The 142,577-nt window shown below is 48.1% G+C and overlaps 1 protein-coding gene and 1 non-coding gene across 7 annotated transcripts; both read left to right on the top strand.

The window, feature by feature from the left end:
- The first annotated feature begins 12,492 nt into the window (after positions 1–12,492).
- Positions 12,493–12,560, top strand: TRNAV-GAC (transfer RNA valine (anticodon GAC)). Its single transcript has one exon. It is a non-coding gene; the product is annotated as a tRNA-Val (tRNA).
- A 16,144-nt stretch (positions 12,561–28,704) lies between these two features.
- Positions 28,705–97,931, top strand: FGFR3 (fibroblast growth factor receptor 3). 6 transcript variants are annotated; one of them, XM_060241006.1, is made up of 16 exons: positions 28,705–28,964; positions 41,664–41,717; positions 46,073–46,242; positions 53,931–54,054; positions 57,342–57,532; positions 61,597–61,747; positions 64,662–64,856; positions 70,325–70,469; positions 70,577–70,698; positions 72,535–72,645; positions 77,112–77,302; positions 86,183–86,305; positions 88,239–88,309; positions 92,377–92,514; positions 96,534–96,639; positions 97,672–97,931. In XM_060241006.1, exons 1-16 carry the CDS (start codon positions 28,934–28,936, stop codon positions 97,831–97,833), a joined length of 2,085 nt encoding a protein of 694 aa, XP_060096989.1. In that variant the 5' UTR covers positions 28,705–28,933; the 3' UTR covers positions 97,834–97,931. The 6 variants fall into 6 exon arrangements, with proteins under 6 accessions (XP_060096989.1, XP_060096993.1, XP_060096992.1 ...); XM_060241010.1 differs by lacking the exon at positions 61,597–61,747 and adding an exon at positions 63,243–63,387 and having other exon boundaries at positions 41,664–41,723; positions 64,665–64,849; positions 70,324–70,469; XM_060241009.1 differs by lacking the exon at positions 61,597–61,747 and adding an exon at positions 63,243–63,387 and having other exon boundaries at positions 41,664–41,723; positions 64,662–64,849; positions 70,324–70,469.
- The last annotated feature ends 44,646 nt before the right edge of the window (positions 97,932–142,577 follow it).

The following is a 142,577-nucleotide window of genomic DNA, read 5'->3' as shown; positions in this document are numbered from 1 at the left end:
TGTGTTCAGTTTTGGGCACCACATTTTAAGAAGGATATAGATAAGCTGGAACATGTCCAGAGGAGGGTGACAAAGATGGTGAGGGGTCTGGAGACCAAGTCCTATGAAGAAAGGTTGAAGGAGCTGGGGATGTTTAGCCTGGAGAGGAGGCGGCTGAGAGGTGATACGATCACCAAGTACTTGAAGGGTTGTCATATAGAAGATGGTGTGGAATTGTTTTCTGTGGCCCCAGAAGGTAGGAACAGATCCAGTGGGTTGAAATTAAATCAAAAGAGTTTCCGGCTCAACATTAGGAAGAACTTCCTGACTGTTAAAGCAGTTCCTCAGTGGAACAGGCTTCCTTGGGAGGTGGTGGGCTCCCCTTCCTTGGAGGTTTTTAAACAGAGGCTAGATGGCCATCTGACAGAAATGAAGATTCTGTGAATTTAGGGGGAGATATTTGTGACTTTTCTGCATTGTGCAGGGTGTTGGACTAAATGACCCTGGAGGTCCCTTCCAACACTGTGATTCTATGAAACTCTATGGGAACTGTGTACATATGTATAGGATCAGGCTGATCACAATGGGGAGGGGCTGTGGCTAAGTGGTGGAGCACCTGTTTGGCATGCAGAAGGTCCCAAGTTCAACCCCCGGCATCTCCAGGTGGGAAAAAAAAAATCAGATAATACAGTGTTCCCAACCTCTTTGGTGTGGCGACCCAGAAGTAGAAATTTGCTTGATATGGTGACCCATCCAAGGCCCGTCTGAGGGTTTTTTGGCACCTCATCTCATCCAGCACTGTGTTTTCTGCAGTGGCCAACCAAGATGTAGTTCAGCAAGCTACAAACATTGCGCAAAGGGAGCAGCTGTCCCCAAACAAGTGGCATTCCATTTCCCCCTCCTTTCAGCTACTGCCCTAAAGTAACTAGTTGCCCCTTAAGTGTCACAGAGGGAGGTGGAAAACAGAGGTGTAAGATGTTAAGGAGGATGAGGAGAGGAACGGATGTTGCAGGGAGCAGGAGTGGTCATTAGGAGGGGTTGGTCCGTCACCTGCTTTCAGAGGTTTCACCAGGGGTGGAATGCTAGCAAGAATTTCTTTAGGCCATACCCCCCCCCCCCCCCGATGTAGCCAATCCTTTAAGAGCCTACAAAAAAGAACCTTGTAAGCTTTTGGAGGATTGGCTACACCATGAGGCTGTGGCCTAATATGCAAAGGAGCTCCTGCTAGAATTCCACCCCTGGGTTTCACCACCCACTTTTGGTTCCTGACACACTGGTTGGGAAACATTGAGATAGCAGGTGAAGGGAAAGACCTCTGTCTGAGACCCTGGAGAGCTGCTGCTAATCAGAGTAGGCAGTATTGACCTTGATAGGCTAATGGTCTGGTTCGGTATAAAAAGCTTCATGTGTGGTCAAACTAACTGTAGCTAAAATTAAGTACTGGATCCATACTATTTTGTGTCTCTCTCATTCCATCCCAATAAATGGCATATCCTTGAAAAATACTAGTATAACGCAAACTTATTTCTCCACTCAGAATCAGTCCTGAAAGATCCTATCTTTCAGAGCCAGTTTGGTGTAGTGATTAAGTGTGCGGACTCTTATCTGGGAGAACCGGGTTTGATTCCGCACTCCTCCACTTGCACCTGCTAGCATGGCCTTGGGTCAGCCATAGCTCTGGCAGAGGTTGTCCTTGAAAGGGCAGCTGCTGGGAGAGCCCTCTCCAGCCCCACCCGCCTCACAGGGTGTCTGTTGTCGGGATATAAATCCAATATCTTCTTCTTCAATTCTTTGGGCTTTTTCCAGAAAAAAAGGATTTTAAAAATTGAGCATGCCTCCCAGTTTTTTTCACACCTTTGTTCAGGTGGGCATTTTCAAACCTTGACCAGTTTATTCCCCTTGATGCCAAAGACAGAAGCTGCGCTGAATGCAAATCCTCACCTTGCGGTCACAAGAATCACATGTTTGGCAGATTCTGGTGCCAAATACCTGCAGATTCTCTGTGATCCGCAGCATTTGAAATTACCGTGTCCTGACATCAAATGACAAGAATATTGCTTGTTTAGTAATTCGGGTGGAATACAATAGTCGTGCTAGGATTACCGGCTTGTATCAGGGGGATCTGCCACAGCATGAATTGGCTTGGAACTGTTTTAAAAACACCACCGTGGAAGTGTTTTACTTATCACTCTGCACCAAAAACTTCTGATGAAATACTGTCTCTAGCTAAGCCGGTTGGGAAAGGCTCCAGCATAGTTTGCAAACCCTCCCTTCTTGCAGATCTACTAATGAGTAAGCACTCCAGGCAGGTGAAGAGGAGCAGCAGAACATTCCAGAAAGGAGGACAATCAGTCCTCCTGAGAAAGAGAGATTCCTTTGCCCCAAGCAACGGATTGCTTTACTCTGCTCTGGTGAGACCTCACCTGGAGGATTGTGTTCAGTTTTGGGCACCACGTTTTAAGAAGGATATAGACAAACTGGAACGGGTTCAGAGGAGGGCGACGAAGATGGTGAGGGGTCTGGAGACCAAGTCCAAGGAGGAAAGGTTAAAGGAGCTGGGCATGTTTAGCCTGGAGAGGAGGCAGCTGAGAGGTGATGTGATTACCATCTTCAAGTACTTGAAGGGCTGTCATTCTAGAGGATGGTGTGGAATTGTTTTCTGTGGCCCCAGAAAGTAGGACCAGAACCAACAGGTTGAAATTAAATCACAAGAGTCTCTGGTTCAACATTAGGAAGAACTTCCTGGCCGTTAGAGCGGTTCCTCAGTGGAACAGGCTTCCTCGGGAGATGGTGGGCTCTCCTTCCTTGGAGGTTTTTAAACAGAGGCTGGATGGCCACCTGACAGCAATGAAGATCCTGTGAATTTAGGGGGAGGTATTTGTGAGTTTCCTGCATTGTGCAGGGGATTGGACTCACTAGATGGCCCTGGGGGTCCCTTCCAGTTCTATGATTCTAAGCACCCAACTCTTTGAGTGTATCTTCAGTAAGGCAGCTACCTAGAGCAGGGGTGTCAAACTCATTTGTTATGAGGGCCAGATCTGACATAAACGAGATCTTGTTGGGCCGGGCCATGTTGGGTTGGGCCGAGCCATGTGTGTACCTATTTAAGATTAGGTAGTAGAAATATAAACTTTATAAAGGACACAGAAAAACACAAATATATATATATATATATATATTAAAAAGCTTAAAACATGCTTAAAACCTGAGCACTCATGGGTCTTAAAGGTGCTTTCTTTGTATTTCTCCCATGGGATCCAGGGAACTGGGCAAAGGAAGCTCTGGCTCTTTCCTTCCTTCCCCAGGGGACTGGGCAAGGGAGGACCCTCAGGTAATAGAAGGAAGAGAGGCTTGGCTCAGTAGCTCTGCTGTGTGATTGAGAGAGCCTGGAAAAACAAGCCCAAGGGAGGAGCTTCAGCCAATGGAGAAAATAGAGGTTTTGCTCTGGAGCTCCTGTGCAATTGAGCAAGCCTTGCAAAGCAAGCTGTGATGCAGAAGGAAGTAAGATATAGGGAGAAGGAAGCAGATGACAGCCAGTTGCTGGAGGGCTTGATAGGAGCCCTTCAGGGGCCTGATTCGCCCCCCTGGACTGCATGCTTGACACCCCTAACCTAGAGGATACAGCTGGCCTCAGAAGGGTTCCAGAAGATGGCGGGCATTTGGTAGTTGCAGAAGGTGCTGTCAAGTCGCAACTGACTTATGGTGACCCCGTAGGGTTTTCAAGGCAAGAGGTGAACAGAGGTGGTTTGCCATTGCCTGCCTTTTTGTAGAGACCCTGGACTTCCTTGGTGGTCCCCCATCCAAGCACCCACCAGGGCCGACCCTGCTTAGCTTCTGAGAGTTGATGAGATCAGAATAGTCTGGACCATCCTGGTCAGGCGGATGTTCAGAGTGGGCTTGCCATTGCCCGCCTCTGTGCAGCAGCCCTGGACTTCCCTGGAAGTCTCCCATCTAGACGGCGACCAGGGCTGACCCTGCTTAACTTCCAAGATCTGATGAGCTTGAACTAGCCTGGGCTTTTGAAGTGGCAAAGGGTCCATTTCGACCACGATGGTCCCATTCTCGTTTTGCGGAGAGTACCTGAGACTGTCGCAGACCATTCTCAGTTTGCATGCCCGGCTTTTCAGGTTTACAGAGGCTTGTTGAAGGGTTCCTCTGTCCTGCCCAGGATCCTGGAACCAGCGCTGAATGAACGTTTTCAAAAATGCCATTCCAGGTTCTCTGCTGGTATCCGGTGTCCTTTCTCTGCATATTAGTACACGGATGTGGCCAGTTCAGAATTAATGTGCCCAGCCCTCGCTTCCCCCTCTCCCTTGTATGCTCAGATCCCCTTCCTGTTTCTTATCCAAGAATAGTAAAATAGTAATAATTAAATAAAACATAATACAAGTGTGTTGGTCTTCAAAGTGCCCCTAGGCTCCAGCTTTCTTCCGCTGCGTCAGGTCAACGCGGCTTCCCGCCTGGATCTGTCAAACCACAGTTTGCTGTTGCATGCTGAAACCACCAGTGCTTGCCAAGAAAGAAAAAAAATGAGTAAAACATTCAGAGCATGTAGGTGGTTTCAGGCGAGCCGCCGTGTTGGTGTGAAGCGATCAAGCAAAGTTTGAGTCATTTTAAGGCCAATAAAGTTGTATTCTGGGAAGAAGAAGAAGATATTGGCTTTATATCCCGCCCTATACTCTGAATCTCGGAGTCTCAGAGCGGCCACAATCTCCTCCACCTTCCTCCCCCCCACCCACAACAGACACCCTGTGAGGTGGGTGGGGCTGAGAGAGCTCTCCCAGAAGCTGCCGTTTCAAGGACAACTCCTGCAAGAGCTATGGCTGACCCAAGGCCATTCCAGCAGGTGCAAGTGGAGGAGTGGGGAATCAAACCCGGTTCTTTCAGATAAGAGAGTTCTGGCTGACCCAAGGCCCTTCCAGCAGCTGCAAGTGGAGGAGTGGGGAATCAAACCCGGTTCTCCCAGATAAGAGAGCTCTGGCTGACCCAAGGCCATTCCAGCAGCTGCAAGTGGAGGAGTGGGGAATCAAACCCAGTTCTCCCAGATAAGAGAGCTCTGGCTAACCCAAGGCCATGCCAACAGCTGCAAGTGGAGGAGTGGGGAATCAAACCCGGTTCTCCCAGATAAGAGAGCTCTGGCTGACCCAAGGCCATTCCAGCAGCTGCAAGTGGAGGAGTGGGGAATCAAACCCGGTTCTCCCAGATAAGAGAGCTCTGGCTGACCCAAGGCCGTTCCAGCAGCTGCAAGTGGAGGAGTGGGGAATCAAACCCGGTTCTCCCAGATAAGAGAGCTATGGCTAACCCAAGGCCATTCCAGCAGCTGCAAGTGGAGGAGTGGGGAATCAAACCCGGTTCTCCCAGATAAGAGAGCTCTGGCTGACCCAAGGCCATGCCAGCAGGTGCAAGTGGAGGAGGGGGGAATCAAACCCTGTTCTGCCAGATAAGAGAGCTCTGGCTGACCCAAGGCCATGCCAGCAGGTGCAAGTGGAGGAGTGGGGAATCAAACCCTGTTCTGCCAGATAAGAGAGCTCTGGCTGACCCAAGGCCATGCCAGCAGCTGCAAGTGGAGGAGTGGGGAATCAAACCCGGTTCTCCCAGATAAGAGAGCTATGGCTGACCCAAGGCCATTCCAGCAGGTGCAGGTGGAGGAGTGGGGAATCAAACCCGGTTCTCCCAGATAAGAGAGCTCTGGCTGACCCAAGGCCATTCCAGCAGGTGCAAGTGGAGGAGTGGGGAATCAAACCCGGTTCTCCCAGATAAGAGAGCTATGGCTGACCCAAGGCCATTCCAGCAGCTACAAGTGGAGGAGTGGGGAATCAAACCCAGTTCTCCCACGTAAGAGTCCGCACACTTAACCACTACACCAAACTGACTGCTGTGTGCATGCACGCATGAAAAGGAAGATTCAAGTAGGTCACTGTGTTAGTATGAAGCAACAGAATTTGAGTCCAGTGGCACCTTTTAAGGCAAACGAAGTTGTATTCTGGGTAGAAGCTTTCATGTGCCTGCCCGCTGTATCTGGAGAAGAGTGCATGCACATGAAAGCTTCTACCCAGAATAAAATTTGGTGGTCTTGAAGATGCCACTGGACTCAATCTTTGTTACTCTGAGCATGCGAGAGTGCAAAGGGAAAGCATATCCCATATGAACGCATGAAGCTGCCTCATACTGAGTCAGTCCTTTGGTTAGGCTTCCCAATCCTCCCACTCTGGCGGGAGACCCCTGGGTTCGCAGCCTCATCTCCCGCTCTTCAAAAATCGGGAAGCGGGGGGTGGGGGTGGAGGGGGGGGGAGAACATACCTGTAGGCTTCATGTTATTATAGAGCTCCTGAGCCGTTTGTAAAATGTATGCCCCTTTAAGGCTGGGCAGGAAGCAGGAAGGGCTTGGGAGAACGGCCCCTCCCTTTCTTTTGCTTTCGTTTTCACAGCAAGACTTCTCCGGAAGAAGATCTGGTAAGTATTTGTGTGTGTGAGAGAGGAAGGGGGCAGGGGATTCCCAGGTTTGGAGGCCCTCTCCCCCTTTAGAAAGCGTGGGGGGGGAGGGAAATGTCTACTGGGCACTCTATTATTCCCTATAGAGAACGATTCCCATAGGGAATAATAGGGAATTCATCCGTGGGTATTGGGGGCTCTGGGGGGTCTATTTTTTGAGGTAGAGGCACCAAAATTTTAGTATAGCATCTAGTGCCTCTCTCCAAAATGCCCCCCAAGTTTCAAAACGATTGGACCAGAGGGTCCAATTCTATGAGCACCAAAAGATGGTGCCCCTATCCTTCATTATTTCCTATGGAAGAAAGGCATTTTAAAAGGTGTTCTGTCCCTTTAAATGTGATGGCCAGAACTCCCTTGGAGTTCAATTATGCTTGTCACACCCTTGTTCCTGGCTCCACCCCCAATGTCTCCTGGCTCCGCCCCCAAAGTCCCCAGATTTTTCTTTAATTGGACTTGGCAACCCTACCTTTGGTCTATCAAAGTCAGTATTGTCTACTCAGACTGGCACCGGCTCTCCAGGATCTCAGGCAGAGAGAGGTCTTTTGCATCACCTACGTTGATCCTTTTAGCTCAATCCGGAACCTTCTGCATACCAAGCAGATGCCCTTCCACTGAGCCACATCAGCCCGAAAACTGGGCACACACCGTGCTATGCTGTTGTCGACGATGTAAATTGTGTCATTAAATAATTCAGCTAGCTAGAGAAACATAAGTTTTTAAACAGAACCTTGGGAATCAAGAGCTTCCCCTTGGTTTTGTCTTAACAAATGGCGTTTCCATTCTATTTACCTTATAGGCAGTTCCCTGTTGCAAACAGCTCAGGCAATATTTGGAATAAAAGTGCCCCAAAGTTGAGTGAGCACTTAGGAGGCCTTTTGCCGCCCAGGTGTAGAGTATGGGAAAACAATGGGATCAGAACGTGGTGGGCATCTGTATTGGAGGTTCAAGCCAACATGTCCAGTGGGCGCACGGACACTTTCCCGCTTCACCCCTTCCACTGTAGCCCACTGAATGCTGCTCTTGGGGACCCTGAGAGCTCGCACAAGGAGGAATTGGTAAACAAAATGGCCCCAGGGATGTCCATCTGGACTTGACGAGGGCCAGGGCCTTTTTAGCCATGGCCCCCGCCTGGTGAGATGAGCTCCCCCTGGAGATCCAGGCCCTGCAGGATCTGCTTCAATTCCGCAGGGCCTGTGAAACAGAGCTCTTTCGCCAGGCTTTCAGCTAAGGCAATGGACGTCACTTGTTACTGGCCTCCCCCCGTCATTCCATCCTAGCACTGTAAGACCTGCTGGGCGTGGACACGAGGCCTTGTCTGTGAGGTGGAATCTGCTATCTTTGTCTCTGGCTGATTTTGCACTCACCTTACACCGCTCTCACGTCCGTCTTCTCCACGTTGCGTCCTTTGCTGCGCAAAACCCGCGATGTCTGCTGCAGCCCCGGCGCAAATAGTGGGAAATCGGGAGGACGCGACGCGGAGAAGACGGACGTGAGAGCGGCGTAAGGGTGAGTGCAAAATTTTATATAGTTTAAATTGGTCTTTTACTGTTTTTACCGTTGACTGTTTTTATGATGTAACCCGCCCTGAGCCTGTTCTACGGGAAGGGTGGACTACAAATCAGATTAAATAAATAAATATGTATTCAGCTCCAGGCTTCTAAGATGCAGACCAGGTGCTACTACAGTTCCTCTAAGTCAGGGGTCCCTGACCCCCCCAGGCCACGGACCGGTAGCAGTCCGTGGCCTGTTAGCAGCCGAGCTACAGAGGAGGCGAGTGGAAGGCAAATGAGTACCTAAAGCCACTCCTGCTCACACCACCGCCTGAACTCTGTCCCCTGTCAGATCAGCGGCGGCACCAGACTGGAGTGCAAATCAGGTCACACAGGAGTGTCGCTGTCTCCTGTCACCCCCAGGTGGGATCGTCCAGTTGCAGGAAAACAAGCTCAGGACTCCCACTGATTCTACATTAGGGTGCGTTGTAGAATGATTTCATTATATATTAAAGAAAAGAGTCCCCTGTGCAAGCACCAGCGGTTTCCAACTCTGGGGTGATGTTGCAGTGCGACATTTTCACGGCAGACTTTTTTATGGGGTGGTTTGCCATTGCCTTCCCCAGTCAGCTACACTTTCCCCCCAGCAAGCTGGGTCCTCATTTGACCGACCTCGGAAGGATGGAAGGCTGAGTCAACCTGGAGCCGGCGACCTGAACCAGCTTCCGCTGGGATTGAACTCAGGTCGTGAGCAGAGGGCTCTGACTGCAGTACTGCAGCTTTACCACTTCGCGCCACGGGGCTCAAAGTCTGCTGGGAAAGGAAAGGTCCCCTGTGCAAGCACCAGTCATTTCCAACTCTGGTGTGACGTTGCTTTCACAACGTTTTCCCGGCAGACTTTTTACGGGGTGGTTTGCCATTGCCTTCCCCAGTCCTCTACACTTTCCCCCCAGCAAGCTGGGTATTCATTTTACCGACCTTGGAAGGATGGAAGGCTGAGTCAACCTGGAGCTGGCAACCTGAACCAGCTTCCGCTGGGATCGAACTCAGGTCATGAGCAGAGAACTCAGACTGCAGTACTACAGTTTTACCACTCTGTGCAATGTAATAAAAGAAAAAAAGTACACAATTGTATCATCCCCAAACCATTACCCCACCACAGTCCGTGGAAAAATTATCTTCCACGAAACCAGTCCCTGGTGCCAAAAAGGTTGGAGACCGCTGCTCTAAGTTACATAAGATAAGATAAATAAGAGCATCAGCCCATTATGTTGGAAGGGATGCTGCCAAGTGGGCATCTTCCGGCACTTCTGGTGGGACTGCCCCATCATCCAGGGATTCTGGCAAGACGTCTTCGCTAGGATTGGTAGAATAACAGGTCAGGTCATCCCTCTTCCCTTGGATCTAGCCCTGCTAGAACTGTGGCCCGACTTCTCCCCAAATAAGGGTAAGAAGGTTATTATTTCTGCCTTACTGGCGGCGGCAAGGTTAGCCATTGCTTCCATATGGAAAGCCAAGGAAGATCCAATTTCAGAGCTATGGTTTGATAAACTGTGGGCACAATTTGGGATGGGAAAGATCACTGATGGTAAACTCTCACTCCTCTGACTATATGAACAACATCTTTGTAGATCCTTGGCTCCTGATTCTGCAATATTTAGCCGAAAATGAGATTATTCCATCTAATGCACACTTTGATATCTGAGTATATGGTCACTAACAGTTTCTCTGCTGGGGTTATGTGCTGGCTTATTGCCCCTAATAGCAGAAGTATGGTAGTTGCCTTTTCTATGTGAGTTTTATCACTTCTTTCCTTTGCCAGTTCCCCCTCCCCCCATTATATGGGTTTTTTAATGAAATAAAATTATAAAAAATACAAAAAAAACCTTGTCTTGCTTCTCGTATGACGTGGTGAGTAGTGTTAGCCTGGAAAAAAAAATAACTGGTGGGAAAGAGAATTCCAAACTAGACAAAACAGTCACATGTATGTTTTGTTTTCACATAAATAGGAAAAGATTTTTTTCTTTGTATGTTCATCATGCAATTCAGGTGGTACAACTTCTCAGGGGTAAGACATTCTAAGCACACCGACTGGATATCCTGAAATAACTTGGGTGGTGGGCAGAGGGGTGTCTGTGGAGTATTAAAGCCACTGATCCGATGCCAGAAGCTCTCCTTCCGTAAGACGTTGAGTCGTGTGCTCTGAACTCCTGCAGACCACTACAGGAAACTCTGCTGAAAAGAGTACAATACCCCTGGGCACCTTTCTGAAGAGCAACGAGTTCCTAGGAAGGATGCCATAGCTTGGCTCTCCGTAAATAGATGACTGTTCTGTCTCCTACAGAATACCAAGTAGCGCTGAAAATGCAAAGCCTCTCAAATAGGTGTAAGAAGAAACAGGTTTGGTTCTGAGGTGGGCACTGTGGCGCCCACGGATGCCACGGCATAGAAGGCTGGTCTGAGTCATTCTTTCTGCCTTTGGGGATGTGCGGGGGCTCACTTTGAAAGAAGTCCAGAGTGTATTTTCCCCAGTTATTCTTGATACCGGGGGAAAGGTTCTCTTTGGACATGGTTTTCCTTGCCCTGTTGAGTACAGAAGAAGATGACGACTGCGGATTTATACCCCGCCCTCCTGTCTGAATCAGCGTCTCAGAGCAGCTTACAATCTCCTTTATCTTCTCCCCACAACAGTCACCCTGTGAGCGATACTCCCTCTAAGCTGTGGAGTCTTGTAAGCAAAAGTTCTACTTTGTGAGCTAGTGGCATTAAAGTTGCGAGCTACTTCATGAATTAGTTTGCTCTGGGGCCAGTGGGTGAGTTGGAGGCTGAAAAACTATGAGCTAACTCACACTAACTCAGCTTAAAGGAAACACTGCCTGCGAGGTGGGTGGGGCTGAGAGGGCTCTCCCAGCAGCTGCCCTTTCAAGGACAACCTCTGCCAGAGCTATGGCTGACCCAAGGCCATTCCAGCAGCTGCAAGTGTAGGAGTGGGGAATCAAACCCGGTTCTCCCAGATAAGAGTCCACATAGCTAACCACTACACCAAACTGGCTCTCCATAAATAGATTACTGTTCTGTCTGTTGTCACATTCATTGTCTGGTTTGAGAGCCAGTGTGGTGAAGTGGTTATAGTGTCAAAGCAGGATCTGGAAGAACCAGGTTCGAATCCCCACTCAGCCACGGAAACTCATTGAGTGGCCTTGGGTCAGCCGTACCCTCTCAGCCTAAACCCGCCTCACAGGGTTGTTGCTATTGTGAGGATAAAGTGAAGGCGGAGAGTGATGGAAGCCACTTTGGACCTTCCTTGGAGAGGGGGGCGGGGCTTAGAACGAAGCAAATAAAATAAAATTGTTCTCTGCCTTCTGACTGACAAAACCAAGACAGTGGGGCAAAGGTGGCCAAACTTGCTTAACAAAAGAGCCACACAGAATAAACTTCGGATGTCTGAGAGCCAGAAGACACAAACATCAGATAAGGTAGGAAGGAAAATGGGAAGGAGTGGGGAGAGGTGGAAAGGAAGCAACTTTAACTTTAAATACATTCTTGAAGCTGCCGGCTGGCTTGGCTTGGGAGGTGACTGAGAGAGAGAACTGCTTTCTCCAACTTGGCTGATGGGGCTGTGGGGGCTTCGAGAGCCACACAAGATGTGTGAAAGAGCCACATGTGGCTCCCGAGCCACAGTTTGGCCACCCCTGCAGTAGGGTCTCGGTTTCGAGGGGTGCGCTTGGCTGGCGGGTCAAAGCACCTGCCGAGAGTCGATTGCTGCCGTCTTGTCAAGATTCCCAAGCTGGGCGTGCCCTTTGTACCCGAGGCTGCGGCCTGAGCACTACAAAGGAGAACACTGCTGCTGTTTCCCATTCCGGAGGCGTAGCTGCGTCGAGGCCGTCCTTGGCCATCCCCACGCTAAGAGCGAGCAGGGCCCGTTGTTGTTGTGCCATTGCTGAGGAGTTTGACAATAGCGCAGCAATTTGCATAGGAATAGCGGACCGTGGGCTGGGGGGAATGTGGTACCTTTCTGTGCTTTCAGCTGAGCGTCCCCTGGGACACAGAAAAGGGTCCCTGGTACATTGCGTACCCTCAGCTGAGCGTTCCCAAAGCCCCTTTGGCCAGCATATAAAGAAGTAGTAGATGGAGACGGGGTCACTTGTTTCCAGTGTAGGGTTGTTGTTGTTTTTAAAACACACAATAAAGTGTTTTATTAAATCCTGCACGTGTCCTGAAAAAGTAATGTAAACGTTCCAATAATCATAGCGTGAGGCAAAGTGGACAATTTTTATTTTGCAAAGGGGCGGGAGGGGGAGAGACTGAAGAGCAGTGCCCCCCAGGTGTTCTCTCCCGGGGGAGGGGGCAAACTGAGCAATGTCGTCTGGAGATTAGTTATAATTCTGGAAAGCAGTGTTCCCTCTAAGCTGAGATAGTGTGAGCCAGCAAACAGTTTTTTGGCCTCCAGCTCACACGTTTGTATCTTCGCTCGGGAAAAATGGACCTGGAGCAAACTAATTTATGCAGCAGCCAAATCTAGGGGAGGGACGGTGGCTCAGTGGTAGAGCATCTGCTTGACAAGCAGAAGGTCCCAAGGTTCAATCCCCGGCATCTCCAACTAAAAAGGGTCCAGGCAAATAGGCGTGAAAAACCTCAACTTGAGACCCTGGAGAGCTGCTGCCAATCAGGGGAGGGACGGTGGCTCAGTGGTAGAGCATCTGATTGATAAGCAGAAGGTCCCAGGTTCAATCCCCGGCATCTCCAACTCAAAAGGGTCCAGGCAAATAGGCGTGAATAACCTCAGCTTGAGACCCTGGAGAGCTGCTGCCAATCAGGGGAGGGACGGTGGCTCAGTGGTAGAGCATCTGATTGATAAGCAGAAGGTCCCAGGTTCAATCCCCGGCATCTCCAACTCAAAAGGGTCCAGGCAAATAGGCGTGAAAAACCTCAGCTTGAGACCCTGGAGAGCTGCTGCCAATCAGGGGAGGGACGGTGGCTCAGTGGTAGAGCATCTGCTTGATAAGCAGAAGGTCCCAGGTTCAATCCCCGGCATCTCCAACTCAAAAGGGTCCAGGCAAATAGGCGTGAATAACCTCAGCTTGAGACCCTGGAGAGCTGCTGCCAATCAGGGGAGGGACGGTGGCTCAGTGGTAGAGCATCTGCTTGATAAGCAGAAGGTCCCAGGTTCAATCCCCGGCATCTCCAACTCAAAAGGGTCCAGGCAAATAGGCGTGAATAACCTCAGCTTGAGACCCTGGAGAGCTGCTGCCAATCAGGGGAGGGACGGTGGCTCAGTGGTAGAGCATCTGATTGATAAGCAGAAGGTCCCAGGTTCAATCCCCGGCATCTCCAACTCAAAAGGGTCCAGGCAAATAGGCGTGAATAACCTCAGCTTGAGACCCTGGAGAGCTGCTGCCAATCAGGGGAGGGACGGTGGCTCAGTGGTAGAGCATCTGATTGATAAGCAGAAGGTCCCAGGTTCAATCCCCGGCATCTCCAACTCAAAAGGGTCCAGGCAAATAGGCGTGAATAACCTCAGCTTGAGACCCTGGAGAGCTGCTGCCAATCAGGGGAGGGACGGTGGCTCAGTGGTAGAGCATCTGATTGATAAGCAGAAGGTCCCAGGTTCAATCCCCGGCATCTCCAACTCAAAAGGGTCCAGGCAAATAGGCGTGAATAACCTCAGCTTGAGACCCTGGAGAGCTGCTGCCAATCAGGGGAGGGACGGTGGCTCAGTGGTAGAGCATCTGATTGATAAGCAGAAGGTCCCAGGTTCAATCCCCGGCATCTCCAACTCAAAAGGGTCCAGGCAAATAGGCGTGAATAACCTCAGCTTGAGACCCTGGAGAGCTGCTGCCAATCAGGGGAGGGACGGTGGCTCAGTGGTAGAGCATCTGATTGATAAGCAGAAGGTCCCAGGTTCAATCCCCGGCATCTCCAACTCAAAAGGGTCCAGGCAAATAGGCGTGAATAACCTCAGCTTGAGACCCTGGAGAGCTGCTGCCAATCAGGGGAGGGACGGTGGCTCAGTGGTAGAGCATCTGATTGATAAGCAGAAGGTCCCAGGTTCAATCCCCGGCATCTCCAACTAAAAAGGGTCCAGGCAAATAGGCGTGAATAACCTCAGCTTGAGACCCTGGAGAGCTGCTGCCAATCAGGGGAGGGACGGTGGCTCAGTGGTAGAGCATCTGATTGATAAGCAGAAGGTCCCAGGTTCAATCCCCGGCATCTCCAACTCAAAAGGGTCCAGGCAAATAGGCGTGAATAACCTCAGCTTGAGACCCTGGAGAGCTGCTGCCAATCAGGGGAGGGACGGTGGCTCAGTGGTAGAGCATCTGATTGATAAGCAGAAGGTCCCAGGTTCAATCCCCGGCATCTCCAACTCAAAAGGGTCCAGGCAAATAGGCGTGAATAACCTCAGCTTGAGACCCTGGAGAGCTGCTGCCAATCAGGGGAGGGACGGTGGCTCAGTGGTAGAGCATCTGATTGATAAGCAGAAGGTCCCAGGTTCAATCCCCGGCATCTCCAACTCAAAAGGGTCCAGGCAAATAGGCGTGAATAACCTCAGCTTGAGACCCTGGAGAGCTGCTGCCAATCAGGGGAGGGACGGTGGCTCAGTGGTAGAGCATCTGATTGATAAGCAGAAGGTCCCAGGTTCAATCCCCGGCATCTCCAACTAAAAAGGGTCCAGGCAAATAGGCGTGAATAACCTCAGCTTGAGACCCTGGAGAGCTGCTGCCAATCAGGGGAGGGACGGTGGCTCAGTGGTAGAGCATCTGCTTGATAAGCAGAAGGTCCCAGGTTCAATCCCCGGCATCTCCAACTAAAAAGGGTCCAGGCAAATAGGCGTGAATAACCTCAGCTTGAGACCCTGGAGAGCTGCTGCCAATCAGGGGAGGGATGGTGGCTCAGTGGTAGAGCATCTGATTGATAAGCAGAAGGTCCCAGGTTCAATCCCCGGCATCTCCAACTAAAAAGGGTCCAGGCAAATAGGCGTGAATAACCTCAGCTTGAGACCCTGGAGAGCTGCTGCCAATCAGGGGAGGGACGGTGGCTCAGTGGTAGAGCATCTGATTGATAAGCAGAAGGTCCCAGGTTCAATCCCCGGCATCTCCAACTCAAAAGGGTCCAGGCAAATAGGCGTGAATAACCTCAGCTTGAGACCCTGGAGAGCTGCTGCCAATCAGGGGAGGGACGGTGGCTCAGTGGTAGAGCATCTGATTGATAAGCAGAAGGTCCCAGGTTCAATCCCCGGCATCTCCAACTAAAAAGGGTCCAGGCAAATAGGCGTGAATAACCTCAGCTTGAGACCCTGGAGAGCTGCTGCCAATCAGGGGAGGGACGGTGGCTCAGTGGTAGAGCATCTGATTGATAAGCAGAAGGTCCCAGGTTCAATCCCCGGCATCTCCAACTAAAAAGGGTCCAGGCAAATAGGCGTGAATAACCTCAGCTTGAGACCCTGGAGAGCTGCTGCCAATCAGGGGAGGGACGGTGGCTCAGTGGTAGAGCATCTGATTGATAAGCAGAAGGTCCCAGGTTCAATCCCCGGCATCTCCAACTCAAAAGGGTCCAGGCAAATAGGCGTGAATAACCTCAGCTTGAGACCCTGGAGAGCTGCTGCCAATCAGGGGAGGGACGGTGGCTCAGTGGTAGAGCATCTGATTGATAAGCAGAAGGTCCCAGGTTCAATCCCCGGCATCTCCAACTAAAAAGGGTCCAGGCAAATAGGCATGAATAACCTCAGCTTGAGACCCTGGAGAGCTGCTGCCAATCAGGGGAGGGACGGTGGCTCAGTGGTAGAGCATCTGATTGATAAGCAGAAGGTCCCAGGTTCAATCCCCGGCATCTCCAACTCAAAAGGGTCCAGGCAAATAGGCGTGAATAACCTCAGCTTGAGACCCTGGAGAGCTGCTGCCAATCAGGGGAGGGACGGTGGCTCAGTGGTAGAGCATCTGATTGATAAGCAGAAGGTCCCAGGTTCAATCCCCGGCATCTCCAACTCAAAAGGGTCCAGGCAAATAGGCGTGAATAACCTCAGCTTGAGACCCTGGAGAGCTGCTGCCAATCAGGGGAGGGACGGTGGCTCAGTGGTAGAGCATCTGATTGATAAGCAGAAGGTCCCAGGTTCAATCCCCGGCATCTCCAACTCAAAAGGGTCCAGGCAAATAGGCATGAATAACCTCAGCTTGAGACCCTGGAGAGCTGCTGCCAATCAGGGGAGGGACGGTGGCTCAGTGGTAGAGCATCTGATTGATAAGCAGAAGGTCCCAGGTTCAATCCCCGGCATCTCCAACTCAAAAGGGTCCAGGCAAATAGGCGTGAATAACCTCAGCTTGAGACCCTGGAGAGCTGCTGCCAATCAGGGGAGGGACGGTGGCTCAGTGGTAGAGCATCTGATTGATAAGCAGAAGGTCCCAGGTTCAATCCCCGGCATCTCCAACTCAAAAGGGTCCAGGCAAATAGGCATGAATAACCTCAGCTTGAGACCCTGGAGAGCCGCTGCCAGTCTGAGAAGACAAGACTGACTTTGATGGACCAAAGGTCTGATTCAGTATAAGGCGGCTTCATATGTTCATACGTTCAATCGCTCATTCCCGACTTGGAATCCAGTTGGTCACAAAGTTGAATTTTTGCTCACAAGACTCCACAGCTTCGAGGGAGCAGTCCTGGGAACTGGTTGCTGTAGTTCAGTTGTGATTCCAGGAGGTCTCCAGGCACCACCTGAAGGTTGGCATTGCTATTTGGCACTGAGAATATTGGGGGGTGGGGGGTGGAGGGGGCAGCAGTGTTACCAAAGACCATGTGATTCTGACATTATCGGTGAACATGAGCATTATTGAAAGTGCGACTAGAGAGTCAGGAAGGGAACAGCTGAGCTGTGTTGTTTGGATCCTTCATTTGGGTAACTCTCGTGTTTCTTCAGTATTTCATCTATGCTGAGTTAGTGTGAGCTAGCCCACTGCTCTGTAGCCTCTGGCTCATGCGTTTTTATCTCCGCTCAGGAAAAATGGCCCCAGAGCAAACTAATTGATGCAGCAGCTCACCACTCGAATGCCAGGAGCTCACAAAGTAGACTTTTTGCTCACAAGATTCCACAGCTCAGCGTTGGTCAGGCCTTCTGTTCTGATGGATAAAAACGGATTCTTTCTTTTCAAAAAGGCAGGCAAACTGGAATTAAAAAAAAAAAAATTACGTTTGCATCATGCTTTTGCTTTTAAAGATGGCACAGCTGGGGTCGCCAACCCTGCTCCATTTTCCCGCCAGTCTCTGTTGGTTGCCTAACCTTCAGGTGAAGCCTGGAGATCTCCTGGTCTTGGAACTAGTGTCCAGGTGACAGAGCTCAGTTCCCCTGGAGAAAATGGCTGTTTTAGAGGGTGGGAATCTGTGCGCTTCTCGCATCCCTCCCTTACCTAAAGCCTACGTTCCCCAGCCTCTACCTCCAAATCTCCAGGAATTTTGCAAGCTGGGGTTGGCAACCCTCGTTTGTCATCAAGCCGCATCGAACGTGCCGTGGCCCCAGAGGGTTCTCACGGCCAGAGGTGGCCTGCCATCGCCGACCTCTGCATAGCATCTGTGGAATTCCTTGGTGGCCCCCTCCCCCGTCCAAATTCTGACTAGGGCTGACCTTTCTTAACATCTGAGATCTTATATCAGCAGTGCCGGATTAAACCCTGTTGAGGCCCCCAGGCAGTCAAAATCTTGGGGGGCCCCTTGCAAATGATCTCGGAGTTGGAGCGCCCCCTCCCCACTACCCGTGGCTCCCGCTGCAGCCCCCTTTTCAAGAGCCCCTTTCACAAAGCCGTGGGGGAGAGGCAGAGAGAGGCAAACGTGGCGACGATTCCAGCAGCAGCTGCACCAGGCAAGCTGGACAAAGAACGGCTCAGTCGCTGGCTGCGTGTGCAGGCTGGGAGGGCTGCAAGCAGAGGGGAAACGGGGGGACCCAGTCTAGGGCCCCTAAAGGCATGAGGGCCCATAGGCCAGTGGCTACTTGGCCTAATCGTTAATGGAAAATTAAATCTGAGTATAGCATGCGAAATGTACATTTGGACTGCAATCACACACACTAAATAATGCGCCTTCAAACCACTTCCAGTGCACTTTCCAACTGGATTTTATGGTGTGAACTGGCAAAATCCAGTTGGAAAGTGCATTGGAAGTAGATTGAAAGTGCATCATAACAATAACATCTTATTTATATCCCACCCTCCCCGCCGAAGCAGGCTCAGGGCGGCTAACAACCTCTCAGTCCATACAATAAATTATACAGCAGGTTTTTAAAATCACATTCACTTAAAACATTCCAATTAAAATTCCAATTTCAGGTGCTATTCTATTAGGTGTAGGGTTGCCAAGTCCAATTTAAGAAATATCTGGAGACTTTGGGGGTGGAGCCAGGAGACATTAGGGGCGGAGCCAAGACCAAGGGTGTGACAAGCATCATTGAACTTCAAGGGAGTTCTGGCCATCACATTTAAAGGGTCTACACAAATTTTTAAATGCATTCCTTCCATAGGAAATAATGAAGAATAGGGTCACCTTCTTTTGGGGCTCATAGAATTGGACCCCCTGGTCCAATCTTTTTGAAACTTGGTAGGTATTTTGGGGAGAGGCACTAGATGCTATACTGAAAATTTGGTGCCTCTATTTCAAAAAACAGCCCCCCCAGAGCCCCCGATACCCGCAGTTCAATTCCCCATCATTCCCTATGGGAATCGTTCATGGAGGTGCATGATGGCTCTGGGGGCGGGGCTTCCCCCGCCGGCCAGCTGGCTGGGGGAGGGGGGAAGCCTGTAAAACCGGGGGATCCCCCTCTGGGAGCTGGGGATTGGGAAGCCTAATTAGGTGTAAGTATTATGGCGGAATCACTTAAGGCGAATCATCGGTCATTCAGTCAGGTAAAGGCTATCCCAAAAAGGACGGTCTTGCAGGCCCTGCGGAACTGACCAAGGCTCCGCAGGGCCCGCACTTCTTCCGGGAGCTGGTTCCATAGGTGTGGAGCATCGTTTAGTGTGTGTGATCGCAGCCTTGTAGTCTTTTTAAACGAGTCCGTGACTACCGGGTGTCTGTTCACTAAAGGCCGCTTTTCTGTATAAAGCAGGGGAGGAGCCCCTGCCATTTGACTCTGTGTTCCCATTATTTACCCTTTACCTGGCAATCGAGCACAGCCGTTTCCCTTTTTCATCTCCTGGAAATCCATCTGCCCATGAAAGCAGCTTTAGTCTGCCTGGATCACAACCAGCTCTTACTCCTGGAAAAGTTTGGAAAGCGCCGAGAAAACAAAACGTTGTTTGTCCTCGGCCGGCAAACACATGTGAAAAAAGCACCAGGCTGCAGCAGGAAACGGTCCCCCCCTCTGCCTTTATAAGGTTTTTTTTTTGGGGGGGGAACTGCCAGAAGCCCCCTGCCCCATCCACCCAGACTCCATGTCAGTGTGAGTCACATGACTTGCTGTTACTTTCAGAAGTACTTAATCACCTGTGGCAAAACTAATGTGTGAACTGAGTCTTTTACATCTACCTGTGAATAGTTTCAGAGGGTAGCCATGTTCGTCTGCAGTAAAACAGCTAGATTCGAATCCAGGAGCACCTTAGAGATGGACAAGAATTTTGGGTATGAGCTTTCGAAGCTCAAAACTCTGATGAGGGTGTCTGGAGGGGGCTCTGGTTTGCAACAGTTTATACCCCGAAACCCTCACTTGTCTCTAAGGTGCTTCTGAACTCGAATCTAACTATTTGGATAAGGTTCAGTATCACTTGTCTGTACTGTGTTCAGATCTACGTTGCTTCCAGAAGCGGTGATGCTGTTCTAGAACTTTCTTTGCACTCAGCACAGTCATTAAGACTGCAGTATTTGTTAAGCTCTGTTTTTAAGATTCTGGTAACCTGAAGCATCTTTTTATTTTTGCCAACCTTCAGTAGTGGCTACAATGTCAGACTAGGATTTAGAGGGATAGCGTAAATGTTCCATTTAGTTATAAATTACAGTGGTTCTGCCTTGTGGAAAGAGTTGACCTAAGTCTCTCTCTCTCTCTCTCTCTCTCTCTCTCTCTCTCTTTCTTTCTTTCTTTCTTTCTTTCTTTCTTTCTTTCTTTCTTTCTTTCTTTCTTTCTTTCTTTCTTTCTTTCTTTCTTTCTTTCTTTCTTTCTTTCTTTCTTTCTTCCTTCCTTCCTTCCTTCCTTCCTTCCTTTCTTTCTTTCTTTCTTTCTTTCTTTCTTTCTTTCTTTCTTTCTTTCTTTCTTTCTTTCTTCCTTCCTTCCTTCCTTCCTTCCTTCCTTCCTTCCTTTCTTTCTTTCTTTCTTTCTTTCTTTCTTTCTTTCTTTCTTTCTTTCTTTCTTTCTTTCTTTCTTTCCTGGAAGTCTGTTAAGCACATTGGCTTTTAAAGGGGGAAAAGGAACTATTATTTTAAACATGCAAGCATAACAAATGTTGATTAAAATTACATGATTACAAAGTTTAAAAATCATATAAACTTATGGGTTGCTATTTTCAGAATACGTTTCTGGGACTGAATTATTACCCAGAACGGAGCAACCACAAACCAACAAGGGCATAACAGACCTGCCTCAGAATTACCTTATATCTGAGTTGTCAACAATTATATGGACTTCAAGTACCACTGAAAGTTGGCAACAGACAAGGGTCTAGTATGCTATATAAATGATTAAAGAGATGGTATTAATAAAAATGGGTAAAAATGTGAAGGCCCAGAAAAAGCCAGAAAAAATGGGGGGGGAGAGTTGGGAGGGGAATTTGGCAGGAATGCTGAAAAAAATACCTCTTCTGAAATATTTTCTACTAGGAATAAGGCCTGTTGTGGAGAAAAATACAATGGGCTCTAGAAAGAGGTTCTAGGTGCTGTCTTTCCGCCCACCCAAGTGAAAGCATTCACTCCCCGCCCCCCCACCTCAAGGGGAGCGCATCTTTGCCATTTGGAGAGCAGTTGTAATTCTGAGTGATCTCCAGACATCATCTGGAGATTGGCAACAGTGGTTCCCCAGGAGGAAATGACATTGTCCCTGTCTGAGGTCCCACCTCTCCTCAAACCCCACCCTCTCTAGGTCCCACCCCTTAAATCTCCAGAAATTTTCTAACCTGAAGTTGGCAACCCTATCTCTTTCGCTTTATCTGCCCCTCTGACTTCAGCTTTCCATTGTTTCCCCCCTCCTTGTAACCCCTACATAGGAAAAGGACAGGCTTTCTCCACAGTATTGGTGGTGGTGGGGGGGGGACCAAAGCAGCTTACATCATTCTCCTGTCTTCCCTTAGATCTGAACAACAACCCTGTGAGACAGGCTAGGCTGGAAGTCTAAGACTGGTCTGAAATCACCAAGTCAGTTTCCACAGCCAAGAGCCTGAGTCTGGCAGTGTGAAGCCCTGACTCCTATGCCGTCCTCAAACTCCACCACAGAATCTGGCCCCAATGAGTTCTCCCTCAGAGGCCTTTAGAGATACCTTTCAAACCAACACTCTGATAACGTTTGTTGGTCTTAAGCACAGGACTTCATTCTTTCTCTGTGTCTCACTTTCCCCCCATATCACTTTCTCTGTATCTAGTCTGTAGCCACAGGACACCATTTCCCCCCTTTCCAGAGGATAGGGAGGAGTCCTCAGCCAATCAAAGAAAGCCTTTCTCTGGCTGTTTCCCTCCTCCTCCCTCCTTTAATCAATCAAGGGAAGGGTTTCTTTCTCTCCTCTGTGAATCAGTGTGACACATGGTTGAGCCAGTGGGCCGAGCCGGTAACCCCCAGAACTAAGGTTGGTTGCCTTTTACTGACAGAATCAGCTTTGCTGTCTAGCAACAGCCACTCAGGCGGGAGAGAGGAGTGGACTCAACCAGTGGCACTCTAGTACTCTTGATTGATAGTGTGATGGGCCAAAGGTTGATGCATCACAGTCCCACCCAGTCCCAACCAGTCAGGTTGCTTGGTTTTGCCAAGACAAAAGGGCTTTTATTATTCTAAAGAAGATTATTTAGTCTGTTTTCAAATGGGAAATTCAGCTGCTGTAAAAGCAGTGTGAATAATTCCATTTCCCCAGCCAGAAGGCACCTGGCCACCTTTTGAACCAGCCCTCATTCCTGCGTTACCTTCAAGCACAGTCCCACGTAGAGACACTACAGTAGTCCTATCTGGAGATCACAGAAGGGGGCAGGTAGATGTGAGAAGGTTGCTCAAGTTGAGGAGAGGAGAAGGCCTTCAAATCAGATGTAACTGAGAGAAAAAAAAAATAGAAACATACCTTGCATTACATATTTATGTTGGTAGATTTAACTTAAGGCGAACACATCAACTTCAGAGAAGTTCACTTGCTACAGCTCCAAGCCCAGGTAAGAGAGAGAAGAAGAGAGGTCCTTAGGATTGCCGATCCCCTGGTTTGGAGGCCCTCCCCTTTCTTCAGGGTCATCAAAAAGTGGTGGTGGTGGTGGGGAATGTCTGCTGGGCACTCCATTATTCCCTATGGAGACCGATTCCCATAGGATACAATGGAGAATTGATCTGTGGGTATCTGGGGCTCTTGGGGGGGCTGTTTTTAGAGGTAGAGACACCAAATTTGCAGCATAGCACCTGGTGCCTCTCCTCAAAACACCCTCCAGGTTTCAAAACGATTGGACCAGGGAGTCCAATTATATGAGCCCCAAAGGAAGGTGCTCCTATCCTTCATTATTTCCAATAGAGGGAAGGCATTTAAAAGGTGTGGTGTCCCTTCAAATGTGATGGCCAGAACTCCCTTTGGAGCTCAATTATGCTTGTCACAACCCCCAAAGTCTCCTGGCTCTGCCCCCAAACTCCCCAGATATTTCTTGAATTGAACTTGGCAACCCTAGAGGTCTTATATTAGATGAAAAAACAGAAGGCAAGCAATGGCCCAAGAGGCCCACCATCTAATTGTGAAGGAGGCAGGGAACTGCCAAATGTACCTGAGAGAGAATTCTCTTAACCTTTTCTCTCCCAGTTCCTCTTGCTTACAGAGATGTAATATCCAACAGGTCTGTGGTTCAAAGGCAGAGCATCTGCTTGGCATGGAAAGGTCCCAGATTCAGAACCTGGCATCAGGACCAGGCAATAAGTGATATGAAAGGAAAGGTCTTCTGGGCAAGCACCAGTCGTTTCCGACTCTGGGGTGACGTTGCTTTCACAACATTTTCAGAGCAGACTTTTTACGGGGTGGTTTGCCATTGCCTTCCCCAGTCATCTACACTTTCCCCTCAGCAAGCTGGGTACTCATTTTACCCACCTTGGAAGGATGGAAGGCTGAGTCAACCTGGAGCCGGCTACCTGAAAACCCAGCTTCCACCGGAGATCGAACTCAGGTCATGAGCAGAGCTTAGGATTGCAGTACTGCAGCTTTAACACTCTGCGCCACAGGGCTCTTAGAAGTGATGTGAAAAGTAGAGTACAAATAAAATAAATAATGATCTCTGGCTGAGATCCTGGACAGCTGCTGATACTCTGAGTAGACAGTAGACAGTACTGATACTCTGAGTAGACAGTACTGGCTCTGATAGACCGTGGGAGGGATGGTGGCTCAGTGGTAGAGCTTCTGCTTGGTAAGCAGAAGGTCCCAGGTTCAATCCCCGGCACAACTAAAAAGGGTCCAGGCAAGAAAAATCTCAGCTTGAGACCCTGGAGAGCCACTGCCATTCTGAGTAGACAATACTGACTTTGATGGACTGAGGGTCTGATTCAGTAGAAGGCAGCTTCATATGTTCATCAGCAGAAGGTAGCTTCATGTGTAAAAAAAAAAAAGGAAAGGTCCCCTGTGCAAGCACCAGTCGTTTCCGACTCTGGAGTGACGTCACATCACGACGTTTTCACGGCAGACTTTTTACAGGGTGGTTTGCCATTGCCTTCCCCAGTTCTCCACACTTTCCCCCCAGCAAGCTGGGTACTCATTCTACCGACCTCGGAAGGACGGAAGGCCGAGTCAACCTTGAGCCGGCTACTTGAACCCAGCTTCTGCCGGGATCGAACTCAGGTCATGAGCAGAGAGCTCGGACTGCAGTACTGCAGCTTTACCACTCTACGCCACGGGGCTCTTGCTAATGTATATTCCTGTACAAATGATTGCGGGGGAAGGGCTGTGGTTCAGTGGTAGAACATCTGCTTTCGGCATGCAGAAAGTCCCAGGTTTTGTTCCTAGCGTCTTCAGTGCTCCCTCTAAGCTGTGGCGTCTTGTGAGCAAAAATTCTACTCTGTGAGCTGCTGGCATTCAAGTTGTGAGCGACTGCATAAATTACTTTGCTCTTGGGCCATTTTCCCTGAGCTAAGACAAAAATGTGTAAGCCGGAGGCTAGAAAACTGAGAGCGAGCTCACACCAACATAGCTAAGAGGGAATACTGGCAGTAGGTGATGTAAAAGACCTCAGCCAGAGAGCCGCTGCCAGTCCGAGTAGACGAGACTGACCTTGATGAACTGCCCGTCTGATCCAGTATAAGGCCACTTCTTGTGCTCGTGTGTGTTCAGCTGCTACCCTCCTGAAAAGCCAAGGTCAGATAGAGCAAATTGACATGGGAGAGGGAGGGGGGAGTGGCTAGGCTATTCAGCATCTGATGTACTGTTCCCAAATTGGGGAGGGCCAACTTCCATGGGGGGGGGATTTGTGGGTGACCAAGCAAAACACACCGACTTCACTAGTGAGGGGCGCAACATTCTGAGAGGCATCCCCTGGTTACTTGTTGCCAAGTCGGACGTACCTGCCAAGTCCTCTTTGAAGGGTTCGATCCCTGGTGGAAGCTGGGTTTTCAGGTAGCCAGCTCGAGGTTGACTCAGCCTTCCCTCCCTCCGAGGTTGGTCAAATGAGTACCCAGCTTGCTGGGCGGGGGGGGGGGAAGTGTAGATGACTGGGGAAGGCAATGGCAAACCATCCCGTAAAAAGTCTGCCATGAAAACGTCGTGAAAGCAACATCACCCCACAGTCGGAAATGACTGGTGCTTGTACAGGGGACCTTTCCTTTCCTCCTCATGCCAGGAATAGTCTCTGCCCAGTCTCTTGGGTATGTAGCTGCCAGCCAGGGTTGTTTTTTTTTTTTTGAAAGGGACACATCCAAACTCCCCCCCCCCCAAGAGAAGTTGGGTCCCTTCTGCAAAAGAGTGGTTTTGGTCACAGTGAACGGCCAGCTAGGCAGTTTGTCTCTGTGTCTTCATGCACAGATTTTTGGGGATTTTTTTCTTTTAAATTATTTATTATTATCAAGCAACAGACTTGCAACATCCGTTGCCACTCGTTACCATTAGAGACACATGAGGAAAAATAGACCACTCAAATAGTTAAACTGCAATCATAAAGCATACATAAGTAACATAGAAATAATACTGCTACTAGTGAGATAAAAAGGGAAAAAAGGAGAAATAAAAAAAGTGTTTGAAATAGCGGGCTACGAGGGAGAACATCACATTCAGTAAGATAAGCAAGGATAAGGCAACCAAATATTTATAAATTGTGACTCATACTATTCCAAACTCAGTGACTGAGTACTAATAGATATTTTGGGCATAATAAAGTGATCCCTTAGGAGGCTGTTGCCAAATTTTAATAGAAGGTAATGTTCTGTCTATCCACTGTAGTACGAGCAACAGTAGTAAGCTATGAATTCTCTCTGTATTTTGTTTATTGTTTGTAGGGTCTGTGGGATTTTTTTTTTTCAGTTTAAAAACATCTAATTTTATTTTATATTTTAAAAAACGTGCTATGTTTATGTGTACCTTCAAGTGATTTTGATATAAACGCCCCAAATATACTCAGAGAATGCTCTTTGTTCCTTAGAAAGGCTCTTTATAAAGCAGGAGTCAAGTGACACCTTTAAGGCTAACCAATTTTTATTTAGAACGTAAGCTTTCATGTGCCTTAAGCACACTTCATCAGACAAGGTATCCAGCACAGTGAGCAAAGCCATACAGAGCTGAGCAGAGCCCTACAGGGCTGGTAGGCAGTGGCCCAGAATGCAACATGGTACAGATTCAAGAACCACTGACAGTGAAGTAAAATTATCTGGTTGAGAGGACAGGCCAAGCTTGACCTTGGAAGAAGGATTAACATCCTTCAGGCTGCTCAAATGTCTCGCCAGAAAGGAGTCTGTTGGCAAGATGACTTGCCCAATTTGTTAATTTTACTATTCTGTCATAGTACCATTTAACGTTCTAAACCACTGCCTACCAGATAATTTTACTTCACTGTCATCGGTTCTTAAATCTGTACCATGTTGCATTCTGGGCCACTGCCTACCAGCTCTGTATGGCTCTGCTCAGCTATGTATAGCTTTGCTCACTGTGCCGGATTCCTCGTCTGATGAAGTGTGCTTAAGAGCACCCAAAAGCTTATGTTCTAAATAAAAATTGGTTGGGCTTAAAGGTGTCACTTGACTCCTGCTTTGTTCAACTGCTTCAGACCAACACGGCTGCCCACTTGGATCTATCTCCTCTTTATAGAAATCTTCTGTTTTAGGAAGAAAGGACCTTAGAATATATTTGAATTCAGGACAATCCCTCCTGCCTCCAAGTTAGCCTAAAGTTTGCGCAGTTTGTGATTTCTTGTTTTTAAAGGACTGAAAGTTAGAACTTTTGGACTAAGATCTGGAAATTTGAACTGGAAGGGAAGGATGACGGATAAGTCTGCTGTTTGAGGCAATGGAACCGTTTTTTTTTTTTACTGGAGAGTAAATTTTGCTTTGAATCTAGGTCGGTTGTAGTTGGAATGACAATGAAGGTGGCAGAAGCGGGATCCCAGCTGGAAGCGGGGTTTGGATAGCAGAAGAATGGGAGCTCTTTCTTCTCCCACCCCCCAAAATCCACATCCCTTCCCCGGTTTGGCCTGTATTTTGGCTCTGGAGTTTTGGTGCCTTCCGCTTTGAATTAGCACTGCAGGCGAGGCAAAGTGTAGTTTGTTACATCTTTGCTGTCCTGCCCCCCCCCCCCCAAAAAAAAAATCATGAAGCAAAATGCCTTTTGGACTGATGGGGCTGAAAGTTTAGTCTAAGAGATGAAGTATGTGTATGGGAGAAGTTCCCAATTCTTTACCTGCAGCACTTCTTGCAGAAATTGGGAGAAGAAGAAGATATTGGATTTATATCTCGCCCTTCACTCTGAATCTCAGAGTCTCAGAGCGGCTCACAATCTCCTTTCCCTTCCTCCCCCACAACAGACACCCTGTGAGGTGGGTGGGGCTGAGAGGGCTCTCTCAGCAGCTGCCCTTCAAGGACAACCTCTGCCAGAGCTATGGCTGACCCAAGGCCATGCTAGCAGGTGCAAGTGGAGGAGTGGGGAATCAAACCCGGTTCTCCCAGATAAGAGAGCTCTGGCTGACCCAAGGCCATGCTATCAGGTGCAAGTGGAGGAGTGGGGAATCAAACCCAGTTCTCCCAGTTAAGATTCTGCACACTTCACCACGACACCAAACTGGCTGTCTCAAGATTTGGGCTGTGAGGCTGAGGTTGCCAAACCTCCAAATTGCCAGGTTCCCTGTTGCAGTATATTGAGTTGTTCATTTCGCCTTGGTTATTTATATCCACTCAAATTGTATTGTAGTGCAATTCTATAGCCTGACTGTATATTCATTTTTTCCTCCTTTGCTAAGGGCATATATCCATTTGTTACATATGTATCTGGTGGGATTAGCTCTGGCACTTTGGTTGCTTGCAGCTTTTCACAAGATGGGCAGGAGGGAGACATCAGCTGTGGACTCATTATCTGGCAACCGTGGTAACCTCTGGCTTTGGCCAGCCAGCCTTGAGCACCCAGGGAAGACTTCTTACGTCACACACCTAAGCCTGGGAACCTTAGCGGGCAGGGAGGGCTGGCTTTTAGCTTGCACACCTTTTTTGCCTGGCATATTATTGGTTCTAATTGTAAGTGTTCCGCCTGGCCCCACCCATTTTCTAAAAGCATTTGGCAAGCATCAGGAAAGGTGTTGGCAGGCTGGGGGACACCATGTTGGGGGCCCCGCGTTCTACATAATTCAGCAGGAAGCATAGAATCATGGAATAGAATAACAGAATCAGAGAGTTGGAAGGGACCTCCAGGGTCATCTAGTCCAACCCCCTGCACAGTGCAGGAAACTCACAAACGCCTCCCTCTAAATTCACAGGATCTCCATTGCTGTCAGATGGCCATCTAGCCTCTGTTAAAAAAACCTCCAAGGAAGGAGAGCCCACCACCTCCCAAGGAAGCCTGTTCCGCTGAGGAACCACTCTAACGGTTAGGAAGTTCTTCCTAATGTTGAGCCGGAAACTCTTTCGATTTAATTTCAACCCATTGGTTCTGGTCCTACCTTCTGGGGCCGCAAAAAAACAATTCCACACCATCCTCTATGTGACTGCCCTTCAAGTACTTGAAGATGGTGATCACATCACCTCTCAGCTGCCTCCTCTCCAGGCTAAACATGCCCATGTAGGGGAGGAAGGGTAACACTTACCTATTCCTTGAGAAACAGCTCTAAAAACCATTTCCCAATAATCTTTGACTCTACTGCAACTCCGCTGCATATGCATAAAGTTTGCATCAGGGACTCCATAAATCACATTCAGTTATCACCTGTGCTGCGTTCAAGGTGCCAATTAAAAATGTAATTTCCTCATCCATTTAGCATAGTTGAATTTGTCTAGCCTAATGGTTCTGGTATTTGGGGTTGGTTTAAAACGGTTGCATATTTGCCATGTGTTTTTGTTCTGACTCGCGTTGAACCTTTCCTGAGAAAAGCCGTACTGGAAGTCTTCTGGATAAATAAGTAAAACGCCTTCTTGATTCCCTCCCTCCCTAGATGGAGATGAGTTACAAAGTGAACCCGATTTCCTTGAAGAGCTGGTGTTTGGAAGTGGAGACACCATCGAACTTCTCTGTGACCCTCCAGGTTCTTCTGTGTCCGTCTTCTGGTACAAAGATGGCACTGGGATATCGCCTACTAACCGGACTCATGTTGGGCAAAAATTGTTGAGGATTATCAATGTGTCCTACGATGACACAGGCCTGTATACCTGTAAGACGAGGCACTCCCTTGAAATGCTCAGGAACTTCACAGTTAGAGTAACTGGTAAGTCTGACGATAACGATACTTCTTCTCTCCCTTTAGTTCTTTTCATGTTGTTGTGAAGATTTAAATTGGTGATCTTCAGCATGGTGTACAAGCACCCTGTTGCCCACCAAAATGTTTCCTGGTGCCCACTTCCTAGAGTTGCAGCATCCTAGAGGGATTCTGGGGCATTCTGGAATGTCCCCGAGACAGTGACACCATCCAGAAGCAATGGTCTGGTTTTGGGGCAAAACTCTGTGGTAAAAGAAGCTTCAGACTATGAAGTTTTGTCCTCAAACCGGATCATCAGTCCTTAACGCCCCCCATTTTGATAATGCCACTTCCAGGGGCATCATTGCATTGGGGATGCTGTTGGGGGGGGGGGGGTTCAGAGGAAACTGTTTTGGTTTCTGTGGGCCCCTTTGGAGTTCTGATGGTGACCACAATGACAAAATGGCTGCCCCAAGAGGCGGAGCTAATCACAAACTGACTGTTGCTAGAAGCGGGCCAACCACCAAATGTCAGGGATAATAAAACTCGGATAGTGATTTCAGACAGAAGCTTTTTTATGAAGATAATCTTTTAACCCTTGCAGCCAGTCAGAATTCCTCCCGGGAAAAAGACCCACCTCGCCCCACCCACTTTTTAAATTCCCTTGACAGGTGCCAGGAAGGTTGTCGGCAGGCAGGGTGACGCCCACGAGGGCACCACACTGGGGACCGGTGGAGTGTGAGAAAGCGACAACAGATGAACCGCCTTTCTGCCTTATATGCCAGTGGTGCCAAACAGAAGGAGACCCAGTTTTACGTAGAGAGCAAGAATTGAGGGTTTGAACTGGAAGAAGCTCAGAGTGAGAAGCTTTGGAAGGCCTGCAGGGTTCAAGGCCTTAAAAGCAGGCCCTGGCCACTCACCAGCCTTTTGCCACAGCTGATCCAAGCCACCAGATTGTGATAGAACAACCTGCCAAGGCCTTGTTTGTACAGAGATATTAACTCAGTTGGCCTTGGTCTCAAGCTGCTAGACCACAATGAGAAGACGATGCTCTCAACTCAGTGTGCTCATCCCCTTTCTCTGCTGCCACCAACAGGCTGTTGACAGAACAGCAGCCTGACAGACTACAGTCAGGGTGCTTTCATGCATGCAGAATAATGAACTTTGAATCCCCTTTCCGGGCAATTTACTAATTGTTTGCAAGTGGATTGTGATGTTGTGCGCAGTAAAATACAGTCGCAAAGTACACTGTAAGTGGACGGAGTGCATCATTCAGTATGTGTGAAAGCTCTTTCAGATTTGTTGAAGGCTTTTCATGGCTGGAGTTCATTAGTTGCAGATTTTTCTGGGCTGCATGGCCGTGGCCTTGGCATTATAGACCCTGACGTTTCACCAGCAGCTGTGGTATAACACAGAAGGCTAGCGCTCTCTCAGATTCTTTATAAAAAAAACCCCAGGGCTTTTTTTTGTAGAAAAAGCCCAGCAGGAACTCATTTGCATATTAGGCCACACCCCCTGGTGTGAAGCCAGCCGGAACTGCGCTCCTGCTCAAAACAAAGCTCTGAAAAACCCCAACAACGGAATACCCTGTTGGGGGAAATTCTTGAAATCTCACTTGTTTAGCAAGATTCTCAAATAGGCCAGTGCTCCCTGCTTCATTCTGATACTTTTTCATGGCTGCAGAGACCAAATGACTTCAAGAGCCGCATGGCAAAGGGTACTGGAGTAGAATCTGGGAGCCCGAGGTTCGATTCTGTACTTCTACTGTGGAAGCTCGCCGGGTGACCTTGGGCCAGTTGCCTACTCTCAGCCTAACCTACCTCCCAGGGCTGTTGCAAGGATAAAATGGATGAAAAGAGAAAGATGTGAGCCACTTAGGGTCCGCTCAGGGAGAAAGGCAGGGTATAAACAAAGTAAATAATAATCAAAGTGAAGAACGATCCATTTTTATCTTGAAGAATATAGCATGCCATTAATGCCTAAGGATACAGTTGAGCAGCAAAAGACTACAACTGGGGTCCCCAACCTTTTTGAGCCTGCGGGCACCTTCGGAAGTAGGACATAGCATGGTGAGCGCAGTCACAAAATGGCTGCTGCAGCAGGTGGAGCCAGCCACAAAATGGCTGATGCAGCTTACCTTCAGTCACACAGTGAAGATCCTTGTGCTGTGGTGGCAGGTTTTCATAAAATCATAGAGTTGGAAGGGACCTCCAGGGTCATCTAGTCCAACTCCCTGCACAATGCAGGAAACTCACAAACACCTCCCCCTAAATTCACAGGATCTTCATTGCTGTCAGATGGCCATCTAGCCTCTGTTGAAAAACCTCCAGGGAAGGAGAGCCCACAACCTCCTGAGGAAACCTGTTCCACTGAGGAACCGCTCTAATGGTCAGGAAGTTCTTCCTCAGGTTGAGCCGGAAACTCTTGATTTAATTTCAGCCCATTGGTTCTGGCCCTACCTTCTTGGGCAACAGAAAAGAATTCCACACCATCCTCTATATGACAGCCCTTCATGTACTTGAAGATGGTGATCATATCACCTCTCAGCTGCCTCTTCTCCAGGCTAAACATGCCCAGCTCCTTTCTTCATAGGACTTGGTCTCCAGACCCCTCACCATCTTCGTCGCCCTCCTCTGGAGCCGTTCCAGCTAGTCTATATCCTTCTTAAAATGTGGTGCCCAAAACTGAACACAAGACTCCAGTTGAGGTCTTACCAGAACAGAGTTTTTGTTAAAGGAATGTAATCTATACAGCCCATCAGAACCCTTGCTGGACAAAAGCCCCCCCAGGGCTTAGCCACTTTCCAAAAACACTTGATGGGAACTAGGAAAGGTGTCTGTGGGCACCACAGGGTCACAGCCACTATGTTGGAAATCCCTGGGACTACAGCATCTGAGCACAGAAAAAAAAAGTTTTAGCTACATTCCTCCTTCTCTGTACTTAATGTCTGTGATGCTATACACCAGGGGTGTCCAAACTTGCATAATGTAAGAGCCACATAGAATAAATGGCAGATGCTTGAGAGCTGCAAGAAATGAATGTTAGATGTTTGAGAGCTGCAAGACAGGAAGGAAGGTCGGTAGGCTGGCAAATAGATGTGGGAAGGAGGAGAGATGGAAATAAAGCAGCTTTAACTTTAATTGCATTCTCCAAGCCGCTGGCTGGCTTGGCTTGCTGAAATGATTTAAAGAGAAAAATGCCTTCTCCAAGCTGGCCGACAGGGCGGAGTGGGGCTTCGAGCGCCACACAATATGTGTGAAAGAGCCACATGTGGCTCCCGAGCCACAGTTTGGCCACCCCTGTTAAAGAGACAGATAAAACAACAGTGGTTCCTCCGTGGTATTCAGACTTGGGTTACCTTTGGTTACCTTCTTTCCATCTGTAAGGTCTTTTCTATTCAGACTCTGTGCCAGTGGTGTCCTTCAGAATCACCATGCGTCTGGCTCTCAAGGAAGCCTGCTCTCTAAAACTTCCAGTGTCTGCTTCCCTCCAGGCAGCGTATGCTCTCACCAACCCTCAAAACCCCTCCCTTACAGGTTCACCCGGGCAGGACCTAGCCCTAGGGGAAAACTGAGAACTGCTTGGTTGCATTGAGGCTGAAGAGTGCCCTCCCTTTCCTTTGTCCTCTTGGGTAACCTCCGTTATCATGCAAATGGTTTTAATGCCCCAAACTTTGCAGCATAGAATTCAGAAAGCATTGAGTGAAAGGGTGTGGGGGAGGGAGGACGGAAATCCAGCTTTTTCTTTTGAACAGACTATCTGTCAATGTCATGGATGGCCCCGGCTAGCCTGATCTCCTCAGATCTCAGAAGCGAAGCGGGGTCAGCCCTGGTTAGTCCTTGGACGGAAAGTCCAGGGCTGCTACAGTCTGCCTCTGCTCATCTCGTGCTTTGAAAACCCTAATGGAGTCACCGTCAGTGGCAACTTGACTGCTCTTTCCGCTGGCTGTAAAGATAATTCATGCTTAACCCCTGAGAATTCACAGTGTGTAAATTCACAATTCAGAGCAGGAAATCTTACATTTGGAGAGCCCGTTTGGTGTAGTGGTGAAGTGTGCGGACTCTTATCTAGGAGAACCGGGTTTGATTCCCCACTCCTCCACTTGCACCTGCTAGCATGGCCTTGGGTCAGCCATAGCTCTGGCAGAGGTTGTCCTTGAAAGGGCAGCTGCTGTGAGGGCCCTCTCAGCCCCACCCACCTCACAGGGTGTCTGTTGTGGGGGAGGAAGGGAAAGGAGATTGTGAGCCGCTCTGAGACTCTTCGGAGTGGAGGGCGGGATATAAATCCAATATCATCATCATCTTCTTCTTCTTACATCAGTACCTGGTAGGGTTGCCAATCCCTAGGTGGGGGCACGGGATCCCCCAGTTTGGAGGCCCTCCCCCTGCTTCAGTGTCATCAGAAAGCTGGAGGAGGGGAGGGAAATGTCTGCTGGGCACTCCATTATTCCCTGTGGAGATGTATTCCCATAGGAAACAATGGGGAATTGATCTGTGGATATCTGGGGCTCTGGAGGGGCTGTTTTTTGAGACAGAGGCACCAAATTTGCAGCGTAGCATCTGGTGCCTCTTCCCAAAATACCCTCCAAGTTTCAAAAAGATTGGATCAGGGGGTCCAGTTCTATGTGCCCCAAAAGAAGGTGCCCCTATCCTTCATTATTTCCTATGGAAGGAAGGCGTTTAAAAGGTGTGCAGTCCCTTTAAATATGATGGCCAGAACTCCCTTTGGAGTTCAAATATGCTTGTCACAATCTTGCTCCTGGCTCCACCCCCAATGTCTCCTGGCTCCACCCCCAAAGTCCCCAGATATTTCTTGTATTGGACTTGGCAACCCTAGTACCTGGCTGAAGCGGCACCTCATACACATCTCTGATCTCTTTAGGATACAGCAGGTGTTTCTCTGAAGCAGGATACTTTTCAGGTTTTGCCTGTATCAGCCTAGTCACCAAAATAAGTCCTGATGTGAAAATTGAAATCACAAGGTGATCTGTAAATGGATTGCCCCGGTAAATAGTGCTGCAGGGAGAATTTTATATGCCTGTGTTACTGGCGATGTTTCTTTAGTTTCTCCTCCACTGGCTGAATCGCTGAGCACACACTACTGAGACATCGCCCCACTGAAGTCGAGGTCGGAACATAACATCCAAATTTATTTCATTGATTCGATACCTTTCTTCCTTAACAGAGTTCAAGGCATTTCACAGCAGAGCTTAAAACACCTAAAATACAATAAAACCTAAAAACCAAGATTTTAAAATCACAACGCAGGACTGCTAGCAACTTAACTAAATGAACTACTAAAAAAAAAACGCATTCGGTTGTTTCCTAAAGACTGAAAGTGTGGCGGTCAGGCGCACCTCCCTTGGAGGTTGTTCCATAATTGTGGGGCTGCCACCGGAAAGGCCCTCTTTTGTGTATCCACCAAAAGTGCTTCTTTGGTTGATGGGACAGGCCTTTCCCTGCAGTTTTAATTCCCGGATAGGAACGTATGGGAACTGAAAAGTGAAGACTTAGCTGCTCTATGAAAACATCATCTTGTACCGTGGCACTTTGAGCCAAACTAAACATGGCAGTGGCTGTGGGTCTGCCCTGTGCCATTTTAGAAGGAGTTGTAATTCTTTCAAAATTGCTGTGAAGCCCAGATCTGGATTGGGTGGACAGTGCATAGGGTTGCCAATCCCCAGGTGGGGGCAGGGGATCCCCCGGTTTGGAGGCCCTCCCCCTGCTTCAGGGTCGTCAGAAAGCGGGGGGAGGGGAGGGAAATGTCTGCTGGGAACTCTTTTATTCCCTATGGAGATTTATTCCCATAGAAAATAATAGAGAATTGATCCGCAGGTATCTGGGGCTCTGGGGGGGCTGTTTTTTGAGCTAGAGGCACCAAATTTTCAGTATAGCATTTAGTGCCTCTCCCCAAAATACCCCCCAAGTTTCAAAACAATTGGACCAGGGGGTCCAATTCTATGAGCCCCAAAAGAAGGTGCCCCTAGCTTTCATTATTTCCTATGGAAGGACGGCATTGAAAAGGTGTGCCGTCCCTTTAAATGTGATGGCCAGAACTCTCTTTGGAGTTCAATGATGCTTGTCACAGCCTTGATCTTGGCTCCACCCCTAATGTCTCCTGGCCCCACCCCCAAAGTCTCCTGGCTCCACCCTCAAAGTCCCCAGATATTTCTTGAATTGGACTTGGCAACCCTAACAGTGCATCACCCCCAGGGGGTCTTCTCCTTGCCCTCTATGCCTTTTTGGCGCCTGCAAAGTTGAAGGGGAGGGAGAAGGCCTCCTGGGTTTTGTCCCTCCTGCCTCGTGTCCATCTGGATTGGCTCCATGCGGCTATTTTTAAGCTGTTTCTGAAGCGGTCATCACGTTTGGTTTGGCTTTCGTATTGCGCTGTGTAAAGCAAAGAGGAGAAAGGGATACCAAAAATAATATATTCCTGTGTATTGCATGTCTTTAGTGCCCAGCCCTGTATTGGAATGCTGCGTTCATTTGTGGTTTCTAAAGAAATCTGAATTTCAGGCACTTCATAACAGAAGAGAAAAATTCAGAGTGGGAACAGAAGAAAAAAAAAAATACCTGAAGACATTTTCATGTTACAACAATATTTTGAGTCCAGGTAGTTGTAACAGGGCAATAAACAAGACCTTGCCTGCAGTTTCGTTTGAAGTCCTGCTGAAAGCGAATGTGTTTGGCCTTTGGCAAGATAAAAAAAAACATATATGTGCGCTATTAAAATTCCCTTCTGCCAAGTAGGGCTTTTCTGAGCAAAATTATTTCAGGAATAGATGGCTTTTCAAAAACCATCTCTGTATCTTAGCGCAGTTGAAAAAAAAAAGAAAATAAAAATACTTAGAACACGCAAAGGAAACTTAAAGAAGGCTATTTTAATGTTAGTTTCTCAATTGTGTGACGTTTCTTTGCCATCGTAGGTCAGTGTTCAGTCCTTGTCAGCCAAACTTAATATGGTTGTAAGATCCCAAAGTGTTATTGTTTCTTTTCAGAACATTTTGTTCAGGGCTTTTTTTTGTAGCAGGAACTCCTTTGCATATTTAGGCCACACCCCCTGATGGAGCCAGTCCTCGTGGAGCTTACAGTAGGCCCTGTACTGAGAGCCCTGTAAGCTCCAGGAGGATTGGCTACATCTGGGAGGTGTGACCTAATATGCAAAGGAGCTCCAGCTACAAAAAAAGCTCTGATTTTGTTTATTAGGGGGTTATTGAAAGAAATTACGGTAATAAAAGGTTTGCTACAAAGCCTGCTTAGCCAACCCTAGGAAGTTCAGCGTTTATCCTGATTTAATTACTTTTTAAATTAGGATAATTTAATCTGTTTTTTTTCTCCCAAGCTGGGGATTCTCAGAGCAGGTTTTCAAAATGAAATGCAATGTACAAAATCATGTACGACCCAACAACACCCCCCATTCTCCCGCCAGTACAATCTTCCAACAGGTAATAAGTTGCAAGGATGTCCGAGGCTGGTGATGGCTCATTCTAGGGTGGAGGGCTCCTCACCTTCTGCCTTTCCACCGGTAGCTCAGGTTGACATCCCTCGCTTCTGGGGGTAGGGGGTCCCCTGCCCCCCCACCCCCGTTGATCAGCTGGCTGTTGGAGGGATTTAACAGCAGGGTAGACAGTCCTTGACCAATGTCACCAGTGACACAGTGACATCCCTTCCGGCATGTACCAGCAGTGACATTATCACATAGCTGATGTCACAGCGATGCTCTGGTGTTGGAGCAAAAACCCTGTGGTCGAAGCCAGTTTTACCAGAATTTTAGCCCAAATACCAGAGCATCCCCGCAGCACTGGCGACATGATGATGTCACTTCCAGCACACGCCAGAAGTGAGATCACCAGCAGCGTGGCCTAGGCCTCCTCTTTGCTCCTGATAAACCCCCCCACCCTAGGTCTGGCTGTGCTTGAAGGAACACTCACAGTGAGCCCAGGGCTCTTTTGACTGTCTAAGTGCCACAGCAGGCATGACAGCGACCGCAGCCACTGACGCCATTTGAGAGGCAAATATAACCATTCAGTAATTGCTGTGATAACCCAGCCAGGCCAGCAGTGTGGTGTCCTGGGTGATCATGTTTTTCTTTTCCATGCCTTTTTGGCTCTTTAAAAGGCACACCGGAGTGGCCGGAGCGGTGTGAGGGACAAGTTCACCTGTTATCCCCATGCCACGGGCTCTTGCGGCAGTTTTTAAGTGACTAAATTCTCCTCTAAAATTGTGCTGGGGGAGCAGCGCTGTCTTAATGTACCTTAACTTTAAGCTGATACCTCTGGCGCTTTCCACGTGGACTTCGAAGATCCGGGTTCAAATGCCTGCCCTGCTGTGGAAATACGCTGGGTAACGTAGGGTTGCCAAGTCCAAGTTCAAGAAATATCTGGGGACTTTGGGGGTGGAGCCAGGAGCAAGGTTGTGACAAGCATAATTGAACTCCAAAGGGAGATCGGGCCATCACATGTAAAGGGACTGCACACCTTTTAAATGCCTTTCCTCCATTGGAAATAATGACGGATAGGGGCACCTTCTTTTGGGGATCTTAGAATTGGACCCCCTGGTCCAGTCTTTTTGAAACTTGGAGGGTGTTTTGAAGATAGGCACTGGATGCTATGCTGGTGCCTCTATCTCATAAAACAGCCTCCCCAGAGCCACTATTCAAGTGCCTTTCAAAGTTGTAATGGAATGGTATTTTTTGCCCAGGGTATGAAAATGTTGTAAAAGGGATTTTTGCAGCTCGAAGAAGCCTGTGCGAAACAAGGGTTCCAGTACAACCTTGTTCTTTTCAACCTTTTGGATTGCTGGCTACATATATCGAGAGACATTGATCAATTGCACAACTATATCACCAGAATTCCTCAGAATGAACTGAGCGATGATTGCTGTAAAGACTGGGTTGATCCTTGGTGAACACGCTCCCTATTTTGCTAAGGACTAATTGTATGGTCTATCATGAACTAATATATGCTTTTATAATTGTTGAATTGTTTGGTGAGTTTGTTGGTTGTACGGAGGCTGGTTTTCACGGAAAGCCTTGTGCTTTGGATTTCTCCACCTGGGGATTAGCAACCCTAGGGTAATAGGCAGGCTGTTTTCTCCAGGGGAACTGCTCTGTCATCCGGAGGTTGTGTTTAATTCCACGAGATTTCCATCCCCCTCCCCAGAGGTTGGCAACTTTCCCTCTCCACTTGCTCCCCCCTTTTCCACCCACTCTCTTTCCCCGTGCCGTAATTCTCCAGTTGTGCAGGCCACTGCCGTTCCCGTTCGTTCTTTGCACAATAGTGTAGCAAGCCGTAGAGCGGAATTAACCACGCCGACCATGTCTCTCCCAGTTGTTGCGTCACGCTGTCAAACAGGAGAGATTATCCTGCCCCGGAACGTTCTGTCAACTGAGCTTTTAATCCAGCCCGGCCTTTCTCGTTGATTGCAGCCTTCACCACCGCTTGATCGGTCTTCACAAACAGGCATGCACAGAGATGACTTCATAGGAATAACAGGGAGGGCTCTGTTGGCACTGGGGAAACCAGAGGAGGCCGGGAGATGGTTAGGCCTCAATGCACACCCCAGTGGCACTCGAACAGGCCAGGACCTGCTGGAGCAGCTCGGTCTCCAAAATGACAAAGCGAAAGTCCAGATGTTGGAGTTAGTTCCTCGTTCCCTGAGCATGCCTTTCGGCGGCAGAGGCCCTGCTCTGGTTTCCGCTGCTTCCCGGCGAGTTGGAGCACGAGCCAAGCTTTCTCGGTCAGGGGGCCCAAACATGGATGCCCCCCCCGGGAACTGAGCCTTTAAGGCCCTGTGTTTGCTCAGGCATTTGAGGCTTTCTTCTTTCTTTCTCCCATTTTTCTACATAGGGTTGCCAAGTCCAATTCAAGAAATATCTGGGGACTTCGGGGGTGGAGCCAGGAGAGTTTGGGGGTGGAGCCAGGAGACATTGGGGGCGGAGCCAGGAACAAGGGTGTGACAAGCATAATTGAACTCCAAGGGAGTTCTGGCCATCACATTTAAGGACAGCACACCTTTTTAAATGTCTTCCTTCCATAGGAAATAATGAAGGATAGGGGCACCTTCTTTTGGGGCTCATAGAATTGGACCCCCTGGTTCAATCGTTATGAAACTTGGGGGGTACTTTGGGGAGAGGCACTAGATACTTTACTGAAAATGTGGTGCTTCTACCTCAAAAAACAGCTCCCCCAGAGCCCCCGAAACCTCCAGATCAATTCCCCATTATACCCTGTGAGAATCAATCTCTACATAGGGAAAAATGAAGTGCTCAGCAGACGTTTCCCTCCCACCCCCACCCCGTTTCTGGCAACTCTGAAGCGAGGGATTGGCCTCTCTACTCAAGAGTTGCAGCCAACCTCTTCAAAGTAACACAGACACCCCATCCCAAGAGGAAGCCTTTCATTCGGAGACCCCAGAGGGGGAAAGTCACATGGTCCTCTGGGGGTGGGGCCTCCCCTGCCGGCCAGCTGACTGGGGGCGGGAAGGAGCCTGGGAAAGCAGAAGAACCCCCGCTGGGACCTGGGGATTGGCAAGCCTATTTCAACATCACTTCTGGATTTGTAGGCCATGCTAATATAAAGGGTTTTTTTCTCCTCTCTATATAGTTGTACAAACATTTGCCTTGACCTGGATAGCTCAGGCCAGCCTAGGGTTGCCAATCCCCAGGTGGGGGCAGGGGATCCCCTGGTTTGGAGGCCCTCCCCCCGCTTCAGGGTCATCAGAAAGTGTGTGTGGGGGGAGGGAAATGTCTGCTGGACAGTCCATTATTCCCTATGGAGACCAATTCCCATAGGGTAGAATGGTGAATTGATCTGTGAGTATCTGGGGCTCTGGAGGGGGCTGTTTTTTGAGGTAGAGGCACCACATTTTCAGCATAGCATCCAGTGCCTCTCCCCAAAATACCCTCCATTTTTCAAAAAGATTGGACCAGGAGATCCAATTCTGCGATCCGCAAAAGAGAGTGCCCCTATCCTTCATTATTTCCAATGGGGAAATATCCCTTTAAATGTGATGGCCAGGACTTTGGAGTTCAGTTCTGCTTGTCACAACCTTGCTCCTGGCTCCACCCCCAATGACTCCTGGCTCCAGCCCCAAAGTCTCCTGGCTTCACTCCCAAAGTCCCCAGGTATTTCTTGAATTGGACTTGGCAACCCTGGGCTAGCTTGATCTTGTGAGATCTCAGGAGTGAAGCAGGGTCAGCCCTGGTTAGGACTTAGGCAGTAGACCACCATTTTTCTCCCCAGTTGAGACTCCAGGCAGCTTTCAGAACATTCTTCCTTCTTCCGTTCTGCCACAACAACAGCTCTGCGAGGTAGGCTGGGCTGAGAGTTTGTGGTGGGTCCAAGGTCACTCAGCAAGCAGGAGTAGGGATTCAAACCCGGATTGCCCAGGGTTCTAGTTTGCCGCTGTGTCCTTCGTGGCACAAGGATTCTATTCATCTCTTGCCTTGAACTTCCTCTAGGGTCATCAGTTGTCTGTGACCGTAAATAAGGCTTGAAGTCAAGAACAGAGTTTGTGCAGCAGCTTGAATAAAAAGAGGGAGGCATGATTGAGAGGACTCTGTGGTTCTGTGCTTGAAGAAAAAGAATACCTACCAGTGTTCTTGGTGACCTGGAGGGGGGGAAAAATCCAGCCTGGTTCAAAAGAGGCTTAATGAGATGTTATTCACCAGGCAGTGTTATTTACCTCTTTGCCCTGAAAAGCTGCAGTAGCCCATTTCCACACATTAAACCACTGTTAAAGGGACAGGACATCTTTTTCTTCACATTGATGGCAACCCAACCTAGCCCTTGGGAAAGGGAAGAGAGCATTGATGCAGAATTAAGGAGGACATCTGGTCATCAAGAGCAACAAGGAAGCATAAATGATTAGAAATGGAAAAGAATGCAGTTGCAGAAGATTAATTGCCTTGAATTGCACACTGGGTCAGGTTGGCAAAACCCGAGACTTCTAACAAATTCTGGCGCAAACACGTTGGCAGTAAGGTTGACACATTTATATTGTGTGGGGATGCTTCAGGATTCCCTGGCTGCCTTGGTCTGCTGAGGATGCACTTGAGATTGGCCTTGTTCTCATTTTCCATGACAGCAAGAACAACAATTTGATACTGGACAACAATTGGTCACAAAGTCTGTAGCCTTCTGCGCCCCCTTTTCAGTATCTATGTGTGTGTGTAGTGGCAGCAATGCAAGTTTCAGTCAGACCTGTTTCAGTTGGGACAACTTTGTGTATGAAAAGCACATAACATCCACACACTATTTTATATGAATTCGTTGATTGGTGTTTTTATATATACAATAGGAAACCCATCTCTCTCTCTCTCTCTCTCTCTCTCTCCTTCCTTCCTTCCTTCCTTCCTTCCTTCCTTCCTTCCTTCCTTCCTTCCTTCCTTCCTTCCTTCCTTCCTTCCTTCCTTCCTTCCTTCCTTCCTTCCTTCCTTCCTTCCTTCCTTCCTTCCTTCCTCCCTCCCTCCCTCCCTCCCTCCCTCCCTCCCTCCCTCCTGGAAAAGTTTGCATCAATCATCTGAAATGGCAGTCTCGCATATGGAGAAGAAGAACTTGTGTAACACTGTCTCTCCCAGTACACAAGGTGGAAATGCCAAAATCATGTTGACTGAAAAGGACTTCATTAAACTGCAGTCATTTTGCATGAATAGTCTGTCTCTGCTGGAGTGAGTTCAGAGCATTTGCAATGTCTAATGTCCCTTTTGATATCCTTTCTTCTCCCTTAGATCCTCCATCATCGGGTGATGATGAAGATGATGACGATGAATCTGAAGATGGAGGTAAATGTCTGGGCTTTGGGACAGGCATTCGATTGACCCTCAGCAGTGCTCATAACATCTGAAACCTGCATTTAATTCACAGGATTTTCACTTTTTTTAAAAACTGTAGATTATTGGACTGAATGGCTCATTTTTTTGGGGGGGGGGGGGGTGAGGCAGTGCTATCATTTGTTTGTTCTATGAAGGTGGTATTCCAACAGGGTGATACTGTGTGAAAAAGCTGGCTTGGAATTGTCTCCAGAGAAGCCCTCCCTTCTCAAACTTCTTTTTGCACTTGACCTACAGCTAGGGTTGCCAGCTCTGGGTTGGGAAATTCCTGGAGATTTTTTTTTGGGGGGGGGGGTGGAGCCTAAGGAAGGCAGGGGAGGGGAAAGAAGTGGCTTGATACAGTCTGCCTCTGCCTCCCGCTCCTGGTATTCCATAGGGTCCACCTTCCAAAGCAGATGTTTTTTCCTCTGGGAAACTAATCTCTGTTACCAGGACTAGTTTTAATTCCAGAAGATCTACAGCCCCCACCTGGAGACTGGTATATGGGAGAACACTCTGTGAGAGCTTTAATTAATATATATTGAAAACAATATTTTAAACAGTATTTTAAATCACAATATTTCCACATTAATTTAAAATTATTTCACAGTCCATTTTGCAATATATAATGTTTTTCATCTTTTGTAGGACTTCCTGAAGTCCAATGCACCAATGCAGGTGTGATTGTAGTTCCCTAACTGGTGTGGCTGCAGCTGCTTCTGTCCATTTTCAGAGAATCCTTCCTCAGGCAGCTCACCGAGGGATACAGTTTCAACTTGGCTCTGCTCTGCTTCTCTCCAGGGATCAAGCACGGCTCCACACTTCTTTTTGTCTTTCGCTTCCTCTGAAAGGGCCACACTTCTCTTTGTCCTTCGCTTCCTTTGAAACGAAATAAGCAGAGCAGAGCCAAATTGAAACTGTATCCCTTGGTGAGCTGCCTGAAGAAGGATTCTCTGCAAGTGGACAGAAGCGACAATCCAGTTGCAGCCACACCAGTTGGGGAACTACAATCACACCTGCATTGGCATGTCATGCACACGCACACCCCTTCTGGAAGGTGGTCTTCCAGTTTATGGCTGGGTTCTGACTTGGAGAAGGAAGCTGCCCCCCCAAAGGCAGCAGAGGGGGACTGAGAGAGGACTTTTCTGCCATTCAGTACGTCCTCCTCGCTATAGTTTGAGAGGCTTGAAGCTAAGTAGGGTTGCCAAGTCCAACCCCAGAAATATCTGGGGACTTTGGGGGTGGATCCAGGAGACTTTGGGGGTGGAGCCAAGTCCAACCCCAGAAATATCTGGGGACTTTGGGGGTGGAGCCAGGAGACACTGGGGTGGAGCTGGGGGGAGGGGGGGAAACGGTGCCGGGGAGCGTGGTGAGCCGCCCCGTCTCGGAGCGGGCGACGCCGCTGCGCAGCTGCCGCCACTTCTCCGCTCGCAGTGGCTGCTCCTCCGAGATGGGCTCAGCCTTGGAGGAGCAGCCACAGCGAGCAGAGAAGAGGCGGCGCTCTGCCTTTGGGGTGGAATCGGAGGGGGTGGGTAGAGGCGGGCTGTGGGCGTGGCGAGCCGCGAGTCCGGGTCCTAGAAGGGCCCGGATTCGCGGCTCGCCATGCTCCTGGCCTGCCTCACCCTCCCCTTCTCTGGTTTTGCCTGCGCTGCTCTTGGCTGCTCCTCCGAGATGGGCTCAGCCTGGGCCCATCTCGGAGGAGCAGCTGCGGTGGGTGGGGAGGGGGGCGGCAGCGGCGCGGTGGCCTCGCCTGCTCCAGGATTGGGCGGCTCGCCATGCTCCCCGTTGCCATTTCCCCCCTCCCCCCGCTTCCGTTTTTTTTGGGGAGCGGGGGAAGAGGGTGGAAATCCTGGGGTCCCCCGCCAGGGCGGGAGGGTTGGGAAGCCTAAAGCTAAGAGAACAAGAACTGTCAATTCCCCTTCTCCTTTGTTGTGCTGGAAAACAGTTCAACCCTTCGCTACCTTCTTCCAGGGCCAGCCTGGCACAAGAGTGTCTTTCAGGCCATTTGGCTTGGGGTAGGCACTGTACTTTTTTCCCTTTGGAAGGAGGCCGGGTTGAGCTTCCAAAGCACCAGGATTTGTAGTCTCAACTGGAAACTGGCACAAAAGAAGGGAAGCCTATTTCAATTGGTCAATTCAAACATTCAGTTTTATTGGTACCATCCTAGCTGAGCCAATAAAATGCAGTCAACAGAGACAACACAGAGAAGAGAATAAAATCCTACAGTAGAAATTCTACAGCCTTGTTTAAGTTCCACATGCCTAGTTAATAAAAAGATCATCCTCTTGGAGAGGCGTGACAAGTGGAGTGCCTCAAGGATCTGTCTTGGGACTGTTTTGTTCAACATCTTTAGAAATGATTTGAATGAAGGAATAGAGGGTTGTCAGATCGTCCTGGGACAGGAGTCCCCAACCTTTTTGAGCCGGTAGGCACATTTGGAATGCTGACACAGCATGATGGGCACAGCAACAAAATGGCTGCCATAAAATGGCTGCCCCAGGAGGTGGAACCAGCTGCAAAATGTTTACCACATCTTACCCTGTTTCACAGTGCAGATCCTTGTGCTGTGGTGGCAGGTTCTGCCAAAGCAACATTTTAAAAAATCTGCACAGCCAATCAGACGTCTTGCTGGGCAAAAGCTCTTCCTGACCCCACTCACTTCCTAAAAACGCTCCAGAAAAGGTGTTGGCTGGTGCCATGGTGCCTAGAGACACCACATTGCAGACCCCTTGTTTAGAAAATTGGATAAGATTTGGGTGGGGAAGCATTTTTAAATGCCAAAGGAATTTGGGGGGCTATTTTAGTTTTATGCATATTATCGTGTGTATTAAAAGGCATGCACACAGCTGCCTGAAGCTGCTACTGTTAAGCACTCCAAGGGAAAAACTAGGGTTAGACCTGGAAGTAATGGAACAGTAGGTGTAGCTGAAACGCCAAATAAAAACTTTAAACAGTAGCACAGCCTCACCAGTAACTCCACAGAATTAGCATGGATCAATAACATAGCCGACAGTGGCACGAAATTGATCTGGGAAAAATATTCAAAATAAATGACCATTTTAATGCCCATTTCTGAAAATGAAACCTCTGCTTGTCTCTTGTGTTGCGAAGAAATGTGTATTACGGTTACGTCAAAGGATGAGAATGAGCTCTCAACAGAAAACAGCAATTAAGTCCATGTACCGACGAGTGATTTAAACCATCACCGTTGAGTCTGAGCAGAGTGGAGATAAACGAAGAATGTACGCATGAACGCTTGGCCGGCGTCTCCCTGTTTTGGGGCCACGGCTCCTCTGAACACTTGAGACGGAGTGGTTAGCAAGTATCAGAGACACAGAATCGGCACGCCTGATTGACCCCTGCTATGCTTGTGCCGCCCCTGCCCTCACGGCTGCTAAACCAGATTGGCAGGATAAGTTTGCGCACAGCACATTGAGGGGGCTGCTGAACCAGACTCCTCATGCTTTGCCTAGCCCAGGAGGAAGGATTTTTCTTCAAAACATTTGCTGTGTTGTACTGGAGAATCTGTAATAATCTGTTAAGAAATGCCCTTGGGTTCTGCTTGGTTGACCCCCGGGTATTTGTTGTTGTTCTCTTTTTCTTTGAGTGAGAGCCATTTTGTCGGTGGAGACCTCGCTGCAGTTGCATTCAAAAGATCTGAAGTCTCCCAGCCTGGTGCCCTTGGGTACCATGGTGCTTGCAGGCACCTTTCCTGGTGCCCACCAAGTGCTCTTAGAAAGTCGGCAAGGCCTAGTAGGGCTTTTGCCCAGGAAGGCTTCTGATTGGCCACTGGAGAACTGCGGGACCTTGTTCTGTTCCGCAGGGCCTGTAAGACGACCCTCTTCCGGCTAGCTTACACCTAGCTTGAGAACTCAATGTAGCTTGCCAGATTTCTTCTTATATATATTTGGAATATTTATTAATTTTTAAGGTTTTATCTGTTTTAAATGTTTAATTGTTTCCATGTTTAAATATTGTTTAATTTTTATGCCGGATCTATTGTTGGAAGCCGCCCTGAGCCACTTGTGGGAAGGGCGGGATAGAAATTCTAAATAAATAAATAAATTGACTGTGAAAGTATTTAAAATTGCTGTCTTGGCAACAACTGCCATCGCAGCACAAGAATCGTCGCTGTGTGACTGAAGGCAAGCTGCGGAAGCCATTTTGTGACTGGCTCCACCTCCCGCGGCAGCCATTTTGTGGCCACGCCCACCACTCCGTGCTAGAATTCCAAAGGTGCCCACAAGCTCAAAAAGATTGGGGACCAGTGCAGTAGACAGTCGACATTGTGTGTTTCTACAACGGCTCTCTTTATGTTGTGTCTGCAGCTGCCCCTTACTGGACACGTCGGGAGAGGATGGAACGGAAGCTTCTGGCGGTACCTGCTGCAAACACAGTTCGCTTTCGTTGCCCGGCAGCAGGCAATCCCTCTCCTTCCATACACTGGTTGAAAAATGGCAGAGAATTCAGAGGAGAACACCGGATTGGGGGCATCAAAGTAAGGCTGACCTTGATGTCGGACCATTCTTCAATTTCCCATTTCTTTAACCTCCAGAACTGACACCTTTTAGAGGAAGGCCATTTGTTGAGAGAGAAGGGTGCATGATTTGCCCATGAAAGGTCCCAGGTTCAGTCACTGACTTCTCCAGTTGAGGACTTCTGGTAGAAACTCTGGGAATGTCCCCTCCTGAGTTAGCGTGAGCTAGCTCACAGATTTTTAGCCTCCAGCTCACACATTTTGGTTTTAGCTCAGGAAGGATGGCCCCAGAGCACACCAATTGATGCAGGAGCTCACCACTTGAATGCCAGTAGTTCAAAAAGTAGAATTTTTTGCTCACAAGACTCTGCAGCTTCGAGGGCATTGCACCCTACCGAGGTCCCTCCCCTCCCCAAACCCCGCCCTTCTCAGGCTCCACCCCCCCCCCCCCCCCAAATCTCTAGGAATTTACCAACCCAGAGCTGGCAGCTCTGCTTGTAGGAGATTTCCCTGTTGATACGGTCAGTGCTCCTGTTGAAGCCCAAATTGACATCTGGAATGAGGAAATGACCTGGGCTGTTGATGTGGTTGCTTCCAGGTGCTCTCTCTTGGGTGTTAAGAGCCCAAGCAATTCCTTGGGTTCCACAGGGGCTCTAGGTGATGAAAAGGCAAGGAAGGAGCTCATTCTTACTCCATGCTAATGATGGCAGCGAAGACACAATATTTCTGTGCCACAACTAGCATGGAGTAAGAATGAGCTCCTTCCTTGCCTTTTCATCACCCAGAGCCCGGTGTAGGCCTGTAGAATTCTTTTGGGCAGTCAGGGGCCTCCTGGTTTCTGGCCTTCAGGAGGCAGAGGAGGCTGGCTCGCTGGCCTGCTGTGGCCATTTTGCTGAACACTTTGCAGCAAAAATCTCTCCTATCCAACTCGGATTCTGCATTAGCAGTGACGGGGTCTGGTGGTGCCAGGATGCCAACTTGTCCAGTTGTATGGGGCAGTTTTTGGTTTTTGCGGTCTGAGGATGTGGACGGTATCCTTGAAGGTTTGAGGCCTATCTTGGATTGTAAGGGCCAGCAGAACAGGTATGTTTTCAGTGTTATTGGTAGATTCCTACATTTGGTTTTTGAACCACCTTCTGAACTTCTGTTGCATAATTCCTACTGGTGCTTTCCATATTGCCAAATTCTAACATGCAGCGAAAACATGTCAGGTTTATTGTTGTGCAACCTGTACATTGTGTTGTGTTTATATAACCCCGCTAAATTAGTTTTTGCTGCCAGAGATCCAGTGCAATAGGCATTCTAACTTTTAAGACTGTTTTCTTTAAGAGCATGTTTGCCATCTAAAGCAAATTCAAAGTATTATTCTGATGAGCATGCTTGCTGTGCCTTGATATTCTTGTGGTGTCTGACCATTCCTCAAGCGGTAGAAAAAGGGGGGGGGGGGTTGTGCTCTGCATCCCTACCCCACCATAGCTGGGTTTTGAAATTGTAAGACAGCCCAGCTGAGGGGGGGAAATGACCTAGAGGTTCAGTGTCCCTTCAGTCCACACACAGTTGGACACAACGCTGAATCAGATTCTGGTCCACCAAGGTCAGTACCTAGGGTTGCCAAGTCCAATTTAAGAAATATCTGGGGACTTTGGGGGTGGGGCGAGGAGACTTTGGGGGTGGGGCCAGGAGACTTTAGAGGTGGAGCCAAGATCAAGGCTGTGACAAGCATCATTGAACTCCAAAGGGAGTTCTGGCCATCACATTTAAAGGGACGGCACACCTTTTCAATGCCTTCCTTCCATAGGAAATAATGAAGGATAGGGGCACCTTCTTTCGGGGCTCATAGAATTGGACCCCCTGGTCCAATCCGTTTGAAACTTGGGGGGTATTTTGGGGAGAGGCACTAGATGCCATACTGAAAATTTGGTGCATCTACCTCAAAACACAGCCCCCCCAGAGCCCTAGATACCTGCGGATCAATTCTCCATGATTTTCTATGGGAATAAATCTCCATATGGAATAATAGAGTTCCTAGCAGACATTTTCCTCCCCTCCCCCCGCTTTCTGATGACCCTGAAGCGGGGGGAGGGCCTCCAAACCGGGGGATCCCCTGCCCCCACCTGGGGATTGGCAACCCTATCAGTACCGTCTGCTCAGCTTGGCAGTGGCTCCCTAGGGCAGGGGTGTCGAACTCATTTGTTATGAGGGCTGGATCTGACATAAATGAGACCTTGTTGGGCCGGGCCATGTTGGGTTGGGCCAAGCCATGCTGGGCCATGTCTGTACCTATTTAAGATTAGGTAGCAAAGATATAAATTTTATAAAGAACACAGACAAACCTAAAGATATATATTTTTAAAAAACATAAAACAAGCTTAAAACGTTAGCACTCATTGGTTTCAAAAATGCTTTCTTTGTATTTCTCCCATGGGATCCAGGGAACTGGGCAAAGGAAGCGCTGGCTCTTTCCTTCCTTCCCCAGGGGACTGGGGGTGGGGAGCCTCAGCCAATAGAAGGAATAGAGGCTTGGTTCAGTAGCTCTGCTGTGCAATTGAGAGAGGCTGGCAAAGCAAGCTATTCCTTTGCTCTTCCTCCCCAAGGGAGGAAGACTCAGCCAACGGAGAAAATAGAGGCTTTGCTCTGTAGCTTCTGTGCAATTGAGCAAGCCTTGCAAAGCAAGCTGTTATGCAGAAGGAAGCAAGTTGTAGGGAGAAGGAAGCAGATGACAGCCAGTTGCTTGGGGGCCTGATAGGAGCCTTCCCTGGGGCCTGATGTGGCCCCCGAACTGCATGTTTGACACCCCTGCTCTAGGGTCTCAGGTTGAGGTCTTTCGCATCACTTCCTGCCTGAGGTTTTCAAATGGCAATGCTGCCAAGGATGGAACCTGGGACCTTCTGCACGCCAAACAGATGCTCTGCCAAGTTTGAATCCAATGGCACCTGTAAGATCAACAAAGTTCTATTCTGAGTATAAACTTTTGTGTGCGTGCCCACTTCTTCAGATACATTGAAGCAGAAATCACCAACCGCGTATAGGTAGTGGGTGAGGAGGATGTTGCCAGGAAAGGGCCAGTTAGAGCTAAGATTGGTTTAAGGTTGTTCTTAAATGTGCCACTGGACTCCTGCTTTGTTCTGCTGCTTCAGATCAACATGGCTACTCACCTGTCTTCATGGAAATGTTCTACCACTGAGATACAGTTCCTTCCCCCACAAAAAAGTGACCCAGTAAGAATGCTGCTATTCACATGATCCTCAAGAAACTGCCATATACTGAATCCAATCCTTGATCTGTCAAGGTCAGCATTGTCTACTCAGACTATCTCCAGCATCTGAGCCAGTTTGGTGTAGTGGTGAAGTGTGTGGGCTCTTATCTGGGAGAACCGGGTTTGATTCCCCACTCCTCCACTTGCACCTGCTGGAATGGCCTTGGGTCAGCCACAGCTCTCTTATCTGGGAGAACCGGGTTTGATTCCCCACTCCTCCACTTGCAGCTGCTAGAATGGCCTTGGGTCAGCCAGAGCTCTCTTATCTGGGAGAACCAGGTTTGATTCCCCACTCCTCCACTTGCAGCTGCTGGAATGGCCTTGAGCCAGCCATAGCTCTCTTATCTGGGAGAACCGGGTTTGATTCCCCACTCCTCCACTTGCACCTGCTAGCATGGCCCTAGGTCAGTCATAGCTCTGGCAGAGGTTGTTCTTGAAAGGGCAGCCGCTGTGAGCCCTCTCCAGCCCCACCCACCTCACAGGATGTCTGTTGTGGGGGAGGAAGGGAAAGTAATTGTAAGAGAGCCAATTTGGTGTAACGGTTAAGTGCGAGAACTCTTATCTGGGAGAACCGGGTTTGATTCCCCACTCCTCCACCTGCACCTGCTGGAATGGCCCTGGGTCAGCCATAGCTCTGGCAGAGGTTGTCCTTGAAAGGGCAGCCGCTGTGAGAGCCCTCTCCAGCCCCACCCACCTCACAGGGTGTCTGTTGTGGGGGGAGAAGATATAGGAGATTGTAAGCCACTCTGAGTCTCTGATTCAGACAGAAGGGCGGGATATAAATCTGCAGTTCTTCTTCTCATCCACTCCTTCCTGATCCTTTTAACTGGAGATGCTGGGAGATTGAACCTGGACCCTTCTGCATGCCAAGCATAGGCTTTTCCGCTGATGCTCTACCACAGCCCTCCTTCAGTTCTCCCCTACAGCAGCCACCCCCATGCTTGCATCATCTCAGAAACACTGAGAGTTGCACTTTCAGAGAACATAGACTTTTCTAGGTTGTTAGTACAAGGCCAAAGGAACCAAGGAAGGCATCTTGCGTTCAGTATTTGGACACCCAGTGTGGGCACGACCTCAGCCCGTCATTTTTAGAAGAATGAAGTTCATTCAGACATTCTTGCAGGTCATGAGACATGAAGAGAGGAATAGTCTCCCGAGTGAAGCATTTTCTGGCCAGATGCCATCTGAGGTACAAACATGTTTTACTTTAATGGCTCGCCGCAAAGATTCGTACACTGTGGACATTGTGCCGCGGCAGTCATGTGCACAGGAAAATCAAGCTGCCGTTGTGGATACAGCCATATATATTTCACGCTCCATGACATTTTATGACTTTTAAATCATTATATCTAATCCTGAACATGGCCCAAAATGCAGGTAAAAAAAACAGGTAGAACAAGGCCACGTACAGAGAACTGGGAGTTTCCTGTGGACCTCAGTGAGCCTCCCCAGGTTTCCAGAAAAGTTTGAAAAGTGAAAAATAAGGTGACAAGGATTTACAAATTCCCAAAATTAAAGGAAAAAAAGGAGCTCTCATGAGGTAAGTCATGACAACAGCCGCCATCCTGGGGGTTGCCTAGCAACCATCAATGGCTGAGAGGTGGGGGAGTTATTTCCAGTTTTTGCTGTTTCATATGCACAGAATACTTCATGTGGAGCAGCAAAAGCGGAGATACCGCCTCCCCCCCCCCCCCCGCTGTTTCCATGCTTCTCCTTTCGAGCCCATTTGGGTTATCTTTTATATTTAGGGTTGCCAAGTCCAATTTAAGAAATATCCGGGGACATTGGGGGTGGAGCCAGGAGACTTTGGGGGTGGAGCCAGGAGACATTAGGGGTGGATCCAAGATCAAGGCTGTGACAAGCATAATTGAACTCCAAAGAGAGTTCTGGCCATCACATTTAAAGGGACGGCACATCTTTTCAATGCCTTCCTTCCATAGGAAATAATGATGGATAGGGGCACCTTCATTTGGGGTTCATAGAATTGGACCCCCTGGTCCAATCCTTTTGAAAATTGGGGGGTATTTTGGGGAGAGGCACTAGATGCTGTGCTGAAAATTTGGTGCCTCTACCTCAAAAAACAGCCCCCCCAGAGCCCCAGATACCCGTGGATCAATTCTCCATGATTTTCTATGGGAATAAATCTCCATAGGGAATAATAGAGTTCCTAGCAGACATTTTCCTCCCCTCCCCCCGCTTTCTGACGACCCTGAAGCGGGGGGAGGCCCTCCAAACCGGGGGATCCCCTGCCCCCACCTGGGGATTGGCAACCCTATTTATATTTTAAAAGCCATTTCCTGCAGCTGCTTTGTGGTTGCAGGGAACCTAGGCCCAACTCATCAAAAGCCAGGACTCACAGTGAGATCCGAAGAACACCTTCCTGGGACTAAGCCTCACTGAATAGATCTGAGTAGGATTCTGAGTAGACCCTCCCTGAGTAGACCTCCCTAGACCCTCCGGGAGTGGCATAGTGGTGTAGATTAGCTTTGTGGGTGGCTGTGCTTTCAGGTTGCATGTGGAGCACTGAAACCTGGGGGAGACAGACCACCATAAGCAATTGCCAAAATCCACCCCTCAAACACTCATTTAGAAAGATCCAGGAGGGCAGCCGTGTTGGTCTGAAGCAGTTGAACAAAGCAGGAGTCAAGTTGCACCTTTTTGACCAACCAAGTTTTATTGAGAACGTCAGCTTTCGTGTGCTCTCTAAGCACACTTCATCAGACGAGGGGATCAGGTATTGTGGGTCTGAGCAACATTTGTCTCTTGCCTTTCATTTAGAAAGACAGCTTTTGGGCTAATTTATTTTCTTATATTGAAAAAAACCCAAAACCAAGAAGGGAAAAACCCACTGATATATACCAATATACAGAGCAGATATACAAAACAAACCAGTTTATTCAGTCACAAAATTTGTGTCTTGTCTTTCTGCCCTCACCAGGGCCACCCAGGTGGCTAACAGTTTGAAGCATACACGATAAAAATATTGTGTTAAAACCATTAAAGTCAACACCTCCTAAATACACATCATTAAAACAATCAAAAACAGAGCTAAAATATGTATGGAAACAGAAAAACAGCAATTAAACATTGGTTAGAAAGGAGGGATCACTAAGGGAGTGTAACAAGTCTTCACTTACAGTTTCAAGAGGGGACCGGATAAACATCTGGAGCAGAAGTCCAAGAGTGGCTATTAGCCACAAGATAGATCCAAGTGGGCAGCCGTGTTGATCTGAAGTAGTAAAACAAAATAGGAGTCAAGTTGCACCTTTAAGACCAACTTAGTTTTATTCAGAACATAAGCTTTCGTGTGCTCTCTAAGCACACTTCATCAGACAAGGAATCCGGCACAGTGAGCAAAGCCATATGTAGCTGGTAGTCAGTGACTCAGAAAGTAAACTGGTACAAATTTAAGATCCAATGACAGTATAGTAAAATTATCTGGTAGGGAGTGGTTTAGAATGCAAAATGGTACAAATTTAAGATCCAATGACAGAATAGTAAAATTAACAAATTGAGCAAACCTTTGATCTGAGAATCATGAGCATGCAAAAGCAATAAAACAGTAATATGTCAAAATGTGAGAGTGTCTGTTAATGGCTATATTGTATTAAGCCTGGGTCAAAAGGAAGGTATTTATATCTCAGAAGATTTCCCATCCAAGGTATAGATGGAACACTTCAGGTACGATCAAGCATGCAGTTTAATCATTTGTCTTCACTGTTCTCCAGTCATCGGGCTCCCCACTCTAATCCTTCTTCAAATTGGATTAATTTGCTACCTGGTCTATTCCAGTATTCTTCCAGTCATCCAGTTTCACCCTGTGGTTTTCGCTGTCTGAACCCTCCTGCTGTGATGTCAAGCCACTTATGGATGTCTGAACTCCTTCCTGGTTCAAAAGCTGTTTTGGAAGTCTGAGGCTTCCGCTTACGGTCTGCCATTTTCTTTTTAATTGGCAGTATGCACAGAACTGGAACTCTGCTCCCCTGATTTTTTTTCAACACTCACATGTTCACATGTTTCAGTGTTTGGATTGGCTCAGGAACCCACAAAGGGTCATTCTGGGCCAAACTTTTAAAGGGAAGTGTTGTATTACAGTGGCTGGACAGAGGTGGAAATAGTCCCTACTTTGCACAACCATGTTTCTTATGCTGGAATTTATTTCTCTGTGTGATGTCAGGGGAAAGTGAGGTGGGAAAATGAGACTTTGCATTAAGAGCTGTCATTAGAGGGGTCTCCCAGCTTCGTGAGGAGAGTTTAGATCACTCTCTGGGGGGAGGAGAAAGTGCAGAATGAACTTCAGTAGTCCCACAGGAACATTGACATTTATAGGGTATGGCAGAGCTGTCAACTGACTGCTTTTGCACGTGTGTGAGGAAAAGTTTGCCTGATGCTTCTTGAGATGCTGAAAACCGACCTTATTTTGTAATTGTTTGGGTGTTGCTTCCCTTCACAGCTGCGGCACCAGCAGTGGAGCCTTGTCATGGAGAGTGTGGTTCCGTCTGACCGAGGCAACTACACCTGCGTCGTGCAGAATAAATATGGCCGCATTCAACATACTTACCAACTCGATGTTCTTGGTGAGTGCAATTTCCTTCTTGCTCGTTGGCAGGGGATTGGTGCATTGAAGGTGGAGCTGGTTCATTTATATCGGGGATCTCCAACAGGGTGCCCGTAGGTGCCATGGTGTCTGTTGACACCATTGCTAGTCCCTGCCAAGTGCTTTTAGAAAGTGGGCAGGACCAAGTGAGGCTGTTGCCTCTGACTGGCCACTGGAGATCAAATTGGCTATGGGATTAGAAGGCATCCTGGTAACCAGAGCCTCTGCCTGAAATGTGAAAGGGTTACTGTTAGAGTTATGCATAACTTTGTTCCTTGACATTTTGTGATTACCCCTGCCTTCTGCGGCAGCCATGTTGTGTTTGGCTCTCACTTCTGCAGCAGCCATTTTGTTGGTGTTCCCACCTCCTTGTGTCAGAATCCCGAAGGCGCCTGCAAGCTCAAAAAAGTTGGGGATCCCTGATTAATACTGATCACTGTTCCATAAAAGATTAACAGACCAATCAGGAAAACATGTGGAGCCAGTTCCCATGGCAACTGCCTCACTTCTAATGGTGCTTGACCATGAGGAAAGCAGTGGGCCAGACACCACAGCAATCGGGCCAGAGGTGGAAACCCAAAAAAGGCTGGCTGGGGTATGGGCCTCTTTGGGGCAACTTTTAATCCCAAATGAAAGAGAGCCAAGGAGGATCATCTCCTGAAGTGTCAAGACACAAGAGAAGGAGCAGGAAGAAAGAGGGAGAAGGCAATGTCAAGGATACAGGTGTGAGATCTCAAAAACTGGAGAGAACTCTGGACTGTGTCCTGGATTCCTCTTTTCTCCCACAGCATTGACTATTCCTTGCTCCAACAGTCAGCCAGCCCAATCCTCATTAAGTGTCTTTATGTAGTCAAAGGCTTTCATCGCCGGAGTCCATTGGTTGTTGTAGAAAAATCTTCAACAGCCCGAAAAATCTACAACAACCAATTAAGTGTCTTTCTTTCATAGAATCATAGAGTTGGAAGGGACTTCCAGGGTCATCTAGTTCAACCCCCTGTACAGTGCAGGGAATTCACAAATACCTCCTCCCCATGCCACATCTCCAGTGACCCCCGAGTTCTTTCTTTCTTTCTTTCTTTCTTTCTTTCTTTCTTTCTTTCTTTCTTTCTTTCTTTCTTTCTTTCTTTCTTTCTTTCTTTCTTTCTTTCTTTCTTTCTTTCTTTCTTTCTTTCTTTCTTTCTTTCTTTCTTTCTTTCTTTCTTTCTTTCTTTCTTTCTTTCTCTTTCTTTCTTTCTTTCTTTCTTTCTTTCTTTCTTTCTTTCTTTCTTTCTTTCTTTCTTTCTTTCTTTCTTTCTTTCTTTCTTTCTCCCTCCCGTCCATCGATCTGTCTGTCCGTCTGTCTGTCTGTCTGTCTATCTATCTATCTATCTATCTATCTATCTATCTATCTATCTATCTATCTATCTATCTATCTGTCTGTCTGTCTGTCTGTCTGTCTGTCTGTCTGTCTGTCTGTCTGTCTGTCTGTCTGTCTGTCTGTCTGTCTGTCTGTCTATCTGTCTATCTATCTATCTATCTATCTATCTATCTGTCAGTCATCTATCATCTGTCTGTCTGTCTGTCTATCTATTTGATTTATGAACATATGAAGCTGCCTTATACTGAATCAGACCCTTGGTCCATCAAAGTCAGTATTGTCTTCTCAGACTGGCAGCGGCTCTCCAGGGTCTCAAGCTGAGGGTTTTCACACCTATTTGCCTGGATCCTTTTTTGGAGATGCCGGGGATTGAACCTGGGACCTTCTGCTTCCCAAGCAGACGCTCTACCACTGAGCCACCGTCCCTCCCCTAATTTATATCCTGCCTTCCCCGCCGAAGCAGGCTCAGGGCGGCTCACAACATAAAATCCCACAAACAATTAAATTAATAAGTATTAAAATTACACATTCAGTAATTAAATAGATATGCAATGATTAAAACCGTTTATAATTAAAACCATCAAGGCTGAAGGTTGGAAATAAAGCAGAACAAAAAAATAAAGTGAATAAACCAGGAACTGCTCACTGATCTTATTCCTGCGTCTGCCAAAGGGAGCTTTGACCCTGCAAAACTTATCCCTATCCCACCCCCAAATCTTGTTGGTCTCTCAGGTTCTACTGGATTCGAATCTTGCTCTTCTACTGGAGACCATTATGGTTGCTGTCTGAAATTATTTCTACAGCATATTCCAACTTTACGTTTTGGGATTCCTCAACATGGAATTTACATTTTTGTTGGTGCTCCCCACACGTAGGGCTGTCTGGGGATTTCCCTCTCTTTCTAACAAGCTGTAATTATATGTGACAGAGAAAAATTCCTTTTGCCTTTGTTAGAAAAGTCACTGTGGCCTGTCTGGTGTTAGTTTTAATCTTACCAGCCCTGTGGGCAGCCACTGAGGCTTAGAAGGAAAATTCTAGAAGAGGGGTGGGGTCATCCTGATGGATCTGAATAGACAGGCTGCTTGCTGACAACACACATCACTGTGTCTTCTGTTAAAGTAGGCACGCCTGACTAGTTTTATTTATCATTTAAAACATTTAGGCCTTTCTGCCTTGCAGAACTCAAGACACTTGCACGTACAATGTGAATAAAACGACAGTTCTAAAAACACATGAAAAGCACAATTTAAAATCTTCAGTTAGGACTGCAAATAAAGAAAGACTAAATTTATCGAATCCAGTCCTAAATAAAACTGTCTTCAGCTGCCTCCTAATGATCAAAAGTGAGAGGGGCCGGGCGCACTTCCCTAGGGAGGCTGTTCCATCATTGTGGGGCTGCCACCGAAAAGGCCCTCTCTCATGTCTTTGATTGGTGGAACAGTCTGGAGGGCCACTCCCTGCAATCATACTTTCTTGTCAGGAATGAATGGGAGAAGTTGGTGTTCCCGACACATAAGGCCATCTGGGAATTCCCTCTCTTTCTGACAAGTTGTAGGCTGTAATTATATGTTCACTGAGAAAAATTCCTAGTTAATAGTTGTTTGGGCTTTTGTGCATACCACACTCCTCCACTCCTCCTTCCCGTATAGCGCACAGTGATGGAACCCCAGTTGGAAACCTAACACCAGCTGCTCATGCCATACAAAGACAGGTGTGTTCAAGCGGCCACATCACTTGGTTAGCTTTCTGGAAGAGTGTAATGTCTTTTCCCCAGTACATTCTTAAGCATTCTTGAGTAACACAAATACTTGGTTTGCTGGAAGGATGCTGGTGGGGGGGGGGGGCAGTTTCTCATGAAGTTCCAGGAAAGAGTAAACCTCCCCCTCCCTCCTCCCCCCCCTCTGATGTAGAAAGATCACCCCATCGTCCCATCCTCCAGGCCGGACTGCCTGCCAACCAGACAGTAGTGGTTGGAAGCGATGTGGAGTTCCACTGCAAGGTGTACAGCGATGCTCAGCCCCACATCCAGTGGCTGAAGCATGTGGAGGTGAACGGTAGCAAATACGGAGCAGACGGGACTCCTTACGTCACGGTTCTGAAGGTTGGTAACATGGCGACATTTCCTCTGCGTCGGCTGCACCGTAGAGGTGTTGGTCTGTGTTCTTGAGATATTTCAGTGATATCCAGAGCGTGTTGACTTTAAACGTGCATGCTTTAAACATGAGCAGTATCCGCAGATGGTCACGTGAACAAAACCTTTGACCGACAAAGCTGGTCTTTTAGAATGAGCCAGTTGGGAAACGCTACTTGATAAGAGTACCACTTTAATGGGTCACTGTTAGAATCCTGATTTGCCATCGTAATTGAGTTCCATACGACTCTCCATTCCAAAAGATTATATTATTATTATTTTAATAGATGTGGGGGTTTTGTTGTTGTTTCATGATATTTGATACATTGGTTAATAGTGAAAGAAATGAAATTGAGTATTTTGTTGCTTGATTAGAAAAACAAACGCCCACTTGGGAATGATGAATTCGGGACTTGGCATCTGTGAGCCTAAAGCCTGCAAGCGCCTGGAGAGTATATTGCATAAAGCAGAATATTAGTTCCTGCCTTTAAGGATCCTTATATGGCTATCAAAGCACAGCTTGGAATCTCTAAACATGAGAGGCAGCACAGTGTAGTGGTCAGAGTGTCAGGTTACAATCTGGGGGGCCCAGGTTTGAATCTGCCGTAGAACATCTGGCCAGTCACACCCTCTCAACCTAACCTACCTCACAGGGTTGTTGTGTGGACAAAATGGAGGAGAGAAGAGGCTAAAATAGAGAAGGGGAGAGGAGGGTGAAAATAAGGGGAAAGTGAGAGGGGGGGCTGTGGCTCAGTGGAAGGCTCTCTCTATTTCCACACAGAAGGTCCCAGGTCCCAGAAGTCCTTGGCATCTCCAGTTAAAAGGATCAGGCAGCAGGTGGTGTCCAACTGCAGGAGACCAGAATTTGGTGTCCAGCATTCACTTTGGATAGAGGGCAACACAAGGAACAGAGTCCGTTTGGTTTCTGTCCCCAGTAAGGTGATGGGTTTACAAAATCCATGGCTTATGAGAGAGAAAAATGCAGAATTCAGGCCATGGGCATGGCGTAGCTAACAATGAAAGATGGTTCAAGCAATGCCAATTGCAAGTCTGGGAAGAGAAAGTGGTCACTGACTGCTTTTGGGCAAACTAAAGAGACCAGGCTAGCCTAGTCTCATCAGATCTTGGAAGCTAAGCAGGGTTGGCCTGGCGAGCGCTTGGATGGGAGACCACCATGGAAGTCCAGGGTTGCTAAATAGAGGTAGGCAACGGCAAACTGCCACTTGCTTGGAAATTGTTCAGGGTCCCCATAAGCTGACTAAGACTTTCAACCACCACCTAGGAGGAAGAAAACCAAGAGGAATATTAGCAGTGTTCAGGTTATTTCTCAGCTGTACAAGGTCTTCGTTCTTCCTCCTTGCCAAAATAGTTGGTGAGAGGATGCAGTCTTTTCCAGATGTCTCATCCATCCATCCATCCATCCATCCATCCATCCATCCATCCATCCATCCATCCATCCATCCACCCATCCATCCACCCACCCATCCATCCATCCACCCACCCATCCAACCCATCCACCCACCCACCCACCCACCCACCCATCCATCCATCCATCCATCCATCCACCCACCCACCTAGCTACCATATAGGTAGTTAAGAGTGTCAGACAAGGATCTTGGGACCAGAGTTCAAGTACCATGTTCAAGTACCCATGTGCCATGGAAGCTCAGTGGGTGACCCTGGGTTAGCCATAGCTCTCGCAGGAGTTGTCCTTGAAAGGGCAGCTGCTGTGAGAGCCCTCTCAGCCCCACCCACCTCACAGGGTGTCTGCTGTGGGGGAAGAAGATATAAGAGATTATAAGCAGCCCTGAGTCTCTGATTCAGAGAGAAGGGCTGGGTATAAATCTGCAGTCTTCTTCAGTCACACTCTCCCTTACCTCCCAGAGTTGTAAGGATAAGATGAAAGACAAAAGAATGGGGCAAGCCACTTTGAGTCTCAATTGGGGAGAAAAAGGGGATTCAAGTGCATTTTAATTAGTTAAATAAATCTAGACCTATAAACAGTGCAATTTAGCTGCCCATTTCTTACAATGTCATAGGGTAAATATTCTTAAATTATTGTGTGCCTCATGACATTTTAAATAATGTTCTCCACTGATATGAGAGTAGTAGGAAGATAATAGTGTCGATTCAGTTAATGGATGAACTGCACTGAAATGGCTAAAATGCTAGATTTTTATTTTTTTTTGGCAATGCAAAGTTCTTTATTTTCCCAGCAGAAAAAATAACACGTTACATGAAATCTTGATCCTGCCAGCATTACCTTTTCCCTTACTTTAATTTGTGAACATTATTAAAAGAAACATTTGGGCAGCCAGAACAGCCAATTCCTGTTTCTATTTTAGCATTTTCATAGGCATATGAGTATAGTCAGTAACAAAAAGAGTTCACTGGATTCAGTTTGGTGTTAGCAAAATACCATCTCCTTGTTTAAGATCCCACTGAAGGCTCTTATATCTGGTCTGCAAGTGGAATTGCTGTTGAGTCAAAATCCAAATACTCTCTTGTTCTTTACCAGCCCTTAGAACTGGGGTTGGGCTGCTCTGCAACCAGCAAGACGATAAAGACAGACGGAACAAAGTCCAAAAGTAGTAGAGGCTGTAACAATAAAAATAGGTGTGTTGTGAAATGTACACAGATCAAATGCACTTTAATCCATACAGAAGTGACAGTAGAACATATTTTTCAGAGAAGAGCCTTGTTGATCTGCAGTGGATTCCACTAGCTCCCAGTGCAATCCTAAGAACATTTTCCTGGGAGTAAGCACCATTGAATAGACCTGAGTAAAATTAAGAGTAGACCTACGAAGAAGAAGGCAACTGCAGATTTATATCCCACCCTTCTCTCTGAATCAGAGTCTCAGAGCGGCTTATAATCTCCTTTATTTTCTTCCCCCACATCAGATGCCCTGTGAGGTGGGTGGGGCTGAGAGGGCTCTCACAGCAGTTGCCCTTTCAAGGACAACTCCTACAAGAGATATGGCTGACCCAAGATCATTCCAGCAGGTGCAAGTGGAGGAGTGGGGAATCAAACCGGGTTCTCCCAGATAAGAGTCCGTGCATTTAACCACGACACCAAAAGTGGCTTTCACACCAGCTGCCCTTTCAAGGACAACTCCTACAAGAGCTATGGCTGACCCAAGGTCATTCCAGCAGCTGCAAGTGGAGGAGTGGGGAATCAAACCCGGTTCTCCCAGATAAGAGTCTGCACACTTAACCACGACACCGTACTGGCTCTCTTAGGATTGATCTCTTAGTTGCAACTGACTTATGAAGACCCAGCAAGGGGCTTTTGAGGCACATGAGAAGCAGAGGTGGCTGACCATTGCCTTCTTCTGCAGAGTCTTCCCATCCGAGTAGAGTCTCCCATCCGAGTAGAAGAAGAAGACTGCAGATTTATACCCTGCCCTTCTCTCTGAATCAGAGACTCAGAGTGGCTTACAATCTCCTACATCTTCTCCCCCCACAACAGACACCCTGTGAGGTGGATGGGGCTGAGAGGGCTCTCACAGCAGCTGCCCTTTCAAGGACAACTTCTCCAAGAGCTACGGCTGACCCAAAGCCATGCCAGCAGGTGCAAGTGGAGGAGTGGGGAATCAAACCCGGTTCTCCCAGATAAGAGTCTGCACACTTAACCACAACACCAAACTGGCTCTCCAACCCTCCATTGTTTCCGAGATCTGGTGAGATCAGGCCTATGCCGTACCATTCTACATTCCATACTTGATAATACAATCTCACTGGGAAGCCAGGCTGTGCAAGCAAACTCTGAAAAATGCAGAAATGGAAATGAACCTCAGAATCAGACCTTAAACTGTAAAAGGGGATGAGAGGTGGACACAGCTTCTCTGTGAAATCTGTAGAATTAACGCATTTGAAACCCGCTGGTCTCTCTGGGTTTGTTTATGGATGTTCTCTTTGTGTTCAGAAAGCAAATGCAAGGTCCGGTAAGAAATATCAGTCTTGTCTGTCATACGAGTGATGGAGACGTGTTGTTTGGTTTTACTGAAGTTCAGGTTTCTGTCTATTCTGCAGTCTTGGATCAGTAAAAACGCTGAAGCTGATGCTAACCTAAATCTGTTCAGTGTGACAGAACAAGATGAAGGCGAATATCTATGTAGAGCCAACAATTTCGTAGGCAGAGCCGAAAAATCATTTTGGCTCAACATTCGCAAACCAGACCCAGGTAAATGCTAGACTCTGTCCCAAAGGCTTTGCAAAGGCAAGAAAGAGCTGTGGACGTTTTTAAGGCGCTAGCCATTTAAATCGCGATCCTTTTTTTTGTTTTCCACCCTGTCGGCTGATCTCATGTGCCTTGATTTGTGCTGCTTTGCTCGTCCTAATGAAATGCTTAAAAATTTAGACGCTTCGGAAAAATCCCCACATTGATGACTGTCGGCTAAAGTTGGCTTGGTCACCTTCCGTCTTGTGTTTGAGTGCTCGTAACAGCGTCGCATGCCCATGAGTGGACTGTTCATAACCATCTGACTTAGGGGTCCCCAAACTTTTTGAGCCTGCGGTCGCCTTTGGAATTCTGAAGTCGTGTGGTGGGCACAGCAACAAAATGGCTGCCCCAGGAGGCACAGCCTGTCACAAAATGGCTGCTGCAGCCAACCGCCAGTCACACAGTGCTGTGATGGCTGCTTCTGCCTAAGCAACATTTTTGAAAATCTGCACAGCCAATCAGATCTCCCATGGGCAACCAGAAGCCTTACGGGACAAAAGCCCCACCTGGCTCCGCCCACTTTTTGAAAACACTTGGGAGGTGCCAAGAAAGGTATCAGCGGGTACCATGGCAACCTCGGGCACTACGTTTGGGGACCCCTGATCTAAGCTGATTTCCCTTGTATGGGTGTTCAACCAACCAAGCTCTCTTAGGGCCAAACTAGATGGGACAGTGGCTGTGGGGCGAACCCACTGTTTTAGGGGAGATTTTAGCCATTTAAAAAATGGCCATGAGGGCCCAATCCTGATGAAACTGTTGCACAGTAGCAACAGGGGATCTGATTTACCCCCTCCCTGCAACTTTCGAAGGGGCTTGCAGCTGCCGTCACTTCTAGTTTGGCCTGTAGTAGTTCATATATTAGGAATCAGACACATTTTTTGTGTTTGCAACCTCCCCCCCCCATAATGTGTAGTTGTAATTGTCTGACCTCCCCCCTCTGGGATTCCCCTTTTCAGGCACCTTTTAGCTGTTGAGATGCCCTGTAACCGTTACAAACTCCATAAAAGGGAGAAAATGCCTTTAATGGAAGGCAATGTGAATGGAAAATACACCCCCCCCCCAATTTCACCCTTTTTGGCTATATTAATTCCTCACTGACCTGAACTGCACTTTAACCCTCACCTTTCCCCCTCACTCTCCTGTCCCCCCCACCCCCGCCATACTAACTGAGAGACAGTCACATTGTGGAGCAGATTTTTCGCCCCCCGACGCTTCCGCTTGCATGCCTCTCATTCGTGGGACAGAGTAAGAGCCTGGTGAATGGTACCTTTTCTTTTATTTTTGCGCACCTTCATTACTGTAGGGAACGAGGGAAAGCCGGTGACACCTCCGTAAATCGTTGTGATCCGCTTCTGAGATTTGCCTGAGCGTCTGTCTTGAGTGACCTTCTCTGGGACTTCGGCTTATTCGGTGTCTTTCCTTCCTTCTCTTTCTCCCTGTATTTTCTCCTCTGTAGACAGCAGGTGTTAACACAACGGATAAGGAGCTAGAGATTCTGTTCTTGCACAATGTCACTTTTGATGATGCTGGGGAATACACTTGCCTTGCTGGGAATTCTATTGGGTACACGCACCACACTGCTTGGCTGGCGGTACTACCAGGTACTTCTGCTCCTGACGGGCCTTCGTTTTTCCTCCTGAAGGAGGCTCTTAGTGTCTGCTTGAGAAACACGAGTTCCCAAGCTTCCATATATGTTGTTTTGTTCAGGCACTTTGTCAGATTTACACCGCGCCACTCCCTTGACAAGCAGGGCACGGGATGACTTCCGTCAAAGTAAAATAAAGTTCAATAAGCGGTCTTAAAAGCGATAACAATTTACATAAGAAAATGTAAAACCAGCTATGCAAATCTATTGAACGTGGCTGCATCTAACAACCCAGTGATAAAACCTGGGGTGGCCAAACTTGCTTAATGCAAGAGCCACCTGGAATAACCATCAGATGTTTGAGAGCCGCAAGGAAGGAAGGCAGGCAGGAATGAATGAAGGAAGGAAGACAAACAAATAGATGGGGAGGGAGGTGGAGGTGGAAAGAAAGCAACTTTAACTTTAAATGAATTTTCCGAGTTGCTGGCTGGCTTGGCTTGAATAAGTGATTTAAAGAGAGAAATGGCTCCTCCAAGACAGCCAAAGGGGCAGTGGAGGCTTTGAGAGCCACACAACATGTGTGAAAGAGCCGCTGCCGCATGTGGCTCCCAAGCCACAGTTTGGCCACCCCTGGATAAAATGATCCAATAGGAACTATACAGGAATTGAAGGACATACACAACGTTTAATTAAAAGCCTGTTGGCAGAGCTCTGTCTTGCAAGCCCTGCCGAAGCTAACTAGTCCCCACAGTGCACCCGTATTCTCTGATAAAGCTTTCCGCCAGGATGGGGCCATCACAGAGAAGGCCCTTGCTCTGGTGGAAGAGAGGGGAGCCACTCGAGGGCGGGGGACCACCAGAATATTGTGTGGTGAAGAATGCACGCAACATGGAGGATTGTAGCAGGAGAGGCGGTCCTTTGTTGAGGCAAAGGTGACGGCCTTCTGAGACTAAAAAGTCAAGCTCACCATTCTCGACATTTGCCGTTCAATATTCAGATGGCAGATTATAGTTTATTTCTCAAACCAGTGCAGAGCCTGTATTCCAGATGTTGGCTCTTCTGGCTAAGCAGTCTCCAAGGGCAGCGAGACAGCTCACAAGTGGACAGAGGAAGGCAGGCACAGGGGAGGCCAACAAGTGGGCAGAAGGGAATGGATTTATGCTTGGGGGCCCGATGGTGGATAGAAGAGGGAAGGGAGGCCCTCGGTTATATACTAGACAAGCTGCTGATATCCTGTACAAGGGCATCATCACCCCTTCGGGCTCCTAACGTACTTCTTTTGCTCCACAGCAGAAGAGCGCGTGGCAGTGGACGACTCCAGCTCCCTTTACGCAGGCATCCTGAGCTATGGGACCGGTTTCGTTCTCTTCATCCTGGTAGCGGTGGTGGTGATCATTTATAGGATCAAAAGGCCAGCCAAAAAAGCCATGAACGCCACTGCCATCCAGAAAGTCTCCAAATTCCCGCTCAAGAGACAGGTAACAGAAAGTAGATACAAGATTCCTACTCCCCTTATTCCCTTGCTTCACCTTCGCTGTTTAGGGTCTGGTAATTGATGCCTGGGGGGGGGGGGGGGAAAGAGAGGGGGGAGTCCGTACTGACGTTGAAGGAGATGGTCGTGTCAGCAAACCATGGAGATAAATATTATGTCAATGGTGGCCTTAATTGCCTGATGATTTAGAATGTTGTCGTTTCCCCCTGGATTGTCTTCTGCTAGCAAAATCTGTTAACTGCATGCAGGGCTTTTTTGGTAGCAGGAACTCTCTTGCATAGGCCACACTCCCCTGATGTAGCCAATCCTCCAAGAGCTTACAGTAGGCCCTGTAAGAAGAAGAAGATGAAGATATTGGATTTATATCCCGCCCTCCACTCCGAAGAGTCTCAGAGCGGCTCACAATCTCCTTTACCTTCCTCCCCCACAACAGACATCCTGTGAGGTAGATGAAGATATTGGATTTATATCCCGCACTCCACTCCGAACAGTCTCAGAGCGGCTCACAATCTCCTTTACCTTCCTCCCCCACAACAGACATCCTGTGAGGTAGATGAAGATATTGGATTTATATCCCGCCCCCCACTCCGAAGAGTCTCAGAGCGGCTCACAATCTCCTCCCCCACAACAGACACCCTGTGAGGTGGGTGGGGCTGGAGAGGGCTCTCCCAGCAGCTGCCCTTTCAAGGACAACCTCTGCCAGAGCTATGGCTGACCTAAGGCCATGCTAGCTGGTGCAAGCAGAGGAAGAAGAAGAAGATATTGGATTTATATCCCGCCCTCCACTCCAAAGAGTCTCAGAGCGGCTCACAATCTCCTTTACCTTCCCCCCCCCCCACAACAGACCCCCTGTGAGGTAGATGAAGATATTGGATTTATATCCCGCCCTCCACTCCGAAGAGTCTCAGAGCGGCTCACAATCTCCTTTACCTTCCTCCCCCACAACAGACACCCTGTGAGGTGGGTGGGGCTGAGAGGACTCTCACAGCAGCTGCCCTTTCAAGGACAACTCTGCGAGAGCTATGGCTGACCCAAGGCCATCTCAGCAGGTGAAAGTGGAGGAGTGGGGAATCAAACCCGGTTCTCCCAGATAAGAGTCTGCACACTTCACCACTACACCAAACCGGCTCTAAGAAGAGCCCTGTAAACCCTGGACTTCAGCAAGCATTCGTGCAGGGGTGCTCACCTTTCTGAGGCTTTGGGCACCATTCAGTCCTACCTCTAAGGCAGGGGTGTCGGACTCATTTGTTATAAGGGCCGGACCTGACATAAATGAGACCTGGTTTGGACCGGGCCATGTCAGGTTGGGCCCAGCCATGTTGGGCTAGGCTGTGTGTATACCTATTTAAGATTAGGGAGCAGAGATATAAACTTTATAAAGGACACAGACAAACACAATGAAATACATTAGGGTTGCCAAGTCCAATTAAAGAAAAATCTGGGGACTTTGGGGGTGGAGCCAGGAGACTTTGGGGGGTGGAGCCAGGAGACATTGGGGGTGGAGCCAAGAACAAGGATGTGACAAGCATAATTGAACTCCAAGGGAGTTCTGGCCATCAAATTTAAAGGGACAGCACATCTTTTAAAATTCCTTTCTTCCATAGGAAATAATGAAGTATAGGGGCACCATCTTTTGGGGCTCATAGAATTGGACCCTCTGGTCCAATCGTTTTGAAACTTGGGGGGTATTTTGGGGAGAGGCACTAGATGTTATACTAAAAATTTGGTGCCTCTACCTCAAAAAATAGCCCCCCCCCAGAGCCCCCAATACCAACGAATGAATTCCCTATTATTCCCTATGGGAATCGTTCTCCATAGGGAATGATAGAATGCCCAGTAGACATTTCCCCCCCACCACGCTTTCTAAAAGGGGGGAGGGCCTCCAAACCAGGGAATCCCCTGCCCCCTCCCTCACACACACACACACACACACACACACTTACCAGATCTTCTTCCGGAGAACTCTTGCTGTGAAAGTGAAAGCAAAAGAAAGAGCGGGGCTGTTCTCCCAAGCCCTTCCTGCTCCCTGCCCAGCCTTAAAGCGGCAGACATTTTACAAACGGCTCAGGAGCTCTATAATGAAGCCTACAGGTATGTTCTCCCCCTCCTCCACCCCCCACCCCCCGCTTCCCACTTCTTGAAGACCGGGAGATGAGGCTGCAAACCCAGGGGACTCCCGCCAGAACGGGAGGGTTGGGAAGCCTAAAATACATATATATGTTTAAAAACATAAAACATTAGCACTCATTGGTCTTAAAGGTGCTTTCTTTATATTTCTCCCACGGGATCCAGGGAATGGGGCAAAGGAAGCTCTGGCTCTTTTCTTCCTTCCAGGAGGGGGAGGAGCCTCAGCCAATAGAAGAAAGAGAGGCTTGGCTCAGTAGCTCTGCTGTGCAATTGAGAGAGCCTGGCAAAGCAAGCGCTACCTCCCCCCCCCCCTTTCTCTCCAAGGGAAGAGCCTCAGCCAGTGGAGAAAACAGAGCTTTTGCTCTGTAGCTCCTGTGCGATTGAGCAAGCCTGGCAAAGCAAGCTGTGATGCAAAAGGAAGCAAGAGAGAGGGAGAAGGAAGCAGACGACAGCCAGTTGCTCGGGAGCCTGATAGGATCCCTCTGGGGGCCTGATTCAACCCCCAGGCTGCATGTTTGACACCCCTGCTCAACTCTGAAGCCTTGTGAGCAAAAATTCTACTTCATGAGCTACTGGCATTAAAGTTGTGAGGGAGTGATTTGGCTACCTCATAAATTGGTTTGCTCTGGGGCCATTTTTCTTCAGCTAAGACAAAAAATGTGTGAACTGGAGGCTAAAAAGCGGTGAGCTAGTTCACACTAACTCAACTTAGAGGGAACGCCGGCACCATTGTAGTTCTGACACAGGGTAGTGGACGCAGCCACAAAATGGCTGCCGCAGGAGGCAAAGCCAGCCACAAAATCCACTCCCCAGTAGCCAATCAGAATCTGTGGTAGGCAAAAGCCCCGTTTGGCTCCACCCACTTTGTAAAACAGTTGCTAAGGGCCAGTAAAGGTGTTGTGGGGCGCCATGGTGCTCGTAGTCACTACTTTGGGGACTCTTGCATTAGCGTATTAAGCAGACCTCCTAACTGCTCTTTGTGATGCTGAACGAGAAGATAGACCTCTCGGAGATCTGGGCTTGTTTCCTTCAAGAAGGCATTAAGAGAGGAAGACACAGTCCGGTGTGATCCTGCTCCAGCTGATATCTCCTAAATGCGGAATACCACAAAGGGGCCCTGTGCCAGGAAGGCATCAGAGTGATACTTATGGAAAGCAAACTCAGGGCTGAAATGGCCACCAAAGTGGGATTCCTTTTTTGCAGCAGAAGGAGCTATAGGCACAGGGCAAGGGACAGGCGCAAGGAGTGTAGGAACTCCCTGGTGGGCAGGTCATAAAGGGGAACAGTTCTGTTGGCTGGCAATCTGGGTTTTTTTTCTTTCTTTTGAATCTGGTAGTTGCAATCCAAAGTAGGTGGCTCTTCTGATAGCAGACCGGGACCTAGCATGGGGTGGAGTTGGGGGGCAATAATGAAATCCCCAAAGGACTAGACATGGATCGAGGGCTTCCTCTGTCCTTTCTGTATAACCTCTTAGGAATTGTAATGCTAGTGTTTCTGCATCCCTGCTTTCTATTTTAAGAACTTCTTAAAATTATTGCTGGGTTTTCTCTTTCTGAGTATAGATTCAGGTGTCCTGAGTGTTGTAATAACTTGTAACTCAGCGAATCTCCCATTCTAGGCTGTTTCTGAAGTCCCTTGACAATAAAACAGCTACTTTGAGGTCCCCCATTGAATGTCCTGGAAGAGTGACATGTTCTCCTACAGGTTTCTCCATTTTGTGATTCTTGATGTCAGGTCTGTGCCCATTTATCCTTTGGTATAGGGCTTGGCCTGTTTGCCCTATGCAGAGAACTGAAGGGCGTTGTTAGCATTTAATGCCACGTACAGTGTTAGAAGATGAACGAGTGGATGAGCCTGAGATGGTGTAGTTCAGGGGTGACCAACGGTAGCTCTCCAGATGTTTTTTGCCTACAACTCCCATCAGCCCTAGCCATCGGCCATGCTGGCTGGGGCTGATGGGAGTTGTAAACAAAAAACATCTGGAGAGCTACCGTTGGCCACTCCTGGTGTAGTTGATGTTGTTAGGTCCGATGATTGTGTTGTCTGGGCATACAGGGCAGCAAAGTTGGCATCTGGGTTTATTGCAAACTCTGGTACCAGTGTTCATGGAGAGGTGGTATTATTGTGGATGAGTTGTTCAGGATTGGAAATTTTGTCTTTCTGCTCTGTCTCTGGAGCCATAGATCTACCATGTGGTTTCTAAAAGACATAAATTAGAATGCCTTCTCTGGTGTTTAGTTTCTCTGGCGATGGAGTCATTACTTTCGTTTTTGGCAGTGAACCCCAAACTGACTTTGGCAGGTTACAAGAAATGTGTGTCTCAGATTCTCCTTTCTGCAAGGTAACTCGCGTGGCTGAAATTGACTGCTGTGTTGGTTTAAATCAAACCTTTGGAGAGTGTAATATACTGGGTTCGATGCATTTGGAGTTTACACAGACATGCTTGATTGTGACTACATACTAAGGCAACATGGCGAGGTTGAGACCCCGCTTATAGGCATGCAATACAATGCCCCTCTGAGTCCCCTACCAAATCACGGCGGTCAAGCTTCACGCCCCGACCTCTCATTGGTTGCTGTTCAGAGTTCACCCGAATCATAGGCAATCCTGCAGTTTCCCGGATGCCCACGAAAGCTACTGCAAAACAGCAAATTCAGTGCAGTCACTTCAGGGTAGCTGATTCAATACATGAGAGGATGAAACTTCTTGTTTTAACAATTTATTAATAACACATGGTTACAATATTTAATTAACTTTTTCTTATACTAAACCATATGATATTTCACCCCCCCTCCCTCCAATGTTGACTTCCCCGAAGTTATAAATTTCCAGTTAATTCTAAAGGTACCACTAATCTATCAAATTGTAATACTTTTGATTAATACTAAAAAATTGTCCAATGTCTTTTTACGTTCCACTCTTTCTCCATATATCCTTTGAATTTCTTCCACTCCTTTTTGAATAAGTCTAAGTCATAGTCTCTTAAAGTTTTAGTTAATTTGTCCATCTCACTCCACGATAAAACTTTCACAATCAAATCCCATTTCTCTGGTATTGTTCCTTGTTTCCACAGCTGCGCATACAATGTCCTAGCAGCTGAGAGCAAATACCAAATTAAAGTCCTGTCTTCCTTAGGAAATTTTTCTAATTGTAATCCAAGCAAAAAGGTCTCTGCAGTTTTCTTGAAGTCGTAACCCTGAGAGGAAGAAACTTCTGTTGCGTTTCTGTGTTGAATAATCGAGATTTCCGCCAAATGCCCTTCCAGCTAATTCCTTTCTGTGGTGTGCTATGGAAGATGGTGGCAATAACCCTTCATTTGCTCTATTCAAGCAGGTGTCTTTGGAATCCAACTCCTCCATGAATTCCAACACTCCTCTGGTCAGGGTAACCCGCCTGTCCTCCAGCGATGGCCCGATGCTGGCCCACGTTTCAGAGCTTGAGCTGCCCGCTGACCCCAAGTGGGAGTTGGCAAGATCACGGTAAGCCATGTGCACAGCCAAAGTATTCCAACCAGAACAGACTTTTTGTTGTTCCCATCAACGTCGGTGGGTGAGCGTTGACCCCTTTCTTCCATCTGTCTTTTCAGCCTAACGCTCGGGAAGCCGCTGGGCGAGGGCTGTTTTGGTCAAGTCGTGATGGCAGAAGCTATTGGGATCGATAAGGAGAAGCCAAACAAGCCAATAACCGTAGCTGTCAAGATGCTGAAAGGTGACGAAAACAGCAATTCACAGGAGAGGGATTGCGCTCTCTTTCTCTGGTTCCAAGCCCTGCACTTTCTGACTTGTCACTCTTTCCCTGACTCTTCCTATCTTCTCCTTCTCTGCTATCCCCCAAGCTTTCTGGGCCCTGGCTCATCTTTTTTTAAGTATTTTTAACACTGTGACTGATTTCACATTAGGCTTGTTCCAGGTTGAGAGCCCTTTTGTTCCCAGGGCTTCTCTCCATTTTCGCACAACCTGTTGCAGAGCTGTGAGTTGGCGCACCGCTTTCCCGCGGCAAGCCAGATCCTCTTATAAGTGGTGTCTGCTTGCCATGGGAGAATGGTGCTCCAACTCGCAGTTCTGGGGCAGCTTGTGCAAACACGGAGAGAAGCGCTGGGGGCAAAAGGGCCTTCCACCTGGAACAAGCCCTCGTGCTAAATTGGTATGTATATTTTTGAAAATGCTGAGCAGGGATCCCCAACGCGGTACTTGTGAGTGCCATGGAGTCTTCTGAAGCCTTTCATGGTGCCCACCAAACGGTTTTAGAAAGTGGGTGTGGCCTGGTGGGGGCTGCTGTCCAGGGGGCTTCTGATTGGTCACTGGAGATCTGACTGGCTGTGCAAATTGAAATAATGTTGCCATCGCAGTGTTGACTTTATCCTCTTTCTCTCTCTCTTTCCCAATGCAGTTTTTTTTTAATTGCTCCTTTTGTCCATAGGCTTCCTCTGTGTGTGGCTCTGGCTCTCATAGGCTGAGAACAGACGGGCAATCTGGGGCAGCTGGGAGGCGTACCGAATTGGGAGGGCTCAAAAAGGTCATCCCGGAGCCTCCAGACGGTCCCCGGCAATTTGGCCCCATCCAGTCCGTGAGGCGGCTGGGCGCCTTCACACGGGAAGGTGCCCTAGAAGCTGGATTCCCTTTTTTCCCCCCTTGTGGGGCAAGCGCCCGTGTGCACTAGCGCACCAGTGCTCTGATTGGGTTCCTTAAAAAAACCCAAAAACCCGGACCAGCTTTGGGCAGCTTGGCAGCTCCAGACCGCCAAGTCACCTCACTTACACCCTTCTCCATCCAGACGGAGGAGAGGCGATTGGCAGCCGGCTCAAAAATTTGCTACCACTTTGGAAGTGGTCGTTTTTTGAGCTGGGTGGCGTGGCCTGGAGGACAGGGTGAGTGCGGGATGGGGACGGCCGCCAGATGTTGCTGTCTGCACGGATTTTTTTGGGGTCGACTTCAGAGGCGTCTCTGAGTCGACCCAAAGTGCCAGTCTGTAAGCAGCCATAGTGGCTCTTTTAAAGCTGTTTGTTTCTGTGGCCATACTGCCATGCCACCTTCACTTCCAGTGGCAGCTTTACCCATCATGCTCATCTTGGTAGCCTGTGGGCTAGTAATGATCAGCAAGGGTATTGTTCCCTTTTCCCTGCTTGAACTCAACGGCCAGCAATCAGCGCTGCAGTGCTGGTAACTGACCAGTTTTGGGGTCTGAAAGTCTTCTTCCTTAAAGAATCATAGAGTTGGAAGGGATCTTCAGGGTCATCTAGTCCAACCCCCTGCACAATGCAGGAAATTTGCAAATACCTTCCCCCCCACCCCACACACGTCAAACTGGAGCTTTTGGCTTGGGGAGAGATTTGTCTTAGAGCAGAGAGGAGGGAACTGTGAGTAGCAGTGCAGAGCAAAGGAACGGTAAGTCAATGACAGCAAGGGATGCTCCAGAGGTATGTGCTCCACATAATGGGTAGTCAGGCTGCAACACCGCTGGGCTGTCTGGGAACTCTTGTGTGTGCAACTTGACAAAAATAATTGCTGTTTTCTGATTGCTTCTCTTTGTGCGTGTGTCCTCTAGATGATGCCACAGATAAAGATCTTTCTGACTTGGTCTCGGAAATGGAAATGATGAAAATGATTGGCAAGCACAAGAACATCATCAATCTGTTGGGCGCTTGCACCCAGGACGGTACGTAGCCAGAGCCCCATGGCTCTTAAAGGTGATGTGGTCGGTCACAGGACGGTGTGGTGTGTTTGGGGGGTTTGCAACGGATGTGCATCTGCGTGAAAGAGCCTCTTGTGGCTCCCAAGCTGCAGTTTGGCCACTCCTGTCTTAGCATAAGAACATAAGAGAAGCCATGTTGGATCAGGCCAATGGCCCATCCAGTCCTCCATATTTTTATCCAGTCCTCTCTTAAAGCTGGCTGTGCTTGTAGCTGCCACCACCTCCTGTGGCAGTGGATTCCACTTGTTAATCACCCTTTGGGTGAAGAAGTACTTCCTTTTATCCATTCTAACCCGACTGCTCAGCAATTTCATTGAATGCCCACGAGTTCTTGTATTGTGACAAAGGGAGAAAAGTACTTCTTTCTCTACTTTCTCTATCCCATGCATAATCTTGTAAACCTCTATCATGTCACCCCGCAGTCAACATTTCTCCAAGCTAAAGAGCCCCAAGCGTTTTAACCTTTCTTCATAGGGAAAGTGTTCCAACCCTTTAATCATTCTAGTTGCCCTTTTCTTCACTTTTTCCAATGCTATAATGTCCTTTTTGAGGTTCAGTGACCAGAATTGTACACAGTATTCCGAATGAGACTGCACCATCGATTTATACAGGGGCATTATCATACTGGCTGATTAGTTTTCAGTTCCCTTCCTAATAATCATTAAGCATATCGACTTAAAAATATTTCATACTGCTATGCTTCATGTCTGAGGGATGATTTGAACTCGGGTCTCTCCAACTTTCATCCAGCACTCTGACCACTGCATGACATTGGCTTTAATCATCATCACCTCTGAGCATGCCTTGTTCACACATCTTGGAAAAATAATCCAGTTGAAACGTCTCTCTGGCTTTTTTGGATCCCGATTGACTAGGCTGGAGTTTGTTGGTGGCATTTAGGAGGCTGCCAATTTCCCAGCCCACCTAGCTGTTCAATAGATGAACTTACCTTGTTCGACACTCACAGTCAGACTGGGATGTGTTTGGATTGTGTTGAGCGACGCAAACAGCAATTGAACCTAAGTTTGCAGCTGCCCTAGAAGTCTGTTTCTGACCTATCTCAGCATCTCAGTAAAACAGCAACACTGTGAAGTTACAAAAGAGAGCTCTTAACTTCCCCTCCAAGTTGGGTAGGGAGGGGCACAAGCAAGGCTTCTGATCTCTGCATTGCAAAGGGAGGGAGGTCGTTTCTCTCCTCCCACCCCCAAGATGGGTGGAGACAGATTCAGAGCTTTTAAACTGCATATTGCTGAAGGGAAAGGAGACAGATCTCAGTTTTCTCCCATTTTTCTGCGCCCCAGGCCAACAGTTTAGGGTGGTTGAGAAAAGAAGGGAAAATAAACTGAGGGCGTTTTCGCACTGACCTTAATCGGCAGCGACGTCCCTCTTCACCGCGCAGGATCTGCGCGGATTTCGCACCAATTGCTGCAGAGCACCTGGAAGAGCCGCAAAGTCCCGCGGCTTTTGCGGTGCAAATGGAAACTGGTTTTTGGCGGTTTCCATTTGCGCCGCAAAAGCCGCGGGACTTTGCGGCTCTTCCGGGTGCACCGCAGCAATTGGTGCGAAATCCGCGCAGATCCTGCGCGGTGAAGAGGGACGTCGCTGCCGATTAAGGTCAGTGCGAAAACGCCCTATGCTTCTGATTGCTCCTCCCCCCAGTTCTGGAATTTCCTGCATAACAGCAAGTTTGGGCATCAGCAAAGTTTCTGGAATGGGAGATCAGAAGAGCCTCATCTTGCTAGTTCTTGTGAATATAGCAAAAATTAGAACACTCTGAGTAGCACAAAACTATCACTATTTCATCATTGTCTTAAAGATGCAGTAATAGACAAAATTTAAAGATACAGTCACATGCAAGTCCAATGGGAAAAATCTCTCACTAAAAGTCACTGTAGTTAAGTTCAAAATTTAGTCCTCAGTGTTGGCCGTCTCACAACGTGAATCCAGGGAGAATAGCCACCGACGTAGTAAGTCAGCTGGTCAACGGAGACCAGTTTCAGCAACGCCTTCCCCAGTTGTAGACCTTTACACAGTTCAATGCATCACGGCTTTTCCAGTAATATCAGCACTTACTTATAAGCGGGGACTGCAGTGCAAAACTATAACAGGCAAAGCCTTCTTACACTCCTTATTGCTGGAAATGTCCCTGAACTTAACTACAGATTTTGAACTTAACTACAGTGACTTTTAGTGACAGACTTTTTTCCCACTGGACTTGTATGTGACTGTATCTTTAAATTTTGTATGTTGCTGCGTCTTTAAGACTAAAATAAAATACTGATTGTTTTGTGCTACCCAGATTGTTTTCACTTTTGCTGTATCTGTGCTGAGCATTCCCCTTGCAAATAAACATGGACCACTTGCAAACAGCTTGTCTGTTAACTGGATGTCTAATCACCACTGGCGAACAGGAAGTGGGCCACGCCTGCGGGTGTTGGAATATTGTGGCATTCGGAGTTTGCAGTTGAGCTCTGCTTTCAGGTTCCATGTTCTGTGCAATGAGAGGGGGGTGGGATGCTGAGAGCAATGGTTGATTCGGCACGTGTGTAACAGACATGCTGTCTGGCCATGTTTGCGTCGTGCAGCGTTTCTCCTGGTCTTATTGCTGGCTCTTTGGCTTGTGAAGGGTGGCTCTTCCATGCGAGCTCACCATTTCAGCTCTCGAGCATTAGAACCTGGCTGCAGAAGAACATAAGAAGATAAGAGAAGCCACGTTGGATCAGGCCAATGGCCCATCCAGTCCAACACTCTGTGTCACATAAGAGAAGCCATGTTGGATCAGGCCAATGGCCCATCCAGTCCAACACTCTGTATCACACAGTGGCATATATATATATATATATATATATATATATATGTGTGTGTGTGTGTGTGTGTGTGTGTGTGTGTGTATGTATGTATGTATATATACACACGCACAGTAGCTAATAGCCACTGATGGACCTCTGCTCCATATTTTTATCAACCCCCCTCTTGAAGCTGGCTATGCTCGTAGCTGCCACCACCTCCTGTGGCAGCGAATTCCACATGTTAATCACCCTTTGGGTGAAGAAGTACTTCCTTTTATCTGTTTTAACCCGACTGCTCAGCAATTGCATCGAAAGCCCGCGAGTTCTTGTATTGTGGGAAAGGGAGAAAAGGACTTCTTTCTCTACTTTCTCCATCCCATGCATCATTTTGTAAACCTCTTATCATGTCACCCCGCAGTCAACATTTCAGGGTGACATGATAGAGGTTTACAAGATTATGAAGCCTGCAGATGCTTCATTTGCATCCACTTGAGTGAAGGTTTCAGCCATAGAGCTGCCACGATGGAAGTTGGCATGGCTGTTTTTTCCGAAAGTATTCTTTCCAACCATCCTCCTCCACTTAACAGAGGCTAAACCGTCTGAACTCTTACCAGTAGCAAGGGAAAAGGAAAACACAAGGAAATATTACATTCCACAGAGAGTGATTAACATGTGGGATTTGCTGCCAGAGGGTATAGTGCTGACCACAGGAAAAAGACAGCTTTAAAAGAGGATTGGATAGATTTATGGAGGATAAGTCCATCAATGGCTACCAGCCATGGTAATCGAGGAAACTCCATGTTCAAAGGCAGTCAACCTTTGAATCCAAGTGCCAAAAGGAAACATCAGGGGAAAGCCTTGGCCTGTCTGCCCTGTTGTTGTCTGTCCAGAGGAGCTGGCCGGCCACTGTGTGAGACAGGAAGCTGGACTAGATGGACTACTGGTCTGATCCAGCAGGTTTCTTCTGACATTCTTAAGAAGCCTCACTGCGTGGGCAATGCATCTCCCTGTGAGACATTCTTTTCTCCATCTTACAGCAGCCCCAGTTCTACTCATTCACGTGTAAGGTGGTTGGTTGATTTTATTAAAGTGGAGAGCACAGTTGAGGAACTTCCAAGGAATTTCCTGAAGGCTTATTAAGTAAAGGATTAGCAGTGTTTGGGGACCTCCCTCTCTAAAAGGAAGAATTGTCACAAGTGACACATTTTCACTTAGAGGTTGTGCATTTGTCTTGGTTGTACACCTCAGTGGATGAAGGCTTCCTGGTTGCTTTACAGAGTCATCCAACCGCTTCCTGGGGAAAGAGCATTTCTCTTGCCTTTATGTTGAGTGGTTGGGGGTGGTTTCATGGTGGGGTAGCTTCATTGTGACCTGGCAAAACTTGGAAGCAATGGCAGCAGCTCTAGGAATTGCTGAAAATTCTATGGTTTTACCATAAAGTTTCTGTTGATTCCTAGAGCTACCGCTGTCACTTCCAGGTTTTCCCCCAGAATGATGCCCATCATGTTTGTGGTGTCAAGGAATTGTTTAAAATTTCCGGCAGCTGTAGTTGAGTGACGTGAAAACATTCTGACCTACCCTGTTCAGACCTCCACAATTTTCAGGAATTCTTAGGCTTGTTGTCGTTTCCTTTGCCCCTAGGCCCTCTCTATGTGCTGGTGGAATACGCTTCCAAGGGGAACCTGCGGGAATACCTGAGAGCACGCCGGCCTCCTGGGATGGATTACTCTTTCGATACCTGCAAGCTGCCGAAGGAGCAGCTAACGTTTAAAGACTTGGTCTCCTGTGCCTACCAGGTGGCCCGCGGGATGGAGTACCTGGCGTCACAGAAAGTGAGTAGCGCACAACCACCGAGCAAGGGAAGGGCTTTCTTTGCGTTTCAAAGCAAAATTGTACGAGTGCTTCAGTATCGGTTAACAGTGGTTTTCCTGCCTGCAGTTTCCAAATGGATGCAGAATAAAAGCAATCATATCTTTTGGGAAGGGAAAAGTGTTAGTTCATTTCCATAGTGTTCTGCGTTTCTTTCTGTGGCGGAACCGGCCCGATTCTGCTTTCAGACCCGGTCCCGTCAGCTCCCTATGGAGTCGCCAACTCCTGGAGGGAGCTATCTCTCCTCCTGCCCCTTAGGCTCGCTGCCACCACCTGCTCAGTCCCGGGGTTCAGATTGAGAGGAACAGGACTCCCAATCCCCCTCTCCAGCTGTGAGGCTAGGCCTCAAGGTCCTCTGCCTCCTTGCACTTGGGTTTCACAGAGACCTCAGCGCTTCTTTGGGGCACCCCTGGAGGATTGGCACCTTATCCAACTGCATGCCTTCCCCCTTCCCCGGGGCCCCCTTCTCAAAAACAGCGTGGTCTAAAGCGGTCTGGGGATCTAGGTGGTACAGAGATGAACTGCCAGCATTTAAAACAGAAAAAACATTTATTTAAAAGAGAAAAATATAGGAAAAGAAAAACACCAAAACAAAAACAGTTGCATTTAAAAACAGCACAGCAAAGCACAGCAAACAGCATAACAAAATAAAGGTGGTTTTTAAACGCATCGTATTGTCCCTGGTCTATACTTGATCTGCCTAAGAAAATGACTTACTTTGTCTGCCTGCCTGGGGGCCCCCAGGCAGGAGCCTCCATTGCTCACCACATGCTTGCTCGAGCGCTGGCTCGAATCTGAGACTCTCTTCCTGCCTAGCACATGGCAAGAACAACAGCACTTCCTGCTTCTCTAGGGGACTTTCCCCCTAGCGTTGTTGGTTTGGCTCTGGAAGGGAGGGGGGGAGTGAGGGGAAGGCTACACAGCCTGCTGAATGGATTTACTGATCCCTGCCTTTTTGGATGAAGCACCAACACTCTCAGATGGCGTTTCTCCACACGTCCCCCTCCTTAAATTCTGAGCCGGAGGGGTTGCCTCCTACAGAGGTGACCCCGTAGCAGAATCCAAACAAACAAGGAGAAACCCGTTAACCAAAATATTTCACATACATTCAGGTATTTCTCCAATAATACACAAAGTCCAGCATCCTAGGTGCCCATGTCCTTTCTGGACAAAACGTTGCATGGCTGCATGCAGCAGGAATGTCCAGTCTTTAAGATGTACTCCTCCATCTCCCAGGACCACCTCTGGAGTTTGGTGCTCTCCCTCCGTTGCTGCTGTTGCTGGGGTGAGTGGTCCATCAAAGGAGGAAATTCCTGGCCCCACATATGAGGTTGGAAACTGCCCAGTTCCCACACAGTTGCTTCTTCTTTATCCCTCATTGGTGGAATGTTCCCTCTGTCCACTCTGTCCTCCCAGAAAACTACCTCTGGTGCTGCAAACAATTGCTGTCCCAGCTTCTTTTTGTCTCCTTCCTTCCTACCTATGTGCAACACCATGGACCTCGCAGAGAATGGCTGTGGTATATTCACCTGCCCCACTTCAACTGCCTTTCCCGTCTTCTCCATAGCCACCCCATAAGTAGCCTCGTCTAGGTCATCCACAATCACATGGGGTCCCTCCCCTTCCACTTTCCATTCACCAGTATGAAGGGGTAGGAAGACCATCACCCTATCCCCTGTCTCAGCTTCTGCGAACTCCACCTTCTGGTCCCTTGCCACATCACACAGTGTTTCCAGCCTAGGGTCACTTTGAACCTCAGACAGGAACCTTTCTGGCTCCCCCAGACTTCCGATCATCTGTTCCTTCAAGCCACCCCTAGTCCCACTGTTTCCAGAACACTCAGCCAAAGTTTGATCTGGGTTCTCCACCCCCTCAGTTGGTTTTTCAGTGTCAGCCAACTGAGCTCCTTCCTTCCTGGAAGGCTCCACAGCATCCTGCTGCCCTTGCGGAAATTGGCACCCCTCTTCCCATTGGGCACACCCTCCTGCAGGGCTTGAGACAGGCTGGTCCTCCCCCTCCCTGGTTGGTGGTGAGGTGGCTTCCCTAAAGTTGCCTTCCTCCCCCCACCTTCCCCTGAGGGTTTGGCTTGGGTTCTCAGTCCCCTCGGTTGGTGTTTCAGCACTACCCAACTGACCCCCTTCCTGCCTGGAAGGTCCCACAGCTTCCTGCTGCCCTTGTGGAAATTGGCACCCCTCTTCCCATTGGGCACACCCTCCTGCAGGGCTTGAGACAGGCTGGTCCTCCCCCTCCCTGGTTGGTGGTGAGGTGGCTTCCCTAAAGTTGCCTTCCTCCCCCCACCTTCCCCTGAGGGTTTGGCTTGGGTTCTCAGTCCCCTCGGTTGGTTTTTCAGCACTACCCAGCTGACCCCCTTCCTGCCTGGAAGGTCCCACAGCTTCCCAGGATTCCTGTCTGCCCTGCTCCAAGACGACCTGTTTTGAGAGCGTCTCGGACGATCCCACTTCCTGATTCACAGCTACTTGGTGAACCGGTTCCAACCTAAGGCCGCTCCGGACCCCCTTCTGGAACCACTCCCGTCCCCCCAAGCCTTCAGCTATGTGCTCCTCTGAGCCCACATTAGCCTTGCTGCTCTCAGAACCTCCTGTGAAATCTCCACTCTCCACCTTGGTCTCTTCAGCTTGCACATCCTTTACGCTAGACAGATTCCCTTCCTCGCTAGGAACATCCACAGCCTCTTGCTGCACTTGGGGAAAGCTACACCCCTCTTCCCCTTGGGAACACCCTACTCCAGGGCTTGAGACAGGCTGGTCCTCCCCCTCCTGGGTGACTGCCCTCCCTTCGTCCTCAGTAACCTGGGCTATTTCCCCCTCCCTGGTTGGTGGTGAGGTGGCTTCCTTAAAGTTGCCTTCCTCCTCCCACTTTCCCCTGGGGGTTTGGCTGCGGGGTACAGCCTTGATAGAGTACTGGCCAACCACCAAATCCCGGCCCAATAACACTGGAACTGTTTGTTCCTCCATTACCCCACATTCAGAATAGGATTTACCTTCTTGTGGAGCCAAACCCCTGAACTGCTTTCGGGAGTGGTCTGGCCCCAGTTTAAACCTTTTAAATACAGTGGCTTTATAGGCCCCAAAAGTTATCCCCCCATCTTCCACAGGCATGCTGTAATAGATGGCTGAAAGCTCTCCAGTCAGGTTGCTACAGAGGTAAGACATATAGTCCTCCTCTGCAATCCCCCACTGTTTGGCTGCCCTCTCAAAGTTGGAGAGGTATATGGAGGGGTCTTCTCCCTCTTGGTACACTGCAAAGTCCTTAGGGGTGACTTGGATCTCTTTGCTTAGTTCAGCTTCCAGACGTAGCACCTCAAGCTCATGGCGACGTTGCTCTTCCTGCTCCCGTCTGTAGATTTCAGCTTTCTCTCTTTCTTCCTGTCTGCGGATCTCAGCTCGTCTCAGCTCTCTCTCTCTTTGTCTTTCCTCCCTCTCTCGTTCCTCCTGTCTGCGGACTGCATCCCTCTCTGCTTGTCGTTCCTCTCTCTCTCGTTCCTCCTGTCTGCGCTCTTGGTACGCCTTGGTACGGATTCTTGCCAGTTCCAACCGTAGCCGCAAGAGTTCTTCTGACTGGGTGGGAAACACTTTTGCAAGTGCCCCTGCATGCTGATGATACTCCAAAAGGAGGTCTTTCATATCTACTACAGTCATGTTGTCACACTCCAGCTTGTGCCTTGCACACTCTTCCTGGAGCTGTGGCTTTGTCATCTTCAGGATTTCCAGCATCTTAGCACGCTCCATCCTAACTAGCTAAACTTTCCCTACTCCAGTTGACCCGAAAATAAAACAAAACCGCTGTTGCTTCCTCTGGGTGCTTGCACGCATCAAAAAAGCAAAAATGCCTGGCCAATCAAGTTCTCTGTTTGTTCTGATCCCACCGCTGCCGCCAAATGGGGCGGAACCGGCCCGATTCTGACTTCAGACCCGGTCCCGTCAGCTCCCTATGGAGTCGCCAACTCCTGGAGGGAGCTATGTCTCCTCCTGCCCCTTGGGCGCGCTGCCACCACCTGCTCAGTCCCGGGGTTCAGATTGAGAGGAACAGGACTCCCAATCCCCCTCTCCAGCTGTGAGGCCAGGCCTCCAGGTCCTCTGCCACCCTGTACTTGGGTTTCACAGAGACCTCAGCACTTCTTTGGGGCACCCCTGGAGGATTGGCACCTTATCCAACTGCATGCCTTCCCGCTTCCCCGGGGCCCCCTTTATAAAACAGCGTGGTCTAAAGCGGTCTGGGGATCTAGGTGGTACAGAGATGAACTGCCAGCATTTAAAACAGAAAAAACATTTATTTAAAAGAGAAAAATATAGGAAAAGAAAAACACCAAAACAAAAACAGTTGCATTTAAAAAGTTAGCACAGCACAGCAAAGCACAGCAAACAGCATAACAAAATAAAGGTGGTTTTTAAACGCATCGTATTGTCCCTGGTCTATACTTGATCTGCCTAAGAAAATGACTTACTTTGTCTGCCTGCCTGGGGGCCCCCAGGCAGGAGCCTCCATTGCTCACCACATGCTTGCTCGAGCGCTGGCTCGAATCTGAGACTCTCTTCCTGCCTAGCACATGGCAAGAACAACAGCACTTCCTGCTTCTCTAGGGGACTTTCCCCCTAGCGTTGTTGGTTTGGCTCTGGAAGGGAGGGGGGGAGTGAGGGGAAGGCTACACAGCCTGCTGAATGGATTTACTGATCCCTGCCTTTTTGGATGAAGCACCAACACTCTCAGATGGCGTTTCTCCACACTTTCTGAGATACATTCCTCCACCAGAAGCTTGCCCTGAAACAGGTGGGCATCTTTTTGCCCAAGTGCAAACAGCAGGAGGTTGTCTGAAAGGGCCTGAAGGGGGAAACCCCCTGGTGTTCACTGTTGCTAAGTGACCTTTCCTTTGTGTTTCCCCCCCCCCCTTGACATTTTTATTTTTTTTAAAGGGGGAAAACCCCCATACACCAATACAAAATCTTAAAAGATTTTGCATAACAGATTGTGATGTCTGATCTTAAAGACAGCATAACAACAGCAACAATTGAAATCAAATATGATAAAAAGTATGTAAAATTACACAGCAAAAATAGAGCATACCAATTTTGTAACAAAGGATCACTTTCATATAAACTAAAATCTAGATGCACAAAAATCACCATTGAAGAAGTTACCATAGGTTCATATCGTTGACTGTATTAGGGCATTCATGATGATTCAGCAAGTACTCTAAAACAGGGAACCAGGATAGAGTGACCTTTCCTTTGTTAGGTTAATGGTTTAGAGTGGCTCACTGATGTTTCTTTAAGGCAGGGCTCCTCAACATGGTGCCCACCAACACCTTTGTTAGTATCCACCAAGTGGTTTTAGGGAGTGGCCAGGGCTTCTGATTTGCTAACACAACAGGGCTTCTGATTTGCTAACAACCATGTGATTAGCTATGCAGATTAAAATGACATTGTTCGGGTGTTTGTTTTAGTCTCTCGGTGCTTGTTGTACTCTCCCTCATTCCTCTTTCCCAATTGATTTTTAAATTACCCTTCCTCTCCCTAGTGTCCTCTCTGTGTTTGTGCATTTCCACCTCCTGTGGGAGCCATTTTGTGATTATGTCTCCCAGGTTGTGTTAGGTTTCGAAAAGTGCTCAAAGCCATTGGAGAACTCTACACTAGGGGGGGAGAATTATCAGGAGAGAGGCCTATAATTTGAGGGGTCCTCTGGAAAGGGACTACAACAGCCATGCCCCAGTCTTTGGGAATAATCATAATAATAATATATTTTATTTATATCCCACCCTCCCCGCCGAAGCAGGCTCAGGGCGGCTCACAACATATAAAAATTACAATTATATACAATATAAAAACATTATCTCAATACGATATATGTAATTTGCTAATTAAAACGATCAAAATTTCAATTAAAACAAACATTTACAGTGCTATATTCGAGGTGCTCTCCTCATTAGTTTATGATGGCCGGATATAGTAGACTAAATCCACATTAAGTGAAGGCCATTTGGAAAAGGTTAGTCTTGCAGGCCCTACGGAATTGATCAAGACTCCGCAGGGCCCGCACTTCATCCGGTAGTTGGTTCCCCCAGTGTGGAGCTGCGATCGAAAAGGCTTTTAGCGATCTCTTCAGATCCTGGAACCTAAGCAGGGTCAGCCTTGGCTAATACGTGGGTGGGAAACCACTAAGGAAGGCCAGGGTCACTTCGCAGAGGCCGGCAACGGCAACCCATCTCTGAATGTCTCTTTCCTTGAAAACCCAAAAGAACAAAAATGCTTAAATGCTTGGGGATCACTTTTAACCACAAGTTAAGCTGGGTACCGCATCGTAACAAGACCATCAACTCGACTAAATGTTCAGTTGCTCAAATCAAACAATTTTTCTTTGCAAGGGGTGACCAATTAGTCCCGGCAGCAATTAAAGTGTTCAAAGCTAAAACACTAGCCCAAATTCTCGATGGTATCCCTGTGTGGAGCTCTGTATTTAATAGGAAAGTGGAAGATGCTCGAGCCTCATTCGTCAGACAAATTCTTGGTTTGCCAAAATGTGTGTCCTTCTTTGCTCTGTGCTCTGAAGTGGGTCGGTCTTTGGTGGAGACAAAAGCCTGGATTGCAACATTTAAATTCTGGCTCAAAATTTATTTTAGAACGGATCCTAACAACCTTCTTGATTGTCTGAAAAGTGATCCATATAGCTCATCCTGGTTAGCAGTTCTTATATCCAGACTTAACCAGTTGGGGATAGCGGTTGACGATTTTCTTATATCTGATGAGTATCTTCAGAGGCATTAAACTGAAATTGTTGGAGCTGGAGGAGATGAGACTATGCCCAACAGACCCTTCTACCTGCTCCCCAGCATCCTTAGGGCTCAATGTTTTTTTGTGGTAAAATGCCCCATTATTTATCAACCATTCCAAGCCATCACAGGGCATTCATGTTGACTAGACAAACGCGTTCTCCTTCAAAGTCTTACAGGGGAGATATCATCGAGTCCCTTTATGTGTTAGACTCTGTTCCTGTGGAGCGAATATTCCAGACTCAATTCAGCATATATTGCTTGAATGTTCCAGATATCATCATCTCCATAAGGAACTCTCTTGCAAGCTTTCTTTGTCCCCAGATCCGTCTCCTCTGCCACCCTGTCATTATTTACTGAATGGCACTGAGTGGGAGGTGACCGAGGCTGTGGCAAAATTTTTGGCTGACATTCCGAAATGTAACTCTGATCTTGTGTAAATGCACATGCAATCTCTGTTTCTTTTTGCTTTTGTCTCCTATGTTTAACTTTTTACATCCTGTGCACTCTTATTTGCCGTCGTTCTGCCATTAAAGGTTTGGAATTTGGATCTGAAAACCCAACTGGGTCATTGTAAGTCAGCTGTGACTTCACAGCACTTAACTATTTGCCCTGACTGGGAGCCCTGACTGGGATGGCCTGGGCTAGCTGGATCTCGTGAGATCTGGGATGCTAAGCAGGGTCAGTCCTAGTTAGTGCTTGGATGGGAGACCACCAAGGAAGTCCATGGCTGCTACACAAAGGCAAGCAGTGGGAGGCCACTTCTTTTCATGTGCCCTGCCCTGGATGCCTCAGGCCAGCCTGATCTTGTCAGATCTTGGAAGCTAAGCAGGATCAGTCCTGGTGAGTCCTTGGACAGGAGACCACAAAAGAATTCCCAGGATCGCTGCACAGATTGTCTTGTGCCTTGAAAACCCATGGGGCCACCACAAGTCACATGAGACCTGAGGGTGCTTTCCACCACCATTAAGGCAAAAAGTTATCAAGCAGCCTCTTTAGCACGTATTTTTGTGTAGAGTGATAACTCTGCTAATGCCAGTAGGCAGCCGTGTTGGTCTGAAGCAATAGGACAAAGCAGTAGACAAGTGCACCTTTAAGACCGACGAAGTTTTATTCAGAATGGAAGCTTTCGTATGCTCTTAAGCAGACTTCATCAGACAAATGGGAATGGAAGCAGCACTTATTAGGGTTTGTAGAATCTTTCGGGATCAAGTGCCGTGTTCTACTGGAGAAAGTTTTCCTTCCATGGGTGGAAAACTTTCTCCAGTAGAACACGGCACTTGATCCCGAAAGATTCTACAAACCCTAATGATGTTACCAGCCGTGAAAACCTGAAATCTTTGAGAAGCAGCAATTCTTAATATAAGTGGGCAGTGTGGGATCACGGGAATGTTTTTTTTTAGCAGATTAAAAGAATCACAAATAGGGATCTGGGTTTGTTAGTGTTAGGACAAAACAGGGCTGAAAAAACACCGGAGGGTGATAAAAAAAAGCAGACTGCTGTTGTAGGTGCGAAGTGCCATAAACCTAGGTAACATTCTGGCTTTGTTTAGTTTAAATAGAGGGCCTGGTTTCTCAAGAGATTATAACAGCCATTATAGTTTGCCGTTAGAAAAAAAGGAAGACATTAAAATACGGTGGAGGATGGGTTGGTATATGCAATAAGACAAACAGCCAATTTCCCTCGTTTGAGTATGTCAATACAACAAAACAAAAACAAAAAAGCCAAATATCCTGATACACTGTTCTAAAAGAGAAATAATATACTACGAATGCATTGTAACTGGTGAATGCTGTGTCCAGATTGGTCTCCTGTTCGTTTCAGAAGGGTTCTATTTCCTTGTGGGTTGTGACGTCTAGAATGTAGTGCCTGCTGCCTGGTATAGCCACAAAGCGCACATGCCAAACCACGAGTGCAGAGGAGGCGCACTTGATGATGCATGGTAGCCCATGGTGTTCCTTGTTGCTGAGCATCAGCTGGTGCCACAAAGGTCGAGGCATTGCACTACACGCCGTGCTCCAATTCCTGTCGCTTGCTCAGCCTTGCCTCCTTTTGCAGTGCATCCATCGGGACTTGGCGGCTCGAAACGTCTTGGTCACCGAAGACAACGTCATGAAAATCGCTGACTTTGGCCTGGCTAGAGATGTTCACAACATCGATTATTACAAGAAAACAACCAATGTGAGTACAGAACTCCCAATGGAGGCCATTCTTACTTTCAAAGAAGTTTGCAATCTTGGTAATGAGCCTCCTGTTTAAAAAAATGGTCAAGAGTCGCCAGCAGCCCTTGGCGTGCACTCTCTGACCTCCTTCTAGCCCAGCTGACCAAGGGGACAGGCCAGAAATAAAACACACAACTGTAATAACTAAACCTATTGAGCTTTCAAGAAAACAACAACTAAATGATTTATACCCCACCCTTCTCTCTGAATCAGAGACTCAGAGCGGCTTACAATCTCCCATATCTTCTCCCCCCCACAACAGACACCCTGTGAGGTGGGTGGGACTGAGAGAGCTCTCACAGCAGCTGCCCTTTCAAGGACAACTCCTGCGAGAGCGATGGCTGACCCAAGGCCATTCCAGTAGTTGCAAGTTGAAGGAGTGGGGAATCAAACCCGGTTCTCCCAGATCAGAGTCCGCACACTTCACCACTACACCAAACTGGCTTTCCAGTGATTTAAAGACACAAATGCCTTCTTCAAGCCAGCCAACGGGGTGGTGGGGGTTTTGAGAGCCACACAAGATGTGTGAAAGAGCCACAGTTTGGCCATCCCTGATCCAGTCCAACCTCCTGCGCAGTGCAGGAAATTCACAAGTATCTCCCTCCTCCACACCCCCCAGTGACCCCTGCTCCAAGCCCAGAAGATGGCAAGAAAGAAAATCCCTCCCCTCCTCACAAACCCTGGCAAAATTGGCCTGGAGAAAAAATTGTTGCCTGGCCCCAAAGTGGAAAACAGCATTTCTCTGGGCGCATGAGAAAGGGCCGCAAGAAGTAAGCACTGATGCAGCCCTTCCCGTCATGATCTACCTGAGCATCAGCAGTGCTCTCAGGTGACCATCTAGCTTGTTCCTTTTATACAGAAATATCCTCCTGAAGACTGTGAAGTCTTTGCTATTCTGGCTGTACGTTTCAGGAAGGCTCAGGCTTGTCAAGTCCCCTCTGTCCCCTCCCCTGACATCGTCGGCGCAATGACGTCACCCGGAAGTGACGTCATCGTGCCGGCAATGCCACTAGTGGCTGCTCTAGGCGTTTCTGGAAAAAAAAACTCTACGGTTTCCCTGGATGCTCTAGCCATTTTGGAGGGAAAAACTCTATGGTACCTATTGCACCATAGAGTTTCCCCTCTCAAATAGCTAGACCATCCGGAAAAACCATAGAATTTCCCTAGAAACACCTAGAGTGGCTGCTGTGCGCTGGCACAATGTCGTCACTTCCGGGTGACATTATTGCTCCAACGATGTCAGGGGAGGGGAAATCCCCACTCAGAGAGAGCCAGTTTGGTGTAGTGGTTAAGTGTGTGGACTCTTATCTGGGAGAACTGGGTTTGATTCTCCCTTCCTCCACTTGCACCTGCTGTCATGGCCTTGGGTCAGCCAGAGCTCTGGCAGAAGTTGTCCTTGAAAGGGCAGCTGCTGGGAGAGCCCTCTCCAGCCCCACCCACCTCACAGGGTGTCTGTTGTGGGGGAGGAAGTGAACAGAGATTGTGAGCCGCTCTGAGACTCTTCAGAGTGGAGGGCGGGATATAAATCCAATATCTTCTTCTTCTTGGCAGCCCTAGGAAGGGTTGGGGGAAGAACGGCAGCAGAACCAACATGGAATGATGGCATTTCCCCATGATCTGTTGACCGGGAAGGTATGGTGGGTATAGGTATTGATTAGCCAAAGCCGTGAGGTCCTTCCATTTGGAGTGTGCTTGCAGCAGAGACTCATGTTGGAATCCACAGCCAAATAATATAATTGGCTGCGGCATTACACAGCGATTCATCCGTTCGGCCTGGTCAGCGATGAAAAGTTTTCCGACTTGGATTGTAAAAGCGAGAGGTTCAGGTGGTGCCGCCGTGGCGGAGCTGAATGAGCTGATGGGAGATTTCCTTTTTGTCTTTCTAATTACAGGGTCGGCTGCCCGTGAAATGGATGGCACCAGAAGCGTTGTTTGATCGGGTCTACACTCATCAGAGTGATGTGTAAGCGTTTAGCTACACTTTGGAACAATGGGAGTGGTTTGTTTGGCTTTTGTTTTTTTAAAAGCAAAGCATGAGAGATTTATGAAAACAATTGCCACGTCAGGCCCAGATGGAATCTCACAACCCAGCCAGCCTGTACGTGAACAGACTTGTTCCGGGCACTGGAGCTGGCGAAAGGGCTTCTCAGGCAGCACAAAGAGCAGCGGATCGTAGATGGGTTGTCAGCTGTCGAATCAAATAGTCCTATTAATGTCAGACTTGATGGCCGGATTTTCTATTGAGCTGGTTCAGCTGGGGATTTGCAAGGGCCTGTTTAAAGGTGGCCAGATTATGAGTTATGCTGCTGATGATTTAATCAGCTACTAGATACGTGACTGCTGGCTCCTCTCGCCAATTCCTATAGCTTATGAACATATGAAGCTGCCTTCTACTGAATCAGACCCTCAGTCCATCAAAGTCAGTCTTGTCTACTCAGACTGGCAGCAGCTCTCCAGGGTCTCAAGCTGAGGTTTTTCACGCCTACTTGCCTGGACCCTTTTTAGTTGGAGATGCCGGGGATTGAACCTGGGGCCTTCTGCTTACCAAGCAGATGCTCTACCACTGAGCCACCGTCCCTGCCAACAGAGGACAACCATTTGCCCAGTAGTCAAGCAGATGCTCTACCGCTGAGCCACCATCCCTCCCCTGCTCTCCAGGGTCTCAAGCAGAGGTTTGTCACGCCTACTTGCTGGACTCTTTTTAGTTGGAGATGCCGGGGATTGAACCTGGGACCTTCTGCTTGCCAAGCAGATGCTCTACCGCTGAGCCACCATCCCTCCCCTGCTCTCCAGGGTCTCAAGCAGAGGTTTGTCACACCTACTTGCTGGACCCTTTTTAGTTGGAGATGCCGGGGATTGAACCTGGGACCTTCTGCTTGCCAAGCAGATGCTCTGCCACTGAGCCACCGCCCCTCCCCACTTGCTGCACTCAGGATATTTAAGGGTTGTTTGAATACTGAAAAGTGCAGTTCTGCCTCCCGCGGAGGGAGTTGCAGCCACGCTGGATGAAATGGCAGTGGGAGGCATCGCCCTTTCTTTGCAAATTGGAGCCAAACTTGAAATTATTTATTTGTTCATTCATTCGTTCGACTTCTATCCCGCCCTCCCTGCTGCCGAAGCAGGCTCAGGGCGGCTCACATTGAAAGGTCATAAAAACCAGCCTTAATAAGCCGTAACATAAAAACATAAAATACATCATAGATAAAAACACATAAAACGATATCCTACCACAATAGGAGGTGCTATTTGATCTAACAGTAGATTGTATTGGTGATGCTGAGTAACTGCCGATTCAGTCGATATAAGTTTGATTATTTAGCTATTACTGCGTGTTAAGAGAAAAGTCCCAGGTCACAGTGGAGTGCTGGAGGTGGACCAAATAGAGTCTATTTCCATAGAGTCTGGGACCCTCATGGATTTGGCAGGGAGGGTGCAGCCCACCCGCCTGCTTTTGCTTTCTCCCCTCTCCTTCTGCCCCAGTCTTTCTCTCTTCCTTTCATTCCAGAGCTCACCTGTAAAAAGGCTTGAACTGCTTTAGCAGTAGCAGTTGCTCCCTCCCTGGTCTTCTGATTCCCCGGATCGAGTGATCGATTCCCCACTAGTTGCTGTGCAGCTGCATTTTGACCCACGGCTTCCTCCAATTTCCCTTGTGTCTTCCTGATCTCTAAAAAAAGCAAGATCAGGAAGACGCGGGGGAAATTGGAGGGAGCCGCGGGTCAAAATGCGCCCGCACAGCAACTGGTGGGGAATTGATTGCTTGATCCAGTGCAGAATCAGTCTTGGTCACTCAGCAAGGCTTCAAGTGCCCCAGAGGAAACAGTTGTAGGAGTGAAGGCAGAACAGAAGCTTTTCCTTTCGTGTTGAGGCGCTTGGAGCCATGCTGAGGGACTGAATACTTTTAAAGAGAACAAACTTTCTCTCCCCCTCTTTTCCTCCAGGGCCACTGGAGTGTGTTGGAGGCAACACTCTTCTGCTTTTTAACCCCCCTCCATTCTCTTATCCTCAAAACAACCCTGTAATGTAGGCTAGGTTGAGAATTTGTGATTGGCCCAAGGTCAACTAGCAACCGCCTGTGGCAAAGTGGAGATTCGAACCTGGATCTCCTTGATCCTAGTCCAGCGTTCTAACCCCTGTGCCATGCTGGCTCTGATCACTCAGGGGAATTCTTAAACACCTTTTCTTTTGTAAAGGAGTTAATATTTGAACCCTCCTTATCTGTGTGGCCTTTCTCTCGCCCCAGTTTGGATCCCAAGCAGCTTACCTGTCCCCCCTTTTATCTCCACGACAACCACCTTGTGAAGTCTTCTTGGGTGTGACTGGCCCAAAGGGTTGTTGAGAGGGTGTCTCTGTCTTGAGGTCACCCAGCAAGTTTACATGGCAGACTGGGGATTTGAACCAGTGTCTCTCAAATCCTACTTGGGCACTGTAAGTTTGGTGTAGTGGTTTGGTGGTTAAGTGTGCGGACCAGTTTGGTATAGTGGTTAAGTGTGTGGCCTGTTATCTGGGAGAACCACTCCACTTGCACCTGCTGGAATGGCCTTGGGTCAGCCATTGCTCTCATAGGAGTTGTTCTTGAAAGGGCAGCTGCTCTGAGAGCCCTCTCAGCCCCACCCACCTCACAGGGTGTCTGTTGTGGGGGGAGAAGATATGGGAGATTGCAAGCCACTCTGAAAGAAGGGCGGGGTATAAATCTGCAGTTCTTCTACTCACCACCAATAGGTCAGGGAAGCTGTTCAATTCTTCCTTGTTCTGTAAAGGAGGGGATGCTTTCTTGCACCTTCCTGCCTTCTCATCACTAACACTTTGCTTCCATTGCAAATAGTGAGAGGTATATTCTGGAGCCGATCTGTGCCAGAATATTCCTGTTCCCTTCATTTTTAGCACTACAACTCCCAGCATTTTGTTGTATCTGGCTAAATGAGCAGAATCATTAAAGCAAGTAACTTTCATTGTCACCCTGAAGCCAGTGGCCAAGTTTATGACTCCTCTATTGTCTTTTTTTTTTAATGTTATTAAAGATTTTTGGACACCTTTTGGGTGTGGAGCAGGTGGCACTGGGGGTGCGGGGAGGAGGTATCAAAGAGAAAAGAAACAAACAGAATTATAACAATTATGAAGAACTAGAAAGGAATATTTTCCAATTTTCTCTGTGACAGATACATATACATTTACGTGTCGCACACTGCCTCTGCGGTTGCAACAAGGAAAGTACATCTCCTTTCCCTGAAGTCATTCTTTGCCTCTTAACCTTCAAAACCACAAATCACCAGTTCCTTTTTTTGTGTGTTTCATGTCAAACGTCTTCTTGTTCTGTTTGCTGAGGAATTAGGCTTGCCGCAAGTCAGACCATCTTTGGCTCCAGTGCAATTAGCAAGGGTGGGGGAAAACTCTGGAACATGTTTGCGAGGAGGGTCCCATTTCTTAAATAAATAAATAATTTTTTAGGGTTTGTAGAATCTTTCGGGATCAAGTGCCGTGTTCTATCGGAGAAAGTTTTCCTTCCAGACGTTTCGTTCTCAGCTGCGAAGAACATCCTCAGTGGCGTTGCAGCCGGAGCAGGCGCTCTGACCTTCTTGGCTGCTGTGCATTGAGTGGGGCCAGGGCTGCTGGAGAGCTGCTATTTCTAGGCTGGAGGGGGTGTGATAAAAGGGCAATTGGTTTGTGGATGTGCCCATTGTTTGGTGGGGCTTCCTGGAAGGGTAGTGATAAGGAAACTGGCTGTTGACTGTGACCATTGTTCTGTGTTAATTGCTGTATAAATAAAATAATTTTTTTATTTATACCCTGCCCTCGCCGAGGCAGGCTCAGGGCGGCTTCCATGTCTGGCACTGCAACTACAATGATCCTCATGAAGCTGGATGGACGATTTTGAGACTCCTGGCTTTATTTCCTGATGCGTTACGTGTTTCACAGACAAATGGACGGATGCCTCTTTTTATTATTATAGACGGGTGGCTGTACAGATAACAGAATATTTTCATTTTCTATCCCAAAGATTCATGGGATCTTCCATCTTCTTTTGGTTCCCAGGTGGTCTTTTGGAGTGCTGCTTTGGGAGATCTTCACTTTAGGAGGGTCTCCGTACCCAGGAATTCCAGTTGAAGAACTGTTTAAGCTCTTAAAGGAGGGCCATCGGATGGACAAGCCAGCAAACTGTACCCATGATTTGTAAGTTGTGATTGATGAGGAAGTATCTTCAACTGGCTTCTAATACCTTGTATTTTTGGTGCTCGGGGGGGGGGGGGCAACAGTAGGAGGGCTTCTGATGCGGGCACATAATGAAGGCTTGGATGATGGAGTTGGGCTTCCTCTGCATATTGATGACATCCAAACCAGTAGACCTGAACAATCCACTTCAGCAGCCTCTTATAGGTAGTGGAGAGCTGCTCTGGTGAAAACTTCTTGGCCCTGTTCAGATGCACAGTATAATCAGATGTCACTGCTGTTTCCTTCCGGATTTAAAGTGGCGGATCAGACAGCAACATCTGTCTCCCCGTATTAACTCGTGGTAGCCCCCCCCCCATCCTTCCCGGAACCGGATTATTTTGTTACGTGTTCCTTTGAGGTGTTTTTTGAGTTCTCCGGTTTCACCTCGTAGTTTTCTCCATCTGGATAGTTCTGCTGCGGTATTAACCAACTTCTGGATGTCTGAAGGCTGTCCCAGAGCAAAAGGAGCCTCAGATATCTGGTTTACGGCTGCCATTTTTTTTTTTTTTTACTACTTAGCGATATGCACATAACCGCACAACCACATAATGTTTAACTTAGGTGCATATGGGCATACTGTGTACATGTGTGCAAGCGCATTATAGTGGAGGGGGAAACAGAACTGTATAGTGCTGTCATGTGGGTGGCAGAAGACGGTTTCACCGCGGAGTGATTCGAATTGTAGTATGGCAGTCTGATCGATAATATCCGGAACAAAGATATTCGGAACAACTGGGTCAGTTTAATACGGACTTAACACACTGTGTGAACTTATGTCTGATTAGACAAAACTTATGTCTGATTAGACAAAAAAAAAAGAGTGGAACCACCAAAGCATTAGCCCAGGGGTGGCCAAACTTGCTTAACGTAAGAGCCACATAGAATAAATGTCACACGTTCAAGAGCTGCAAGACATGAACGTCAGATGTTTGAGAGCTGCAAGGAAGGCAAGAAGGCAAATAGATGCGGGGAGGGAGGGAGAGGTGTAAAGAAAAAAAAACTTTACATGCATTCTCCAAGCTGCTGGCTGGCTTGGCTTTGAAAAAATGATTTAAAGAGACAAATGCCTTCTCCAAGCTGGCCGACAGGGCAACGGGGGCTTCGAGAGCCACACGATATGTGTGAAAGAGCCAGAAGTGGCTCCCAAGCCACAGTTTCGCCACCCCAGCATTAGTCCATCAGCATCAACTCCACAGTCCAGCAAGTGATGTCAGCTGTATCAGCAGCCCCTGCCAGATCCAACCATGTCCTCCTAAGTTTAAATGAAGATTGACCACAAATAAAGCAGTCTCTGTTCCAACCCAGTCCTAAAGGATTTCCAGTTGTTTTATATCTTAAGAACATTAGAAAATCCCTGCTAGAACAGCCCAGTGGTCCTGCCTCCTGTCTCACAGAGTGGCCAGCCAGTTCCTCTGGAGGGCCAACGCTAGACCAGTGAAGCTAAGGCCTTCCCCTGCTGTTGCCTTCTGGTACTGGGATCCAGAGGCTGACTACCACTGAATAGGTTCCCTTTAGTTACCATGGCTAGTAGCCACTGATAGACCTCTCCTCCATCAGTCCATCTAATCCTCTTTGAAAGCTGTCTATGCCTGCGGCCACCACTGCATCCTCTGGCAACAAATTCCACATTTCAATCACTCACCGTGTAAAGGAAGTATCTCCTTTTGTCTGTCTTGAAACATCTCCCCATCAACTTCGTTATAAGCCCTCAAATTCTAGTACTTTGGGAGAAGGAACAAATGTTCTCTTCAACTCTCTCAACCCGTGTGCAATTTTATAAACCTCTGCCCCTTCGCCATCTCTTTTCTAAACTGGGAGGTCTCAGACTCTTCAGCCTTTCCTCCTAGGCAAGGTGCTCCAACCCCTCGTCATCTTGGTTGCTCCCTTCTGTACTTTCCCCAGTTCTGGCTAAGATACGATGACCAGAAAAACGCAAATGAGGCTGCACCATAGATCTAGAAAGGGGATGATAGAATATCAGTCACATCTTGGTTTTGTAACTCTTGTTGCAGACTAATAAGGCCCTGCAGGGTTTTGTCTTGAGTTTGATTCTGCCTCGTGGCCTTCCATTTCTTCTTGTGTGCAAGGTTATCACAATGTGTGGCTCTAAGCAATGAGAAAGAAGAAGAGGAAGAAGAATTGCAGATTTATACCCTGCCCTTCTCTCTGAATCAGAGACTCAGAGCAGCTTACAATCTCCTATATCTTCTCCCCCCACAACAGATACCCTGGGAGGTAGATGGGGCTGAGAGGGCTCTCACAGCAGCTGCCCTTTCAAGGACAACTTCTGCCAGAGCTATGGCTAACCCAAGGCCATGCCAGCAACTGTAAGCGGAGGAGTGGGGAATCAAACCCGGTTCTCCCAGATAAGAGTCCGCACACTTCACCACTACACCAAACTGGGGATGATAGAATATCGGCCACATCTTGGTTTTGTAACTCTTGTTGCAGACTAATAAGGCCCTGCAGGGTTTTGTCTTGGGATTGATTCTGCTTCGTGGCTCTCCATTTCTTCTTGTGTGCAGGGTTATTGCAATGTGTGGCTCTAAGCAATGAGAAAGAAGAAGAGGAAGAGGAAGAATTGCAGATTTATACCCCACCCTTCACTCTGAATCAGAGACTCAGAGCGGCTTACAATCTCCTATATCTTCTCCCCCCCACAACAGACACCCTGTGAGGTGGGTGGGGCTGAGAGGGCTCTCACAGCAGCTGCCCTTTCAAGGACAACCTCTCCAGATCTATGGCTGACCCAAGGCCATTCCAGCAGATGCAAGTGGAGGAGTGGGGAATCAAACCCGGTTCATTCATCCATGAATCATTCATCATTTTATTTATATCCCGCCCTCCCCGCCGAAGCAGGCTCAGGGCGGCTAACAACATCAAATTGCAAATTTATACCCAGATAAGAGAGCTATGGCTGACCCAAGGCCATTCCAGCAGCTGCCAGTGGAGGAGTGGGGAATCAAACCCGGTTCTCCCAGATAAGAGAGCTCTGGCTGACCCAAGGCCATTCCAGCAGCTGCAAGTGGAGGAGTGGGGAATCAAACCTGGTTCTCCCAGATAAGAGAGCTATGGCTGACCCAAGGCCATTCCAGCAGCTGCAAGCGGAGGAGTGGGGAATCAAACCCGGTTCTCCCAGATAAGAGTCCGCACACTTCACCACTACACCAAACTGGGGATGATAGAATATCGGCCACATCTTGGTTTTGTAACTCTTGTTGCAGACTAATAAGGCTCTGCAGGGTTTTGTCTTGGGATTGATTCTGCTTCGTGGCCTTCCATTTCTTCTTGTGTGCAAGGTTATCGCAATGGGTGGCTCTAAGCAATGAGAAAAAAGAAGAGGAAGAGGAAGAATTGCAGATTTATACCCCACCCTTCTCTCTGAATCATAGGCTCAGAGCGGCTTACAATCTCCTATATCTTCTCCCCCCCACAACAGACACCCTGTGAGGTGGGTGGGGCTGAGAGGTCTCTCACAGCAGCTGCCCTTTCAAGGTCAACCTCTGCAAAAGCTCTGGCTGACCCAAGGCCATTCCAGCAGCTGCAAGTGGAGGAGTGGGGAATCAAACCCAGTTCTCCCAGATAAGAGTCCGCACACTTCACCACTACACCAAACTGGGGATGATAGAATATCGGCCACATCTTGGTTTTGTAACTCTTGTTGCAGACTAATAAGGCTCTGCAGGGTTTTGTCTTGGGATTGATTCTGCTTCGTGGCCTTCCATCTCCTCTTGTGTGCAGGGTTATCGCAATGGGTGGCTCTAAGCAATGCCTCAGCCTTTTCTATGCAATGTGTGTGACCAGGGCTTTGTTTTTGAGAAGGAAAGCAGAGAAACGCAGTTCTGGCTGGCTTGGTGTCAGGGGGTGTGGCCTAATATACAAATGGAGTTCCAGAAGGGCTTTTTTTTTTCCCAATGAAGCCCTGTGGGTGATGATATTCTTTGCGAATTACAGCTTCCTGTTTCCTCCTCTCCTTACAGGTACATGATCATGAGGGAATGCTGGCACGCCGTGCCTTCACAGAGGCCGACTTTTAAACAGCTAGTTGAAGACCTGGACAGGATCTTAATAGTGACCTCAACTGATGTGAGCACCTCCTCTCTTCCCTTTGGGGGGTGGCTAGACCCAGCTGTGTGAATTTGGTAACTGCATCTCAGCATCTTCACCAGCGCTTTTATGCCAACTGCTGCTCAGATTTCACAGTATTGTAGCCTCCGTGAGTCACACAGGCAGAGAAATTTAGAACTTAAAACACCTTTGAACAAGCAGTCGACAAGTGGCACCTTTAAGACCAACTAATGTAAGCTTTCGTATGCTCTAAGCAGACTTCATCAGACAAAAATGGAATGGCAAGCAGCAGTTTTTAATATAAGTGGGCAGTGAGTTCTTATGTAATATTAGGGAACTTTCAGATCTGGCTGTTCTGGAATCTTGTTTTGAGTTGAAAAGGTTCAGAGGGTGGGGAGGAATGATAGATAAGTGACTAGTCAGCACAGTTAACTAGTCACTTATCAAGCCATTCCATATTCTCTGACTCCCAACGGTTGAGACTGGAATAAACTTGGTTAAAGGTGCCGGTTGTTTTATGTTGCTACAGACTGACTAACGTGGCTACCTTTTAGAAATTATTTACCTTGGAATCTCAGTGCGTTCCCCATAGACCGGGAATCCCCACTGTGGTAGCATGGCACCCACTGACCCCTTCCCTGGAGGCCATCCGGTGTTTTAAGAAAGTTGGCAGAACTGGATGGAGCTTTTGCTTAGCAGGGCTATCTGACTGGAGATTTGATTGTGTCGGTTTTTAAAATGATTGCTTTGGCAGCAGCTTGCCCCACAGCACAAGGACCGTCGGTGTGTGACTGAAGTTAAGCTGCGGCAGCCATTTTGTGGCTGGCTCCGCCTCCTGCGGCAGCCATTTTGTGACTGGGTTTACTGTGCTGTGAGCGGTGCCCACAAACGCAAAAGGTTGGGGACCCCTACCATCTTTCAAACATGGACAGAGGCAATATGGAATTTCGAGATCTCACCTGAACAGGCATGGGAATTGGGTATTGCTCTGGCAGTATTAGATAGCCATCTTCTTCCTTTCGGTCACTCACCCCACTGTTGCCTTTACAGGAGTACCTTGACCTGTCGGTGCCTTTCGAGCAGTATTCCCCAGTAGGTCAGGACACGCCCAGCGCATGCTCGTCAGGAGACGACTCTGTCTTTGCCCACGATCTTCTGTCTGATGAGCCCTGCCCTCCAAAACATCAAGCAAACGGCATCATCCTGACATGATGACAGATGGACCTGGGGAGGGGGAAATAAAGAGACTCTTGAATGTATCCTTTGGTGAGGCCCGGAACAAACTCAGTGGAATGGTAGAGCACACATTTCCCCCCTTTCGTGCTAATAAAATAGCCAAGAAACGGGGCTTGTGCTGAAGAAACCCGTTTTTTGGGCTGAAAGATTGCTGCATGCAGGCAAGGCGAATGCCGAACCTTCAGCCTCCAGTACGCAAGTGACTGCCGAACCTTCAGCCTCCAGTACGCAAGTGCCACCGTTGCCTTTCAGTGCCTGTAATAGGGGAGGGAGGGGGGATTTGTTGTCTGCCTTTTACGAGGAAAAAAACGTGTAAGGAACGTAGCCTTTGTTTTGTTATGCAATGGGTACCAGAACCATTTTTGGTGGAGATCAAAAGCCACGTTGCTAGCAGGGATTCATATGCTTGTATATCTAATTTTTAATTTATTGGAAGCAGGGAGGGGAGGACATGACAGCCATTCTGAAGTCCGTCACTTTTACAAAGCCTGCGTCGTCAAAAGTTGGTTGGGTTTGAACATGGTGGCAAACAGTTGGTTTCGTGCTACAAGCAGGAATGGGGTAAACAAAAAATATGCAGGCGGGGAAATACAAAGAGCCCTGAGCTGAGAAGCGTGGGCTAGCCCGATCTCACCAGACCTTGGAGGCTAAACGAGGTCAGCCCTCCTTAGTGCTCAGATGGGAGACCCCCATGGAAGTCCAGGGTCGCTACGCAGAGGCAGGCAATAGCAAAACCACCTCTGAACGTCTTGCTTTGAAAACCCTCTGGGGTTGCTGTAAGTCAGGGTACAGTTTTGTATACTAGCACAGTGTGGTTACTTAAGCTCTAAATTCTTCCAGGGTAATTGTTTAAATCACATAAACATTGGGCCGAAATCTTGGCTGCCTCCTATATATATAATTGCCAGATTGGGGTCTAGAGTCCTCATGATTAAACCCCCTTGAGATCTGGGAGGTTTTCCCCACCAGTCAACCAATACTTGGATAAAAAAAATTACGGGTACCTGTAGGCAATTGCCTTTATATAGCAAAAAGGTTTATTCACTAGAGTTGTGTATATAACTATAAATGTGAGTGTGAGTGTGTGTGTGTGTAGGAGTCTGTAATGTAAATGCGGCTAGCAGCAAGACTGAAAGAGAAATTTTGCGACTAAGCTTTCTAATCTAGGATATACTGATCTGGGCAAAGAGGTTTTCTTTATACCTTGCCTGTTTTTTAAAATATATATATACATATATATATATTAACATGATGTATATTTGTAAAATTATTTATAGATATTAACATCTTTTTTTTTTTGGTTAAATGGTTTAGCCTTAATGTATACATTTAATTTTTCACCATTTGAAGTTTTAACTTATTGAAAGTGGGAGAAGATCTATTAATCAATATGTGTCCGCTGAGTTTACATGAAATTTTAAGAGAATGTATAGCTAGCTGTACAGTCACTTAACAATATGCAATGCTATGTATTCTTTTTTATTATTATTATTTTTACAAAGAAAAGTTAATTCTAGATTGTAGTGAGCATTCAGACTATAATACAGTAGCGGAGAAATCCAAAAGAAATGGAAGCAGAAATTATTTTAACTTCTGTATTAGAGCCAAGAAAATTTTCAATTTTTACCACTGTGCATTAAGACGGTGTGAGTGTCTCTTTTTTCCTGTTTTTTTTTTTTAAATGAAAATATTCTTTGTGGTTAATAAATATGCAAGGAGAACTGAATCTTCACTGGAAATGATGAAGTGTACATTTGAATTTTCCTCTTACCGATCCGTTTGTGTTTGGGGTTTTTTTTTAATGTTGGAAAAACTCTAGCTCAGCAAAATAATATTTAAGTCTGATTGTAGGGGAGGTTTGGGCTGTCCCAAAGAAAATGCCGGCTTCTGGCTAGCAAATCTGTCTTTGGTTTATGTGCCTGGCGATGCTATCAAAATACTCTCGATAAATACCAGACACAGAGTAGGAGAACGGAGGATATTGTATTTGCAAGATGCTTTCAATTCTTAGTGCCTCCCAGGGTCTTTTCTCTCCCCTCTGTGGATTAGTTGCGAAAAGGTGGCCCCTATCCCAGAGTTGGACTCATTCTGATAATGCCATAAGGATTTTATTTAATTTATAGTTAAAGTATCAAAGAGAGGTTCGTGGGTTTTTTTTAATCTAAAATAATTTTGATTTTTTTTCTTACTATGTCTCTTATTTGAGTACATTCCAAGAATCTGAAAATTGCTATTCCTGTCTAGAATGCTGTATAAAAGTGTGCCTAAGTTCATTTAATATTATAAACGTATATGCACACACACACACTTATATATATATATATATAAATATATATAATTTATTGAGTTTTTACGAAGAAGTATTGGGTTGTAAACTGATTCTTTTTAACATTTCTTATGCAGTTCTTGTATAACTTCATAGACCAGATTTTAAACGTTTATGCTTTGAGCCCACAAGTTGCTCGTCAAAATTGTGTGACTTGTCGCATCAGCATGTGTGGTGGCGGGGGGGGGGGAGGGGTGTGTGTGTGGAGACCCTGAATTAATGTCTTGTCGTTGCTGTATTTTATTTGCTTGACAGTACAACTGTGGAAGGTGTGAAATAAAGTTTATTTTGTGTTTCTTTTGCTATTGTTTACCTGGCAAAAAAAATAAAATATAAAGAATAATGGAACATGATCTCTCCTTTCCCTGAAATAGTTGAATCTATTTAAGAGTAAACCTTCACTTTCACATGTGTGTTTATTCCACTTTGCTTAGATGTACACTGCTTACATGTCTTGCACCAATCTCCCTTCCACCTTATCTTCACAACAGCCCTGTGAGGTTGGTTAGGTTGAGGGTGTGACTGGCCCATGGTCACCCAGCCAGCTTCCATGGCCCGACTGGGGATTTGAATCATGGCATCTGGCAACACTTTTCTTGGTCCCCAGATGTTTTCAGAAAGTGGCAATCAAAGCCGGGACCACAGAGGTTACTGTGAAAGAAAACACCTCAAAGCCTCTCCGTGTAACAAAAATCAAATACTCCTTTTTGTTCCTACTCATCCTGTAATTTCTAGTAACAAACACAGGGCTTACAGTGATAACCAAACATAATATAAACAAGCATATTTGTACAACACAAAATCTCTCCGAAACCGAAAGCACCCATTGCTCCTACTGTATGATGGATCAATGTCCTATAGAAAAAATATGGAGCTGTGATAAAAGTCCCACAATATCCAAGACCAGTCCAATATTGTTTCGAGTGCGGAGACTCTTCTTCTTGGGACCGTCTTCTTTGTTATCGATTCAGTAGGTAAGTGGGGCTTCTTTTAAATTTTATCTCACTTTCATTCCTTCGTTTTCATTTCTCCTTGGAACGCCTACAAGTTGTCTTCATATCCCTCTGAAATAGAGCCAGGTTGGGCGAGTTTGGTGTAGCGGTGAAGAGTGCGGACTCTTATCTGGGAGAACCGGGTTTGATTCCCCACTCCTCCACTTGCAGCTGCTGGAATGGCCTCGGGTCAGCCATAGCTCTGGCAGAGGTTGTCCTTGAAAGGGCAACTGCTGTGAGAGCCCTCTCAGCCCCACCCACCTCACAGGGTGCCTGTTGTGGGGGAGGAAGATAAAGGAGATTGTGAGCCACTCTGAGACTCTGTCCTTGAAAGGGCAGCTGCTGTGAGAGCTCTCTCAGCCCCACCCACCTCACAGGGTGTCTGTTGTGGGGGAAGGAGATGAGGGAGATTGTGAGCTGCTCTGAGACTCTTGAGTGCAGGGCAGAATATAAATCCAATGTTTTCTTCTTCAGTCTCCAAATGAGGGCCCCACTCGCCTAAGAGTGGCGTTTCTTTTATATAAAAGCTGGGAGCTCCAATCATAGTAGAACTCTTCTTGTGTCTTCTCTGATTTGTCCTCATAATAGGACTTTCCCCCAACTGCTGGAGTTTACTTTCTCCTCAGGCAGGAAAGCGTTAACTTCTAGTCCCAGGTCTTCCGGTTTTGGCGCCCTGCCCAAGACGCAATCTCCCCATCTCTGAACTCCGGCGGGGCCCAATGGGAAGAGCTGCCTTCTGGGAGGCTCCCAAATGATTTCTCTCTCCTTCATCCGCAAGGAGTAGGCCTTGAGTAAAGGTGGGGACAGACGAGTTAATTAGCGTGCGGCAAGTTTATAAAACACTTTCAGTTCAGGCGCTCCGATTAATTGGCAGAAACTGTTTAAGGAATCATGGGACACGGGTGCAAAGGAGGCATCCTCGTGCGCTGTTTCCCAACCTGTGGCTTGGGCCCAAAAGTGGGTCACGAACAGGGTTCCCTTTCAGCTGCGGAGTTTTGTGAGCAGAAATGCTACTTTGTGAGCTACTAACATCACAGTTGTGAGCTCCCGCACAAATTTGTTTGCTCTGGGGTCATTTTCCGTGCGCTAAGACAAAAATGTGTGAGCCAGAGGCTAAAGCAACTGTCAGCTAGCTCACACTAACTCAGCTTCGAGGGAACACTGGTCACAAACCCTCTGAAAGCGGGTCGTGGGCGAGCCCTCCCTGACAAGCCAGTATGGTGTGGTGGTTAAGTGTGCGGACTCTTATCTGGGAGAACCGGGTTTGATTCCCCACTCCTCCACTTGCACCTGCTGGCATGGTCTTGGGTCAGCCAGAGCTCTCTTGTCTGGGAGAACGGGGTTTGATTCCCCACTCCTCCACTTGCAGCTGCTGGAATGGCCTTGGGTCAGCCAGAGCTCTCTTATCTGGGAGAACCGGGTTTGATTCCCCACTCCTCCACTTGCAGCTGCTGGAATGGCCTTGGGTCAGCCATAGCTCTCTTATCTGGGAGAACCGGGTTTGATTCCCCACTCCTCCACTTGCAGCTGCTGGAATGGCCTTGGGTCAGCCATAGCTCTCTTATCTGGGAGAACCGGGTTTGATTCCCCACTCCTCCACTTGCACCTGCTGGAATGGCCTTGGGTCAGCCAGAGCTCTCTTGTCTGGGAGAACAGGGTTTGATTCCCCACTCCTCCACCTGCAGCTGCTGGAATGGCCTTGGGTCAGCCAGAGCTCTCTTATCTGGGAGAACCGGGTTTGATTCCCCACTCCTCCACTTGCAGCTGCTGGAATGGCCTTGGGTCAGCCAGAGCTCTCTTATCTGGGAGAACCGGGTTTGATTCCCCACTCCTCCACTTGCAGCTGCTGGAATGGCCTTGGGTCAGCCATAGCTCTCTTATCTGGGAGAACCGGGGTTGATTCCCCACTCCTCCACCTGCAGCTGCTGGAATGGCCTTGGGTCAGCCAGGGCTCTCTTATCTGGGAGAACCGGGTTTGATTCCCCACTCCTCCACTTGCGGCTGCTGGAATGGCCTTGGGTCAGCCAGAGCTCTCTTGTCTGGGAGAACCGGGTTTGATTCCCCACTCCTCCACTTGCGGCTGCTGGAATGGCCTTGGGTCAGCCATAGCTCTCTTATCTGGGAGAACAGGGTTTGATTCCCCACTCCTCCACCTGCAGCTGCTGGAATGGCCTTGGGTCAGCCATAGCTCTCTTATCTGGGAGAACCGGGGTTGATTCTCCACTCCTCCACTTGCAGCTGCTGGAATGGCCTTGGGTCAGCTATAGCTCTCTTGTCTGGGAGAACTGGGTTTGATTCCCCACTCCTCCACTCGCAGCTGCTGGAATGGCCTTGGGTCAGACATAGCTCTCTTATCTGAGAGAACCGGGTTTGATTCCCCACTCCTCCACTTGCACCTGCTGGAATGGCCTTGGGTCAGCCATAGCTCTCTTGTCTGGGAGAACTGGGTTTGATTCCCCACTCCTCCACTTGCAGCTGCTGGAATGGCCTTGGGTCAGCCAGAGCTCTCTTGTCTGGGAGAACTGGGTTTGATTCCCCACTCCTCCACTTGCAGCTGCTGGAATGGCCTTGGGTCAGCCAGAGCTCTCTTGTCTGGGAGAACTGGGTTTGATTCCCCACTCCTCCACTTGCAGCTGCTGGAATGGCCTTGGGTCAGCCAGAGCTCTCTTGTCTGGGAGAACTGGGTTTGATTCCCCACTCCTCCACTTGCAGCTGCTGGAATGGCCTTGGGTCAGCCAGAGCTCTCTTGTCTGGGAGAACTGGGTTTGATTCTCCACTCCTCCACTTACACCTGCTGGAATGGCCTTGGGTCAGCCATAGCTCTCTTGTCTGGGAGAACTGGGTTTGATTCCCCACTCCTCCACTTGCAGCTGCTGGAATGGCCTTGGGTCAGCCAGAGCTCTCACAGAGTAGTCCTTGAAAGGGTGGCTGCTGTGAGAACTCTCTCAGCCCCACCCACCTTGCAGGTTGTCTGGTGTGTGTGTGTGTGGGGGGGGAGGTAAAGGAGATTGTGACCACTCTGAGATTCAGAGTAAAGGGCGGGATATAAATCCAATATCATCATCAACTTCTTAACCAAGAACTGAACCTGGAAACAGTTTCTTCCATGGCAATTGTTAATTAGTATTTTTTTTTCCCTTTACTGAGTTGATCAAGCAAAACATGTCGTGGTGCTTACTAGCATGAGTTTCTTTGAACCTTAAGGGGATGAGAGGGAGTAACGAAGGAGGGCCTAGCCAAAGACTGTGCCAGCTCCTAATAATCCTCAATAATCAGGCCTCTTGTTGAGATTCAGAAAAGGTGTATTGATAGACACATCAGAGCAGGTATGACTCGTTATGTCAGATCTGGCTATAAACCTGGGGAGCCAGAGCTATATAACCTCTCCTGGGCTTAGGGTTGCCAAGTCCAATTCAAGAAATATCTGGGGACTGTGGGGGCGGAGCCAGGAGAAATTAGGGGTGGGGCCAAGATCAAGGCTGTGACAAGCATAATTGAGCTCCAAAGGGAGTTCTGGCCATCACATTTAAAGGGACGGCACACCTTTTCAATTCCTTCCTTCCATAGGAAATCCTGAAGGATAGGGGCACCTTCTTTTGGGGCTCATAGAATTGGACCCCCTGGTCCAATCTTTTTAAAACTTGGGGAGTATTTTGGGGAGAGGCACGAGATGCTATACTGAAAATTTGGTGCCTTTACCCAAAAAAACAGCCCCCCCCCAGAGCCCCAGATACCCTCGGATCAATTCTCTATTATTTTCTATGGGAATAAATCTCCCTAGGGAATAAAAGAGTTCCCAGCAGACATTTCCCTCCCCTCCCCTGTTTTCTGACAACCCTGAAGCGGGGGGAGGGCCTCCAAACCGGGGGATCCCCTGCCCCCACCTGGGGATTGACAACCCTACCTGGGCTGTTACCAGGCTGCCAAAATTCAGAGCAAAAAGCCCGCACAAAGCAACAATAACAGTTTCTCACCCAGCCCCCCATTGTGTGTTGCCAGGTGCCAAGAGGGTTTCTGCTAGGAGATCCCATGTCCTTAGATTCCTGCCGTGAGCCTCGCTGCCAGGGAAGAGGGAGTTCTTCAGGTATTACGAACAAAAGAGAAAGCAAGCAGGCAAAAGCAGCACAGCATCTACTCCCCCAACATTCCCATTACAGTTACAGGGAACACAGGCCCCAAGGAAATATATGGCAAGGCTCCTTGGCACGCTGGAAGTTCTCCTCCATATGCAAGGTATCTGTGTATGACAGCCAGTTTGGTGCAGTGGTTAAGTGTGCGGACTCTTATCTGGGAGAACCAGGTTTGGTTCTCCACTCCTCCACTTGCACCTGCTGGAATGGCCTTGGGTCAGCCATAGCTCTCTTCTCTGGGAGATCCAGGTTTGATTCCCCACTCTTCCACTTGCACCTGCTGGAATGGCCTTGGGTCAGCCAGAGTTCTCTTATCTGGGAGAACCGGGTTTGATTCCACCCTCCTCCATTTACACCTGCTGGAATGGCCTTGGGTCAGCCATAGCTCTCTTCTCTGGGAGAACCAGGTTTGATTCCCCACTCTTCCACTTGCACCTGCTGGAATGGCCTTGGGTCAGCCAGAGTTCTCTTATCTGGGAGAACCGGGTTTGATTCCACCCTCCTCCATTTACAGTGCTGTAATGGCCTTGGGTCAGCCATAGCTCTCTTCTCTGGGAGAACCATGTTTGATTCACCACTCCTCCACTTCCACCTGCTGGAATGGAGGAGTGGGGAATCCACCCTCCTCCATTTACACCTGCTGGAATGGCCTTGGGTCAGCCAGAGCTCTCTTATCTGGGAGAACCGGGGCTGATTCCCCACTCCTCCCCTTGCACCTGCTGGAATGGCCTTGGGTCAGCCAGAGCTCTGGCAGAGGCTGTCCTTGAAAATGCAGCTGCTGTGAGAGCCCTCTCAGCCCCACCCACCTCACAGGGTGTCTGTTGTGGGGGGAGAAGATATAGGAGATTATAAGCTTCTCTGAGTCTCTGATTCAGAGAGAAGGGCGGGGTATAAATCTGCGATTCTTCTATATGTCAGAATGCCACTTGCTTGGGGATCTTAGTGGGAAAATCTTTGAGAGGTGTTTGTTGCTTTCTGAAACACATCTGGTTGGCCACTGTAGAAAACGGAATGCTGAACTAGATGGGTGCAAAGGTCACAGTTTCCAAAAAGAAAAAAAAAACCCCACTTAGGTCAAACTTGGATGGGTGTACCATACCAAGGAAACTTGGACTTGCGCCTCGCCATACTGAAAAAGGTGGAAAGTGTTTTCCTAGTATGCGCACCAGGGAATACTCTGCATGCTTTTCATAGAATCCATATTGTGTGCTTTTAAAAAGAAAAAAAGAACCAATTCAAAACCCATTGTATGTTCCTGACATGAGCATTTGTTAAGGATAACCAATCCTCAAAGCACAGCAGAAGATTCAAGCCCCCAGAGTCCTTTCTGTAGCACCCAAGAATGCACAGAGCCTCAAAATGTGCATGTAGCAGTGCTGAACAACTGGGACACAGGAAAGGTCTTTATCCAACCATTTCAAACTCACCACCTCACTTGTGCAGGACAGCCCTGGGTCTTCTCTGTTCTGCTGCCCACCTGGGTTTCCTTGTGATGCCTGGGTTTCCTTGTGGCAAGCTGCTGTCCCCAAACAACTCGGACTGAAGTTTTATGCACATCACGTGAGTCATCTCCCACAGCGATCCATTCCCTTTCTGTGAGAGCCGTACGTTTTGTTCGGAAGAAGGGTGGATATGCATAACCACAATTCTACCTGAAATTATTCTTTTAGGCTGTGTAAGGGGCACAGTTAGGGTTGCCAACTCCAGCTTGACAAATTCCTGGATATTTCAGGGTGGGATCTTTGCAAGCTCAGAGGGAGGGGAACAGAGGTAAATCAGCAGGGATGTGATCCTAAAGAATCCAACCTCTGGAGCTGCCGTTTCCTCCAAGGGAACTGATCTCTGTAGTCTGTAGTTGTAATTCCAGGAGACCTTCAAACACCCCCTCCGCACAGAGGTTGACAAGCCTAGCACTAGAAAGCATCATCGTGAACAAATCCAACTCTATTCTTTTCCCAGACCATGGCTCAGCAGTTCTTCCACATTACACAACAGCAAGAATGAAAAGCTCTGCATATTAGTTTGTAGTTGGTTACAATGGAATTCCAATGGATTAAGAGCAAAGATTGCCTTTCCACGTTCTCATCAGAACACGAAACGTTTTTGAACGTACTATTTATCTTGAAGTAGCTTAATGACGGAAAAGGAGACGTCTGCTAGCTAGCTATCAGTGTGTACATCAATAGAGCCCCATGTTTGATTTTTAAAATACAGCTGTAGTCAATTCTACATCAGCCACCTCAGCTATGACAAAGGAAATTGCTCATCTTCTACGATCTGTACAAAAGAGAAGGCTGCACCAGTGCTTAGTATCACAGAGGTGGGAGAGCAGCCTTTTGCTTATGAACCAATCGATCCCACCCATTCAAAAGCAATATTAGTGTCCCAGCCCATTCATTCCTGCACTGTATAACGCTGTAGCAGTATCTGCCGTAGACCTAGAGGTTAATATAAAAAGCCTAGCTGTAATAAGACGTTAAACGTGTCTATATAGAAATAAGAGTGCAAAAATGATTTAGTGCAAAAATAATGTACAAAAATTCACAATTGCACTATTGGTTTTGTTGGTGGTGGTCACTCGCACAGTCAAGTCCATGGACCAAGTCACGCCAGGCCCTCCTGTCTTTTACCATCCTCTGAAGTCTGCTCAAATTCCAGTTAGTCACATCAGTAAAGCTGTCCGGCCTTCTCATCTTTTGCCGTCCCCTTCTTCTTTTGCCTTCTGTCTTTCCTGGCATCAGGGTCTTCTCCAGTGACTCCAATATATCAAAATATCACAGAAGATTCCAAATACAAATTCTTTCGTCCAACAGGATATTGTAGTTCCTGAGATCTTCACCAAGCAATATCCTCCAAATGTTCATAGATTTAGAAGTGACAAGTAGACACATCCATCTCCCAGGCTGATATTTTTCTTCCCTTTGCTGTGTTCTGCCCCCCCACCCCCGGAATTAGATCCCATCAACTGATGACAAGATAGCTCAGTTTCTTATTCCATTTGGGCTATAAACCCCATCAAAGAAGACACTGGCATCTCTAATAGCCCCTCCAAGTTGAGAGCCAGTTTGGCGTAGTGGTTGAGTGTGTGGACTCTTATCTGCGAGAACTGGGTTTGATTCCCCACTCCTCCACTTGCAGCTGCCGGAATGGCCTTTGGTCAGCCATACCTCTGGTAGGAGTTGTTCTTAAAAGGGCAAGAGCTCTCTCAGCCTCACCCACCTCACAGGGTGTTTGTTGGGGGGGGGGGGAGATTGTGACCACTCTGAGATTCAGAGTATAGAGCGGGATATAAATCCAATGTCTTCTTCTTCTTCTCCTTGGGAGATACCGTCCTTCTTTACCAGTTTTCCTGATTTACCCATGAGGTTCTAAATTTTTGGCTCCGGTCCAATTCAGTTCGAGGAGCATCCTATTTCCCCTCCTATTTGAACAGTTTGGGGTGGACAAATAGCCTCAGGTGCCCCCAATATTAAGTTCCAACTGGTGGGAGTGTAGAGAGGGAATGTGCAAATGAAGTTCCTGGTACCGGTTAGAGTGGGAATGTGCATGTGAAGCTGCATCACCTCTGTGGCCTCTCACAGGGGCCCTGATGACTGCTCTCTGGTTCTCGTTTTGATACCTCCACCTCTCTCTGTTTCTCATTTTGCTTCCTCCTTTTCGTCTGATGAACTTTCCTGGACTCCAACCGCTAGTCAGGCTCATACATCCATGTCTTCCTTACCCTCGCCCTCCTTTCCCTTTAAAGTAGCGACATTTTGTATCGGTTGGAATTTTGTTAAATTAGGATTCATTAGCTTATTCATTAGATTAATAATCATTAGATTATTATCGGGTAGTGGAAGGTATAAACCCAGTCTCTTCTTCTTCTTCACCGGGCATAAGCTCTAGAGAAAAGGAAAAGGTGGAATGGGTTGGGGAAGGTGTTGAAAGGAGAGGGTTTTTTTAAAAAGTTAGAAAACATTCCAGGAATGAACAATAGCATCGGGATGGGTGGCAATACTGAGTCCTAAAGGTTGCTTAAAAGAGGAGGTGTACTGTCGCCCACCTGAATGCACCCTTGAGGCTGATCCCGAGATGGAGAAGGAAATAAGGGAGGTGTCAAAAGAAGATGATGTTGTGAATGATACTTGGTGTCATCAGCTGCCTTCACACGGACTGAGTAATTATGTGAGTCATGCTGTAGAAATATGATTCCTAGACATCATAAATGACTGCTCACTGGAACAGTTGGGGGTGGGCTAGTGAGCTTGGAAGTCAAGGAAACCATACAAAGCAAAAAGGCTTATTTCAAAAAGGGGAAGGTTTGCCCCAGTTGAAGTGAACAGAATGGACCACAGGGTCTGGCAGAACTCGAAGGGCTGTCATATAGAGGATGGTGTGGAACTGTATTCTGTGGCCCCTTTGGATGATCCAGGAATAAAAGGATTGCTAAAGGGAGACAGGGAGATGGCAAAGAAGCTCAATGAATTTTTTTTAAAAAAACCTCTGTGTTCACTGCAGAAAGTGTGTGGTATGTACCCATGCTACAGCCAGTGTTCCTTCTAAGCTGAGTTAGTGCGAGCTAGCTCACAGTTTTTTAGCTTCCAGCTCACACATTTTTGTCTTAGCTCAGGAAGGATGACCCCCAGAGCACAATAATTTATGCCGTAGCTCATGACTTTAATGCCTGGAGTTCACAAAGTAGAATTTTTGCTCACAAGACTCCACAGCTTAGAGGGAGCATTGGCCAGGGCCATTAATTTCTGGAAGGTAGTCTGAAGAACTGAATCAGATTGAAGTGATGGGCGCTCCCGGAGCCTTCACTGACAATGGAGGCCCAGGAACTGCCAAATCCGCTTTTTACCATCTTAGGTGGATAAGGCAGTTGGTTCCGTACCTGGAGCGCAATGACTTCACAACAGTGATCCATGCAACAGTCACCTCGGGAATAGACTACTGTAACACCCTCTACATTATGCAATTCGGAGGCTGCAGCTGGTGCAAAATGCGCCAGCCAGGTTGTTAATGGAGCTACCTGTATGGGAGCACATTCAACCGGTGCTGGAAACGTTGCACTGGCTGCCTGTGGCGTTCTGGATTTGTTTCAAGGTGCTGGTTATAACCTTTAAAGCCTTATATGTCCTGGGAGCAATCTATCTTTGGGACTGCCTTTCCCCCTATGTACCCCAGAGAGCACTACATTCAGGGTCCCAAGATTTTCTTAAGATCCCTGGACCAAAAGAAGCTCAATTATCCATCACCAGAGTCGGCGCGTTCTCGGTAATAGCCCCCCGCTCTGCGGAATGCCCTCCCCGAAAACATTAGGGCCCTTCAGGATTTGTCACAATTTCACAGGGCCTGTAAGTTCCGCAGGGCCTGTAGACCGAATTGTTTAAACTTGCTTTCAATAGCCAAGGGGAAGCGGCTGTTATTCCACAGCACCAGCAATCTCACTGAACTGTAAGAACCGAAACTAAAAAACATTGGGATGATCAGGATATCAATGCACATCTTGAACGTAATGATTGTAAAACGTACGGAAATGATTTTATTGTATGTCTTGTTTTAAATTTTATGTTGTTTTAACTGTTGTGATCCACCCTGAGGCTGTTAGGGGAGGGTGGGATATAAATTTGATGAAATAAATAAAATAAAGTAAATAAATAAATGGTGAGATGATGAGAGATGATGTTCTAGGCCTATTGGGGAAATGGAAAACCAATAAATCTCCAAATTCTGATGACATATATTTCAGAGTTCTTACAAAAATCCAATGGGGGATTGTTGATCTACTGACCTGTATATGTAGGAAAGGAAAGGCCCCCTGTGCAAGCACCAGTCGTTTCCAACTCTGGGGTGACGTTGCTTTCACAATGTTTTCATGGCAGACTTTTTACGGGGTGGTTTGCCATTGCCTTCCACAGCCATTTACACTTTTCCCCTAGCAAGCTGGGTACTCATTTTACCAACCTCGGAAGGATGGAAGGCTGAGTCAACCTCGAGCTGGCCACCTGAAAACCCAGCTTCTGCCAGGATTGAACTCAGGTCGTGAGCAGAGTTTAGGACTGCAGTACTGAAACTTTAACACTACACTATGGGGCTCTTATACTGTATATGTAACTTGCCACTAAAATCAGCCATTATACCAGAAGACTGGAGAGCAGCAAATGTTACACTGATTTTTATCATATATCATATCATCGATATTTATTACGGTCAAAGACCAGTACAGCAATAAAAGAAGACAACAAGACAACTCATAAATGTATAAACTCTCCCAAATATTTCCTCTTACAAATTACAATGTAACACAATTTTGCTACCACCTGAGTTATTGAGCTCTCTGTATCTTCCAACAAAAATTTCTGAAGTACCTCAGTTCTAAAATTTATATAAGAACATAAGAGAAGCCATGTTGGATCAGGCCAATGGCCCATCCAGTCCAACACTCTGTGTCACATAAGAACATAAGAGAAGCCATGTTGGGTCAGGCCAATGGCCCATCCAGTCCAACACTCTGTGTCACATAAGAACAGAAGAGAAGCCATGTTGGATCAGGCCAGTGGCCCATCCAGTCCAACACTCTGTATCACATAAGAACATAAGAGAAGCCATGTTGGGTCAGGCCAATGGCCCATCCAGTCCAACACTCTGTGTCACATAAGAACATAAGAGAAGCCATGTTGGATCAGGCCAATGGCCCATCCAGTCCAACACTCTGTGTCACATAAGAACATAAGAGAAGCCATGTTGGGTCAGGCCAATGGCCCATCCAGTCCAACACTCTGTGTCACATAAGAACATAAGAGAAGCCATGTTGGATCAGGCCAATGGCCCATCCAGTCCAACACTCTGTATCACACAGTGGCCAATACACACACACACACACACATAAAACTCCAAGGTTTTGAATTTAGATAAAAGTGGGGTAATTAGTTGCAATCTTTCCTCTTGATAAAGTTCACAGTACAGGGGACACTGATTTTTAAAAAAGGGTCCAGAGGGGAACTAAGAAATCACAGCCAGTGAGCCTAACATCTGTCCCAGACAAACTAGTAAAAACTGTAATCAAAGACAGAATTGTTAGGCACAGAGAGAGACCAAGTTTACTGAGGGAAAGGGAAGTCCTGCCTCATTGACCTTTTGGAGTTCTTTGAGAAAGTGAACAACATGTAGATAACCGTGACCTGGAAGATGTTACATATCTTCATGTCCATATCATACATCTGATTCAGTTTGTGATTACAATATGCTTTTGTAGATTATGCAGTAGCACTTTCCAGTAAAGTACATATTAGTAACCCCTTGGAGTCTGTGTATTCTTACTAACAGTCACATATCCCTTGGGATGATATGAACCCATAGAAACAGGGGACTACCTTTACCTCTACATTATGCCCCTGTACAGCTCTATGGTGAGCCTCATTTGGAATACTTCACGCAATTCTTCTCACCATAACTCAAAGAGGACTTCGCAGATCTGGCAAAAGCAGATAGGAGGACAACCAAGATGATTAGGGGGTCGAAGCACTTTTTTTTTTATGAGGAGGGGGGGTGCTAAAGAGTCTGAGACTTTTCAGTTTAGGAAAGAGATGGCTGAGGGGGGGGGATATGATAGAGGTAGTTTATCATCCCAATTGCTATGTATTCTTCTCCGTTATCCATCTGGATTATCGGTGGCTTTCTTTGGAAACTCTTGCTAACCACTGCCACATACACCTTAATTTTTTTCCAGAACTTTCTGTCTAGGCAGGTAGGTCACTGTGGATTTCAAATAATAATCCATGAATGTTAACACATACTTATTTCCATTTGGCGTCTGAGTGGAACTGTGTGTTGCGTATTAAGGAATCACTGTGTATTGGCTCTAGGGGGCATTTTGTCTCACTTCTACCATACAAGATAAAACTTCATTTGGTTCCCTTTTCTTTCATGCAGATACACACTTCTCTGCATCAGCACATCACTTCATCAGCATCCCTTGTGCTAGGCTCTTCCTTTCAAGTTGACTTATTGTGTCATTTTTGCAGTGTCCTGGGCATTTACGCCACAGTTTGGTTGCTCACGACCTGAGTTCGATCCCAGCAGAAGCTGGTTTCAGGTAGCTGGCTCCAGGTTGACTCAGCCTTCCATCCTTCCAATGACGGTAAAATGAGTCCCCAGCTTGCTGGGGGGAAAGTGTAGATGACTGGAGAAGGCAATGGCAAACCACCCCGTAAAAATCTGCCGTGAAAACATGAAAGCAACGTCACCCCAGAGTCGGAAACGACTGGTGCTTGCATAGGGGACTACCTTTACCTTTTTTTGGTTGACTACACAGCTTTACAAAATTTACTTTCTCCTTGTGACATTTAAGTCTATGCAAACTAGCTTTTACAGTTAAATCGGCCTTGTCTCTGATTAAGAAACATCTCTTCCCATCAAAATCCGCCTTCCCTCTTTCCCCACTACTGTTACAGCATGAAGATCTGTGCTCCGGTCCGAAAACAGAGCCAGCTGGCTATAATCATTTCTCTGATGCCACCTGCTGACAATTTAGAAATATAGTTCCAGGCAGCCAGCCATGTTGGTCTGAAGCAGTAGAAGAAAGTTTGAGTCCAGCGGCTTCTTTAAGGCCAACAAGGTCATATACCTCGAATACAACTGTGTTGGTCTTAAAGGTGCCACTGGCCTCAAACTTTGTTAGAAATGCAGCCTCGTGGTTTTGATGCCTTTAGAGATAAGGAATTTCCCATCGGCTATATATATAAGTTTTTCTTCTCTTCCCTCATCTGACTTTTCAAAGAAACTTTGGTCTTCACAGACGTGCAATTGCTCTGAAGTCAATGCACCAATTACTGTCTTTTGTAGAATCATAGAGTTGGAAGGGACCTACAGGGTCATCAAGTCCAACCCCCTGCACAATGCAGGAAACTCACAAACACCTCCCCCTAAACTCACAGGATCCTCATTGCTGTCAGATGGCCATCTAGCCTCTGTTGAAAAACCTCCAAGGAAGGAGAGCCCAACACCTCCCCCTAAATTCACAGGATCTGCATTGCTGTCAGATGGCCATCTAGCCTCTGTTTAAAAACCTCCAAGGAAGGAGAGCTCACCACCTCCCAAGGAAGCCTGTTCCACTGAGGAATCGCTCTAACGGTCAGGAAGTTCTTCCTAAAGTTGAGCCGGAAACTCTTTTGATTTAATTTCCACCCAGAAAACAATTTCATCCCCGTCCCTTCAAGTGATCATATCGCCTCTCAGCTGCCTCCTCTCCAGGTTAAACATGCCCAGCTCCTTCAACCTTTCTTGTGTTTCCTTGTGACAATATTAGGCTTACTTGTTGACTGTTAGTTTTAAATGGAACTCTTTCCACCCCCTTTTGCTGTTTAGGAACTGCTTGAAGGGCAGCCATTTTGTTGGATGTGCCCTTGTTGGCTACAAGAACAAAAAGCTAAGCCCCTTTTGGAATTCACTTTCAGCGCTGACTGGCCAGACTTCATTCCTCTGAGGTCTTGGCATGCTGGTTCCTCTTCTGGTTTTGGTGGAGGGTGTGGTCAAGACATGGGTGAGTTGTGACAACCCTGGGTGGTTTTGCATTGCCCACCTCTGCATAGCAACCTTGTACTTCCTTGTTGGTCTCCCACACCAATTACTAATCAGGGCTGCTTAGCTTCTGAGATCTGATGAGTTCCGTCTAGCCTGAGCCATCCAGGCCAGGGTGTTCCAGTAACCACTTTTAGGGACAGATGATCTCTAGATTCCATTAAACAGATCACATTTTCTAAAGCGTGTCAAAATTAAAACAATCCTATCCTGATTTGGGACTTCCTTCCCTACAGCTACTAATTGTTGGGCTAAGTTCAGCATCTCCTCCAACTTATCCCACAAATTTTCATTCTCTTTCATTCTTAAGAACATGAACATAAGAACATAAGAGAAGCCATGTTGGATCAGGTCAATGGCCCATCCACCCCAACACTCTGTGTCACACAGTGCCCAAAAGACACACACACTGTGGCTAATAGCCACTGATGGACCTCTGCTCCATATTTTTATCCAACCCCCTCTTGAAACTGGCTATGCTTGTAGCTGCCACTACCTATTCAAAGTTCTCCTAGTCTGTGTGGAATTCCAAAGATCTCGCTCAATTAAATGGGTTTTCATTCTTTCCCCCCAAATCTGATCATCGTGAGCCTGTCTATTCCATGGCCTTCATGTGTGCTACAGGCAGTCGCCATCTTGGATCCTCGCCTCATTCTTATCCTGCCGACATTGAAGTCGGGTGATTTTCTGCCTTTCGTAAGGATGTGGATGCTCTGGAAAGTGCTAACCTGTTGGCAGAGTGGTTGTTCAGCTCAGCAGTGATCATAGGGACTGACTGAAGAAAGGTTTATTCAGGAGCTGAGATACTCGATAGTAAAGAGGAGAGACAGAGATAGAAATCAGGTCCTAGATACTTCGCTAGCTGAGAGAGAGAATTCTGTTCTGTTGAACTTAGGAGAAGACCCAAGAGTAGAAATCTGCAGACAGACAAGGGAAGACGCTTATCAAAAGAAGAATGCGCTGACTCCACTTTCTCTTTCTTTCCCCAACCCCTGCAGGATCTTCTTCTCTTATGTATACCAGACATTCCTTACTCCAGCACTTCACAGTGGGATGTGATGCCACAGAGTAAACCCTCGAAATTAGCCAGTTTCTCCAGAGGAATGGATCTCTATAGTGTGGGGTTGTGATTCTAGCACATCTTCAAGCCTACCTGAAGGTTGGCAACTGTGACAGGCAAGCTTGGGGAAGAGAAGAAGAAGAAGAGGAGGAGGAGGAAATTGGATTTATACCCCACCCTTCACTACGCAAAGAAGTTTCAGAGAGGCTCCTTTCCCTTTCCCTCCCCTCAAAAGACACCCTTTGAAATATGCGGGGCTGAGAAAAGTCTCCTATAACAGCTCTTGAGCACAACAGCTCTGAGAAAATTTGTGACTGACCCAAGGTCACATCAGCACCTGCAAATGGAGGAGTGGGGAATCAAACCCGGTGCTCCCAGATAAGAGAGCTATGGCTGACCCAAGGCCATTCCAGCAGCTGCAAGTGGAGGAGTGGAGAATCAAACCCGGTTCTCCCAGATAAGAGAGCTATCGCTGATCAAAGGCCATTCCAGCAGCTGCAGGTGGAGGAGTGGGGAATCAAACCCGGTGCTCCCAGATAAGAGAGTTCTGGCTGACCCAAGGCCATTCCAGCAGCTGCAGGTGGAGGAGTAGGGAATCAAACCAGGTTCTCCCAGATAAGAGAGCTATGGCTGACCCAAGGCCATTCCAGCAGCTGCAAGTGGAGGAGTGGGGAATCCAACCCGGTTCTCCCAGATAAGAGAGCTATGGCTGACCCAAGGCCATTCCAGCAGCTGCAAGTGGAGGAGTGGGGAATCAAACCAGGTTCTCCCAGATAAGAGAGCTATGGCTGACCCAAGGCCATTCCAGCAGCTGCAAGTGAAGGAGTGGGGAATCAAACCAGGTTTTCCCAGATAAGAGAGCTATTGCTGACCCAAGGCCATTCCAGCAGGTGCAAGTGGAGGAGTTTGGAATCAAACCAGGTTCTCCCAGATAAGAGTCTGTACACTTAACCACTACACCACACTGGCTCAAGAGAAGAACTTGGGTGCAGGCCAACCTCTCACCTTGATCCAAGGCCATCGTGAAACACACAGTCTCTTGTCCTCACCATGAATATGTGATTTGCTTACAGCTGATGTTGCCATGAGTCCGTCTCTGTGAAGAAGAGCTCCACACATCAGAAGCTTGACCAAAGAGCTGTTGTAGCAACAGGAGGTACTGCTTCTCAAGTCTCTGGGCTTTTGTGCAGGATCCTTAGATTGGTAAACTGGTTTCAATGTTTAAGGACCGACAGGAAAACGGACCTTGACCAGGCTAGTTTCCTGAAACTGCAAGGCAGTCACGGCAGCTGCATGCTAAAGCTATCTCACCTACTTCCTCATCTGCCTCGGTCTTCCAAGTTTCCCCGTTGGTCTAAAGACTTCCAACAATGCCTCGCCCACAACCGCGCAGCAATCATTAGTCAACTGGCGTGTTGAAATGAGGGCTCCCCATACGGCTTTCTCCATCGGCTTCACGGCCTGCAGCCCTTTCCTCTCATGCTTTAAGGAGATTGACATGCAGGGGAGCTGCAGGTCGGTACAAGAAGGGCCACGGAATGGGAATGGAATGCCCCCGAGGGGCTCGTAGGCACCGGCTGCAATAGACAGGACTGGAGGGCAATGCGAAACACCCACGCGGTCAGATTCATCCCCGTTAAGTGAAATGTTGGCCACTGCTTGTATCTTCTCCTCTTCTCAGAAGCCGGAGCTAACAGCCTATAATATAGAGGATTCAATGCAAGGAGGAGACGCGGCTGCAGTGAACATATGACGTAGTGGTTAAGTGTGCCCTCTTGTCTGGGGAACCAGGTTTGATTCCCCACTCCTCCACCTGCACCTGCTGGAATGGGCTTGGGTCAGCCAGAGCTCTCGTAGGAGTTGTCCTGGAAAGGGCAGCTTCTGTCAGAGCTCTCTCAAACCCCCCCCCACCTCACAGGGTGTCTGTTGTGGGGGGGAGAAGATAAAGGGGATTGTGAGCCTCTCTGTGTCTCTGATTCAGAGAGATGGGCGGGGTATAAATCTGCAGTTCTTCTCCTTCACAGTTCTTTATTGAGTTACAGCGTGGTACTGGCTGCACTACTAAGACTACTGAAACTGGGACAACTATATACAGTTCCAGGTTCCTGTGCTAGGACACCAATGGATCATTCAAACCAGCAGGGGGTCTCTGATTGGGTCAAGGCTGCAGGGATTTGGATCCTCCTGCCCCTTGTTCCTGAGTCCCCAAGCTCAGTCCTCAGGCTCCAATGAGCCAGGCAGGAACACTAATAACACCACACATTAGTCTGCATTCAGAACACAGCAGATTGGGAGCACCCAGACGCGAACACAGCTTCTATTCCAGCAGAACAGGGGTTACGATTTTGCACCCAAGGAAGCAAGCCCAGGTCTTGAAAGACGATGCTAGGGCAGCAGCTGGTGAGGCTCTTAAGGCCTTGCAGACTCTTGACATTTGCGACGCAAAAGCCGCGGGACTTTGCGGCTCTTCCGGGTTCTGCGGAGCAGTTGGTGCGAAATCCGCGCAGACGCTGCGCGGTGAAGAGGGACGTCGCTCCGGGGTAAGCCCTGTGCGAAAACGCCCAGTGTTTGTCGCAGCAGGCCGGCGGTAGTGGTGGAAAGTGCTGTTAGCTCACAGCTGACATATGGCGACCCTGTAGAGTTTTCGAGGCAAGAAACATGGAGAGGCGGGTTTGCCAGGGCCTGCCTTTGCAGGGGCGGGATTCTAGCTGGAGCTCCTTTGCATATTAGGCCACACACCCCTGATGTAGCCAATCCTCCAAGAGCTTACAAAAAAGAGCCCTGTAAGCTCTTGGAGATTGGCTACATCAGGGGGGTGCGGCCTAATATGCAAAGGAGCTCTTGCTTGAATCCCACCCTTATAGCCTCTGCATAGCAACCCTGCATTTCCTGGGTGGTTTCCCATTGAAGTGCTACTAACTAGGAACAACCCCGCTTAGGTTCCGAGGTCTGATGAGGCTGGGCTAGCCTGGCATGTCCTGGTCAGGGCAAGAGACAAAGAGAGGTGGTTAGCCAATGGCTGCCTCTGCATAGCAACCCTCGACTTCCTTGGTGGTCTCCCATTAGGGTTGCCAAGTCCAATTCAAGAAATATCTGGGGACTTTGGGGGTGGAGCCAGGAGACATTGGGGCGGAGCCAGGAGCAAGGGCGTGACAAGCATGATTGAGGTCCTAAGGGAGTTCTGGCCATCACATTTAAAAGGACGGCACACCTTTTAAATGCCTTCCCTCCATTGGAAATAAGGAAGGATAGGGGCATCTTATTTTGGGGCTTTGATTCCCCACTCCTCCACTTGCAGCTGCTGGAATGGCTTTGGGTCAGCCATAGCTCTCGTAGGAGTTGTCCTTGAAAGGGCAGCTGCTGTAAGAGCTCTCTCAGCCCTACCCACCTCACAGGGTGTCTGTTGTGTGTGGGGGGGGAGGAAGGTAAAGGAGATTGTGACCACTTGATTCAGAGTACAGGGTGGGATATCATCATCATCTTCTTCTCCTCCTCCTCCTCGAATTAGACCCCCTGGGCCAATCCTTTCGAAACTTGGAGGGCATTTTGAGGAGAGGCACTAGAAGCTATGCTGAAAATTTGCGGCCTCTACCTCAAAAAACGCCCTCCCCCGAGTTTCAGATACCCACAGGTCAATTCTTCATTACATCCTATGGGAATCGGTCTTCATAGGGAATCATGGAGTGCCCAGCAGACATTTCCCTTCCCCACCGCTGCTTTCTGATGACCCTGAAGCGAGGGGGGGGAGGGCCTCCAAACTAGGGGATTCCCCTGCCCCCCACCTGGGGATTACACACACACAAAAGCCGAAGCCCACAGTCCACGACTGCAAAACTTTACTAGTAAATAGAAATGACTTTCAAAAAACCTTTACAGAAAATATTCTATGTAGATCATTAACATGTAAGCCGACTCGAGACCAAATACTCATAACACAAGAAGATCCATGCGAACACTTAGAAATTCAATAGCAGATACCCGCTTCAGTCCGTACTGTTCACGTGGATCCCACCGCCGTTGAATGTTGTAAATTCCAAAGGTTGTCACCATATTCAAAGTCCCAAAGTAATTAGTCCAAAATGTGCTGCGCTACGGCACACCGGTAAAACACCGTTTCCCAGATGGCTTCCTCAGGCGCACGCGTATTATGAAGACTATTTTACTGATGTTACAACCACAATCTGTACATTGAGTCAAGCCGATCATTGCTAGCGTCAAGAACATTCTGAATATTTGGTCTCAAACTGGCGTACATATTAATGATCTACATAGAATGACTATTTTCTGAAAAAGATTTTTTGAAAGTCATTTCTATTTACCATCAAAGTTTTGCAGTCGTCGACCACGGGCTTCGGCTTTTGCGTGTGTGTGGTTCTACATGGCCCCCTTGTGTGTGTTTGGCCCACCTGAGGATCGGCAGCCCTCTCTCCCATCTCAGCACTAACCAGATCTGATGCTGCTTAGCTTTGAGATCTGATGAGATAAGGCTAGCCTGGGCCATTGAGGCCAGGGTCACCACAGACTATCCCCTTGGAATGTATTACATTTTCTTAAGAAATTCTTTGAAAGGAATAGTAAGTGCTCCATTGCATCGACTGGTCTTTCAAATCGAATCAGAACAATTGGCAGCAAATCATGCCTTTGAAATCTTGTTTCGTGTTCTCTGAAAATCTCGGAGTGCCTTTTTTTTAAAAAAAGCAAAGGCATGTATCGACAGAACACCGCCAGCGTTTTTTTGCTTCTCAGTTATCCACAGGCAGGGTGTGTCCATGCCGGCATCTTTCTGAAGTTCTGCTACGAGGGAACATCAATCTGAAATTGTGAAAGGCAGGTTGTCTCTTGCCACACATGTACTGTGGAAACATCAAAGTTCCCACCCAGGTATCTTGAAGGATCAAAACTAAGTTTGGGAGGGGAGGTGGAACTAGTATACATTAAAAGAAGCTGTTTGCCTTATTATAACAACAAATTATGCGACTGATGATTCTGAAGTAGTTAAAACGGCTGAAGAGACAGAAGTCTAACTTACTCATGAGATTGGTACCGTAGTCAGAGGCCTGGAACAACTAAAATGGAAGATTAGCCATTGTATTTGTCTGGATCATGTAGAACACCAGAACTGAAATTTCAGTTTACAGACCTCTACGTGACTTCCTTATTGGGAGGGCAAGAGTGCGATCACACAAGCAGTTTGGCCCAACATGGCTACCCCTCCCCTCTAGATTAAATGGCTGTAATCACACACACATATCTGGCTCCCATGTCCCACTCATAGAATCATAGAGTTGGAAGGACCTCCAGGGTCATCTAGTCCAACCCCCTGCACAATGCAGGAAACCCACAAATGCCTATCCCGAATCCACAGGATCTTCACTTGTCCTTACCTTGCACTAAAACAAATCCCACACAGATTAAATAGCCATGGGCAAACTCTGGTGGCTTCCCTGGTGAAGCACTTCCATTATGGTTTTCCAGCTGTCTGGTCGCCCCAGCGCACCATGGAAAAAACACAAGCAGTGTGATAGTTCCACTCTGTTTCTGGTGCATCCTTTCCCCCCCAAACCCCACTCCAAACTGTGCTTCAGTGCCCCCATACAACTGGCCAGGAGCGTGTGTGTGCTTGTCTGCTTCTACACATGCACAGCAGGAATTTGAAAATGACACCCAACTCAGTCATGGGTTCATGGTTGTGGCATGTTAGCAATGTGGACAACCAATCACAGGCCTGTAGTGCTATGATGTTGGCTTACAAGGTGCTGTCCGATGGACATAAACTGCCCCGAGCTCACACAGCTTATTAAAAGCCAAGATACCACCATGACAACTTGCTCGTCTGACCACACCCGAAGACTCCACTGTTTTAATGAACAGATTGTATTGAAAGGCTTTGGTGACCTATCTAGAAATCATTCTGGACATTTTGACTACCAAAGGCATAGTTATGTCTCTGACAATGGGAGCTTTGCCTCTGGATATCTCAGTCCCTGAAAATCTGGTTGGTCTTTCAGGAGCTCCTGGACTCCAACGTGGATGTTCAGTGGCCTGATGCTTGGGCAGAGTCCTTTCCACGGCTCCTGAAGAGCCATGTTGGCCATGCCCATCAGACCAGCAGCATGGCATTTACTTCCAGCCCCAGCCTGAGACTATAGCTGTTAGCTCCAGATTGGGAATAACTTGAAGATTTTGGGAGTCGAGGAGGAGGAGCTGGAGAAGGAGGAGACTGAATTTAGATCAAAAGTATAAGAGAGTCAGTTTAGTGTAGTGGTGAAGTGCGCGGACTCTTCTCTGAGAGAACCGGGTTTGATTCCCCACTCCTCCACTTGCAGCTGCTGGAATGGCCTTGGGCCAGCAGGAGTTGTCCTTGAAAGGGCAGCTGCTGGGAGAGCCCTCTCAGTTCCACCCACCTCACAGGGTGTCTGTTGTGGGGGGAGAAGAGATGGGAGATTGTAAGCCGCTCTGATTCAGAAAGAAGGGCGGGATATAAATCTACAGTCTTCTCTTCTTCTTCGTTCCTCTTTCTTCTTCTTCCTTCTTCTTTCTTCTTCTTCCTCCTCCTCCTCCCCTCTTCTTCTTCTCCATTGTCTGGAGCTCACTCGTAATTCGGGGATATCTCCAGGTATCATCTGGATATTGGCAACCTACTTCTGAGCTTGTTTGCCATGAAGTGACAGTGCTGAGGCCAGGTTGCCCACTCAGGGTTGGGAAATGCCCGGAGATTTGAAGGTGGAGCCTGAGGAGGGTGGAGGGGTTTTTTTTGGGGGGGGGGAGGATTTAAGTGGGGTATGATGCTGTAGGGTTTGCCTTCCAAAGAGACCATTTTTGCCAGGTGCCAGTCTGGTGTAGTGGTTAAGAACATGGCCTCTAATCTGGGAGAACTGGGTTTGATTCCCCATTTCTCTTCCACTTGCAGCTGCTGGAGTGACCTTGGGTCAGTCACAGATCTCGAAAGAGCTGCTTTCTCAAGAGCAGTTGTGGAAAGAGCTCTCTCAGCCCCACCTACCTCTCGTGGTGTCTGTTGTGGGGAAGAGAAGGGAAGGGGAGGGAAGGAGACTGTAAGCTGCTCTGAGACTCCAAGTGAAGGGTGGGATATAAACCCAATCTCTTCCTCCTCCTCCTCCTCTTCTCTGTCATCAGTTTGGTGTAGTGGTTAAGTGCACTGACTCTTATCTGGGAGAACTGGGTTTCATTTCCTGCTCCTCCACTTGCAGCTGCTGGAATGACCTTGGGTCAGCCATAGCTCTCATAGGAGTTGTTCCTGAAAGGGCAGCTGCTGTATGAGCCCTCTCAGCCCTACCTACCTCACAGGGTGCCTGTTATGGGGGAGGAAGGTAAAGGAAATTATGAGCTGCTCTGAACCTCTGAAATTCAGAGTGGAGGGCGGGATATAAATCCATCACCACCACCACCACCACCACCAAGAGGTCAATTGTAATCCCAAGACATCTCCAGCTACCACCTGGAGGTTGGGAACCATTGCTGGGGGCAACGGCAAGGTTCTGCCTTCCCTGCTCTTCTTGTGGGTTTCCTGAAGGCCTCTTGTTGGCTACTGTGGGAAATAGGATTCTTTGGGCCTCATCAGGGGTGGAATTCTAGCAGGAGCTCCTTTGCATATTAGGCCACATCCCCCTAATGTAGCCAATCCTCCAAGAGCTCACAAGACTATTTTTTGTAAGCTCTTGGAGGATTGGCTACATCAAGGGGATGTGGCCTAATATGCAAAGGAGCTCCTGCTAGAAGTCCACCCTTGGGCCTCATCATAAGGTTGCCACCTCCAGGTGGGGCCTGGAGATTTCCAGGAATCACAGCTGATCTCCAGACAACAAAGGTCAGTTCTCTTACGGGAAATGGCTGCTCTGAAGGGTAAACTGGTTGGCATGCCCTCCCCTCCCCAAGCCCCGCCCTCCGAAGGCTCCACCCCCAAATCCCCAGGAATTTTCCAACCCAGAGTTGGCAACCGTGTCACACAGATTTGTCAAATTCTGACTTGCAGCCTGCAGTTCTGTTCTAGTATCCCCTGACCAGGGAATTGCCTTTGAAAGTACATGTATGTACTTAATTACTTTGAAAGTAATTAATTTTAATTAATCTTGTAGGTGGAAGGGAACTTTCCTAACAGGCTGCAGAGGGATGTAAGTTGAATTCTACAAACTGGGCAGGGGGAAGGAATCCTGTTTTCTCAGTTTGCCACTGGGTGATACTTTATAGAACTGTCACAAAGCAGTGAGTTCTAAAATGATACTTTTGTCCTTGTGACAAGCGCAGAAATGAGATACAAGGTTAGAGCATCAGTAAAAAAAATGTCATTTACTGTTTTAATTAAATTGGAATTATTATGGGTGAAACATCAAAGTTGGATCCTCATTTTTATGATCTCAGAACTTTCTGTGCAACCAAAATTTAAAGGCTTAAATAGCTCTGGTGGAACAAAGGAAAGAAACATTCACAAATACTGTGTGCAGTTCTGGTCGCCGCACCTCAAAAAGGATATTATAGCATTGGAGAAAGTCCAGAGAAGGGCAACTGGAATGATTAAAGGGCTGGAGCACTTTCCCTATGAAGAAAGGTTGAAACGCTTGGGACTCTTTAGCTTGGAGAAACGTCGACTGCGGGGTGACATGATTGAGGTTTACAAGATAATGCATGGGATGGAGAAAGTAGAGAAAGAGGTACTTTTCTCCCTTTCTCACAATACAAGAACTCGTGGGCATTTGATGAAATTGCTGAGCAGACAGGTTAAAACGGATAAAAGGAAGTACTTCTTCACCCAAAGGGTGATTAACATGCGGAATTCACTGCCACAGGAGGTGGTGGCGGCCACAAGTATAGCCACCTTCAAGAGGGGTTTAGATAAAAATATGGAGCACAGGTCCATCAGTGGCTATTAGCCACAGTGTGAGTATATATATAAAAATTTTTGCCACTGTGTGACACAGAGTGTTGGACTGGATGGGCCGTTGGCCTGATCCAACAGGGCTTCTCTTATGTTCTTATGTGACACAGAGTGTTGGACTGGATGGGCCATTGGCCTGATCCAACATGGCTTCTCTTATGTTCTTAATAATTTAAAAAGAACGTCTGAGTCCAGCGTCACCCTGAAGATATCAACATGCATGCCTCCACACATGCACACGCATGCTTCTACCAAGATTTTTTTGGTCTTCGAGGTGCCACTGGGCTCAAACTCTGCTCTGTTGCTTTGGAGCAAATAGTGTTCCAGCCGAATAAAAAAGAAAAGGTGGTTTCCCTTTCAGACCTTCGTGAAAAAGTGACCTGTGTCCACTAGGGGGCAGTGCAATCACAGCGAGTGCAAAAGATCAGCGGGTTTTTGCAGAGGCCTTCAAACAAAGGCCCATAACGGAGCCACTTTCCAACCAAAGAGATACAGCTGCCGGCATGCAACAGTCAAATAAAGAGCACTTGCATTTGGGTGGTTCCCCCCCCCCCCCCCACAATCCTGGCTTAAATTGATTTGCTTTCCGTTTCACTCCCAACGTGCTAACCGTTCGAGTAAACATGATTAGACTAAAACCACGTTGTCGCTGTACACAGGGAAAGATACTTGCTCGAGGTCCATTCAGCAGTCTTCTGTAGCAGAATAACAAGGGCTCTTTCTCAGCTGCTTTGCTTATTTCTGGAAATGCCAGAGGTTGTTAATAAGCAGTGCGGCTCCTGTTACGAAAGTGAAAGGACACCTCAGTACCTTGGTGTGTCAGCGGCACTTAGGGTTGCCAAGTCCAATTCAAGAAATATCTGGGGACTTTGGGGGTGGAGCCAGGAGACTTTGGGGGTGGAGCCAGGAGACATTGGGGGTGGAGCCGAGAGCAAGGGTGTGACAAGCGTAATTGAACTTCAAGGGAGTTCTGGCCGTCACATTTAAAGGGACTGCACACATTTTTAAATGCCTGCCTTCCATAGGAAATCATGAAGGATAGGGGCACCTTCTTTTGGGGCTCATAGAATTGGACCCCCTGGTCCAATCTTTTTGAAACTTGGGAGGTATTTTGGGGAGAGGCACTAGATGCTATACTGAAAATTTGGTGCCTCTATCTCAAAAAACAGCCCCCCCAGAGCCCCTGATACCCACGGATCAATTCCCCATCATTCCCTATGGGAATCGTTCATAGAGGTGCATGATGGCTATGGGGGCGGGGCTTCTCCCGCCGGCCAGCTGGCTGGGGGAGGGGGGAAGCCTGTAAAACCGGGGGATCCCCCTCTGGGACCTGGGGATTGGGAAGCCTAGCGGCACTTTTACTTTTTCTTACAAGGCAGTCCCTTAACATCCTAACCATGTTGTAAAGGGCTCACACAGGGGTCAACCAGATCCTCTGGAAGGCCAAGAACAGGGCATAGAGGCCAAGGCATTCTCCTAATGTTGCCTCCTGCCTCTGGGATTCAGAGATTTACTGCCTCTGAATCTGGAGGTTCCCCTCAGTCACCAGGGCTGGTAGCCATTGCTAGACCTTTCCTCCATAAACCTGTCTAATTCCCTTCTAAAGTCATCCGGGCCTGTGGCCACCACTGCAGCCTCTGACAGCCAATGCCACATTTTAATCACTCTCTGTGTTAACGTCTTGTAGAGACTAGGGAAACGTTGCCCCACTTGTAGGGTCACACTAATGAAGACAATGAAGAAACAGAAATTGTTACAGGGTTTCTAGTCCTTGGTTCCGCCTTCACCCCAAAGGGAGGCAGCAACCAAGAAGTCAGGAAGAGATTCAGACCGGGAAGGGCAGCCAGGAAGGCGATAGAAAAGATCCGGAAGTGTAAGGATGCTCTGCTGGTAACCAAGATCAAGTTAATGAGTGCCAGGGGATTCCCCATTATCAGAGGTTTTTTTGAGCAGAAATGCCCAGGAATGAAGTTCTGGCTGGCTTGGTGGCAGGCCTAATATGCAAATCAGTTTCTGCTGGGCTGTTTTGACCAAAAAAAGCCGTGTGAAACAACAGTGATGTCAGGGGGTGTGGCCTAATATACAAATGAGCTACTGCTGGACTTTTTCTACAAGAAAAGCCCTGTGTGAAACAATCGTGATGTCAAGGGGGTGTGGCCTAATATACAAATGAGCTACTGCTGGACTTTTTCTACAAGAAAAGCCCTGTGTGAAACAATCGTGATGTCAAGGGGGTGTGGCCTAATATACAAATGAGCTACTGCTGGACTTTTTCTACAAGAAAAGCCCTGTGTGAAACAATCGTGATGTCAAGGGGGTGTGGCCTAATATACAAATGAGCTACTGCTGGACTTTTTCTACAAGAAAAGCCCTGCGTGAAACAATGGTGATGTCAAGGGGGTGTGGCTTAATACGGAAATGAGTTCCTGCCGGGCTTTCCCCACAAACAACAAGTGGAGCGTTGAGGGATTTCCACACAGGTATTTCTTCTGTGGGGCTTTGACATGCAGGAAGTCCTTGCCCCATCTCTGCTGCACGGCAGTGGTCCGTTCAATGCACAGGTTCTGTGCAGCAGTCCTTGCAGAGAGCCCTTCCCCCCGCCCCGCCGATTTTTGAATGGGAGAGATTCTCTAGTTTGATTTCACGTACTGTTTGCGCCAATGGCAGTCGCATGGTGGCACTGGTTCTGCTTGGGGACATGGCGCCGCCTGTGGGGGAGAGGCCCTTGCGGCTCCCCTGCGAAGTTGGGGACTCTCCCTCAAGCCCTCTGTTATTCCAGCGGGAAAACTGACGGATTGCTTTCCCCCCACCATTGGGAGAAATAAGCCTTTCTGGATGACCCCAGAGTGGGAACCCCTGGTCCAACCTTTTTGAGTGTTTTAACAATTTATTGATAGCATGTGGTTACAAAACTTAATTGTTTCTTAATTATTTCGGCACTAACCCATATGGCGTTTCAATCCCCCCTCCCTCCAATGTTGACTTCCCCGAAGTCATAAATTCAAGTTCAATGCTAAAGGTGCTACTAACTGATCAAAATTCTATATATATATTTTCTTTTCTTCTCATTAATGCGAAAAGATTGTCCAATGTCTTTTTACATTCCATTCTTTCTCCATATATCCTTTAAATTTCCTCCACTCCTTTTTGAATATCTCCAAATCATAGTCTCTTAGAGTTCTAGTTAGTTTGTCCATTTCACTCCACGATAAAACTTTCATAGTCCAGTCCCGTTTCTCCGGTATTTTTTCTTGCTTCCAAAGCTGCGCATACAATGTCCTAGTGGTCCAACCTTTTTGAAACCTGGGGGCTACGTAGGGGACAGGCCCTTGCAGCTGCCCCGCAAATGTGGGGCTTCTACCTCAACCCCCCTGCCCCCCCCAGCTGCACTTCATTATACCCTACTTTGCCATTGATTTTAATGGCCCATAGAGATGGGGGCACTCTCTTTGGGTGTCCCAAGCATTGGATCCCTTCGTCCAGGGGTGGCCAACGGTAGCTCTCCTGATGTTTTTTGCCTACAACTCTCATCAGCCCAAGCCATTGGCCATGCTGGCTGGGGCTGATGGGAGTTTTAGGCAAAAAACATCTGGAGAGCTACCGTTGGCCTCCCCTGCCTGAGTCCAATCTTTTTGAAACATGGCGGTTCTGTGGGGGAGAGGCCCCTGAAGCTCCCCTGAAAAACCCCTGCCCTCCAGCCGCACTTCATTATACCCTATTTTGCCATTGACTTCAATAGTCCACAGGGTATAATGAGGCCAAATGGCCACCGAATTTTGGTGGCAATTCGTTGCTGTGGTTTATGAATCTCGAATCAGATCAGAGAATCTGATTAGACTCTATAGGCTTTAATACAGCCAAATCAGCTGTTTTTCAGGAGTGTATTGGGTTCATCCAAACTGAATGCACACCCCTAACGATACCTTTATCTTAGGATCTAAACAATGAAGGGAACAAAGGGAAGGGAATCTGGTTTCATGGGCTAAGAAGGTTAGGTTAAGAAGAATTCTGTGGTGATCTGATGTGGCTAGGAGTTTACAGCATTAATTTTGAGTTATGAGAGATCAGATTTAAATGTCAGCTCAAGTTATGAACTTGGGGGGGGGGGTGGACCCCACAATTGGCAGTACCTCCACCCCAAGTCCCCTGCCAGCCAGATGGTCTCCACTAGCAGAGGGGGAAGGCCCTTCTGCATAGAAGGAAGGCATGGCCTCATAGCAGAACAGATCCACATGATTCAGCCCATGGTTAACTAGGCGCTGTTGGATGTCCTGTGGGGTTGCCAACTCTGGGTTGGGAAATTCCTGGAGAGTTTAGGGCTGGAAATTCAGTGCTGGAAATTCAATGAAATTGCTGAGCAGTCAAGTTAAAATGGATAAAAGGAAGTCCTTCTTCACCCAAAGGGTGATTAACATGTGGAATTCATTGCCACAGGAGGTGGCGGCAGCTACAAGCATAGACAGCTTCAAGAGGGGATTGGATAAAAATATGGAGCACAGGTCCATCAGTGGCTATTAGCCACAGTGTATATGTATATATATGTGTGTGTGTGTGTGTGTGTGTATACACACACATATATTGGCCACTGTGTGACACAGAGTGTTGGACTGGATGGGCCATTGGCCTGATCCAACATGGATTCTCTTATGTTATGTTCTTATGGAGCTTGGGGAAGCTGAGAAGGGTACAATGACATAGAATCCACCCTCCAAATCAGTCATTTTTTCTCCAAGGGGAACTGATCTCTGTAGTCTGGAGATCAGTTGAAATTCTGGGAGATCTCCAGGCCCCACCTGGAGGCTGGCAAACCTAACTACAAGGTTATTTCAAAGATTAAAAAGGTAAAGGATAGGTCCCCTGTGCAAGCACCAGTTGTTTCCGACTCTGGAGGGATGTCGCATCACAACATTTTCACAGCAGACTTTTTACGGGGTGGTTTGCTGTCGCCTTCCCCAGTCATCTCCACTCCCCCCCCCCCCCCCAGCAAGCTGGGGGCTCATTTTACCAACCTCGGAAGGATGGACGGCTGAGTCAACCTTGAGCTGGCTACCTGAACTCAACTTTTGCTGGGATCGAACTCAGGTTGTGAGCAGAGAGTTTGGACTGCAGTACTGCGGCTTTACCACTCTGCACCATGGGGCGACCTAGTTTAAAGATTATCTGAGACATATTCTGAGCACTTGTGTGGAGAATTAAATATTCTGCACATCTCTTATTCGCTGAACAAGTTTCATTGTTGCTTCTGAATCTGACCCTCTTTTCAGACAAATGTTTCCTTTGCCGTGTGTGTGTGTGTCGAAATGCAACCCCCAATAAGTAGCAGCTTTCCATAACCTGGATTCCCGCCCCCCCCCCCCGCCCGCCCCCAGCATGCTGCGTTCTTGGCATGCCTCGTGCTGGGATGATACTATGGGTAACCCCTTTTCCTGTGGGAGGTGAAGCAATTATGTGGAAGGTATTGATGAATTGAAGTTTTTTAATGGGGTGCCTACTGTGTGTTGAAGATACCTTCGTATTCCCTGCTGACCCAGCTCTATCTGTCATCTGCAGAGGCTGCAGCCTTAGCAATTGCTGCGCGATTCCTTTTTTAGCTCCTTTGTTTCTACCGGTCTGGGAATCATCCCATCGGGTTGTTTTTTCTGTGTGTCTAACAGCTGCCCCCCCCCCCTTTACACTGGACTGCCTTCAAATATCAAGTCTCGTTTTCTCTAGCAGGAAGGGACCCCATCAAAAATACCAATGTGGCGGATACTCTTGTGGCTGACTCGTTGCAAACATTTATTTTGCCGCATCTTCACCGGTTATTATTTCATCTTTAGGATCGTTTGCTGGGAATAAGTCGATTCGATTTTTTAAAAATCACATTGGCGCTTTCGTTAACAACGGAGGCCCAGATAGCAGCCACTGTCAAATCTGCCTTTTTTCCATTGCAGGCAGGCAAAGCAGTTGGTCCCCTTCCTCGATTGTGGCGGCCTGGCAACTGTGATCCATGCTACGGTCACCTTGAGATTGGACTACTGCAATGCCCTCTACATGGGGCTGCCCTTGTCTCAAATCCGGAGACTACAGCTGGTGCAGAATGTGGCAGTCGGGCTGTTATTGGGGCTCTCCATGCAGGGGCACATACAGCTGGGGCTGTGGGAGCTGTACTGGCTGCTGATAGTGTGCTGGATTTGCTATGAGGTGCTGGTTATTACCTTTAAAGCCCTACATGACCAGGGACCTCTCTACCCAAGGGACTGTCTCTTCCCACATGTTCCCCAGAGGGTACTCAGATCAGGGACACAGAATTTCTTATTGATCCCCAGGCTAAGGGAGGAAAGATTGAAGACCACCAGAGACAGAGCCTTCTCAATTGCGGCCCCCTCTTGGTGGAACCAACTCCCAGAAGTAAGAGCCTTGCAGGACCTGGCCCAGTTCCGCAAGGCCTGCAAGACGATGTTATTCCGGCTCGCCTTCAGCTGAAATGATAGTAGTATAAGAGGATACCCAAGAGGGCTGAAAGACACCGGAAATTCATGACACTAGCACCAAAATTGTTTTAAATGGTTTCAATTGTTTATTGTTTAATTTGTTCGATGTTTTAACTGTCAAATTCTAGAACTGATGGATCGTTTAAATGTTTTGTTGCTGTGAGCCACCCTGAGCCTGATTCGGCAAGGAGAGCGGGATATAAGTCCAATGAATGGATGAATGAACGAACGAATGAATGAATAAAGAACTAAATAATGTAGCGTGTGGCATACGCTGCAAGAAACCTTTGGAAGACAATCAACGTGATCCCGGTGGAACTTCTTCGGGAGAGGCCAAACGCCATTTCCCGTGTTGAGAGATATATATCCGAGCAAAACGGGGGACAGCAGTATAGCTCCCAAAGCCCTGACCCAGCCTGTGATCAGTATAGCTCCCAAAGTCCTGACCAGCAGCCCTTTCTTGCCCTGCGCGTTGAGCAAGAAGAGAACAATCGTGGCCCAGGTTTCCTTGAAGCCCTGTAATGCTTAGCTGGTGTTTCTGCTACAGGGAATAAAACAATTCCTGCAAGACCTCAACGTTTCTCCTTAAGCACAAGTTCAGGAGAGAATCAGAAAAGGGGATCCTGAGGTATGGCTGCCTGTAGTTGTCGCAAAAGTCACCACAGTCAAGTGGAGGTTTTACCCCACATGGTTACCCCACATGCTTTTTTTTTGTAGCGGGAACTCCTTTGCATATTAGGCCACACACCCCTGATGCAGCCTGTGGAGAAACGCCATTTTAGTCAGTGGTGGTGCTTCATTTGGCAGGGGTCAGTAAATCCCTCAGCCGGCTTTGTAGCCTTCCCCTCACTCCCCCCCTCCCTTCCAGAGCCAAACCACCAACGCTAGGGGGAAAATCTCCTAGAGAGGCAGGAAGTGCTTTTGTTCTTGGCATGTGTGTTAGCAGGAAGAGAAAGGCAGTTGGAAGCCAGCGCTCGAGCGAGCATGTGGTGAGCAATGGAGGCTCCTGCCTGGGAGGGCCCAGGCAGGCAGACTAAGTAAGTAATTCACAAGACAGGGCAAGTTTAGATCAGGGCCAGCAGGATGCGTTTATAATCAACTTTTCTTTGTTATGCTGTTTGCTGTGCGGTGCGGTGCTGTGCTAACTTTTTAAATGCAACTGTTTTTGTTTTGTTTTTCTTTCCCTATCTTTTTCTCTTTTTGAATAAATATATTTTTACTGTTTAAATGCTGGCAGTCAATCTCTGTACCACCTAGATCCCCAGACCGCTTTAGACCACGCTGTGTCGAGAAGGGGGCCCCGAGGAAGGGGGAAGGCATGCAGTTGGATAAGGTGCCAATCCTCCAGGGGTGCCCCAAAGAAGCGCTAAGGTCTCTGTGAAACCCAAGTGCAGGGTGGCAGAGGACCTGGAGGCCTAGCCTCATAGAGGGAGAGGGGGATTGGGAGTCCTGTTCCTCTCAATCTGAACCCCGGGACTGAGCAGGTGGTGGCAGCGCGCCCAAGGGGCAGGAGGAGAAATAGCTCCCTCCAGGAGTTGGCGACTCAATAGGGAGCTGACGGGACCGGGTCTGAAGGCAGAATCGGGCCGGTTCCGTCACACTTGGCGGCAGCGGTGGGATAAGAACAAACAGAGAACTTGATTGGCCAGGCATTTTTGGGTTTTGATACGTGCAAGCACCCAGAAGAAGCAACAGCGGTTTTGTTTTATTTTCGGGTCAACTGGAATAGGGAAAGTTCAGTTTAGTTAGGATGGAGCGTGCTAAGAGGCTGGAAATCCTGGAGATGACAAAGCCACAGCTCCAGGAAGAGTGTGCCAAGCACAAGCTGGAGTGTGACAACATGACTGTAGTAGATATGACAGACCTCCTGTTGGAGTATCATAAGCATGCAGGGGCACCTGCAAAAGTGCCCCCTACCCAGTCAGAAGCAACCTTGCGGCTACAGATGGAACTGGAGAGAATGCGTATCGAGGCGGACCGAGACCGCAGACGGGAGGAATGAGAGAGAGAGGAACGACAAGCAGAGAGGGATGAGATCCTCAGACAGGAGGAACGAGAGAGGGAGGAAAGACAAAGAGAGAGAGAGCTGAGACGAGCTGAGATCCGCAGACAGGAAGAAAGAGAGAAAGCTGAAATCTACAGACGGGAGCAGGAAGAGCAACGTCGCCATGAGCTTGAGGTGCTACATCTGGAAGCTGAACTAAGCAAAGAGATCCAAGTCACCCCCAAGGACTTTGCAGTGTACCAAGAGGGAGAAGACCCCTCCATATACCTCTCCAACTTTGAGAGGGCAGCCAAACAGTGGGGGATTGCAGAGGAGGACTATATGTCTCACCTCTGTAGCCTCCTGACTGGAGAACTCTCAGCCATCTATCACAGCATGCCTATGGAAGATGGGGGGATAACTTTTGCAGGCTATAAAGCCACTGTATTTAAAAGGTTTAAACTGGGGCCAGACCACTCCCGAAAGCAGTTCAGGGGTTTGGCTCCACAAGAAGGTAAATCCTATTCTGAATGTGGGGTAATGAAGGAACAAACAGTTCCAGTGTTATTGGGCCGGGATTTGTTGGTTGGCCAGTACTCTATCAATGCTGTAACCCGCAGCCAAACCCTCAGAGGAAAGTGGGAGGAGGAAGGCAACTTTAAGGAAGCCACCTCACCACCAACCAGGGAGGGGGAAATAGCCCAGGTTACTGAGGACGAAGAGAGGGCAGTCACCCAGGAGGGGGAGGACCAGCCTATCTCAAGCCCTGGAGTAGGGTGTTCCCAAGGGGAAGAGGGGAGTAGCTTTCCCCAAGTGCAGCAAGAGGCTGTCGATGTTCCTAGCAAGGAAAGGAACCTGTCTAGCATAAAGGATGTGCATGCTGAAGAGACCAAGGTGGAGAGTGGAGATTTCACAGGAGGTTCTGAGAGCAGCAAGGCTAATGTGGGCTCAGAGGAGCACATAGCTGGAGGCTTGGGGGAACGGAAGCGGTTCCAGAAGGGGGTCCGGAGCGGCCTTAGGTTGGAACCGGTTCACCAAGTAGCTGTGGATCAGGAAGTGGGATCGTCCGAGACGCTCTCAAAACAGGTCGTCTTGAAGCAGGGCAGACAGGAATCCTGGGAAGCTGTGGGACCTTCCAGGCAGGAAGGGGGTCAGTTGGGTAGTGCTGAAAAACCAACCGAGGGGACTGAGAACCCAAGCCAAACCCTCAGGGGAAGGTGGGGGGAGGAAGGCAACTTTAGGGAAGCCACCTCACCACCAACCAGGGAGGGGGAGGACCAGCCTGTCTCAAGCCCTGCAGGAGGGTGTGCCCAATGGGAAGAGGGGTGCCAATTTCCGCAAGGGCAGCAGCATGCTGTGGAGCCTTCCAGGCAGGGAGGAGCTCAGTTGGCTGACACTGAAAAACCAACTGAGGGGGCGGAGAACCCAGATCAAACTTTGGCTGGGTGTTCTGGAAACAGTGGGACTAGGGGTGGCTTGAAGGAACAGATGATAGGAAGTCTGGGGGAGCCAGAAATGTTCCTGTCTGAGGTTCAAAGTGACCCTAGGCTGGAACCACTGGGTGAGGTGGCAAGGGACCAGAAAGTGGAGTTCGCAGAAGCTGAGACAGGGGATAGGGTGATGGTTTTCCTGCCCCTTCATACTGGTGAATGGAAAATGGAATGGGAGGGACCCCATGTGATTGTGGATGACCTGGACGATGATACTTATGTGGTGACTATGGAGAAAATGGGAAAGGCAGTTCAAGTGGTGCAGGTGAATATACCACAGCCATTCTCTGCGAGGTCCATGGTGTTGCATATAGGTAGGAAGGAAGGAGACAAAAAGAAGCTGGGACAGCAATTGTTTGGAGCCCCAGAGGTGGTTTTCTGGGAGGTCAGAGTGGACAGGGGGAACATTCCACCAATGAGGGATAAAGAAACAACTTTGTGGGAACTGGGAGTTTCCAACCTCAGATGTGGGGCCAGGAATTTCCTCCTTTGATGGGCCACTCACCCCAACAACCGCAGCAACGGAGGGAGAGCACCAAACTCCAGAGGTGGTCCTGGGAGATGGAGGAGTACATCTTAAAGACTGGACATTCCTTCCGAATGCAGCAATGCGACTTGTCCAGAAGGGACATGGACACCTAGGGTGCTGGACTTTGCGTATTATTGGAGAAATACCTGAATGTTTGTGTAATATTTTGGTTAATGGGTTTCTCCTTGTTTGATTGGATTCTGCTACGGGGTCAACTCTGTAGGAGGCAACCCCTCCGGCTCAGAATTTAAGGAGGGGGACGTGTGGAGAAACGCCATTTTAGTCAGTGGTGGTGCTTCATTTGGCAGGGGTCAGTAAATCCCTCAGCCGGCTTTGTAGCCTTCCCCTCACTCCCCCCCTCCCTTCCAGAGCCAAACCACCAACGCTAGGGGGAAAATCTCCTAGAGAGGCAGGAAGTGCTTTTGTTCTTGGCATGTGTGTTAGCAGGAAGAGAAAGGCAGTTGGAAGCCAGCGCTCGAGCGAGCATGTGGTGAGCAATGGAGGCTCCTGCCTGGGAGGGCCCAGGCAGGCAGACTAAGTAAGTAATTCACAAGACAGGGCAAGTTTAGATCAGGGCCAGCAGGATGCGTTTATAATCAACTTTTCTTTGTTATGCTGTTTGCTGTGTTGTGCGGTGCGGTGCTGTGCTAACTTTTTAAATGCAACTGTTTTTGTTTTGTTTTTCTTTCCCTATCTTTTTCTCTTTTTGAATAAATATATTTTTACTGTTTAAATGCTGGCAGTCAATCTCTGTACCACCTAGATCCCCAGACCGCTTTAGACCACGCTGTGTCGAGAAGGGGGCCCCGAGGAAGGGGGAAGGCATGCAGTTGGATAAGGTGCCAATCCTCCAGGGGTGCCCCAAAGAAGCGCTAAGGTCTCTGTGAAACCCAAGTGCAGGGTGGCAGAGGACCTGGAGGCCTAGCCTCATAGAGGGAGAGGGGGATTGGGAGTCCTGTTCCTCTCAATCTGAACCCCGGGACTGAGCAGGTGGTGGCAGCGAGCCCAAGGGGCAGGAGGAGAAATAGCTCCCTCCAGGAGTTGGCGACTCAATAGGGAGCTGACGGGACCGGGTCTGAAGGCAGAATCGGGCCGGTTCCGTCACACAGCCAATCCTCCTGGAGCTTACAGTAGGACCTCTACTAAAAGCCCTGTAAGCTCCAGGAGGATTGGCTACCTCAGGGGTCTGTGGCCCAGGGCTTACTTTGTAGCAGGAACTTCTGTGCATATTAGGCCACACACCCCTGATGCAGCCAATCCTCCTGGAGCTTACAGAGCTCTTAGTACAGGGCCTACTGTAAGCTCTTAGAGGATTGCCTACATCAGGGGCGTGTGGCCTAATATGCAAAGGAGTTCCTGCTACAAAAGAAGCCCTAGTTACTTGTTAGTTAACACTAGTTGAACTTGGGTACCAATGATGCCATGTTTGTTAAGAAGCAGGGCTTTTTTTGTAGGAGGAACTCCTTTGCCTATTAGGCCACACCCTCCTGATGTAGCCAATCCTCCAAGAGCTTACAGGGCTCTTAGTACAGGGCCTACTGTAAGCTCCAGGAGGATTGGCTACATCAGAGTGTGCGTGGCCTAATATGCAAAAGAGGTTCCTCCTTCAAAAAAAGTCCTGTTAAGACACATGATGTGATAGGCAACGTTGTAGAAGACATTACAAGGGGATGAGACAAATTCATGGAAAGCAAGTCTTTCTAAGGCTTTTAGATAACATCTATAATTCCAGCTCCTCTTTTTAAAGATGTCACAGACTTTTCTGTGTTTTTTCTTTGGATGTTTGTTATAAAGTCATCCCCTCCTGGCTCAGACCAAGGATCCATTCGGCTGTTTCCAGCAGGGATTAGCCAGTGGATTCCAGGAAGCCATCAAACTGGGGATCCAGGCAAGACCCCTTCCTTTTTGATTGCTCCCCCTAAGAACGACAGGGCCTCCAAACCATTTTCTCCTGGAGGGTGAACAGAACCTCCATGTTCAGAGGCAGCGTACCTCTGAATACGGATTGTTGGGAGGTGGTGAGAATTCCCTTTCTCATTTTGGACCTCTTGGAGGGGCCACCAGGGACTAATGTTCCCAGCCCAAGATCCAATCTCAGAGCTGCTCAAAGGGTTTGTGGGGCCTGGGGAGACAAAACAATCCATTTAACCATTTCCAGAAAGTAGAACATCAGAAAGTAGAACAATGTCACACAGGGACAAAAACAAACAAACAAAACCAGGTGCCCTCAGGAGGTCCATCAGTGGGGCCAGGACACTAGAAGCCCTCCCACTGTTGCCCCGCTCCCCAAGCACCAAGAATACAGAGCAGGGGTGGCCAAACTTTCTTAACAGAAGAGCCACACAGAATAAGGTAAGTTGTTTGAGAGCCACAAGACATGAACATCAGATGTTTGAGAGCTGCAAGATGGATGGAAGGAAGGAAGGAAGGAAGGAAGGAAGGAAGGAAGGAAGGAAGGAAGGAAGGGAGGGAGGGAGGGAGGGAGGGAGGAAGGAAGGAAGGAAGGAAGGAAGGAAGGAAGGAAGGAAGGAAGGAAGGAAGGAAGGAAGGAAGGAAGGAAGGGAGGGAGGGAGGGAGGGAGGGAGGGAGGGAGGGAGGGAGGGAGGGAGGAAGGAAGGAAGGAAGGAAGGAAGGAAGGAAGGAAGGAAGGAAGGAAGGAAGGAAGGAAGGAAGGAAGGAAGGAAGGAAGGAAGGAAGGAAGGAAGGAAGGAAGGAAATAGATGGAGAAAAGAGAGGTGGAAAGCTACCAACTTTAAAAGCATTCTCTAAGCCACCGGCTGGCTTGGCTTGGAGAAGTGATTTAAAGAAATAAATACCTTCTTCAAGCTGGCCAACAACAACAACAACAACAACAAATTTTATTTGTATCCCGCCCTCCCCGCCGGAGCAGGCTCAGGGCGGCTAACAACATGGTTCGGAGTTAAATTATACAAGTGAATAAAACTACATTAAACATTATCAGCATTTACTTAAAACCTGATTAAACTTTAAAATTAAGTTAATTTTAAAAGTGCTAGTGCTATGTTTACTTTTTCTGATGGCGGTTTCCTTTGCAATTTCCATTTCGATCAGGGAAAGCTAGTCTGAAGAGGAAGGTCTTGTAGGCCCTGCGGAACTGTTCTAGGTCCCGCAGGGCCCGCATTTCCTCTGGAAGTTGGTTCCATAGGCTCGGGGCTACAGAGGAGAAGGCCCGGTTACGGGTGCTTTGCAGCTTCACCTCTCTCGGTCCGGGGACAGTCAGCAGGTTTTTCCCGGCTGACCTCAGTGCTCTCTGGGGTTCATATGAGGAGAGACGGTCCCTAAGGTAGACAGGTCCTCGACCATATAGGGCTTTAAAGGTCATGACCAGCACTTTGTAACGAACCCGGTATGTAACTGGCAGCCAGTGCAGTTCGCGCAGCCCAGGCTGTATGTGCTCCCATTTAGGGAGTCCCAGCAACAGTCTAGCCGCTGCGTTCTGCACCAGTTGCAGCTTCCGGGTTCGGCACAGAGGCAGCCCCATGTAGTGGGGTAGTGGGGGCTTCAAGAGCCATACAATATGTGTGAAAGAGCCACATGTGATTCCCAAGCCACAGTTTGGCCACCCCTGATATAGTTCCGAAAAATGTCTTAAACATACATTTAGCACAAAGCTGGTAACATCAATTGACACAAGTGAATTCCTATGACTTCAAATTGACCTGGTAAAAACCCGGCAAAACTGGGAAAACTCGAATCGTCAGTTCAAAATATAGCAGGTTCCACCACAATCATTTCCGCTCTTTATGAGGCAATCGCAGCGCCATTCTTCAGAGATGGTCAGTGGCGCAAGAGCTAAACCCCAATTCCATGAGTTGATCGTGGGGCCGCGCGCTGGAGCTGGCCGTTTCACGCTGGATGGCTTCGTCAGATGTTCACACCAGGGTCATATATTCATAGCAAATACATTCAACATTCCGAGTCAAGATTGCTGGCTCCTCCCAGTGCATCTCCAGGGGGTGCCAACCTCTTGGTGGGGCCTGGGGGATCTCCAGTGATCACAACTGATCCCCAGATGACAGAGATTGGTCCCCCCAGGGCTGGAATAACAATTAGGCCAAGCAGGCACTGGCCTATGTGACCCCATACCTTTAGGGGTCCCAGGCCAGCCCCCCCCCAGTTTCCCCCCTGCTTGCAGCCCTCCCAGCCTGCACGCGCAGCCAGTAACTGAGTCGCTCTTTGCCCGACTTGCTGCTGGTGGCGTCGCCAAGCTTGCTTCTCTCTGCCTCTCCCCCACAGCTTTGTGAAAGGGGCTCTTGAAAAGGGGCCTGCAGGCTGCAGTGGGGGACACAGGCGGTGGGGCGGGCACGCAGACTCTGAGATAATTTGCGAGGACCGCCCCCCCCCAAGATTTTGACTGCCTAAGGGGCCTCCACAGGGTTTAATCCAGCCCTGGATTCCCCTGGAGAAAATGGCTGCTTTGAGGAGGGGGGACTCTATGGCTTCACACCGCTGTGAAGCTCCCTCCCTTCCCTGACATCTGTCCTTCTCAGGCTCTGTCCCCAACTCTCTAGGAATTTCCCAATCCAGAATTGGCGACCCTACCCCGGTACGGACCTTAACAATTCCATTCCCCCTGGTCTGAGTTCTTAGAGAAAGAATTGCAATGGAATCTCGAGGCATGCGAAGCATATATTTGTCCAGCAGGGGGCTCTAGAGCCTCACAACAAAGAATAATAGTAGTTTAAACCACCCAGTCAAGAAGATGTGTGTGTTTTGAGGGGGAAATGAGCTGGGGAGGGTGGGGGGTGTCTGTGTGCAGAAGGGTAGCACAATCTACCAATCCATAATGAAATACTGCCAATTGCAGACCATCTCTTCTTCTTTTCTTTCTTAAAAAAAAATGCTGCTAAAGGATTTCATTTGTTTGCCCTCCCGCACCCCCCCCCCCCCAATCCCACCCATGGCAGAAGATTGATGGGAATTGCGTTTACATTTTGAAGAGGGTGGCAGGAGGGTCCTTTGCAGACGAAGGACGCAGAACCCCTTTGGGGGAAAGGGGAGCGCAGCGAGGACGGTGGCGGAGTCCCTAAAGGCACACGTCCTTCGCTGGCAATGAATGTTCTGTCTGCGGAAACTAATGGCGCAACCTCCTCTTCGGTTTATGTGAAACAAAAGTAGGCCATATGTTGCTGCTTTTCAGAGTTTGGGATGTTTAATTTGAATGTTGTTTAATGAATATTCAAGCCCATTTGCTCCAAAGTGGCACCGGAGTCTCTTCTTCCCCCACGTCACATCTCCCGAGCTCTACTTAGAGGATTAAGCCATTAGAACCAGGGTGTCTTGGAAAAAAAAATACTAGGCATCTGGTTGCTAGCTCGAAACTCGGGATATTAAAATGCTCAAACAGATGAGAGAGTAAATAAAAGCACGCAGTGAGAAGCTTGCGTGAGCGTTGTCGTCGTCGTCTTGTAATTAAGACTTAGAAGAGGGTTTGGGGTGTTTTTTTTACATGCATGACACCGTTTAAGGAGGAGAAATATTGTCAGCGGTTACGGTAGCTGCTGGAATTGGTCGCTCCGGCAAGGGTTTTTGAAGAACTGGATTTGCTGTTATGGCACATTCCGTCTTGGGTGGTCCCTGATAAAGAGGCCACAGTGGGCTGATGGTGACTGGAAGACAAAGGAAAAGAGAGGGCAAGTATTCCCAAGAAAAGACAGAGAACTGAACCACTAGCAACAAAATGGATGCAGAGGTGCAATTCAGACATCACACAAAACCAAGGGTTCAGTAAGCCGGTTGGAGAAACCAGGATTTTGCTCCCAGACAATCACTCAAACCCTCATTTGCCTGGTTTCATTCTGTTTCTTTGTTTCCATAGCATGGGGAGATATCCTGCGAAGACAGAGGTCCTTTGCTTGGGTCGCCGTGGTCCGGAAGGGGGAATCCCCCTACCAGCCTTTGACGGTGCGCCGCTGATAGCGGCGGACAGGGTCAGGAGCTTGGGGGTGCTGTTGGAGCCTTCCCTAAAGATGGAGGCTCAGATAGCAGCCGCTGCCAAGTCCGCGTTTTTTCATCTTAGGCGGGCAAGGCAGTTGGCCCCCTTTTTGGAGCGCGACGACCTAGCAACAGTGATCCACGCCACGGTCACCTCGAGGTTAGACTACTGTAATGCCCTCTACATGGGGCTGCCCCTGTCCCGAACTCGGAAATTGCAGCTGGTGCAGAATGCCGCGGCCCGGCTGTTATTAGGTCTCCCAAAGCGGGAACACATTCAGCCGGGTCTTCGGACCCTGCACTGGCTTCCAGTAATATACCGAGTCCGGTACAAGGTGCTGGTTATCACCTTTAAAGCCCTATATGGCTTGGGACCTGTCTACCTGAAGGACCGTCTTTCCCCGCATGTTCCCCAGAGAGTACTGAGGTCGGGAACACAAAATCTCCTTACTATCCCTGGGCGAAGGAAGCCCGGTTGAAGTCCACCAGAGAAAGGGCTTTCTCTGTTATGGCCCCTACATGGTGGAATCAGCTGCCGGAAGAGGTGAGGGCCCTGCGGGACCTTGTTCAGTTCCGCAGGGCCTGTAAGACGACCCTCTTCCGGCTAGCCTTTACTTAGCTTGAGAATTTTACTGTAACTTGCTGGATTCCTTTTATATATAGCTGAAATATTTATGTGTATTAATAACTAGGGTTTTATCTGTTTTATCTGTTTTAAATATGGATCCCTTTATATGTGTAATTTTGATGGATCTACTATTGGAAGCCGCCCTGAGCCACTTGTGGGAAGGGCGGGATATAAATCTTAAATAAATAAATAAATAAAAAATAAATAAATATCTATGTTCATGAGGGCTGGCATGCCCCCGAAAAGTTTGGGGGTCAGGGGCTTAACACCATGCCATCCCTTCTGGTCATGTGACTGGAAATTATGTCATGCATCACCACGACAGTCTAGTGGTCTCTCATGTCATGCGTCACCGTGATGGTCTAGCAATCTCCCAGGTCTCTATGGTTTTACTTTCAAAATGCACACTCCATCTTTCCGCCTCCACAAGGGCCCCCCAAGGTGGTTACCAAATTGAAAACATACATAATAAAATTACATCTTTGAAGAAAAAAACTATTAAAACCAACAAAACCCACATCATTAAAACAATTAAAACCAGAGTTAAATGCATAAAAACAGTAATTAAAACATTGGGCATGGTGAAGGGATCACTGATGGAATGCCAAATGAAACCAAAATGTCTTCACCCACTTGTGGAAGATGGCAACAGAAGGGGACAGACGGAGTCTCCCCAGGGGCAGGGTTTCAGAGTTGTGG

Source organism: Heteronotia binoei, chromosome 6 (genome assembly GCF_032191835.1).
Source record: "Heteronotia binoei isolate CCM8104 ecotype False Entrance Well chromosome 6, APGP_CSIRO_Hbin_v1, whole genome shotgun sequence".
Classification (NCBI taxonomy): domain Eukaryota; kingdom Metazoa; phylum Chordata; class Lepidosauria; order Squamata; family Gekkonidae; genus Heteronotia; species Heteronotia binoei.
The sequence above is the reverse complement of the archived record's forward strand: the minus strand, read 5'-3'. Positions and strand labels throughout refer to the sequence as shown.

What these genes read in the sequence shown, in the direction of transcription:
- FGFR3 (XM_060241004.1), top strand. Translation starts at nt 28,934, where the DNA reads ATGCTCAGGAACTTCACAGTTAGAGTAACTG. An exon ending in AGCTGTCAAGATGCTGAAAG is followed by an intron (nt 70,699 to 72,534) that starts GTGACGAAAACA and finishes TGTGTCCTCTAG; the next exon opens with ATGATGCCACAGATAAAGAT. An exon ending in GGGCGCTTGCACCCAGGACG is followed by an intron (nt 72,646 to 77,111) that starts GTACGTAGCCAG and finishes CTTTGCCCCTAG; the next exon opens with GCCCTCTCTATGTGCTGGTG.